The sequence below is a fragment of the Ptiloglossa arizonensis genome, chromosome 3 (genome assembly GCF_051014685.1).
Source record: "Ptiloglossa arizonensis isolate GNS036 chromosome 3, iyPtiAriz1_principal, whole genome shotgun sequence".
NCBI classification, from domain to species: domain Eukaryota; kingdom Metazoa; phylum Arthropoda; class Insecta; order Hymenoptera; family Colletidae; genus Ptiloglossa; species Ptiloglossa arizonensis.
Genome location: NC_135050.1, coordinates 1,000,929 through 1,104,994, shown reverse-complemented (window position 1 = coordinate 1,104,994; position 104,066 = coordinate 1,000,929). Strand labels below are relative to the sequence as shown.

At 42.4% G+C, this 104,066-nt stretch overlaps 1 protein-coding gene across 1 annotated transcript; it reads right to left on the bottom strand.

The window, feature by feature from the left end:
• Positions 1-17,474: 17,474 nt before the first annotated feature.
• LOC143144058 (insulin-like growth factor 2 mRNA-binding protein 2) lies at positions 17,475-103,351 on the bottom strand. Its single transcript, XM_076306063.1, has 8 exons — positions 103,263-103,351; positions 102,204-102,206; positions 24,511-24,684; positions 21,822-22,202; positions 20,560-20,815; positions 20,117-20,473; positions 18,089-18,340; positions 17,475-17,709 (listed from the first exon to the last, which is right to left on the bottom strand). The coding sequence occupies exons 1-8, from the start codon at positions 103,349-103,351 to the stop codon at positions 17,488-17,490; spliced, it is 1,734 nt and encodes a 577-aa protein (XP_076162178.1). The 3' UTR covers positions 17,475-17,487.
• Positions 103,352-104,066: the final 715 nt, after the last annotated feature.

The window sequence follows — 104,066 nt, the reverse complement described above, 5'->3', positions numbered from 1 at the left end:
TCTCACACACACACGCACGCACGCACACACGCACACACACTCTCTCTTTTTCTCTCTCTATCTCTCATCGCTTAATTATTGTTCCTTTTTTCCTGTCACTGGATAGATTTTTCTGCGTTTATTTATCGTAATATGCGTGTAATTGAGGTACGGTGTATTCTGCTTGTAGCTCTGAAATTTGCGAGGTAGTATTGTGTAGGGGCGCGTCGCGGCGGCTTCCGTGTCACGGGCGTCGAGCGGCGTCCCCCCCCTCGAGTAAAAAACGCTCCGATAAGGCCCAAGGTTTCGCATCGTTCGACACCAGGTCACGATAGTAGCAGTAGAAAACAGAACACAACGTGGACCCGACGAACAGGCGTCGAACATCGCGACGCCCGCACGCGGGACCGCGGAAGATGATGCGAGATGATCGCGTGGATCCTCGATGCCCGTAACGTTGGCCCGCCGCCGCCACGACGCCTTTAAAAGATCCCGTATGATGTCTATTGTAACAACTATTGCACTTATGATTTGTATCAATATGTCAACGCGCTTTCGTTGATGCGGCGGCACGTGTCGATTATTATGTAAAAAAAAAAAAAAAAAAAAAAAAAAATGTACTGCGTAATCGTTCAACAGCGGCGTTTTGTTTATAACAAAGGAATGGAAAAAAAAATATTAAAAAAAAAGAAAAAAAAAAATTATATATATGTAAAACACACACATATATATATATATATGTGTATATATATATGTATATATATATGGAGAAAAAGATCGGAGAAAGACTCTTGTTGGACACTTTGCGAACATTTTTTAAATCTTACTATACGTTATTTAATAATAGGTACCTTTAAATGCCATCCGGTTTCCGTATTATTACGTCTTTGTTTCTCACTACTATTCGTTATCTTCTTTCCTACGTGTTAGCTCCTCTCCTTTTTCTCTCTCAATCTCTCTCTTTCTCTCTCTCACTCACTCTCACTCTCTCGCTCTTCTATTATCCTTCTCGTGTCTCTCCGTTTCAACTATCCTCCCATTTTCTAGCTCTTATCTATTTTATCTCTTTTTTCTTCTGCGATACTATCATAGCTTAAAAACAAAGAAAAAACTGACAAAATATATATGACGTATTATGGTGTAGATATATATGTGTATATATATATATATATTTTTTATATATTATATATATTTTATATATATATATATAAAATATATACATATATAATATAGCTTTCTATGGTAAATCTGGTTCGTTCAATAAACTCTTAAACGCTTATTACAGGTGGAGAGAATCGGATCTCTTTCTTCTTTTTTTTTTGTCTTTGTCTTCTTTCCTTTTACATTTTCTTATATATTATTTCCTGTTTTTTTTTTTTGCTTTTTCCTGTATGAGCGACGGTTCTTTTCTATGTATTATGTATGCGTCTGTGTGTGTATGTCTCAGGTAAATACATATGTATACGTACACACACGCACACACATATATGTGTGCGTGTACGTGTATATACATACATGCATATGTATACATCTATATATGCGTGTGCAACATATGCAAGTGCTGTGGTGCTGACGGTTATTCCACTCGGATAAGATGCGCGTTCGTCTGTGGATCTATGGAGGATGTGCACATGAAAAATGAAATTTCAGCTTCCATTTTGCCTATTCCGTTTACACGCACGGCTCTCTCCTCTTCTTGAATTTCTTCTCCCTTTCCCGTTACATGCATTATTCCCTCCTTCTCCTCTTTCGTTCTCCTATTATTTTTCGATTTTTATTGCCTCGTCGAATTTTACGGTTCTCGGTTTCAAACGGTTTCTTCGTCGTTCGTTTTCAAACGATACAGGGCAATTCCTCACGTTCGTCTACTAATTTTAAAACCAAACGCTTAGCGGGTGCTCTCCCTCCAGGAGAGAAACGAGAAACGCAGCTTTCTTTCTTTCTTTTATTCCTTTTGCGCGCGATCTCGTGAACCGAAATTTTCTCCATTAATTTCTTCTTTACTTTTTTTTTTTTCTCGCAACGATTCTCCGTTCGTCGAACGAACCGTCCGTACGTGATTTCCGAAAATTCGAGAAAACGAATCCTTTTCCCGTGCCAGTGAGAAACTCCATGAGCCGAAATTTAGCATCTGGAGGGAAGCGGCCCGCTAATTAATATTTTTCTGGGCCTTATATGCCTATGTAATTTAACCTCTATGCTTTGTGTACTTAATGATTATCCATATAGTATGTAGTTTAAACTTTAAATATTATCCACTAAAAACACCATAAGTTTTTTTTCTCTTCTTCTTTCCCTTTCGATCGAAAAGCTTTATGCGCCATATGCATGTGTATGTATGCATAAACGTACGTACGTACGTACGTACGTGTGTGTGTGTCTGTGTAATGTGTGTGCGAGAGTAAAGTTTGAAAAAGTTAGCGATTCAACCACAATTACAAAAAAAAGGAAAAAAAAAAAATACATTTATAATAAAGAATTTATCAATTCTACCAAAGGCAATAATAGTAAAAGAAATCAAAGAAATTCCCGGGGAAAAAATGGAGTTAAAAAAAAGCCAATATTAATGATAAAACATAGAACAACACCGAAATCTTGAGGAAAAGAACTGAAACGCGACGACGTGCAACATTTTTTTTTTTTTTGCAAGTTATCGCGGAAAGAGCAAATTACTAAATCATTTTCGGTAGAAAACCGGAAAGAGGAAACGCGCGTCGTCCATGTGCATGATCGAGAAAATGCGCGCAAGCGCGCGTTTCGCGTTCCGTCGTTCGTACTTTTTATTTTCTCCCCCCCCCCCCCTCCTCTCGATCTTGCATCGACCTTATACTCGTTTTTTTCTTCTTTTTTTTTTCTCTCTCAAGTGCCTTCGCAATTGTCCAAAACGCCCAGTTCGCGATTTCTACTACCGTCTGAATTTCGTACTTGCGATTAGTAATTATTATTTACCATTAGAATTATCGTTATTATTACTATCATGATTATTATTATTATACGCCGTATCTTATCGATCCGTTCTCTTCTTTTGTTCTCGTCCACCGCCAAAAGAGACAACGATCATTTTATTGTTCCATGCGAGTACACGTATCCCTTTCCGTTTTTCGAATTCGAAGAAAAAAAAAAAAAGAAAAAAGAAACACCGGTTATCGAGTTCCAAATGAAAAAGAAAAGGAAAAAAAAAAAAAAAAGAAAAATACCAGTACGAAATCTTTACTCTGGTAGCTATATATCCCCCGGAATATGAGTTCCTCGGACCAAGAAAAAAGAACGTGTTTGTTGTATTTTTTTTTTTTTCGTTGTCGTTTATGCATCTTATACGGAATTCACGAAAGTAGCAAAAAAAAATCATCAAATCATCGAAGACACAAAAATATATAGCGGTAGTAGTAGTAATAGATAGTAGTAATAGTAGTAGTGTAGTAGTAATCGTATAGTAGTAGTAATAGTAGTAGTAAAGTATTTGATAGTGGTAAGCGATTATATAGTAGAAGTTTTTTTTTTTTATAGTAGAATAGTAGCAATTAAAATAAACTAAAGTAGACAAAAAATGAATTAATTACGGTGAAATTATCGTAATCATGGGGCTGGCCTTCGTCACGCCTCGTCCTTCGAAAATCGTGTGCAATTTCACGAAACCGACTCTCCCTTTCCTTGATTTTTGTTTTCGATTTTTCTCTCTCTCGGTCTGCCCATCGTTCGTATCTCACCCTCTCTCTCGCTCCCCTTCTTAAACCCTTAACGCCAGCCAATGATCGAAACCGTAATACAAGATGGTGACGGTCGGTGTGACGAAGGTTGGCGAGCCCCGCGGTAGCGCAAAAATTAAAACAAAAAAAAAAAATTATTATACCCAACGTAGCGAGTGCGAAGCAAATGCAAGCGCGGAGGTTGTCTCCGTCGGCAATGCGCAACCTCTATATTTATTATTTATCAAGAAAATTAGTGTTTTCCATTCAAGCACGTGTTATCATCCAAGTAACATCTTGTTCGCTTGTTTCTTGCTTTGTTATCGACATTTATGTTTTGCATTCCCTTTAATTCGTCGTCCATACTCTCGAATTCTTCTGCGAATATAATTATCGTATTTACCGTTTTTACTCTTTTTTTTTTATTTTTTTTTTGCAGCGACTGGTTCGCACAAACGGCGTCGTGTGCCGTTCTATTTTCCATTGCGTGATTATTATTAAAGTCCGTTATGCGTGCAACCATCGTACATAATATGGATGTCCGTTTTTTCCACACTTTTCACTTTTTTCACTCGTCCTTCGTTAAACGTCCCTCGTTATTCTTCAATTTTCCCTTTCTCATTCTCTGTTCTCTCTCTCTCTCTCTCTCTCTCTCTCTCTCTCTCTCTCTCTCAACGTTTCCTCGATTAATCCCATACCACCCTCGGCGTGCGTATAATAATGTACGTATATTTATATAGTTATATATAATGTATGTATATATAGCATGCGTGTGTGTGTGTTTTGCGGTATGCGTAGATATATTTCGTTTCTCATTTCTTTTGCGCTTGGATGCATTTGTATATAGGTTGATCGGGGGTTAGTAGCGTTCGCGGTCGCCCTAGCGCTGTGCTGAGGGTCGGTACCGACTTTTTCTTCTTCTTCTTCTTCTTCGCCTACTACTTCTTCTTTTTTTTCGTCTTCTCCCTTTTATTTTTTTATTTCTTAATTATCATTTAATCCCGTTCGTTACTCTCTATGCTCTAACGTATAGAATATACAATATAAAAACGAAAGCTGTCCTCTCTCTCTCGCTCTCTCTCTTGTCGAACTGATGATGATGACGGTGAACGATGCGATTCGATGTAGCTCGGTCTCGGCTCTATTTATCCCCCATTTCGTACGTCCAGCTTTGTCGTCGGCCCTTCTCGTTCGATCGTGCGCGCGTTTACCCATTGTTACAGCACGTTTTCCGTTTCGAGTGTTCCGTGGCACCGTCGTTGGTCCGCGCGAAGCGTATTCTCTGTTACGATTTCGGAGCGGCGCTTCGTCTTTTCTCTCCATCTTCTCCGTGTTTCTCCCGAACTCCTCCAAGAGAGAAAAAAAAAAAAACAAAAGCAAAGAAAAAGAAAATAACAATTCGTCACACTCTTCTTCCCGGGACGGGCGGAAAACACTACGGCTCGTTTGGTTACGCGTCCTCGACGTACGGAGGCTCTGTGTGTGTATGTGTATATGTGTATGTGTGTACGTTTGCGCATCGAAAGAGCTTCGTTCCTGTGTTGCGTTTAGAATCGATTCTCAGCACGATGGGTCTTTCGGAATTCGTCGATTTCTCTTCGTTTCGATGGAGACCCTTGTCACCGATCCGTTGCAACTAGATCCACGTTGTCCGCGTAAAACATTCTCGATCTTTCGTTTCGTACCGATTCTCTTTTCGTTCCTCGCCAATGTGACCCGGTGTTTCCGATATATCCGGTTCTTCGTCCGCGTTCGATCTTATCGTTTCTTCGGAGAGCATCGAGTCCAAACGATCGTCGAAAACACGAGACTGGAGTACGATGGCGATGATCGTAACCGATCCTCGTCGAGCTCTTCCTATACCGAGCCGCGTGGAGCGTTCGTTCACCCGAGTGATCTAAGAATGATAGTCTCTTCGTAAGTTTTGTGATTTAACGTGGTCCCGCGATCATCTCGCTGTCTCGGGCGAAACGGTGTCGGTCGAGTCGGCGAGGCGAGTTTTCTGCTCTTTCGACTCGGAAACATCTGCTTCTGAACCTGTACACAGGGTATGCATGCGTACAATGTGTCTACAACGTTGCGTATCGACTTCCTGTCGCGAATGTTGAACCGATCCAAAACGTCTAGCCCATTTTCCCCGTGATCTTTCGCGCGAAAGAACGAACGATGTTGCTGCGCGCTGCCAATCGAAAATCAATTCGTTCTGTGATCGTTTTTGATCTCCACAATTCAATGGCCTATATATGGCTTTCGCGTCTATCGGATTTTCTCCCCGGACGGAGAACTAGAGAGGGATTTTTCTCTTCTCTCGTGTCCCCGGGTTTGCGTGTTACGTGTGCGTTTGGGTGTCCTCTGGGTGTCGTGTACCGGGATGCGTATAGACTTCTGTGTGTTCCCTCTAGGACGCGCGTGCGCGTAGTCTATGTGTGTGTAATGAAAAAAAAAGTTAGAAAAAAAAAAAAATAAATAAACGTGCGCGAATAGCTTGCAAAATGTATCGGCGAACGGGGATTAAACAGAACGACATTCACGGACTGTGTGATTGTATCGTGCCAAAACGCAAACGTGTAAACTGAACAGGAAAACGAAGAACGTGCGTAGTAAACATCTCTGTATAATTGAATAGAAAAAAAAAAGAAAAAGAAACAGAAAAATATCGATAAAATGATCGCGCCAACAAAGGAACGCGAAACTAACGAATCAACGACGATAAATGATAACCAAATATGTATAAAAATAAAAATTAAAAAAAAATTAAAAAAAAAAAAAAAAATTAAAACTGAGCTTTCTACTAGGATCAGCGAACAATACTTATTCCCTAAAATGACGCATCGTGTTTCCGTGGCAACTGAAACGGTTTTATCCGACGAAACTGTTTCCCGAGGATAAAAAGTAAAACGCGAACAACTATACGTATATAAATCTCTTAGTCTCTCTTAATTTTTTTTTCGTTTTCTTTTTTTTTTTTTCGTATCTCGCAGCATCGCTTTTTCTCGGTTTTCATCTCTCTCTCTCCCCCTTGTATTTTCTTTTCCTCTGCTCGCGTCGTTCCTTGCCCGTATCGAAGAAACACGGTGTAACTTGTATGAGGTAGCGAATAAACGAAAAGAAACTCTCTCTCTCTCTTTCTCACTCTCATGCTTTCTCTCTCTCTCGTTTCTTTTCCAGCTAAACACGTGTCTCGTCGTCTCTCCGTCTAGCGTGCGTAGATTTTCCTCTCGATTTGGCCAAACTCTCGGAAACGGCTATTTTGGGTTTTAGTATTACTCGTATCTCGCGTCTCGACTCGCGACCGGGTGGTTTGTGTTATCTCTGCGATGTTTACGTCGATTGTTACAGGAGAGAGCACCGATATGACTGCACACCGAGGCTCTCGATACAACTAACTAACGACATCTCCGACTTCCTCTAGCTTTCCTTTCTTTTTTTCCTATCTCTTTTCTTCTTTTTCTTTAACGCGTCGCGCGTTAAACGATCGGCGCGCGTCGTTCCACGGTCGATTTAAATTTGTTTTTTTTTTTTCTCTTCGTTCGTTGCGTCTCGTCCCGTTGGCAGTGGTGCGGAATTCAAGCGACGTATCTGTCCGCTAATCATCGATGTTAAAATTAACGCGTAAAACTACTTATTCTCTCTCTCTCTATGTATATATATATATATATATATATATATATATATATATATACATACATATATATATATACACATACACACACACACACACACGCACGCACATACACACACACACACACATGTATGTATAAATGTTTCGTAGCAAAATACGAGACGAGAGCTGATCGACTCGTGTGGAACGACGCGTCGCCATTTACCGTTTCCGCGATTAACGTACGTCTTTAACGCCTATGCAATAATAATAATAATAATAATAATAATAATAATAATAATAATAATAATAATAATAGTAATAATAATAATAATAGTAATAAAAATAATAATAATAATAATAGTAGTAGTAATAATAGTAATAGTAATAATAATAGTAATAATAATAGTAATAATAATAATAATAATAATAATAATAATAATAATAATAAAACAGAAGAGGGGTAAAAAAAAAGAGTGAAGAAAAAATAGAAAAAAAAGAAACGAAAAGAAAAAGAAAACTGCAGCATATAACGACGCTCGCGCACCTAAACAAGAAACGCTTCATTCGCTCTTTTCACGCATACGCGACGAACGGTTATTTCCACGGGTTTGTTGCGTCATCTATAATGCGGTGCACATCGACTAAATCTGTTCCGTTAATAAGTTTAAGCTTTACATATAATATATATCTATGTACAACAAGTGTATAGTGTATATATGTGTTACTATATGTATACAAGGTCTTCTGGGGAGGGGGGCTTGGGGTTTTCGGGGAGTGTAAATGCAGTGTAGAGAATAAGTTACATACCCGCGCGGTTTTCTCATAATGCCCATTATTGGCAACAATAGGATAATAATAGATAATATATTAAGACTTCGTCGAAACGCGTCTCCATCTTTCTCTCTCTCTTTCTCTAACTCTGCTTAGATCACCTTACGATTAGATTATGTTTCATTTCCATTTCAACTTTCATCGATAACCCTTTCTCGCGTCTCGCATCCGCTCAGATCTCACGTTCGCGCTCTCTTTCTCACCCGTTTTCCTCTTTCCCTTTTTTTTTTCTTCGTCCCTCGATTCGTCGTCCACCGACGACGCACCACGCCCTAAGCTTATCCGATATATTATCTGTTTAGCGATATCACTTGAACCTGTCACATTAACAATGCCCAACTGTATACAATAAGGCCCTCGTTTACCGCCGCGTACTCGGTTCAGAACCGTTTCCCTCGATCCGGAACGACGAAACTCAGCCACCGACGGTGATCGTATCGAACGACGATCCACGGATCCGGAAAACGGTAACCACCGTGCCTCCGAATCGGTCGATCGATCGATCGTACGCGCGAGTCTCGTTCCCGAGAGATGGCGCTCGGTGGCGTCGTTCGACGCGAGAAGGGTGCGCGGTGGTTCGATGCCAGTCGAACCGACCAGACTCGACCCTGCGCGACGAGATCCGACGAAACGCGAACGATCTCGCGCGAACGAAACCCGTGGATCACCCGTTACGTATCGGTTCGCTGATCGCGATTCCAAGAATCCGGTTGCCGCTTCTGCTTTTCACCTATCTCGAAATACTAATACTAAAGCCCAAAATAATCTACCACCCTCTCGTTTGTCGGTGTGTGCTACCACGCATTCTCTCTCTGTCTCGCATTTTCTCCCTATCTTTCTTCCCTGTTCTCTAAATACGCGCGCGATCTCTTGTCTTCTCCGCGAACGACGAAAATAATAATCGTCGGCCTCGCCGTTGTGAACGGCGCGCGAACGATTAATGCTTCGGTCGTCTCCGATAATTATTATCCCTTACCACTATTTACTATTCATTTATCACTATTAAATATTAAGAAAGAAAAAGAAGTGCTGTGAACCCGCTGAGTGGTCGCGACGACGGGACGAAGGACCGAGAGACCCACGACGTCTCCCGACCGTCTCCGCAACCCCCCAGGTCGCTTAGTATAATCCATCGTTTGCTATTGTTAAGTTCCGCGCGAGACGATCCACGGAATCGTCCGCGTATATTTTTATATATATATATATATATATATATATATATATATATATATATGTATATATATATATGTATGTATGTATATATATATATGTATGTATATTTATATATATATATATATATATTCTTTATATATATAATATATTTATATAAGATATATATATATATATATTATATACATTTATATGTGCTTACAGTGTACAGGATCGTGTAGATCGATAACGAATCGAACCGATCGCGTCGGCGCGATTCCTTGTTATGTGTGATTTCCGTTTATGCGTATTACGTTGACTGGTAGGTGCGATGAGCCACCTTTGATATTTCGTCGGTGAACGGCGATGTATGTGTGCGTGTGTACGTGTATGCTTGTCGCAGCGAAGGTGATTCATTTGAACTCGTATTTCTCGAATCTCGGGTTCGTCGATCGAGTTCTCCGAAATTCTTGTGTTCCGTCAACGATTGTACGTGATTACTTGCGTTCGAAAAGCAAAATTTGACGGATACTTTTTTTTAGCTTCTGCGCGATTGTCTCCGACTTGATCGAATCACGAAACGAAACGTTTACGTCGACGACTGTATTACTTATAATATTATAATTTTCCAAATTATACGGTAATGTGTGTGTGTATGCACGTATGTATGTATGTATTGTTCGTATGTTTCACCAACGTTCGTTCGCGTCGAATGGATATGCTGATCCTAACCGTGGCTGATCGAACTGTAAGATAGATGTCTCTGATTGAATTCATCTACAATCGTGCGCGGAAATGGAAGATTTGTCTAGGACCGCTTCGTCGTGAGGCGGCCGCCGATTGGATATCTGTGTACTTCGTCTCGTCCGGAGTCGTTTTTATCGTAATTATTTTCATCTCCATTTCTGTCTCCTTGTGCCATTTTTGTTCTCGATCCGTTTTGTTCTTTTCTTTGATTTTCCATCGAAAGTTTGTCGCGAATCGCGTAGCTGTTACACGTTAGACGCGTTTATCTCTTCGTTTTCGGCGATTTCATTGTTTCCCTCCGCTTCTCTCTGACCGCAACGTCCGTAGCACCGATCTTCTTCGTCCTTTCGTCCATTCGTCGTGCCGATCTCTTCCGTGATGATTGTTCGTTACGCGGTTTGTTTCTTTCTTCAGATTTTTTTTTGATTTTTTTGTTTTGTTTTCTTTTTTTCTTTTCCATCGGTGGTCGTCCCGTGCTCGTGTCGAGTCCACGGAGAGTTCGTTTTGTTCCCGGTAAGAAGTTATCGAAAAGTGTTTGGTAAAAAACGTACAAAAGATCGCGTTATCTTATTATAAACGGTTGGTACGAAGAACGTGGTAAAAAAGTTGATAATGCTTTCGACAACGGTCGTCGGAGATACGTCGACGATATTTTTGGACGTTCGTAGAAAAAGAAAGAAGCTTTCTTTGTTAGCGTTTCCTTGCTTCGTTTCATCGAGGCTTGCACGACGGTCGAAGTTTTACGCGCGCTTTCGTACTTCGATAAGAAAGATTTGTTCCGTTCCTTCGTCGACGGTAGTTACTGTTAGTTTTGTTAAATGCTTTTTTTTTTTTGGTTCGTTTTTGACCTTTTGAAATCCGATGCTCGATACGGTCTTTTCTTTTCGTATTTTTCCCTGTTTTGCGCGCGTGTTTCACTCTCTCACTCTCTCTCTCTCTCTCTCTCTCTCCTCGTTCCACGGGATACATGCGTAATCTTAAACTTAAGCGCCGAGCTTACTTTAATTTCTTCAATTCTAATCGATAAGCACGATTTTCTCACGGTAAAATATTCTAGAATACTAACATTTAGATTTAGCGATAAATTGATTTTGTACATTTGTTTTGTTGGTATTCCTTACCCAAGTAGATTTAAGTTACTCCTCGCCTTTCTTAATTCGCGCGCATAATAATTTATAACGTTAAAAATCTTCTCTCTTCGTTTAAGTTATCATTATTATATTAATAATTTCTATTTAATCTTCATTTTTCATTTTTTGTTACCTTGTTTGATTTGTACATTCTCCCGAGCGTGCGAGCGAGTTTGTCACCTCCTCTATCTCCGAATCTTTTCTCAATCTTTTTCCATTCTCTCCGTTCTTGGCGTTTTTTTTTTCTTTTTTTCGAAGTGCTGTGCCGAGGAATCAGCCGGAAATATTAGTTCTCGCCTCGTTCTCGTTCGCGACGACCGTCTGTGGCTCTTCTTTGTTTTCTTCTTCCTCTTCCTCTTCCTCTTCCTCTTCCTCTTCCGCGTTGCGTTCCAACATGGATGTCCTTTTGCATTCGATCATTCGCGGCTGAATGTTTCTCCTCGATCCTCCTTCGCGATAGAGTGCAAGAACTAACTATGAGCGAGCAATGAAGTCTTGAGGGTTGTCTTGAGCATCTCGTTTCTTTAAACTTCGTTTTCTTTTCTATACTACCAGAGACTCCGGATTTCGTTTTTTCTTTTCTTCCTCTTTCTCTTCTTTGTCTTCTTACCGTTGAAATCTCGTTCCAAGGATTTGCGCAACGAAACAAATGAATCAAAGATCGATGAACGAGCGAAAGATGTGAAAAATTCACGTGCGGGGTAGATTACGGATCACGAACTTTCATCTTCTCTGTTCTTTTCTTTTCTCTCCTCTTTTTTTTTTACGTTTTTTTTTTTTTACGTTTTTCTTTCTCTCTCTCTTTTTTCACTTATTCTTAAAGACAAATACAAAGAGATATTCCGAAAAGGGGGTGGGGTGGGGCGGGGGCGATGGTTTTTCGTTGTCGGATCGAAGTTCGTTCCCCCACGACAACGAAATTCTGTGAAAAGAGCGATTGTATCTCGTACTCGCGTCGTGCTTCTCTGTTTTCCGTAATAATTCCTTCTTACGTTCTCTCTGGTGTTTTCTTTCTTTCTGTTTCTTCTTCTTCTTCTTCTTCTTCTTCTTCTTCTTCTTCTTATCTCGTGCGAGTGAAAAATTTTGAATATCGTTTCGGCCGAAAAGAAAAGAAAAGAAAAAAAAAAAAACAATTTTAGTTCCAACGTGTGCTGCGTGCATCGTTACAGGAAAAAGGAGCGTCAAGTGATCTTGAAGTAGCGTAAATGATTTCTTTTTTTTTTTTCTCACGGTGGTGAAGCGAATCGTTGTATGCGGCGATGGATGATTTCTCTCCTCGTGTGATCTTCCTCTCTTCCTATGTATGTGGGTTTTCCGCCGGTCTTCCTTCGTTTCGTTTGATTATTTTCCCGTTCTATGGTTTCTTTTCGTTTCCATTTTGCTTCGTTATTTCTCTACGAGACGATGACGGTTACCGGTTATACTTTGCTAGGTCTTACGTGTGCATACTGTTTTTGTTCCTTGGCACTTTCGTCGTTTTCGTTTCTACAAATGTTATTATTCATCCTTTCTTTCTTTCTTTCTTTTTTTTTTTTCATTAAATATTTACGCTTGATAAATAAACACGGTGACGAAGACCTGCGGGCGAGGAAGGCTTTCCCGGGCGGCGACAACGACGATAAATCGCGTCGCATAAAACTGCGAGCCCGATCGTCCTGTCGCACGCGCCGTCGCAGTAACGTCCTCGCCGAGCGGACCTAGGCGCCCCCGTTTCTTCCAAATATATTAAATATATTATACAATTTATCCGACTAAAATCTCCTTTATTCCCCCCCTGACGAGCGACAGACGCGCACAGCGCAAAAAGCTGCGCGCCGTCCTCTTTAAATCTTCTTCCACACATCCTCTCTCTCTCTCTCCTCTTCACACTTACGTTTCTTTTTTTTTTTCCCTTTTTCTCTTCTTTTTTCTTTTTTTACTCTTTTACTCGATACTCTTTAAATTAATTACTCTTTCACATTTTTTCTTCTTTTTGTCACGAAAAACACTCCGCTTCGCTTCTTCTCCGCTTTCTTTCCTCCACGTTCACACTTATCTCTTATCTCTATTAAAAAACTGTTTTCGCCTTCAATCCTCGCGCCTCTCCGCTTTCAATATCGTTAAAATTCATTAAGTTATTAAAAACATCTAACAAAAAAATTGAAAAAGAAAGATTCACTTAGATCTCCCCAACAATGTATCAAAAATAAACTTATACTCTTAGATTCATTTTCTTTCTTTATCTTTCCCGTATCCCATCGTTTTATACTGTCGCGTCGTGCTTCTCACTCGTCCGTTCCGTTCCATTCCATTCCATTCCATTCCATTCCATTCCATTCCATTCCGTTCCGTTTACTCTCTAATTTTCCTTTCCTTTCTTCATCTCGTTTCTTCGTAATTCTTTTATCGCTTACACATATTCGACTCCGGTTGTGTTTCGTTGTTTCTTCCACGCGTCTTTCGTACATTTCTGCACTTTCTTCTCGTTATCCGTAGATCCGTTTCTGTTTCTCTCGCTACTCTTCGCAGCGAGAAAGAAAAAGGCAAGAGTGTCTCTCGTCCCTTTGTTTTCCTCCGCGCTTATTTCCCGATATTAACCATCGGTATGATATTCCTGCGCGCGCAACTTTCGAGTCCTTTCTCTCCCTCGCTTTCGCTATTCTTTCTCTCTCTTTCTCTCTCTCTCTCTCTCTTCGTTTCTTTTCTATCTCTCTTTTACTTTCTCGATAAACAAAAAACTGTAACACGCGATATATCTTTCCCACCTGTTCTACTCCCGTATTCACTCGCAAAAACTGGATTATTATTCGTTCCCACCCGCCGCTTTCTAAACTCGTGTATTTTTGTACTAAACGCATACCGAATGCCGTGAATTGTACCGACGATCGACGATCCCTCGTAGATACCGATCGCGTGGCTGGGCGAATCGGTAGAGATCGCCGCGTCGGATGCGAACCCCCGAGACAGGGGTTCGGCGTGCCAAGTTGAGCGTCGACCACGCGCCACGATCGATCTCGACCGCGAGGCTCCAAGTCGGATATACTTGGACGAACATCAAGTATCGAGATTACGGAAATACGAGTAAACAATTACGATCGATCGATCGATCGGATAATCCGTGGCGCGTAATCGCGCGTCTCTCGTCAGTCCGTTAATTTTTCGCTTCTTTTTGGTCACATTGATAGATCACCGAACAGGTCTAGCCTGTCGGGGTCAGTTACTTCGACTCCCAAGTCCCACAATCGTGTAAAATCACCCTTCTCTATTCTAGTCCCGAACCATTAGTTTCCGTATTATTATTATTATTATTTTTTTGTTCCTCCTTCTTCTTCTTCTTCTTCGTCTTCTTCCACTTTTACTTCATCGTTCCCTTTAATATCTCTTTTACGCGATCGATCTTTCCGTTTCGATTGAAAACGCTTTCCTGCCCGTACGTTGCACGCGCGAACTATCGTATCCTTCGTACTTTGTGGGTCACCTAGATCAGAACTTAAGAGTTACGAGTCAGGCGCGCGATCGATCGCGACCGTACCCGGCTTTCGAAACGATCAAATTCCTTCTCGATGAATACTCGTACGCGGGTAACGATCCACGATCGATCGGTACGCGCTCGGTGCGCTCGGGAATTCGCGTTATCGCGAGCGAGTTTCTCTCCTGTACGGCGGGTTGTCTTCGTGGACGCGCATATTTCAACTACCCTAAAACTCTTTACGACTGTAAATCCGATACGATCGAAGAGGAAACGTAAAGAACGCAACGGGAGGGAAGAGGAAAAGAAACGAAAGAAACCGAAAGCAAAAAAAAAGAAAGAATTACAGAATTTACAATAGGATGGAAAAAAAATAATAATCGTCAAGAGAACCGGAGTTTCGTAAAAATTCGCGTTTTGAAAGTTGCCGTCGCGTCCCGAGATAACTCGCTGGCGATACACGCATGCGCGCCACCGGGCGAAAAGCGGCGCACCGTTACCTCGTCGCTCGCGAGTGTATTTCACGGTTCGCGTTCAACGTCGACGATGGGATCTCGCTCTTCGCCCACCGAAACACACTACTCTCGTCGTGTTCCTTTCCTCGATAAGCCTAAATCTCTATCATCCGTCTCTGTCTCGCGCTTCCCTAGCCGTATATACGCCTAATCAGTAATTAAACACTTATCAATTAATAGTATTATTCAACACACGCACACTCACACACTATTACATCCATGGTAAAGTAAAAATCCCTGAAAAAGTTTTGTGGTTTTGCTTCCTTTTCGTTCCATTTTTTCCATTCCTTGTATCTCTCGTCCCCCCAGTTCGCTCGCGGTTTCTCGCTTCCTCGTGCGTGCCAACGGTCGCTTTTTCATTCTCTCTCTCTTGAACATCCTTCTCGTAGCACGAAACAAACAACAGCAGCGCGGCCGTTTCGCGTGCTTATTCCGTATTCTCCGAACACGTCCGATTTCCCCCTCCTTTTCTTTTCCTCTCTCGTTCGTTCACTTTCTCCCTTTCTCTTTCCCATTCCCTCTCTATCCCCCGTCACGCGTTCCTCTATCCAATCACTTTTCGCCAAAGCGACCCGATGACGTTTCTCGTCGGTTTCCTTCCTTTCCATCCTGCCGTGTGTCCGACGTCAATAACCACTCGTCGATTCTTCCCGCAGACACGTGTGTCTCTGACCCCTCTCACTGTTGGCTCTTACAAGGAACTTGAGGCGAGTACAGCGCGCACGGCGGCGTTTACGCGTGTCGCGCATTTTTCACTTCACTAATACGAAAAAAACTCATAATCGCTTCTTTGGTATTACGGCGCGAGAGGGGCGTAGGCGGGGACCGCGGGGGGGGAGGCCGAGGGGCGTCCACTTCGGAAACTTCCTGGCTTACGTCTAAAACTGTAGAACGTGTCACGTTTTCGCTCACATTCTTTCGATTAATTAAGTCCCGTTTATTTCTTGCATTTGTTCATCTTTTACTTTGTTTAATTCTCTCTCTCTCTCGCTCTCTCTCTCTCTCTCTCTCGCTCTCTTTCTCTCTCTCTCTCTCGCTCTCTCTCTGAGTTTGTGTGGTATAAAAAACTGTACCTAGAGTAGTAGTAGTTCTTTTCTTTTTCCTTTGAAAAAACAGAGAAAAAAAAAACCGCCTTCCTCTGTAGTACTTAGCAGAAGGTAAGTAGTAGTAGTAGTTAATAGCAGTAGTAGCAGTAGTAACATGTATAACGTAATGTGTAATTGTTACTTAACCTCTCTGTATATTATTATAACTTTAATATTAGGTAGACTTCTTTCTTTTTTTTAGATTAGTTGGTTTTTATCCTTTCTCTCGTTTCACTTTTCTTTATCATATTTAAATCTTTAACCGTAATGAATGAGGTAATAAGGTTGTGTATGCTTTTTTTTTTCTTATCATCGTATTATATATCCTGTTTCATCGACGAGGTGGTTTCGTTAACGCTGCGAAATCGATTCGTTCGAGTTGTCACCCGTCGCTTCAACCCTGAATGACCGAACTCGCAACGAAACAACGCACGCGACGCGCGTAGAAGAGGTGAGAAAACTACGCGTGGTGTGTGGATCGTTTCTGTAGGTCGTATAAGGTTCGCTCGTGCTGACGCACGCGCGTGTACGTGTACATTTGGGTGCATCGGGTATACGTCGCTTCGAAGGAGAATGAAATTTCAAACGTTGCCTCTGTTCTAGACGGCCAGGTACCGAACTTTTCTTTTCTTTTTTTTTTCCTTTTCTTTTTCTTTTCTCTCACCTCGTCTCGCGTGACACGTTTTCGTTAGATGACGTGCACTTCCATCTGGTACCACACACGCGGTATTTGCGTCGCTTTTATTTGCCTTTAACTTCCGAGCCGCGGAACTCGTAACGCGACGCAACGCGACGCGACGCTAGGTCACGATCGATGGCGATGAATCAACAATGATAATTTTTCCGGCGTTCCGCTGCACAAAACCCATCTAAAAAGGTACGCTACGCGTTTTCTACGTTCTCGAAAAATCGCGACATGTCCACGCGCGCGGCACTCGCTCGGTGTACTTGCCAGCGAATTAAAAAGGGGTGTGGGTGGGGGGAAATTGCAAACAAAGAGAAAATAACAACAGAAAGAAACGCCATCGACCGTAGCCCCTCTCTTACCCGTTTTGTATCAAATGGATGATTTTGAAGAATATCGGCTTCTATTGCATGATTATCTGATATCTCGATAGAAAGCGCTCGCGTGTGCCTATCATGCTCTGCACATCGCTCGGCCGCTCTGTGAGAATCTCGAAGGATACGTGCCCCGGCGAGAAGGAGGTTGCACGTAGCCTCACGACGAGAGAATGTCAAAGCGACGAGGCCACCCCGGCGAATAAAACGGATTCTGTGAGGCGTTGGTCGGCGTCAGGTAAGTTTCAGTGACGTTACTGATTTTGTGGTTGTTGCTGGCCGGATGGCGAGGAGCTCGATTGCTGCTGAGCCGAATGCTGTTGCGTCGTTGTGCCACCTTGTTGAGACGTGGCACTGCCGTCTCTTCGGGTACGGGAACCACCTTCTTGGCTGCTACCACGACCAGCGCGCGAGCCAGCACCTGCTCCAGGTGCACCAGACTGCAGGACCATAGAGCGAATTCTTCTCTGTGCCGACTGTGAACAAGCGAAAATTGTGAATCGATGTATCCCGTTTGTCGCTGGATCTCACGCACCGGGAGAGCTTCAACGGGAGACTACTAGGTTCTTCGATAAAACCTATTACGCTACGTGCTCGATTACGCGGAGAAACGATTTCAAACAAATTATACCAAATTACAACCACTTTGCCCGCGATCCTAAAAGACGTACAGTTTTATTTCTTACGAATTGTTGACTCTCTCGCCAAGAAAGAACAAAGATATACATCGTTCGACTCGAGCAATTCAACGATTGTTCGAATTAAACCGATCGATCAAGTTGGTGTTCTTTTTAACGAAATTTACATCTTAACGAAACGGGTGAAAGAAAAAATGAACTCGAGGACAACCGGTACCTGAACAGAGAAGAAGGGGCCAAGTATATGGACGGTGGCCTCTTCGTCGGCAGAAGGAGATGTAGATTGTTGTTCCGATAGCTTTATGACACTTCCAGTTACACGTTGCAATTCTCTAACGTTTTGTCCGCCTTTGCCGATGATTCGGCCAACTTGAGCGCTCGGTACTAAAATCTCGATCGTCAGTCTGACGTCGTCGGTACTGGAAACGAATCCTTCCTCGCGCATTTTTTCGAAGATCAAATACTGCGCCTGAAAACGAAACGGTTTCGATTCTGTCAAGCGATTGTCGCGTAAAATTGTAAAATACTATTTACAAATATGAAATCAACAGAGACGAATGCGTCGCGATCATTTTTCACAAATTTAATGCTGTTCGATCGATGGAACGATTAAACGAAACGGTATCATTCGTAAATATATTAATCGAAACAACGAATTTATACGTTCTAGCCTTTTCTTTGTTAGAGAAGTTAAATTTTTTATATGAAATTTAATTCTCTTTCAAATTTATTTAAAATGTTTTTTTTTTTTCTTTAATTTTATAAGTACTAAATACACGTGTATTGAAAAATGCACAAAACTACAAGAGGTAACGTTATTCACGAATCATGTTGGCCTAAACTGTAATCGAAACTTGAAGAGTATAAAAATTAACAAAACAGTTTTTCCTAATAGTCGAAACGTATCGAGAGTTTCGTTTGTTTTCGTGAGAAAACACGTGGTTTAAATGGTTTAAAAGGTTTAAAAATTTCATTTCTTATAGTTTAATAAATGAAAAATAATAATGTTACGAAGGTTGTGGTATGGGACAACAACTATACCATAGTTCCAATGCATTTTTCATTGGTACGGGTATAAATCTCCTTCGTTATTTTTACTCTCCCTAGCTACATCGTATCGATGCTTATTGTTATTCAGCATCGATTCAAACAAAGCCGGGTTTTTATTAATTAATAATAATCGAAATAATCAAATCACAACAAGTTGTCTATAATATTATTCTATGTAATAAACACCTTTTATAAATACAAAGTACAAGACTACGAAAAGTCTTCGATTGAGAAAAACAAGTAGGAAATAATTCTTCGAAGTACCGGGATTCGAACTGGCGAACCTCGGGACTCGAAGACAAGCGTCTAAGCTACTGAGCCACAAAGGGCTCCGTCGATTTAGCGTTCGTTATAATATCATATTTAGTTTGTACCTTACGTTTCATCCGTATCCTATTACGTTGTTTGTTCAATGATTGTCTGTTGTTTGTTATTTCTCTTTTCAAATAAAATATTTGTACACTTGTACTTGAACAAATAATAATGAATTTGTCTTTCTTCGTTTTCAACTTTATCGATAATTATAGATTATATCCGATACGACAGTATTGAATTATTAATTTTTTGTAAGTAATGTTAATGTTCCTCTTACTAATTGAAAATAAATAAATTTTTCGGTTATTATTCGGTATACTTCACATTGTAAGTTCAAATTATTTTAAATATACCGAAGAGGAACCAAATTTCAAGGTTGAAAATATATAATACAAATATACTTCTAGCTACTAATAACGTCCCATATATTACTTCTCTTGCAAATAATTTTACATGTCGCATCATAATGTACGCGTTTCTTTCTCGTAAACTGTATTTCTAAAAATATCTTACGCAAACATTGTACGCGTTATCGTTGTATCTACTATATGCATTTATTTAGTCTAAAATAACTAAACAGAATAACCGATAGAATTTGCACACCACCAATGCTGCTACAGACTGCTAAACAAATTTTGTCGCGCAATTGTGTCTTTTTCTTTCTTATTTTTCAAACTACTTTTCGTCATAGTTCGTGCATTTCGTCGTGCATCCAAAACTAGCCGTGAAACGTATGCCACGTAGATATAAAATGATACGAAAATTATATACGAATACTTGCATCTCCCTGTTCACTTGTATCGACGTACGGATAAAGACGTTAAATAAAATTACAATTTCGTCTTAAACTATAGTTTTTTCACCTGCACACGAATCTTACCTTCCACTGAGATTCTGGTGATCCGATGATAGTCACTTTCCTTTCGCTTTGTTGCTCCGCTGGTTTGTCTTGTTCGAGCGGCGCGATTTTCACGCTGGCTCCGGAAAATCTGATGATGTTTCTAATGTGTGAACCTTTGGTGCCGATTATGGCGCCTACAGTACTGTTAGGAATGTAAAGGAAGGCAGTTTCTTGAGTGTCGGCAGCAGGTACACCCTGTTGAGTCGGCAAACTAGCTTGGTAAGGATATGGTGCTGGTCCAGAGCCGTACAAACCAGGACCACGTGAGCTGTATCCCATGCCAGCGGTGGACATCATGGCCATCGGGTGCAGGCCAGGGAACATCATGCTTTGTGGCTGCAAACAGAAACGTTTCGTCGTTATTCACTATTCTTAGCTCTATTTTATTTTTTTTTTACAATTCGAGAGTTCGTTACACTCACGGCCATTGCCTGCAAATCGTTCTCGTAGCTTTGACGCAGCTTGCTGGAGATCATGGATTCGGCTTTGCTCATGTTGTCGATGGTGCCCTTGACTGTGATGATGCGCTCGAGGTTAAAGCTATTGATATCGTTGATACTGCTTACAGTGATCTTCGTGTCCGTGTCTTGCATGATTCTCTTGATCGTGGTACCACCTTTTCCGATTATTCGACCGATCAAGTTGTTGTGTGCGAGGATCTTCAGAGTGATCTCGGTACTGGAAATATAGGCGATATATTGGCACCGATAATCGTCAACGAAATACTTACGAAAACATTGATGCGTATCCCTCGATCGTATGGGTAATTCACACTAAAACTACCGATAAATTTTGAAGTATCAAGGTATGCTTCGTACGCATTTAAAAAACAAAAACAAAAGAAGAGAAAAAGTCGTCTTCGTAAACATTCTATGGAGTTTAGTCTCGTTTTACCTGGTTGGTAAATCTAGAGTTAACACTAAAACTATCAAAGGGGTTGATCTGACCTGTTTCAAACTTCTTTTTAAAATTACTTAATTATCAACGGTGTTTTTTCCTCCAATATTCGTGGACAATTATCGAAACAGACGACTAATGGTATTTGTACATTAATTTGCCTTTTCCCCGTTCAACATCGAAGATACGTATGTGATCTGACACAAATAAGGACACCACCCCGAACGAGTAAAAAAAAAAATCTATATTTTTCAACCTGACACGAAATCCCGGAACTATACATCCGATTTACTTCAAATTTTACAGAAGTATTCTGCACAGAGTATTCTACAATCGTAGCATGCGATTCTTTTAATGTTAATTATTTAATTTTTTATAAACGTTTAAAGTCTTTTTTTTTTTTTTGGACAAAACAGATTGTGTTCTCTTCGAACTTCGACCATTTATACAATTACTAAAATTTTCGAAAAATCGTCCGCTACGTTTCAGACGTCTCTAGTTTACGAATCGACATTTATTTATGACGACCATCGAATAATGTTTCACCAGAAGGGGTTCTGGGAATAGGGAATAACTTCACCATTTTGTACAATTTTTACTTTCGCAAAATTTTAAAACGAAGCTGAAAGTTATATTTATAATCTCCGAAAAAGGCAACATTTTTCATTCTGTAACTACTTATTGAAAAAAAGATTTGCAAAGTCTAGCTATGTTTTGACGTCTCGGATTGATGTCAGCCGTCGAACAAAGCCAGTTGTAGATTCTCAAATATCGTGAACCAGCTTACCTCTTGTTTATGCTGTTAGCTTCTTGCTGCATGACCTCCAGAATTTTCTTGCAGGCGTTCGTGCAATTCTCCGGATTGCCATAGATGGTGATGGCTTTCTCCAAGGAACCGACGTTGTCTTTCCGGTGAACGTCTACTCGCGCCCGCGTCAGCTGTGTAATCTGGCGTATGGTGGATCCCTGACGACCGATTATGGCTCCTACCATGTCCGATTGTACGAGAATACGAAGCGGGAAGTCCGTCTGCCGCCCGGAACCCGAAACTCCGGAGTAAGCGACGCCGCTGCGCTGGCTGCGGCCTCTTCGTCGGCTCTCCGCCGTAGACATTTCCACTTTTAGCAGGTTACCCCCGTACTCGTGGTCATTAAACTCGTTCACAGCCCTGTAAATGGGAAAAAGACCGTAAAACATCGAAGCTCATAAATGAAACGAACGAGAACCTCTTTTACCGGAAAGTGGCGGCGCGCACGATCTAAAACGGTGCATCGTGATATACACTTCACCAACCGCGGTCTCGTTGTCGCGAATCACACGATAGGCTAAAACGAGGACCGGGTATTATTTTTTCATAGGTGTACAACGATACGATGACGACGATAACATTCGGAGTAAGTCGAGTGAAAATCGTAGTTCATAAAGAAACGAACGAGAACCTCTTTTACCAGAGAGTGGTACGCAGGATCTGAAACGGTGCATCGTGGTATGCACTTTATTAACCGCGGTCCCATTGCCACGAATCATACGATAGGATAAAACGAGGACCGAGTATTATTTTTTTCATCGATATACAACGATACGATATCGAGAAAATTCGGTGTAAGACGAATAAAATCGAAAATAGTTTATTCGACGCGCGTGGTGCGCTTCCACTCCGAAACGATGCAACGCGCGTATCTGGTGCATCGTCGAACCTGTTTCTTTCCTTAATCGAGTCGAGGGAAAAAATCATACTTCGCGCGTGTAGGACGTCCCGGACGGTACTAACAGCGATAGTCTTTTCGTTTGATTATGGAAATTCGTCTTTAACACAAGTTCTATGGAACACGTCGCTTCGACGCATTTCGATTAAGGAGGAAAATTATAGAAACCGATTACAATTTTCTTCTACCATTTGTACCGACTTTTAACCATTTAACTCGTTACTCTACGATTTAAATTTCGATAACGCGTTTTATAATCAACATTAAGTACGGTCGCAACTCTCACTATCCTCGCGGAGGCTAAATTTTCTTTTTCTAAGGTATTATACGAGGGTTTGGTTTCTTTCTAATATTTTTCGAGAAAATATATTTGAACGTACAAATGTGGTCGAGATTCACCCTTGGTTCTTACGTTCGATCCGATTTCCTTACTACGAGTCTCGCATGAATTGTAAGCGAAAGGGTTAACGAGATAAATATAATATCGACATTCGTTTTCTTCGAAGTTTTCCAATTTTATAATTCTCTATGCGGTAGTACATCGCTTCAATTTGACGCTAAAAATGTCCGTGAATCTAGTCTTAATTTCATAGCAGAGAATTAATCTTTTTTTAATTACTCTTCGTTGTAAGTAACTAAAAGGAGCATCTTTCTTCGAGTATCGAATTTAACTCGATTATCGATTCGAGAGCTTGAAAAAGCAAATGCTTACTTACGATATACAAGGTGTCCGGCAAGGAGTGGAACAGCTCTTTTCTTTCCAATAACCCGAAAAATGTTTAAGACGTAATTTGAACAATTTCGAAAGACGGATACGACGCGATAGAACGCTTTTTGAGATAAAAGTTTATGGAGGGTTTTTTTTTAAATCACCGTTACCTTTCGCCGCTGATATTAAAATACATTTTGTCGCGCGTGAATTACGTATCAACTTCGATCGAACGACCTTAAATTCCAAAATAGCGATCAAACCTCACAATGCGAATTTATAATCAAAAGTCTAGGTTGGATTAACATCGGCCGCAGGATGCAAGGGAAACAAATTTTATTGTACATTTTATCTCTTTCGAAAACATTCGAATCGCGTCTTTTTGCAATGTCATCGAAAGCAAAGAAGATAATTGAATCGACGCGTTGAATTGTACAAATCCAAACCCACATTTTAAGATATTCGACGAAACAGCTTTTTGCATTTTATACAGACACGGTTCTACACATTTTACATACGGTTTCGAGAATATTCGAAAAAGACTAATTTTGCACTCGCATCGTTCTTCGACCCATAGATTCGGCTGATAGAAATTCCGATCCTGGTTGTAGATTTCACGACCCATCGACGAATCGCGAACCGTAGTTTGTAAAACACCGATCCAGATCGGAAAATAAATCGAGAAAAAATAAATATTCGTGTAACGTTACTCGTATTAAATATACACATTATTATTTTTCGAACGCGTTCCTCCGATTACTTTCAGCAATTTATTTACCTCGAATCGCAACCATAATTGCGCCTAAAAATATAAAATAAAATTTCACACATTTTACAATTATCGAACAATTATTGTGCAAAACAATTGTTACGTTTACGAGCTCTTGTATTACGCTTCGATACTGTTCAAATAAGTACCGTATCTACTAAGAAGATACTTTTACATCCTCGTTGGTTGTTAAAAAACACGGTGAGAGATTCGGTTACCGTAAACGGTGAAAACCGAGGGAACGATCGTGCCTCGGAGGTTAATCTGTAAAAGAAGAAAGTGGTTTACTTACAGCTGTGCTTGTTCTTGCGTCTCATAGCTAACGAGGGCGGTTTGTGTGTTAGGATCACGCGAGGACAACTTCTCAACGGACTGCACTTGACCGCAGCTCGAAAGCAGTAACTCGAGATCGTCCAATTTGGCGTGACTTGGAAAATTGCTTACGAGAACCTTGGATCCGGCACCACTGTCGAAAAAAGAAAAGAAAAATTCAACATTAGCGATTTTACTCGTCGAAACATTCTTAAAGCGTTGCGCCAAGTATCTCGCGTTTGCGCAGCTGATGCCCCACAGACGCTCGACAAAAATATTCTAAACAATAATCTCTCGAAATCGACTAGACGATTATCGAGCGTTTAACCTCGATTTTTAAATACCCACAATCTATCTTGCAACCGTCATTGAGAAATATAATTATTACTATTTATTCGCAATATCGACACTTGTTGCAATATTTGAAACAGCTTAAAAAGTAAATGTTTGCGCAAGTGACGATATTCATGAGCAGATTAATGCACGGTGAGAGCTTATCGAGTTTTGTGCAACAAATATACGCGCGTCCCGTGTGTTATCTAAGAACAAAACGTTAAACACTCTAGCCTCTGTTCGAGTTGCTTTAAATGGAGAACCAGTGAGAACAATTAAGAAATTCGAAAGTTCCGATCGATCGAGTTTATTGCTCTCATTTTTCATTGGTTGTTAACACACGTGCGAAAGGAACTATCAAACCGCGTATACGTAGCGCGCGCATGCACGCCCGCCAAGTTCTTTGTGTTCCACGTGTTACCAATGGAAGTGAATATCGTGTACAATAGGTTGTTCGATAAATTTTATCGAACGACGAGACTTACGAACGACCCAGTATTTGCTGAATTTAAGATAATTCGATTGTTACACTGGTCTAGCTGCACAGCCTATCGGCAATAGGGAACGCGATATCCCGTCTTTTCCTATTGAGCATTGCCTTTGGATAACGAGCTATCTCATTTGTCTCATTTCCGTTGATTTAGGATAACCGAATATCTTATCTTCCGTTGTTTCGATAAATATTTTCTCCGTTTACTACAATTTTTCTCGCTGTGCTCGGGGCGATTACTCCAGAAAAATAACTCCACTTGCTGAAACTACTGGAAGTAACCGGTACTTTTTGGAAATACGAAGATCCTTCGGTATCGCGCAACGATTAACCACACCGCAAAACGATAATAAGAAATTGTACCAATTGAAACGAAATATTTGACCGGATCGATGGACCGTCTTTAAAAGCAGTTAAAACGTCGTTAATATTCAACGCGAAGGAAGCCACGCGATATCATCGACCCTCAACCGATAGAGGGAAGAGTACAGCCAGAAAACCAGTTCGTAAGTTCCATATTGCGTCCTGGAAAATGTGTGGGAACTGGGTCGAAATTACGCGTGTCGAAATGGCGGTGCCCTACAACAAACGTGCTTTTCAACGAGAAAAGGAGATGAACCGTGAAATTTAAACATATTACCGATCTTACTGTCGTTAAAATTATATTTAAAATAAAAATCTCGACGAGTCATCGTATTATGAATTGTCGAATTGCAACTATAATTGCCCTGTAATATTCCACGCATTTTATAATTATCGAACAATTATCGTAAACAAAAATGATTACGTCTGTGAGCTCTATTACGTTTTTTGTTTGCAAGGAAACGTTTTAATTTTGTTTAGCACGTTATACGAATAAATGCCACTCGAATGTGCAGAAACTTGTATCGATTTTCATAGAGATATTTTACCTTTTTTTTTTTTTTTTTCTTAACACTAGACGTTGTCTTTGCGATAAACGTAATGTAATTAAGATGCAATTTGAATAATTCTGAAATAAGAAATATAATGGAATGGAAATATAAATAATATTAGTTTACGATTATCAAGTAAACGCACGCGCGCGCGTTCGCAATTTTATTATTCGTCGAATTTAAAAAACGATCCATCTCAATGTGTAACGGAACCGGGAATGTTTCAAGAGTTTGCAAAACCGTATAAAAGAGAGAAAAGAATTAAACGATGACAATTATATTGTGCAATATTGATACGTTGTTCCGTGCAGCGTCAATTTTATACTACTTTCCATTCAGACCTCGTGGACCACCGATGATGCCCTATAATGTGTCTGCACACTCCGTTATCATTGAAAATAAAGGTTAACGCGAAAGCTGCGCTATGAAAGAAAAAAAATTGTTATCAATACCGTGAACGATACGAAATAATACGCGATAGTATTTCCCGAAGCAGTGAACGATTTAAACGACTTAAACCGGAAGTCTAAGCAAATCGAGCACATAAGCAGAGGATTTGGCTCGGGAATTATGTTAGCGTCGACCATCGTTGTTAAAAGGGACAACGTTTACTGTACAGAAAAACCAAGACGAAGAGGAAAAGTACTCGGAGTGGCTCGCATAAACGTACGTCATATGTTCCAAACATTCTTTTGTGTCCACGATTAAACACTATCGTCGACAAAACGTATGCACGCGTTCCATTATTAAACAAGTTATATTGGGTCGAAACGATACTTTTTATTTTTATATTATCAATTGCAACCTTTTGGCCAAGACACGGACTCGATTAACGTTACAGCACTCACGTGCATCGTACGTGTAATATACCATATTATGTCGTATATGTAATATCGTATATAATATGTAAAAATTATATCGTATTGTAAATGTATCGATTATACATTTTTCTTCTGTTTTCTTTTCTCATCTATAGGTTTTAAAGACACGAACGTGTCTTTGTCCGTCGAACCATTTCTCACATTGTTCGTTTCGTAACGTTCACGCTAACAATTTGCCAATTACAATAACGATGTGTTACAAAGCATCGATGAAAATCGAATAAGTTAAAAATTCAAGCTCGAACAAATCAACGAGCACACGGAACCTATGCTAAAAGAACTTAGTTTACCTCGAATAAATCATGCTTATCTTGCCTTTATCGTCGATAATTATTCACGCAACCTTTGGCAAACGAAAATCACATTTTTTTAATTACGATAAATTAGAAAATTTGAATCGTGTAGTCAGAGAAACGTTTAAATACAAACGTATCCAAGTCTGTGCGATGTATTGTTGGAACAAAATTACTATCGGTATTTTACTCTTTCGTTCGAAATAATTAAAGGACTCTTCAAATTAGGTAATCAATATCACTGTACAAACGTTCAATAGAAATCTGTCAGTTGTATCGTATACGTACTATTTTTCCCTTTTTATACGTTTAATTTATTCCACAGAATATCTTGGTTCGTTCTCCGATTATTTCGTGCAGTGTATTTAAACAATTCAGCAACGTTCTACTTTTTCACGCGAACTTTACGCCCGAAAAAAAAAGAAAGTTAAACGACATTTACAATAGAGTGGTAAAATATCTCGCGAGAGAAAATTTGAATTTCAAAATTATAAAATACCATCGCCTCGGTTCGAGTAATAACGCGAGTTACTATACATCCCGGTGATGTTTTCGCTCGGAGAACAGGGGAAGATCCACATATGCGCGGATGCTCTTGTTGACATTTTCTTTTTCTTTTTCTTTTTCTTTTTGCCATTCAACGTCTCGCAGTCGAGTGTATCGTCTCTTTCTGGAAAGGACAATCGAAAGTAATCTATCGACTCCTACACAATCACCGTTTAATTCGTATTGTTAACGCGTGATGTTTTATTCGAAGAACGACAGGTATTGTTATTTAAGTATAGAATAGAAAATATTGAATTTAATACGATACAATAATGTCGATGAAAAACAAAATGCACAATCTACCACGTTCGATTAATTGCTCTAATACGAGTACCGAGTTAAAAATCGAGTCTTACGTATTGACAGGAATAACAGCCTGAATGAAATTGAGATCGAAGAAAAATTAAACGATTTTATCTCTGCATCCAAATGTTTACTCGGTTCGATGTATTTATTCGTTGGACTTTTTTAAATATTATATTTCGACCGAATACGGAGGAATCGTTCAACAAAAAATATGTCGTAATTCTTTTATTCTGCACCGTTTGAAAAATAATACCAATAATAGATCATTCACGTATGTATTTAAGTATTTAAAAAAATAATTTAAAGAGAAACGCGGAGAAATTAAATTCAAGCACATCGCTGAAAAAGTGAAGGCACGATTGTTACAAAACGTTCCAAAACCGTCCTCAATTACCCGATCCCATAAAATAACCTATAGAGAAAATGAAAATGACGTTCAAAAAAAGAAGTAGTCGAAAAAATGCAATAACGGAAGAACGGAATAATATTGCACCAACTGTCGCTTTAAAATTAATTTTTACCATGTAAAAACGAACGAGGAAAGTTATTAAAGCGAGAGGAGGACCAACTAACTGCTGAAAATAAAAAGGCAACTATTTTAATTACTTTACGTTGTAGGGAGATTTTTTCGATGCTAATATTCTAATTTTACGGGCATATTTAATTTTCTTCGGAACGGATAATTGAATACTCGTTATATTTATTATAACACTCGATGAACACGTAGGCGGCGAAGCGTACATTATGCTATATATTACGTTAACGGTATATTTCAAGAGTTGCAAGAATTTTTCCTTCGTACGTGTTGTTTTTCTATAATATACTATGTAGAGTGGATTTATATTATAAGTGGACGCTATATTGTAAGAAAATTCTAATTTACAAATCCGATTGTAACGAAAATTTGTGTGCACGTAAAGTGTACCGGTTCGTATACGACGTAATTATTTGGTCGACAAAAAATATTCCGAAGAAAATAAAACGAAGATCTGACAAAAAGTTCCCCGCAATAATTGTATTTAAAAACAGAAGAAACGTGGGACTTTTTTCACAGAAGCATTTTTCACACTAGAGCGTTAAAAAATGAAGATTCGTTGCGAGAAAATTCTTGTTGCGTCTCGATTACGAAGTCGCAAAGAAAACGAAAGTCGTCGCAAGCTCTTCGATCGTTTGAAATCGTAACAGTGCGAAATAGTTGCATTGAAAAAATAATTAAAAAAAAAAAAAAGACCCATTGAAATCTAAGACTCGTTTCGAACCTCTTGAAGAAATATTTACTACGGAGAAGAAAATTTCTCTACGTGCGTACAAACTTTCGTTAAAATCGGTCTTACGAATAAGAATTCCCTCGCGATACAGCGTACGAACCATTTTTCGAGCAAACTTTCATCAAAATCGGTCTTGCGGGTAAAAATTCCCTCGAAGGGAAGGAAACGAAGCGCGGAAACTTTTCGGAGTCACACTGTAGGTATTCGTAGAATCGATTCCAGGAAAGCTGATTTTAACGCGGCATCGGTGCAATAGCGTCGCGACGCTGAGAGCGCGTCGAGCCGAATGGCGTCTATTTCGCGTAAAAAAAATCCATGCCCCGAATCGACGTAACGTTCGTTCGTAGTCGAAACGCGGACACGACCGATTCCACGACCCGAACGAAACAGGACGGAAACCTTGGCGAAGATATTAATGGAAACTATTTACGTCGTATCCAGAAACACCGACTCTGTTCGGGATTAATTGACTCGATGTGCTTTCACGCGCGCGAAATCGCGAAATCGCGAGATCCGACGAGAGCCACGGCCCTGCGCGACGTAACATGAATGAACCAAATGGCAAGTAAGAAGAGGACGAGGAGGAGCGTAAAGAACGAAAAGGAGGGGTGAAACGGCTGAGACTCTCACTTTCGTACGTATCGATTTTTCAGCTCACCGACCCACTCAGCGCCAGGGGCTTTCGACTAACCTTGAAGAAAACGCACCGACCGACCTAGCTTGTGCTCGGCCAATTATTACAGCTCGCTGAAGACACGGATATTCGCTATACACGAGCCACGCTCCGATAACATCGAACGGTAAATTATTAACAACAATTAAAACCTTCCCGGAACTGTAATCTTTCATTAGGGTAAATACGGTGGTGTTTTTACGAAAGATTACCGTCACATTGAAATATTAATTCATCTCTCCTCGTATCGGACGTAGACGTATCCTGTGAGTAATTTACGAAGATAATCGGCTGTATAATTACATAATTACAGGTTTCCTCGTAACGGCGCACGATATTACGGAATCGTAATATTCGACTGTTTACACGAACGTGGCTTTTCGAGGGATTCGTTAATAATGCGAGCTGCGTTTCCAGTTTGTTACAGGGACGGTCGGTCTCGGAGAATGTTCAACCCGGTTTCACTGTGGCAATATCGATACCGAAACGAAGAACGAATACTCGATACAGCGATTATTTTGTCATCGGACGATTTCTTGTAACGTACGCTTTCGAATCCATCGAGAGTTCGATTTATCACGTGTCACCGATAACGAACACGCAGAACCCAACGTTACTATTACAAGCGAGCGATTCTCTATTTTTAACAATTTTTGACAAATTTTCACGAAACGAGTACAAATTACGATCTTCCAACGTTGTTCTCTTTGCGGACGAATTGCTTCGTTCGCGGTGAATAAAAATTTCAACTACGGTCTTACAACATCGAACAAACTTTCCTTAACGCTAAAACGATCGAAAGAGTCGTTCGACCCATTTTGTATTTCTTTCCAAAGTTATTGAATTATTAACGGTGCTTTTATCTCTTCCCCCTCTACTTTCGAAGATAAGTGTATCAAATCCGATAGAAATAGGAATACGTTCGTAGAATACGTTGGTAGTTTTGACGTTAAATAGAAATGCATATCTCTAAAAGACGAAGCTTTCGAAGGTATATTTTCCCGCCAAAATGAAAGCCGTGCAATCTACTCCCACGATCGATGAAAAAAGACGTTTCGTTCACCCGCACTGTTTCACGAGCTCCCTCTTCGCTTCGAGAAACGCTTACTCTTCCATAACGAAATAAATACGCGTGACAGATTCCCGCCAATGTTTCTACGGCGCGAGTATCTCCCGAAACATTTATTTACACCCCGTTGGAACGAGTGCGATCCTTCGATTGCTACCGCACGACGGGGGGAGGAGAGAAGAAAAACGCGATCGCACAGGTGCAGCCTCGGTCACGGGTCCACCGATTAAACCGGAATCGGTGTAAAATCTTGCACGAGTGTAACGCGTTCACGAAGACCGCGCAGCGGACAAAAGGTAACGGGCGATTCACGTGACGGAACTAATTCCAGTCCCCGAAAAGCCTTAACCAAACAATTAACGTGGAACGACGCGTTCCTGCGGTGCCAGGTCTGTCGTGGTTCGAGACTCGTCGAAGCGAACTCTTCGACGTGCACGTGCTCGCGCCTACTACTGAGCGAGAGAGTGCGCGCGCGCGCGAGAGAGAGAGAGAGAGAGAGAGAGGGAGGGAGAAAGCACACTCACTACCGCACCGTTCGACCGAGAAGTCGACGGTTGTGTCTCTGTTAGTATACACAGAGAACTCGTGTGCACGCGTGTGCTACGGAGCTCCAGCGAGAACCAAGGGCGCAGGGCGGAGGGTGATAGAGGGAAGGGCAGGCCTTTGTTTCGTGTGCTTTTGGGGATTTTCGGCGGCACCCGGGTGGTGTGAGGTGTATGCGGGAGTGCGCGAGGGAAACGTTGATATCGTCGGTTTCGTCTGGCTCGCGGGTCCGTCTCTTCCACTGGCGCGACTCTCCTCCCCCCACTCCTCCGAGGAACGAACGAGCCAGACCCCCCAACACTACCGCCACCGCACCGCACCATCCTCAACCCTTCTTGCGCCTCTTTCCCTCGCTACCCTTCCTGACCACCGGCCTGCCCTGTCTCTCCTCTTCCTTCGCCCTGCACACCCGCCGACGCATCACCCTCGTCGGATCTTGCACGCACGTGTAACTCGCGATTTCGTCCGTTCACCTTTAACGAAAGGCGGTATTTTCGTGCACCGGCGGGAGCGACGGAGAAAGGGAGACGTATACACGGGAAGAGCGGAAGAACGAAACGCGACTGAGAGAGAAAGAGAGACGGTCGGGGAGAGGGACGGAGAGAGAGTGCTCGAGAGAGAGAGCTCGAGAGAGACAGAAGGGCCTTTTCTAAGCCCGAGGCACATACCCCGACAGGGATGGACGCGCGACGACCGCAGACCACGGGTCACCCCCGTGGAAGAGCTTTTGATCTCGCTTAAGACACCTTTTTTCGGACTCTCTTTTCTTCGTCTACCTTGCGCTCCACCTTTTTTCCCCGTTTTTTTTTTCTCTCCTTTCCTTTTTTTTCCGTTTAACGAGCCAATGGACTCGGACGAGCTCGATGCGACCGGCGTTTCCGTCACAGAGTGACGAGGGGGGCGGTGGTGGGGATGGTTGACGAAAAGTTCGAGGGTCGTAATGCGGTGCGGTTAATTGCCAAGGGAATTGGGACTCGTTGCGCGCCGCTTGGCCGCGTAAAAATGGAACACGTTTATGCGGGGGGGTAATTAGTGGCGGCGCGCGTGCCGATTTTTTTCGGAGATGCGCTGGGAATTACGGGCATTATCGTCCGGCTTCGAGTTTTACGCTCCTATCGCCACTGTTTACGTTTCGCCGGTGAAACCATCCGATCGACGAAATCGCCCGACGGAGATACTAAATTCTATTTTTTTTTCACGGTATTTTCATTATTCACGGATTTCAAGACGGTAGAAAAATTCATAAAAAAATTCCCCCGTCGAAGCATCGTTGCAACGCGAAATGTACGCTCGATCCGCGATTCTTAATTTGTCGAATTTGAGAAGAAAAAAAAAGAGAAAAAAAATTTGTCTCGTTCTTTTTTTTTTTGTAATCGCATCGATGGTGTTACGAGTCGCTCGAAAGTACCCTCGTACGGTTCGAATCGCGCGCACGTTTAAATGTTAAAACGTTTTCGTTTGTTTTCCTTTAATTGGGAAACGGTGGCACTCGGTCGACTGTGCACGGCCCTGGTCAGAGGAGCGTCGACATCGTTGACTGAGCCGCCGGGGCGCACGGCGCCAAAATCGATTTTGAAAAGGGAAAGTGGCATGTACGTGCCAGCAGCGTGGCTTTGCATATACAGTATGCGCACGATTCGCGACAAAAACGTGTAGGAGGTAAAATTGCAGCCGCGCCGAATAAAGGTTGCACCACGTATGCACACGGACGCGAGACCGCGCGCACGGCGCGGCACGGCACGGCACGGCACGGCACGGCACGGCACGGCACGGCACAGCACGGCACGGCACGACACACGCCTGCCGCGCCGCGCACACGCGGAGGAGGGCCCCGTACACATTCTCGCGTAGACGACCGTACGACGGGGTCTGGTTGATTCCTCTTTTTCCTGTTCACGAGTAAGCTCTTTCCCATTCATGTGTGAGCGTTAGAAGGGAACTTCGTCTCGACTCGGTGTAACGTGCGTGTACCTGCACGGTTTGCGCGGCACGTGTGCCTCTCCACCTTCGCGTTACACGCGTGCGTGTATACCGGGCTCGAATCCGTGAATGGCGCCAGATGATGACAATTCCGGTGATTTTCGCTGCGGCCAATCGGAAGCAACCGGAGGGGGGGTCTGCGGGTACCCGAAAATTTTGCGACGGTGTCGAGTATTTTTTATCGAGGTGGGTTTGCCACCACCGTAAGCTCCTTCTCGCGTAACATTGTTTAAACGCCGTCAACCGTTTAGAAACGGATTCGTGGACGTTTTATTCGGCGCGGAACATTCTTTCGAGCGTTTACGAAGAAGATTTATTTTCAATAAGGTATTTTTATAGAAAAACACTGATACAAAGTATTTTTATATAAAAGTTGTAGTACATTAATCGTATAAAGTGTTTTTGTATAAAAATACTTAATTTCTTTATACAAACGTGAAATAGAAAATCAAATGTATCGTATCGCGCGTTATTCGACCGTAAAAATTCAAGACGCACAATTTTTCCTAAATCGAACGATTAGATAACTTTACTAAATAAAAATTCTTTTAGATTAGACCTCACTTGGATGACAAGTTGTAAACATTTTTTATACACTAATAAGATTACGAATGATCGTTTTTCACTACGCCGACAAGTACGATATAAACGCATTTTTCGCGATTTTAATAATTATCGCGTATTTGGACAGCCCGTGCGATTTTTCAATTTTTCTTTCAATAATTCCACCATGACCTCTGTTTTTTTTTCTTTTTTTTTTTTTACGTATACGCGTTATCCGCGGTATCAGATAATGGAATATGACGTCGGTTCGCGGATTGAAACTATTCCGAGCAATCCCATACAACGATAAGTTTTCGCGTCGAAATATATTTTTGGTACTCGTTCACGATTCACCTTGTTTCCTAATTTTTAATATTCGGCCAGACGGAACCAATAACTCGTGTTCCAAGAGGTTCGTTTCTTTTAAATATTTACTCCATCTCGCAAAAGGAGTTTTCTATAATTGCTCAAAGTTTCTATACTTATTCGTTCGTACTCGAGGACGACTGGAAATCGAAATCGAATATCGCGAACAAACGTTAAAAGGAAATCGGTTGGTAAATATTCTGGAGTTTAACGCAAGGAGTGAAGATACTGCTATTTGTATCGGACCACGTACGTATTTTCGAAATTAAATGGGGAAATGGCAAATTAATTTAAGAGTACCGTTAGTTGTCTATTTTGATAATTGTTCTCCAATATTCTGGACAAAGACACCGTAAATGATCGAGTTATTTTAAAAATTAGTTTACTCCACTTTGATCATTCTTCTCCAATATTGTAGTCAATGACACCGTTAATAATCGAGCAATGTTAAAAAGAAGTTTGAAACAAGTGAAATTGACCGATTTGGTTGTTCCAATGTTAACGCGCAGTCGTTACAATAATGTTTTCCAAATCCTTTCGATTCGAACGAACGATTTCTCTGCAGTAATGATCTCGCCGTTTTCTATAGCCAGTTATGACGAAACAAGGAACAAGTGGCACGTTTCGTTAAAAAAGATAATAGTAAATTTATCTTGCCTAGATTCACCGACACAATTACCAAGTAGCCTTCGAATCTTCGTACGGTGTCGTGTGCACTTACGCGTGCAACTGGTCGCTAGTGAAACACATGTTTGGAGCACTACAAAACACAAGTTGTTTTAACTTTCAACCGCCGAGGTGAAATATTTCTTGCGTAACGGGGTTGCATCGATCCGCGAACATTTCGTTGCAGGTACCTCTCTGCAACGTTGAATCGATGAGTTAGAAAAACCGTGGGCCAGAAATTAATGTAAATATTTAACCACCGCAACAACGAACGTTTGTTCTTCGAAAGAAGAAACGTGGATCGGTTTCGCCCCGGTCAGCCAGGTGAGGGTTAATAATCGCAGATACGAGCTTCGATATTCCAGATAAAGCAAATTTCATAGAATAACACGTGAATGATTTACGATATACTTCGAAACCTTCGCTAGGAGTAACGCCGCATCGTATTGGAAAACGATACGAACCGATGGATCGCGTTCTACGTGGACGAAGATAAGACGCCTGCAGAAGGTTGTTAATATTGACACACTGTGGGTGTGAACGCTGCCAACGGTTTCACGTTGCGTTGCGTATATTTTGCATAAGCACGATATAAGCGATAACGATAATAAAAATAACGATCTACACGGAGAACTTCGAAATGAAGCTTACGACTCCTAGAAAACTTACGTTCTTTCGAGTCGATACACGAAATCGAACGAAAAGCGATATCGTTGCAACTTTATAGAAAGAGGGAGGGGGGGGGGGGGGGGGGATTGAGAGAGTCTCCAGGATGATAATTATTAGCGTAAAAACAACGATTCATGATCGGCAGAGTTTCTTTTCTATAAAAAGAATTTTTTTTTCTATAAATTGGTCGGTCTCTCTCGATAAGATCGCGGAGCGTTGTCTCTCGTGCCACTTTGCAGCAATACGAGTTTAATGGAAACTAGAGACACGATCGGTACAGCAAACTAGCAGTGCGTGCTATCGTTTGCAATAATGTTGGCTCGAAACGAACTCGAAGATCGGTTACGTGGAATATTCGCGCGAATGCGACACGCGACTAGAAAAATCGGTGCTCCGATCGTGGCGCGGAATACTTTTAAACGATTCCTCCATTACGCACTGCCAATCATGACACTGGGGCAACGTGACAACGTTTTTTATTTTTTATTCTCCATGTATCGTTACAGGACGTTTAACCGGCAGTAAGTATTACGTCTTCCACTTAACTTCGCCCGTATTACGACCGACTCTTTTTTTTTCTTTTTTTGTACCGATTTACAAATCGAAGAAGGAACAGTCCTAGATTCTTCCGAGACTTTGTTTCGTGTTCGTACGATCGCTTCGAGTTCGCTTCTTACGAGCGTGTACGCGAGTGTAAGAAATCGTTTTGCATCCTGAAAACGTGTGACACGTTTTCAGAATCGTCGGTGAATATATCGCGGACATTATTTTTCGAGGTACGAGAGAAGCATTCGTAAAGCTCAGTGCAGTTCATAAAATATAGCGCCGACATAATGTGAATGTATCTTGGTTTTACGCCGGTAGAACCGGTAATCCTTGAAGACAACTTCTTGATAACGATAATATCTCAATATTTCGCAAGCAACGCAAATTGGCTTGTATCTGCATTCACATTTCAAGAATTTCTTGCAACCGAAAAAAATAAGATTTTATCGAATAATCGGTAGCTAATTAATCCTTAATCGTGCATAAATGCTTCGTGTGTCTTTAAGGGGGTATACCGCTCCGAGACGTCGAGAAATGAGTAAATTTTGCGAATTTTTTGTCCGAGTATTTACTAAATGAAAAATGTAGTTTTTCAGAGAATGTAAATACAACTTTCAGCTTCGTTTTATGATTTTGCGAAAGTAGAAGTACAAAATAGCGAAGTTATTCGTTATTCTTGGAACCCCCGTCTGGTGAAACGTTATTCGTTTGTCGCCACAGTTGACAAGAATCGAGAGGTTCGAAATAAATAAATGTTGTCGATTCGTAAACTAGAGTCTATTGTGTAAAATGTATCGCACGATTTTTCGAAAATTTAAATAACTGTAGAAACGATCGAAGTTTGAAGATAAAACGATTATTTTTATCCGCGAAAAGATTTTAAACGTTTACAAAAAAATTAAATAATTAACATATTTAAAAAATCGTAGGCTACATTGTAGAATACTCTGTGCAGAATATCTCTGTAAAATTTGAAGTAGATCGGATGTGTAGTTCCGGAGATTTCGTATCAGGTTGAAAAATATAGCTTTGAGAAAAATGTAAAACAAGTTTATTTATCGCTGCAACTTCGCTAAATGTTTAAATTTCAAAATATCTCTGTACACACTTCAAACCTTAAGAAAATAGGGGGGGGGGGGGATACAAATCATGCCCAATAACTCAGTCTGTGCTTGGTTCTCCAATAACGAATGTTGTATTAACAACGTGTTCGATTGTTTCCACGGTGATGTCTCGTGTTGTTATTCGAATTTGAAAAAATCTCAGTGACCTTTAAATCTCTCAAAGAAACAATCTCGAGTAAAATTTGTTCCCTATTAACGTGTTCCACTCTCTCGATCTGTGTTATTTTTTACGTAACACTTTAACGGCCACTGTCACGTACACGTGACTTCGCTGGCCAGCGGTTATCGGCCGCTGTTACGTATGCGTGACTTTACTCTATCGGTCGCTGTGTCAGCATCCGTTCGAGCTATTAAGTTTCTTTAAGTCTTACGGTGTGTATTCGTTAAGGTATTCACGCTTAAAGAAAGTTTTACGTCGTGTGTTCATTATGATATTCACGTTTAAAGAAAGTTTTACATCGTGTCTTCGTTACGGTATCTAAGCTCAAAAAAGTCTTACGTTGCGCGTTCGTTATGGTACCTACGTTCAAAGAAAGTCTTACATCGTACATTAGACATTAAGATGTCTACATTTAAAGAAACTTAATAGCCTAAACGGATGCTGACACAGCGGCCGATAGAGTAAAGTCACGATCTTAGTGTCTTACGTCCTATATTTATTATAGTAATCTACACTCGTAGTTTCTCATAATAATATTCCCCAGATCTTCGTGAACTTTGCTTCGGTCCATAAATATCGATCCATATAGAAAGCTAATTTGTTCGTTTCAAATCGCTCGGCACTCCGTCCTCGATAACAGTTCAATTCGTTTGTACAAATTAACACAAGTTAAACAATATTTGACGAACACTTTTTAACGAGAATGTATGCATCGACGAGCTATACGAAACAGAAAACTGATATTGGTTTAATTCTATTTAACGATAAAGATAACGAAACCAGTGCTCGAATATTTTTAAAATACTAATTTTAAAAGTTTCGAATAAAAAGAAGCTTAACGGTGGAAGTCTGCACGAAACGCGCGGTTGATAAAACCTTCATATTTCCGAAAACAACAGATTCGTATCCTTCATTATGCATTTCTATTATATCATTGTGCGCGCAATGAAAATATCAACGAGAAATGTCTTTTAAAGAAATATCCAATTTACCATCGTTACCTCTAGTTTATTCTCCGCCAGAGAATCGAACTTTCCTGGAATGACTGCACACGACAACGAAATCGATAATTAAAAGTATCGAAAATTTCGCGCGCGATCTACGACATGGATTTAACGAGGAAAGTTCGTATGTACTGTTACGTGGTCCAAAGTGTCTGTATACTTTATTTTAAGATTTGTTTAGGCTTCGAATGTACCAGGGTGCGCGTGTTTTTGAGAACAACGTGAGAGTATGCATTTGAGAGGTGGTTGTTACGTAGTCTGGCCATTGTAACGAAACGCTTACGAATTCAATTTAAGTAGAGTCGATTTCATCGCCTGCACAATGTAAAAGAAAACTTCTCGTAACGTTTGATAATTACATTTGTCGATATCGCTGCGCGAATGATTTTAACTTGTTGTATCTTTTGGAATTCTTTTACGGACTATTCTACGAACTGCTCTTTCTAGTACTATGAATTTAGATTTTTCTGTTATTTTAGCTAGTAAAGGGATATCGCAAAAATTAAACTTTTCACAAATGTTCATTGATCCCTTACCACTTGTTTCATTTATGCCTATTCGATTTTTGAACTACAAGAGAGACCTTCTTAAATAAAAATTGTACAATTCTTGCACGTCTGGTGTTAAAATTCAAAACATATTTCGTTCACTGCATTGTCCAATGAAAACCGACTTGTAACAAGGAAAAGTATTTCCAACTTCTTTATTAGAAGTATTACTATTTAAGAAAACGTCGAAAGTGATGCAATTTAGGTAACTTTCCGTACAATTTCCTTTGAACGTACGATTAGAGAAGGTATAATTATTTTGCTAAAAATACTCTGCTCTTACTACTTTGTTTAGAAATCGATGAGAGTATTGTATTACTGATACTAAGATTTTTCGGAGTTTGACGCAGGTATATTTTCCATTATAATTGTAGTTCAAAAATGGGTAAAATTTTAATCGAATAAAAAAAAAGAAAAACTAACAGAGAGTCGTTCCTCGCCAATTGAGAAAAGGTCTCCTTTTCCGTTAAAATTGCATCTACTGTCGCTATTAAAGCTGCGGAATATGAACCACGTGTCCGGAACAATTTTCAAGACACCGATCAACAAAGACTCGATTCTCTATTAACACATCAGTCCCTGTAAGCTTTTCGTAATCTCGTTACGGATACCTTTCGGAAGTTGTCGATATCGGTGACGGGAAAATTTATATTCGAATGAAAAAAGGACAAATAAAAACCAACGTGGAGCGATTTACTCGAGACGTTTACTCGATCGGGTAGTTACACGTTTATTAATTCATCGCGATACTTCATTTCACGTGTCGAATTCCACTCTTTGTTCGACTTGTAGCGGATGAAAAATTATTTACCTTCTACTCGTCCGAAAAATGAGAAAAGAAAAACAATTCCAAAGAAATTCTGTTAATTCTTCAAAGTTTCGCGTTCCCTGCGATTTTTCATTCGAAAAGGTTGCCAATCTACGCGCTACCGAGTGGCGACTCGACGCGCCGGTGACGTCCGAAGTGCGCGGCGGACCGGCTGCAAATTGCAGGCTGCAACAACACTGCCGCGTGCAATTGCGGGCTAACTTGGCCGAGAAAGCTGCGCCGCACCGTCCCGGCGCCTCTGGAGCCGCGTGGGGCGGTGCACACGGCTAACCGACGTCGCGATCGCGCCCAGAGCTACCGAAGTAGGTGGAGAAAGACGACGACGGCGCGCGCACGTCCGCGATAACGCGCCGCGCTCCTTAACGATGGAAAAACTGCCCGATAAAAACCGGTCGACGTATCGGCCGGAAACGGTAATCGAGCGCCACCGTATTTCTAACATCGAGGCGTGTACAGAAACACGAGCTCTGTTGCTCGTCGGTCGGCCGTTCGGTCGTTCGGTCGTTCGGTCGTCTCCGTTCGTCTGTCCACTGTCCCGTGAACCGCAATCGCGAACGCCCAGCACGGAGAAACGAGTGTACAGTGTTGTCGCGTAGCGTCGCGCGCATCACCGTCGCGCATCGTGAGAGTCGGACGAGTTCGACGAACAGCTGTAAACCGGGCGCGCGAAACGTTCGATCAGTCGCGAAGTTCGTTCGATCGAAAAACCGGCCGCAGGAGAAAATCTCACGATGTCACCGACCGCGATTCCGACACGCGACACGATCGACGGTGGGCGTATTGGAAATTATGACTCAGCCCTCGGGTTATTAACGGCTCGCGATGCCGCTTACCTCTACGTTCATTGAGAGAACCGCGTGGAAAGGAAGGCGGCGCACCTCGGACTCCTATTCGCGTGGAAGGCACGAACGACGCGTCTCGTGCCGCGATCGACGACCCGACGATTCTTACACGACCGAGCCGAGATAAGGATATCCGATAAATTATTGCCCCGTGAATCGCGAACGCGTTCGCGTGTACACCGTAGATGTCTCGGTGCCGTGTGGCTGCGAATTTAAGTGGTTCAGTCGCGACGCAAAAGTCTCGGTGAACGCGCAACGAAGAAACCGATCGTTCCGCGTGTATTCCATTTTTCTCGGTCTTTGTAATCACCGTACCGTGCGCCGCTTAATACGGCGAGCGCCCGCCGCGCGTCGATAACTAATGCACAACTTCGTAACGAGCGTACGTATGTCCGTTATGGATTCTGTTTCCATTATCGATTATACAAAAATTAGCAACCGACCGCTCGAACGTGGTTTAGCGATAAACGAGACACTGCGTTACAATAACAGTTCTTTTCGTATTTCGGATATACAAGTTTAGGAACGTACGTAGCTATAATTCCGAGACACTTCGTATCCGATCGTAAGAGGCACCGTTTGCCGATCGTTCGAACTCGATGACTTTACGAGATAATTATTATTACCGTGATAAGTGAAATTTACGCACGGTCATTTTTTTCTTCCCTTTTTTTGTAATAAACCGTGTTGCAAGAAACTCGTATTTAAATTTCATACGGAATAAATGTATACGTAAATGTTTACGATTCTTCGAGATACATAAAATCGATCACAGTGTCGAGAGTTTTTATCGTTGGCCGATTATAGACTTTTTCACATTCCTGTGAAAGCAAGCTAACACTGCTTGTACCGTTTCGATAAGACGTTGACGATACCTATGATACAATTTTCGATCTACATTAAACATCGCGCTCAAATTACACATAATGTATCATAATTATACGATTCGTTCGGAGGCTTACTCGACGCGTAATTGCGGAACTGTAAAATTTAACTCTTCTCGGCTGGGAACTCGTCCCAATTTCGATGATTGCTCTCGTTTCTTGCGTTACATCGCGAGAAAGTATTATCGCGCTCACGGTGGTCCATTTCGAGAGTTCCAAGAAAATCGTACGAGTCGACGACGTGTACGTTCGATATCGCGAACTCTGGTTGCTTCATCGAAGCGTTAGAACTAACACGAGACACGGCCCGTTGTATCGTGAAAGATACACGATAAATGGGACGATTCAATAATCCGACGATAGAGACCCTATCGTGTTTTGTTCTCGTGTCGTATCCTCTTCGTAAGATGCGCATCTTTCGCGACGATTAACCGAAAGAACGAGCAAAGTTAACGATCGAGTAGATAACATTTACCGTACGAATATTTCACTCAAATTCGCCTCGACTCGATGAATCGAGTTAAACTGTTCGAAAGAGATTCGAATCTCGCTTCGAATCGTTTATATCGTTGGACACAGAGGTACGTTCGATGATCGCGTCACCTGATCACGGGTGAAACATTTAGCCGTAAGAAATACTGGCCGGACCGTTTGTTCTCAACAATACTATCGTTGAAAGAGACCGATCGAGTACAAGATCCAAGTTTTTATCTAAAATTTTTCTTCGTCCACTGCTACCAATGCCTGTCCAACGAGTCGCAAAGAATCTCAGGTTTTCCGTAAAGCAATTCTACACGGTTTTGTAATTCTTTGGCATCCACGTTGCAAAATATATCACGTCCTCTAGAAACAAATACACGATGTGAGATATTTCTTACAGACTGAGAAAAATTACAATTAACGATCGACGGTCCTATTTGTAGATCCAATCGCTTTGAAAAAAAACCATAGAAATATGTCGCAATCCATTACTCGTATTCTCAATGTAGGCGAACAATCGCGTAATTTGTTCTCGAATTTTAAAGTCGATTAAACTCCGATAGTCGTGTTAAGAAAACGTTTTGTACTATGCGTTAAGAATCATCGGACATGTGGCAAATCCAGCTGTATAAATCGTACGCGCGAGAACGTCGGTGCTTATTGCGATAAGCTCGACTTTTTATAGTCGGTTGTTATCCTCCTTCGAGCGTGATCTATGTGACACGATGCACATTTATTAATTTGCGGTTCGTGAGTCACGTTGCGCGATATTTTCTCTCAACTCGTCACAGTTTTCTTTCGACTCGATTTTGCACAGTTTCGGGACGAGAGCGAGGTACAGCGAGATACGAGTGGTGGGGATAACTGACAACCCGAGAGACGGTAGCGCGTGTTTGCGTTCTTTACTGGATCGATTTCCCCTTGTAACAACCGAGCACCCATCCGTCGAGAAAAATAAACGAATAAAAACTCAAAATCGAAACAAGCCCGGAACCGTACATCGAAACTTTGATCCGAACAAAATTTTATTTCGAATTACAGAACGAAATACATCGCGACGAACGGATAAAAATTCAACTATCCGATCGTACAAACGTCGCGAGTGTAAATCGCTGTACGTTTCGTTCGAAAAAAAATTTTCGGAATTGTGTTTCGTTTATAAACGTTACAATTAAGAAACACTTGGTAATTGGCGATTCAATGACAAATGCGATCAAGCGACGTTCGTAATATACGAGATATCTGTCGTTTCGTCACGATGCCGATCAACGATGAAATAATTATTTTCGAAAAATCCGATCACCGGTATTCGAATACCAGCATACTCTTCGACTAACCGGTATATCCGAAGCTGTGCGTGTAACGATTGGAACGGGACAGGAATTAAACAAAACCGAATCGACTCGTTCGAGCATTATGCGGCAGAATTTCAATTGACTTTGTCCCGGTTAATGCCGGAATCCCTATTCCGGCGCACGAAGCCACCATTATGGCGGCCGGCCTCGATATACAAACTGTTAAACGGTCATTTTATTTTTAACTCCACATTCAGTACCCCACGCGCGTGGTTGCTGGCTAAAACAAAAGGTGGCGCTTATTTCAAGTCAATAATATCGAGTAGTCGTCGTTCGGGGCCGAAGAACTCGTGTATTCGCGTTTACAGGTTGCCCGCGAGGCTTTAACATCGTTGCGTTAGAATTTTCGAACACCTGTCGAGCACCGATGTGAATCGGTGGATCGTCCGCGAGGCGTCGTCGTCTCTCCTCAAATATTTACAACTTCTCCGTAATTACGATTCGCGCTTCGAGATCCGTTGTCATTTTTCCGTTGCGCTCTTATCTAGATTAACGCTCCGCGTATCAGCGATCGTAAACATCGCTGAACTACCGAGAATGTCTCGCACGTGTCTCGCTGCGTGCACCCGTCGTAGCAATACAGGGTGCTGTATTTTCTACCGCTTAACCGGTACTCCGAATTTTTCCTCTCCAAACGAACGCTAATTTTATTTATCCCTTCGAGTGACACGCATGCACGATATGCGTCCAGCGGAACGCGTATACCGTTTCGTGTTACTTAATTCGGGATAAAAAAAAATTACCATTCTAACTTAATTGCACCTTGTCGGTTCAATCGTCGACATTTGTGCTGGTAAAAAAATATTCCATCCTCGGTAATCGTAACCGCTAACCTACGAGATACTTTCTTTTATCATTTAATTCGGAGTATAAGAATTACAATTGTAACTTTGTTGCACCTTGTAGGTTCAATCGTCAACATTTGTGCTGGCAAAAAAAATATTCCATTTCCAGTGATCGGAAGTATTCAGGGTTCGAAGAGTTTTTTGGGGAGTTACGGTTTATTAAAAGAAGGTACATCGTTCTTGCTAGAACCTTACGCAGCGCGAGACAGAACTCAAGTACAGAAAAGGATATTAGATGCAGTTTCCCCGAGTCCCCTGATTCTTTTCTACAGGACGAAGTACACTTGAAACCGTTCCCAGAACCTCTTCGACGCATAGATCGACCTCGTGTATATTTCTCCTAAGAGATGAAGTTTTCTACACAAATACGTTCAGACATATTTTATTTTCAACAGAGTTAAAATGCAGTTTTCGAGACGTCTATCGATCACGGAGACAGGTCTTTCTCATTTCTTTTCAAGATCTTTTCTCACCTAAAAATGTCTCGTGCGAAAATAACTCGAATTTTTCTCCAACCGTAACCTTTAGTTTCTTATCTCGCGAAGCAGATATTCGACGATTCGAATCCAACCTAAATCGAATACGAATAACAAGAGAAAATGGCTATCGTGTCGAACTCGCGAGTGTCCGAACCTTCAAGGTCACCGGAGGTCAGAAATCAGACACAAGGATAACCGGTACACCGAAAGAGAGTTTGGCAAGCTCCTGGGGTACTACTAGTCCTTGTTTAAATTGCGATAAAAAATTGATTACAAATTTTTGGAAGTCGATGGAAGCCATTTTTGGACATACAAACACGATACCGAGGACTTTGATCTTGTGCTTTGCACCGTTCCGCGAGTTAAACGTTTCAATAATCAGAGACGGACGAACTTTTATTGGAATTGTTCCTTGAAAAATATTTCGTTCCACGATTCCGATTCTAATGTTTGCTCGCCGAGTAACGGGATAAGAAGCCGTTTAATCTTGCGTTCCGCTGCTCGAAACTTTTCTCCGAACAGAAATTTCTTTCGCCCCTCTTCGTCGATGAAGCAATCATCCTGTATAACCGTCACGGTGGTTGGAAGCAATTACGCGGCGCAGTTTTGTAACGTAATACGCGAGTATTTTTGTTTTTGAAACCGGCGCGTCACGATAAAGGCAGAAAATCGTTAACACGATCCATCGAGCGCTCTCTCTTGAGAGCGTGTACGTTTCAGCGACGCCAGCAAGATTCGAAGCTCGGTGGGAAATTATCCACGCTCGCAAGAAGAAAAAAAAAGGTTGCATCGGACGATCTCGGAACGCGCGCGTCGAGAGATTCGTCGCTCGAAAAAATGTCGCGGTCCTTCGTGGATTATCGTGATTACGTTCGAATCGAAGAGCGAGAGCAAGAGAAGGAGCGAGTGAGAAGGGTGGTGGAGAGGGGGGGGGGGGGGAGAGAGGCGGGACGATAAATATCTCCCGACCCGAAGAAAAATAAAACTCGGCTCGCGGACCGTTATTTACCGTTGTCGACGCGAGACGGGGTACGCGTGTATCGATATAAATTGTCGCCGCGCGGGAGCATCGATTAAAATCGCATACAATTACGGTCGCTACCTTTCACCGACCGAACGTATCACACGTGGCGCTTTTAACGGCGTCGACAACCTCGCCCGGGAACGCGACAACGATTTCCGGCCGGTTCGTGGAAGAAGAAGACGATAAAAAAAAGGACAAAGAACACGCGCTGGGTAGGGAGAGTAGCCGGGAGAGGAGAGGAGAGGAGAGAGGAGAGAGGAGAGGAGAGAGTGGAGCGACGAGAAGACAGGAGAGAGAAGAGGAAGGTGCGGTGAGTCAACGCGCGGGAACGGCGACGAATCATCGTCAATTTCACCGCGGAGCTATGCAGACCGGCGACCAGTGACGTAATCGCACCACGGAGGCACCATTGGCCCTTTTATCGTAGCGTTGCCACCAGAACGATCTGCTTTTCTGCAATGCAAAAGAAGAGGGAGGAATAACGATCCTTGGGGGGGTTTCCCACATACGCAACGAGTCACCGCCACTTCCAGGTAGCCAGTGATAATTTCCTCTTTGCATATCCGCCGACGTTCTACGCGAATACGTCAATGTCTTCGTTTCTTGGAAAAGTTGCCGGTGATTCCCTTCTATTCCGCGCACAGTCTATCGTTCGCGACCTATCGATTCCGCGTTCAAGGAGGATTCTCCATCGCGAGAATCGTGTTACGTTCGATTCGATTCGCGCGCCTCGGGATAGGGAGAACAGAAGGTGAACAGAGCCGCGAACCGAGTCAACGATCCAAGATATCTTACCGCGACAATTCCCAAGCGGAGAACATTCAGTTTCGACGGCGAAACGTATAACGTACGAAAATAGCGCACAGAATATTCGAATATAGAAATCGCCACGATTACTCGAATCGTATCTGTTCAAGTTTGCGTCGATTGTTCGTGGAATTCGTCCTTTTCGTCCGTTAATGCAGCGTGTACGCGGACTCCTGGACGTTATTGATAAATCGGTAACTAGGTTCCTGGTTAACGATCAATATTGGTCTATGTCGGTTAAGAATAAAATAGAATACCAGCTACGTGACGAAATGTAACGGTCGATCGCGATCCTATGTGCTTTCGCATGGGCGTGTTCCTTTCCTCGAATCGGAGACCGCTATTAAGATTGCGATCCCATCGGATCAAATATTGAAGCAAAGTTATATATAAATATCGAGCAACGATCGTTCTACGATACACGAAACGATCAACGTTCGATAAATAATCGTCGCGTAATCGTCGATTCGATTACAGGGAAATCGAAAGTCGTTGGAGATTTCGAAGAGTATTGATTGCATTATAGCGAAAATACGACGCGTTACGAACGCGCGTCCGATCAGAAGGCGCAGGTAGTAGAATCTTGCGGAGCTCGACGTATCCATTCAGTCGCTTCAATAATTCTCAACGAAACGAAATAACCGCTGGAGGAGAGACGCTAATACGGACACTGAAAGGCCGACAGACGGGAACGAGCGGATTGTCCTCGCGCTCTCTCCCTCTTTCGTGCTCGTTCGGTCCAGTGTGTTCGAGAAGTTTATTCTAGGACGACGAAATTCACAATAACGATCCGAGAGCCGTGGCCGCAGACGAGCTCGAGATATTTCTGCGCGACGAATTAGCAAGTTGGTCTCCGGCAACTTACATGTGCCGCACTCGTCGTCGGGAAAGAGACGGAAGAGGAGAGCTCGATGCGAGCGTGAAAATACGAAACAAACGGACAAACGCGAGAGAGTCGACCAGCGAAACCGAGAAGGAGCCGGAGCGAGACGGAGATGTAAACCGCGACGGTGGAAACGAGACGGAAAAGCAGAAGGAAAGCGAACGAAGAACGCGAGGGAGGGGGAAGCGCGCGAGCGAGAACGAGAGAGATACAACGGAAAGATAGCGCCGGCACGCCGGAGTAACGGAGCGAGAAAGATTACACGGGTAACGAGGCGAAGGATACGCATCATCGATTTCACTGAATCCTTCTGACTATAAAATTCGTTCGTAAGCGCGAACCGTTTACCTAGTTCGCGGAATGACGCGCGACAAGTGCGATTGCACCGATTTCTTTCGAGTTTATGCTGAATCACTCGAAAGCGAGAGCGACAAATGTGAAGGACAAGTCTCGAGCTCCTTTACCGGCGGTGAGTCTCGGCGGTCTTTCGCCGTTCCAACTCGACGACAGGTTTTCCTTGTCTCGCTCGATCGTTCCTCGGGCGATTACGGCGCAAGAATTTTCTTAGCGAGGGAACTATCGAACAGCTCGACGGTAATTGTAACTAATAATTCAACCGACCACCGAGTCGCACAATGAATCACTCGCCACGAGCTCGAGGAACGTACCGAGTAATTTGTCGCTGATATTACAACGCGTCTCTGCCCGCTGTGAGTTTGCTTCGCGCGACTCACGGACTCGCTCCGCGACCTGTTTTCGGCAACCGAAATTTATAACCACGCCCTTCGTTCAGCAACAAGTGTCCCTTGAAATTATGCGTCGATAGTACGCGGGAAATGAGATGAATTCGATGAATGCGTTGCCGGCGTAATTCGTTGGCACAGAAGCGTTAATGCGTTTCCACCGTTTACGCGGTAAAAAAAGGAACACGGTGTATTCGACCAGCAGCGGTGAGAAGGGACGCGAATTACGACGAAAGCGTGGCGCTTCTTGCGTTCGAGTCGTTCCATGCCAAATTGGACATCAAAGTGAGCAACCTTCGAGAACAATATTGTAGTCTTTACCAAGATTTAAACGCGTCTGAAAAGATTTGTAAAATTCTTCTTTATTCTATATTTTACAACCGTTTGAAAAATAGCGTTACCAATAAGTCAACAACGAATGTACAAAAATTATAATCGCTGAACTCGTTTCGCTAGTTTCTTCTAACGAGGCACGAATCGAAAAACTGAACAAAATTGAGTATACAGTTTCGATTGTTCTCCTGAATCGGTAATTTTCGAAAACGCTGTCAGTTTATACAATCGATCAAATGGAAATTATTGAAAGATTGCGCGGATCCGACCGAGCAATATTAAAGGCCACGCGATTATATTTATCATTGCTACGTACGGAATGTTTTTTGCAGAAATGTAAAACGAGATACGTTTAAATGTCGCTAAAAAGTATAACGTGTAGAAATTTAAATAAAATTTGAAATGCTGTTCAAATTGGTGTTCGCTTTGACGTGGAATTACCTCATTTATATACCGGGTGTAAATAAACCATAGGTACACTCGGTTGAAGAAATATAACGAGGTCGTAAAAACTGAGGAGACGAGAGACGGTAGTGACCTTGTGTGTAGGATGGGGACGAATCAGGCCTGATCTTTGTTGGGTGCTAGCACTTTAAGGGCCTGGGCACCCCAAGGGGGAACACGTTATGGGCAGCAAGCATTATCGAGGTGCAGGCAACAAGTCTACATTCTTCTAGCGATGTGCGCAAATCAATCTGGTATTGTTGTTATCGATATTATGGGTCTGCGCGTCTTTTACAAATAATTTCTCTTCAATTATTAACGGAATTACACTGGTCCGATACGAAAAGCCTGTTCGATGTCAAATTTGTTCGTTCAAAGACGGTACTCTATACGATGTCCTTCTGTAAAACCGCATAATTTTTAAATAAATTTTTTTCTGAAAAATAGAGGAAAAAGAAAGAAAAGAAAATTAAAAGCGAGTCTACCTTGACCATTGAGTCAAACCTACGATTCATATATAGCCAATTTTTCAGTTTCAGGAAAACTCTCGAACGTGCCTTCCTAACTATGTTTGTTATATTTCTCAATCGATAGAAATCGTCGAAAGAAAGAAAATAATCTTAAGAGAAATACATATTCGAAAGCTAATAGTTACGAAGAAACCAAATCTACCAGTCGGTGAGTCAGTAGTTCCTCGTAGAACCGCGCACATGGAACGATTTTGTATCTGTAAAGTTCATCTTGTCAATAAGTAATAGACGGTATCAGAATGCACGTGTCATGTTATGGATTATGTATTTCAGTATTGAATAGGGAACACCTGCTTTGAAAAACGTATAGTTCGTTCTACAGTATGCGTAACGGTAATGGTCTCGCGACACGCGATCCGTCTGTTTCTTTAAATTAGTTCCAACAATCCGGACAATTTTCTATCCAAAGTTTATTCGCGGTGTATCGAATATTGAAATATTGTATCTTTGTTGTATCGTTACGAAGCGAGACCTCTACCGAAAACTGGACCCGCATAGTTCGCAGAGACCGAAGTATGTACCCGGTTATCCGGCTGCTCGACGATTACGAAACTTGCAAAAGTGACCTAAATCCCGGGTACGGGCGTTGATATCTTAGAGGCGTTAAGAATGGCTTGAAGATAGCGGCGAACGTTCAGTGGCGTCGATTCGCAATTTCATTTCGCATCGCTCGCATCGGCGCGGACAAAACTGCCGACACGGTTTCCGGCTGGTTCGCGATTAAACCGCGTCCAAAATTATGCAACGCGAAAAAAATTGCATAACACGCAGGGGAATGCGCTCGTCGAGGAAAATTTTACGCAACTCGGCGAACATTCTTCGAAAGTACGGTCTCGTGTTTGGACGTGCACACCGTGTAATAAGCGGCACGGTATACTTTACTTTTCGCTCGATAATTGCGCTAAAATTGTAACATTGTTGTACATTTCGTCAATGGTAAGGTTAACTCGACGCAACTGTTCGAACTAGAACGGTCACGAAACCGATGAAATTCCCAATTCGTTTATTCGTATTGCTGCGTGCTTAAACTCTAAATTATTTTGTATCTTATCTTTTACAACGTACGTATACTTTAAGCAATTTCATTCACATACGATATAACTGTATTTTCATTATTACATAATAATCTGTACTCCTCGGTAAATCTCGAATAGTCACCGTAGTTTTGTATTATACGTCCATTCAAACGTGCCTTCTACTAACGTTGTTCAACCATTGCGTCACTGGACGTCGAATTTTTGACAATTTCGTAGCAACGATCGTTGTTAAAATCTTTTCGAAGAGAACCTCGATCTTCGGTCGAAACATCGACGTAATTCGATCGATAAAATGTATCGTCGGTCGAATAAAACGGCTGCTCGCGCCTCCTCCCTTCGATTTAAATTCGTTTATATGTACTTCGTCGCGAGTAAACGATTTTGCGCTTTCCCTTCTGGTTCGTTTGGAAGAAAATAGTGCAAGTTCGAGAGGAACACATTTTCGAGCTGGTAACCACGCGATACCATAAATATTTTTGGAACATTTCCTTCTTACGAAATCAAGATCGACACATTCAATTCTAATGAATGCAATGAGACACGCATAATGACCGAGGTATATCTGCAATCGTGTACAAAGGCTAACGAAAACGGATGTAAACAAGTTGGTGAACACTTACACGTACAGCAGCAACGCTGTGAATTTGCAGATACGGTGAGGTTCGTCGTTGACTTATTGGTAGTCAGCCAATAGCATTGCCCCCGTTTGTTAGCGACGCAACAACGGCGCCTGTTGGCACCAGCATACCGAAAAACAACCGCACTGATTTTTCCTCTATTGTTTTCCGGAGGCTCGATTTTCCTTCTCTCTTGTTTTTCGTCGATATTTAACCTTACGTTTGTCACCTTTGATGCCCCGCGACACACAAAGTCACATAAAAACACACAACACGCGCGTACAGGCACGGTTAAGTTTTAGAAATCACGTTCAAGTAAGTAAGAAAAACGGATTATCTTCGAAGTCTCGTGTATCGAAGCACCGCTGACAACAATGTGGATACGAGAGCGGTAGAGTCCGAGAAATTGTTCTTGAGCTCGTCTCGTCTCGTCTCGTCTCGTCTCGTTTCGTCTGGTTTCGTCTCGTATCGGCGAAATTACACGCAAGGTTCGCCGGACGATGGAGAACACGCTGGTCGCGCGCGAGCAATTTTTGTCCGGTTCCAGGAATTTGGTCGAAACCGCGTGGCTTTTGGTATCGTGTTACCGTTACAAAAAATTGCGAACTGCGCAAGAGATAGAGAACGGTTAAAGTGGATACCAAGATCGATCGTCGATATTCGAAAGATCCACGGGGTTCCTTCGTTGCCCTTTTACGAAGACCGAGTACACAAGTTTAACCGTCAACGGCGTGGTAGAAGCGGATTCTATATGACGCAGAAAAAAAACACTTCGCGTTTCACTCGCGTCCTGCCAGTGACACGCATGTGGAAGTGGAACGCACGGAAATTCTTTTCTATCGCGACGTGTCGTTGAAAAGCAAATAAATTGCTAATAACAAATAAAGTTCGCTCGACTCACCCCGTAACGTTATACGTGATTTTAGCGGTACCACGTGTCTGTGATACGACGAAGGAAAATGTATTTACAAGTTCTGGAATCACTTCGCGACAAGTCCCGTGAAATTTCGACGAGTCGTCTCTAGCGAACGGGAAAAACGTCGACGCGTGACCACGTCCAGAAATCGAGAGACCGATAGAAATACGAAAATCACGAACGTTGCCCTATCCCGACAGCTATACCGAAAAAAATCATTCTTCCACCACGACACGCTGGCTCACGTCCCGCCGCGTACTGCAAATGCGAGAAGAGCCGGTCGACTCGAGCGCCACGCTCGATCAGCGCGGAAATCGAAGTTTCACGAAGATATACGGAGATTCACGAGCCGCGTTAAGGCGAGAGATTACAGTCCACCAATTCATAACGCGGAGTCCACAGAATTCGATTCCTTCTTTCACGAGCATTATCTCTACGATCGAAAAAAGAAATGTACATTTTTCGAACCTTCGTCGATGATTCGGTCTAGTTATCGAAGATAAATAAAACAACGCCGATCGAAAGAGATTTGCGCGTCGCACCGTTTGGCGTAACAAATTTATCGAGTATCTTCGATTGGTGACAATTCGTGGTATATTTTTAAACTGTAGAGAGTACTGGAAATTTATTCGAGGCGCGTTCGCTTATTTTTTTCGGTTTAATGTATTTCTCAACGGGAATCCATCGCGTGTACTTCAGGCGAGCCGAGTCGTTGAAGCGAAGTTCGCTTTGACGAATCAGCCAATCGCTCGATCCAAACATACCGGGGTTTTTTTTACAGTCAATTTAAACCCCCTCGGTGGCTCAAGAATCTCTTTTCTTTTCTCTGTTCCATGTACCATCGCTGTGTACTCGACGAGTATTTCTGCGAGAGCGGAATTTGAGAACACAACGATGCCGATTTCCAGACAAGTATTTCCAAGCTGGGAAGAAAGCGAAAGAACATCGTAAAAGGGATCGGTCGGTAGCGATAATTCGTTGTTATCGAAGTTTTAAAGAGCGTAGCGCGATCGCGAATTTTCGCAAATCGAACGGCGGACAGTCCCAGCTAGAATTTTCCGCTAATTTGAGTAGCTCGAAACGCGAGTCGGTAGAAACTCGTTTCGTCGAACCAAGCCGAGCGATACTCGCTCGTTCGAGTAATATAGCGAGCGTAGCGCGACGAATTAATTCCACATGGAGTAACGAAGCTACGTGACATTTTTCGCTCTACCCGGAATGTTTAAGTACTGTGCTCGGTTCGACTATTCGAGTCGGGTAAAGTTCTCTTTTTCCGAGTACTCGAAGAGTTCTAGCGTAAGCGTGCTACTCGGAACAGCAGGACGCACGGGCGGCTGCGAACCGAGTGCCAGGAAAAATAATCGCGGAGTGTACGCGGTACGGGGAGCGGATAATAAGAACCATAGCGTGTGTCCAATTTTAATAAACACCGTTAACAATTTAACGACAAACCCGTGGCCAACTCGAATCGCGCGATACAACGCTTCCATTTTTTTTTTTTTTTTCACGCAATGCTCGCGCAACAGGGTATATATATGTATCCGAGTAATTCGCATCGATGCACCGGCAGCATTTATTTTTACGTCGCGTTTCATACGACACTTGCGTTTTAAAAAGCCGAAAAACATCCAGGCAACGGTCACGGGGCTCGAGAAGCTCGTTTCGTTGTGTCGTTTCTACATATTCGATGAAAACCGGCAACACCCGAATACATCGTATTCACGTATTTCCTCTCGCTCTTATTTCTTCTCTTCTTTTTTTTCAATTGATTTCGCAAGTCGGCGGACCATTCAACATGAATTTTTCCTAATTGATCAATATCCCGGACTCTGTGGCTCGACCATGCGTACGGCTCCCTGACGAAGAAAGGGGAGAGAAACATGGACAGAAAAACACGCGTTGCACGAATTATTTTTCTATGTACGTAGAAACGAACGCGCCCGTGGCTTCTACGTCCGAGGGAATTTTCCTGCAATTGATTTTCCCATTGTATCGAATTCTTTACGAATCGCGCGTGCACACAGAACGCTTCGCTAACCCTGTTACAAGACGTTTACGTCGCGAATGATCAATTTTTGTTTTCTTCTTCGCGACACATCGATCTCGGAAAGAATCGCGGAGGAGGTTCGAAAGACGAACAAAGTGCAACATCTCCTTTCGGTGGTAAGTTATTGTTCGTAAACAAATTCTTTTTTCGAAGTAAAATAATAATATCGAGACGGAAAGCGAGCACGGGGTAAGAAAAATATTACCGTAAATTGGTACGATTACCTTTTTAGCGAAAAGATGTACCAATTTAAGAGAGAATTAGTTTCGTTGACAAAAATTTGAGAACACTTTGCGCTGGAGAAACGAAGTTACAAAAAAGTACACTTTATTGTATACTTAGAAAATTGCACTCGATCTGGACATAAATTTTAGTACAAAACGATGGCGATTCAACGTATACAATTTGTCGGGCAAAGAAACGCTTTTTTCCAATATGTCCTCCGAAGAAGATAATAATAATTAATGGATGAAAAATCCTCGACGCTTTGTTTCGCAAATTCGAATCGTTTTTGGCACACGTAGGTACACGTTTCACAGTTTCACGGAGAAATAATTTCTACTCCATCGCGTTGGCTACCGGGTTATTCGTACACATACGACACTTGTGTTTCGGTTACCGCGGCCTCGTTTCTCGAACCACGACATCCAAATACGAGCAAAACGGTGTGCAGAAAATGTCTACCAGAAATCCAATTTTTGCTGGAAAGCGCAATCTCTAAGGACACTGTTGTCCAAATTGAAATAACCGAAGGGACCGCGACCGAAAATTGCAAACTACGAAGAAAAAAAAAAAGAACCGAGAACACGTTTTCGAAAAAGCTCCTCTCTTCGCGTCGTTTCTGGCTCGCGTTCCGATCATCAATTAGCAACATTTCGTTACCAAATCTTCCCGACCACCTAACGCTTACCGACTCTCCGTAAATTCCAATTAACACCCTATCGGGATAGTAAGTTCGGATATTATTCCGTGCTACAATACCGAAGGTCTTTTCGAAGAAAAGAAGTACGAATCTTTTGTGGCGCTGTTCCTCGACATGCAACACCCTGTATACGTACCGTGTGCTCGGTGCATCGCGTGAAAGACGCGGAGCAACTGAGCGCGTCTTGCGCGGCGGACAACGGAGATTAATTAAATACGATGTCTCGTAGGCGAGAATTAACAATTTCACCGGGGCTGCTTGTTAGAGCGCGTCGCGCGAAGCTTTTGTAGCTGTCAATCGGCGCAAGAACTGTGAATGAAGATGAACAGGAGATAATTCCCCGTCCGAAGGGCTGGCCGCTTCTGGCAACGTTGGTACTGTTCCTTTTTGCAGTGGACGCGCGAGCATGCACGCGAGCGAACGAGCGAGCGAGCGAGCGAGCGGACGAGCACCGGTATCCCGACATTAAAAATCAGCAGTGAAAAGTGAGAGGGAAAATAAAAAGTATACAAAATGAAAACGAGAAAACAAAAAATAAAAAAAAAAAAGGACAAACAGAAGTAAAAAATAAAAATGAAAATATAAAAGAAAGAAAAAAGGAACTGGCACACCTTCTGATGCATCGGGGTGGTAACAGCTGTTGAAGCAGCTGCCACGTGGCCGGCAGACACCTATGATTGTCGAATCGTGTTCGAAATTTTTTCTCGTCCTGTTTACAATCGGTACGCTCTTTCCGCGTATTAACGGACGCGATTTTTACACGCGAAACAGAACCAGGGCCCGTCGAACGTTTCCGCGCGACTTGTTAAAGTTTCGTAGACACGAGAGCGCGGATCGTTCGATTTCGTAGGAGAATCGTCGCTTTCGGCCCGTTTTCTCGTTCGCGTTGCGATAGCGTCGCGTGGCCGCGTTTCTCGCGCCGCTGTCGATTTAATGGTAATTTCTCTTTATCGCGCGTGCGAGCTCGTCGGTGAGAAACGAGTATCTCTGCGAGCGGAACGGTATCAAGATTAGTCTACGCCGGGCATATACATACGGATGTACGATAATACGATAAAGAACAAACTGTCCGTGCGTGTACGTATATATAATACAACAAGCGATCGCGGTATACGACGTGGCAGGTGAGTCGAGGAATCGGTTGGCGAAACCACGATTATTTTTTTCCGTTTCTTTTCTTGGTTTTTTCTTTTTATTCCTTTTTCGTTCTTTTCGTTGCCTGTCGCAACGCGTCGGTTCCATCGAGTTCGCGACGCGTTCGAGTCTCCAGCGGAAGAGAAAATTCAATTTTCGTCGTCGCTTTCGCGCGCATCTGTCCCGGAAAAGTTGCGCGAAGAGGACTTCTCCGCGTTCGAGACGCGAGTTCTACCAATTTCGCGCGGAGAAGAACATTTCATCCGCATCGTCGCTTTTGCGCACGTTTTTCCGCAAACGTCGCGCAAAAAGCATCCCTCCGTGCCAGTGGAGTTCTACCAGTTTCGAGCGGAAAAGAATATCTCATCTCCAACGTCACTTTTGTGCACGGTTGTCGCAAAAAAAAGTGCCGCGAAGAGGACTCCTCCGCGCCCTTACACGCGAGTTCTACCAGTTTCGAGCGGAGAAGAATGTTCGATATTCATCGTCACTTCCGTGTACGGTTGTCGTAAAAAAGTGGCGCAAAGAGGTCTCCGCCGCGCTCTTACACGCGAGTTCTACCAACTTTGAGTGGAAAAGAATATTTGATCTCCATTGTCGTTCTCGTGTACGCTTGTCGCGAAAAACTGGCGCGATAAAGGAGTCCTCAGCGTTCGCAGACGCGGGGTTTACCAATTTCGAGCGGAAAATACTATTCGATCTTCGTTCTCGCTTTCGCGAACAATTATTCCGCAAAAATCGTGCGAAAGGTATTCCTCCGCGCTCGTGGACGCGAGTTCTGCCAACTTTGAGCGGAAAAGACCACTCGATCTTCATCGTCGCTTTTGCGAACGAGTATCCCGGAAAAGTCGGGAAAAGTATTCCTCCGCGGTAGTTCGAGCAACCTTGAGTAGAAAAAACTATTCGATCCCCCATGGTCGTTTTCGTGTACGGTTGTCGCAAAGAAAAAAGACGCAAAGAGGTCTCGAGACGCGAGTTCCGTGAATTTCGAACGGAAAAGAATATTCGATCTTCGTCACCGCTTTCGCGGATGGTTATCTCGAAAATGTCGCGCAAAGGACTCCGTCGCGAGTGGTTGCATCGTGTCTTCCGCAATCCTTTTCCCTTTGCTCCTCGGGACATCGAGAAAGAAAGAGAGATAAAGAGCGAAGGGGGCGGAGGGGGGGCGAGAGAGAGAGAGAGAGAGAGAGAGAGAGAGAGAGAGAGAGAGAGAGAGAGAGAGAGAAGGGAAGGGGCGTCGATGGAGGAGAGGAGTCCCGCGACCAGATTTGAAAAGGCATCGTGCGTCGATCCTGTTAAACTTTTAGAGATGAGAAAACAATGGGGGTAAATGCTGTTTCGACAGGGGAGAAAAGAATCAGGGTGCGTTAATCTCTCTTTCTCTCTCTCTCTCTCTCTCTCTCTCTGGTAACTGGCGCCCCTGTTCCTTTTCGTCCGCGACGTTTCTTCTTAGCCCGTGGTCTCTCTTGCGCACCGAGAGAGGGTGGGGGCGAAGGGTCTGACATCCGACAATAGGCATCGAGGAAGTCGAAGTCGGGGATCTACGCGGAGAGCAAAGAAGGACGGCGGGACCGAATGCTGGAAGGAGAAAAGGTAGGGCAGGATTCGTGGTAACGGAGAGAGAGAGAAAGAGAGAGAAATAGAGCGAGAGAACCGCGTTGTGGAAAGGCAGCGTCGGTCCTAAGCCCAATTAGCAATTTAAGGCAATAAGCGGGCGCGCACTCCCTTGGTTACGTTCCTGCGTTCGGTATACTCGACATTATTTCGGAAGGGAGACGATTCTTTCCCTCCCCCGCGCATCCCCTGGCGCTCCTCTTCCTTCTTCTCCTCCTCCTCCTCCTCCTCCACCTTTGCATCGGTGAATCACATAAACATCGCGGACGCACCAAGCGTGGGTAGACAAATGCGAAGTGCATATATTCCGGGGGTGGAACGGGACCGTTCGTTCTTTTTCGGAAGTGCTCATACTACATTCACCCAGCCGCTCTTAAATATTGAACTAACCCTCTACGCTCGAAATTTCTTGCTGCTTCTAGACAAATTGATGCCCCGACGTCGCGATAGGGACGAAAGCACGAATTATGGTAATTCGACGCTTCGAATAATTAACCGCGTAACCACCGACTACAGCGGGTGGAAAAAGACGCGATCGGATCCTCCGTACTTTGGGCTCGATCTCTTTCGTTCTCGGAGTTCGTTGATCGCGTCGATCGCGATCGCTACAAAATCGTGCGCGTATTTTTCTACACCGTTCGATGTTTCTTGGAACTTTATCGCTCTCGTATGCTCGGTGATCGTTCGTTGCGCGAAAATCGTACCGTGTGCGTTTCCTTATCGGAGCTCGAGTGAGTCTCGTTCGTCCGAACTTTGTGCTAGATTTTCACTCTTCCGTGTGTTCGTTTCCCGTAGTTTTCGACGCTTCTGTCGCGCGTTGAAAAACGTTCCTTACGAATTTCGCAGCGGTAATTCCGGACTACGAACAAGGACCGAATCTTCCCATTTAACCCACGCGGGACCAACGATTTAGGTGACCACGGAAGAGATCGCCCCTGGGTTCGAACGGACCCGTCGTTTTACCCAACTCGCGCAAATAATTCCAACGAAAATTCTATCATTTTACGCTTTTAATCTTTTCCAACTTCTAAGCGAAGACTTACCAACGATACGATCGAACGATGGGAAGGTCCCTCCGGGTCAAATAAGACCCGTACGCGACAAACAGGCTCGGTCGAGAACCAGTCGCAACGAACCGCGTAAGCGAAACTCGTACCGTGAAACAAACCCATGGAGGACGCGATAAAAAATTCCTCGTATTATCCACCGAGCATAAAAATGCTACAAAGTGGTCGCGTCTCGCAATGACTTCATCCGAGCGCCCGGAGGTTAACTTCGACACGCACGTCGGGACGAATTTCAATGCGCCGAGAAAAGATGGTCTTGCTCTTTTAACGAGTCTCTATTGGCTTTGCGTTTAATCGTTGTATGTACGGGGAGAAACAACGGCCAGATGAACGCGAAATGCATTCTTAACCCCCCCCCACTCCCCACCCACCCACCCAGCCACCCCGCACCTTTCCACTCCATCCACCCCGTTCCCTCTTTCCTTCCTCTGTACAATGGTAGGTTTGTCGAGCGGATGAGCGAAGGAATGGTACACGCGGAGGGTGATAAATAAGAGAGAACGAGAGTTTATGGCGTTGCTACCCTAACGCTGAGGAGAGAGACCTTCTTCCTTCCCCGGCGTTCGCGAATTATGCGTCATGGCGAAGTGAATGCATTGAAATTGACACGATACCGGAAGGAAGACAGAATCGCGACGACGAATCCCTAACGTCACGGGACGAGACAAATTTACCAAAAGCGACTCGACGCGACCAGCGTTCTTTTCACGAGCAGCGGGATTATTCTCGACCCAACGATCGCTAAACGTTCGAGCGAATGCAACGATCTTCCAAAGAGCGCCAGATGTCGTTACCGACTGCTCGATGTTAGTTTTCAGGACTATCTTCGCGTTGGCGATAAAATAAGAAAGAAGAAAAGGTCAGAACGGAAGAGTTCAAAAAAAGGATCCACTTCCTCGTTGTTCAGAGACGGAAACGTCAAACTGACGGTTAAGAGACCCGTGGAACGAAAACGAAATAAATGGATAGGAAAGAAAATTGAAACGAAAGAGATGCAATTACGAATTACAATATTTGGATCGAATCCGATCGAAGAAACGAAAGCTAACGAATAATTTCAACGAAGCGATAAGAGGCAGCGACGAGCGAGAGCTCGAAAACTGCACCGTGAAGATCTCTTCGCGTTGGTGAAGATGGGTCGTTCGTTACAACGGTTCGACAATTTTCTTTTTGGCCTTTTCCATTCAATTCCGAGCTACTGGTCACAACGAACACGCGACACTCGTTGTTCGCATCGAGTTCAAATTACTGTACATTTCTTTGATCCGACTTATACATTCTTGTACGTACAATCGCTATGCTGCTGGATACGCGAGGTCCCTGCACATTACAATAAATTGTACATTCTAATCTGAACTTTACAGCATTGTATATTATAATCGGAACTTAAAAATACTGTACAATACGATCTAAACTCTATTTATATAAGCGTTGTGTATTATAATTGGAACTTTACGGCAGTATATACGATAATCTGAACTTTACAAGAGCAAACGATGACGCAAGATGCGTTACTCGAGCGCAAAACACGATGGGATTTCGACGCGACCGCTACCTCCGCTTAGTATTTCGCACCGTTGTACGTGTTTACAATTTTATCGAGAACCCCCCTCCCCTCCCGTGTCCGTTTCCTACACGCGACGCCGCGCCGTGCACACAAAATCGCGAGCGAGGCACGCTGCTTCCTCGAAAGATGTTCGCCCGACGGACCTTAAAACGGGTACATCGTTGCCACCGCCGATTCCGGGAACAGCTCCGAGCGAGCAACCCTTCGCCTACGTGCGCTCGGAGCTCGATGCTCGAAAACGATAAGGCGTTCCTCGGCCACGATGAGTCATCCGCCAACGACCGTTCGTATTTTTATATTTCTCGTCGAATCCGCGCCCGAGTATCGCCGATGGATCGGTGAGATCCGCCCGATGAAAACGAGTCCAAACACAAACCCGTTCGGACTATTTTTAGTTGCTCGCGATTCTGTCGCTCGAAATACGTCGGTTGGGCCGAATCGGGTCGTGTTTGGACTCGTTCTCGCCGGGAACGCTTCACCGATACCGCGGTAATATTCCTTCGAAGGTACGAGAAAAAATTGGAAAATTGGCAATTTTTCTACATCGTTTCGTCTCCGTTGCTCTCTTAGACGTAACGGTATTCGCGAGGCTCGGTTCGAGAGGAAAACGATCTCTGGAGTACGAACGGTGCCGATTCGGTAGTAATATTCTCGCGAAGATCGACGAAGAATTGGAAAATTGGACAATTTTCGTCCACGTTTCGTCTCGATCACTTTTCCAAACGTAACGATACCCACGAGACCAGATTCGACGTAAAACCGATCTCTGGATCACGAACGGCGCCGAACCTCGAAGAATGTTCGCGATCGGCCCGAAGCCTCGAGCATCTTTCGAGGAGCCACCGTAACGCCGAGCGAGAGAACAAGGGAAAAGTCGATCTTTTTACGAGCGCGCGCACCGTTGCCAGAAGCACGCCCCCTTTTATTACTCGGGAACGAAACAGAGGTGCCGTCGATGCGATTTTTAGGGTAACGGCGTTTTATGGTTTCCGTCAAGAAATTTCATCCCCGCTGCAGCCTTATCGGGCATTACTCCGCTGCTTCTGGGAGGTCTGCCAACCTGACACGGAATTTACGTCTCGCGTACAAATGTTACGACGATGTCTCGAATAGGCACCGCGTAATCGTGCGACGCGAGCGCGACGCTTGAACGCGGTTGCGTATTTGAAAAAATCGACTCGATTCTCGTCGATACCTTTCGCGACGATCGGTCGTCGATCGATCGATCATAATTTCCATCTATTCGCGAAACCCGAATTTTCTTCCACCGATTCCGAAACAATTTCCGTAAAATTCTACCCACGCACCGAGGAACGAATCATCCGAGTTTCCAAAACCACGAAAAGATTCGATCGCGCGTGTACTCGCTCGAGGTGGTTTCTCGCGCAAGAAATTCCATCGGCAAGAACGGGAAACGACGCGAGCTTTACCAGACCCCACGCAAAGTCCGTTGGAAACGTATAAAAAAAAATACTACACCGCGTTCTATGCGCAGTTCCGATAATGGTCGCGTTGAACAACTCGGGGACCCACCGCATCGAACGTCACCTGAATTACTCATGATTTAGTCCGTGGAACGTCTCGCACGGACGTCGCACACCACCGTCCGGAGCTGGTTCGCGTAGCCGCGTTCGATGATCAATAACAAGACCGGTTCGTTCTCCGTCGACGAAACGGAACTACGTAAGAATTAATCGCGCAGAAGAAGCAAAAAAAAGTAAAAAAAAAAAAAAAAGAAACAGGAGACGGGGCACGATAAATGGCCGCGACTTCGACTTTGTTCGTCCCTCGCGAGGAACGCAACGAAGATCGTCGACGATCGATTTTTCCCGGCGAAAAAATTCCGCGTCTTAACGAGCGTCGTCGTGTCGGTGATTTTTTTATTCGAACGAGAGAGGCGTAGCCCCGATTGGCCGATGAAAGGCGCGGAAGTATCGGTCTGTGCACAAGGATCGATAAAAAGAGTTGCAGCCGAGGCGAGCCCGGGGTAAACGCCCAGGGCCAGTGGGAGTACATTCAGGATCACGAGTGGTCTTCCATCAGATTAATGAATCGCAAAGTGCATTCATGCACGTCATATGCATTTGTCGATAAAAGTCAGCCGGACGCGACGCCTGGCGCACGCGAATTTAATAAGCCCAGCCGCCTAACCGGACGACCGGTCGTCGACGAAGAGTTCGAAGCCAGGAACGAGAGCTGGTCCGCAGCGGAGCGAACAATTTCTCCGTAGCGGAGAATCGAGCGTGTTCGACCACCATCGTACGAATCGTAAACGAATCGCAAACGAATCGCAAACGAATCGCAAACGAATCGTAAACGAATCGGCCGGGTGCACTCGAGGCGAAACATTTCGTCCGAGAGAGCCGAAAGAACCGACAACGACCGAACAGGGTCGACGAGAACTGACCGTTCGGACCCACGAGGACAACCTTGACCCAGGTAAAAAGATTACCGCGCGGAAAGTCGAGTTTCGACGGAGCAAGAAACCCGAGGAACAATCGCGGAAGAGTTTCCCGAAGGTGCCGGGGAGAAAAAGCAAAGTAAGGATCGATGGCTGCAACCGCGATGCTGAGGGTAAATGGCACGGTGCTGGCAATAGCGAGGGTGAGGTCTGCGAGGAGGGTAACCTTGACCCGGGGATGAACGACCCTCTCCCGTAGCACGTGGCGCCCCTTTCGTCGCTCCTCCATCCCTGTTCTGGACTTTCACGAGACTTTCGTGCCAACCCTCTTACTCGTCCAACGCCGCTACCACCACCCCCTCCCTACCTCTGCAACCTCCCGGTACGACGACTACGTCGGAGCCGGCGTCGCGGCGATTCTCCTCCTACCCTTCCCCTCGTTCACCCCTTCCACCGTTATATCCATCGAATACTCCGGTTCTCCATTCCGCCTCTTCTTCACCTTTCGACCGTACCCGTACCCCTCCCCCTCCCCCTCCCCATCCCCCTACCGGCGAGCGCTTCTCTCTCGCTCTCGTTCGCGGCGAAACCGTTTCTGTTTTCTCTTTCTACGCACTCTCGCTCTCTGTGCAAACTTATCGCGAGCAGGGTCGCGCTCGCTGGGCATCGCCATCCAGGCCTCTCTCTACCCCCACCACCGGTCTCCGTATCCCCTCCACTCTCCCTCGCTCGCTACCCTCGTCTATCACCTCTTCTTCTCCCTCTTCTTCTTCTTCTTCTTCTTCCACCTACTCCTCGTCCTCCTCCTCCACCGCTTCCACCGCCTCGTCCTCTCCACCCTCTACTCGTTCTCTCCTTTTTTATCTCCACCTCCAGTCTCGCGTATTTTCCACGAGCGAGGGGTTCGGTCCACCGAGAGGGAAATTTCAAGGCCAGGGTACGAGGCTCGGGAAGGAAAGCAACACTCTCGTCGGGTCGGGTCGTGTCGGCGTCGGTGAAGGTTACGGTGGTGACGGTGACGGTGACGGTGACGGTGACGGTGACGGTGACGGTGACGGTGAAGGTTACGGTGGTAACGGTGACGATTACGACGACGGTTACAGTGACGGTGACGGTGACGATTGTGCCGGACGCCCGTGACTCGATCTTGTCCCGTTTCGTCGGTGAAATCTTACAGGTTTGAACAACGTTAACACAGGGTGGGGGGTGGGGATTGATAGGAAAGGGTTGCGAGCGTCGATCGATCGAGGACCGTCGGTGAACGAGCGATTACACGGGACGGCGCGAATGTTTTTTTCTTTCTCGGAGCGCGCATCGGGAAACGGTCGCTTCGCGGGGAGTTCACTCACGTGCTTCCGTAACCGCGTAGTCGTTCGCAAAGAGAACGCATTTACGGCGGTGAGATTTCCGAGCTCGGTTTCTGGGAAAAGAAACGAACCCGTTCGTCGAATCGCGGTCGTTTCGCGGAGATTACATCGTCGGAACTTCCGTGGTTTCTGTGTTTCGACGTCACGATCCCATCTCCCGCGCGATCTCTCGCCAACCTATTATTCGCCGGTTTCGTTGCGCACGCGAACCTTCGCGACTCTCTCGCGCGCGCGCGCGCGCGCGCGATTCACGCTCCTGCGTCCTTTTTTTTACCGACCGGGAAACAACTACGAGAAAATTCGAATTCATTCGGCGATCGGAATTCCAAGGAAACGGTTCCGCGAGCGAAATTCATCGCGAAAACGAATTTTAGACCAAAGAATACTCCGAAAAAACTCGAATTCGGCGATTAAAATTCCAGGGGGAGAGTTTCGCGAAGGAAATTTATTCTCGAAAAGGAATTTCACCTTGCGAACGATGGATGTCTCTTTCGTCCGGCGTTGATAGTATTTTTCCCCCCCCGACGTGATACATCGTTTACGAAAATATAGAAAAACGGATATCGCGCGTCGAACTTCTCTCCCGGACTGTACTTAAATACTCGAAAAAATTGAATCGAACGAGAAGGGCTCACCCGGATGGCTACATTTAGTCTCAAAGGGAGACGCTAGCGAAGAGGCCACGATTGAAAGAATTTGTTTGCTCTGCCATAATAAAAGAGGACTTCATTTTGAAAGACACGCCCGATGCTTCTTCCATACCTCCCCCCACTCTATCCCTATGGCTTTTTATCCTGTCACAGTTGCGCAAATACCGGTTGTATCTCCGCGGCTCTTAACTCGATCAACGACGATCGCGCGTGTGTGCGGCAACAACATGTCGAAATAACAAGACAATCCGCTCTGTAATCGAGCAACGTGATTGGAATCGACGCACGAGCTGCTCGTTATTTTCAGCCGGCGTCTACGGTTCTTTTTCGCGCGCCGAGGGAGAAAATTAATAAATATTTCTCGTTAATCTTCGCAACTGGGCCATCTACTTAATGGTTTCGGCCATTAAGCGGACTGGTGTCTGAAATTTCTTCAAAATTCATTTCTTTTCCATCTCATTTTCTCAAAGTACCTATAACGACCAATGCCCTCGAAAATTCTCTCCTCGGATTCGCAAAAATTAACCAAGCTACGAAACGTTTTAATTCATCTTTTCTTTGATTACATTTTCTCGAAATACATACCCTGGACAAAATTTCCCTCGGAGAATATCGACGAATTCGCAAAATCGATCGAATTACGAACGTGTTTATTCGTTATAATTTTTTCTTTTCTCAAAATACGTGCACTCGAAAATATTTCTGCCGAAGAATATCGCCAGATTTGCAAAATTGATCAACGTACGAGCACTCAGAAGGAAGGAATCTTTGTACATTTTCCCTAAAATGATTCTCGGTTTTTGTTATCGGAGGGTTCCGATTTTGAAAAGGAATTTTAGTTCCCCTTTCGATTCCGTTAGGTCGATCTACGTATACATCGAAGCTTTCGTTCGGTTTAGCTTCGATCGCCGAGCAAAGCAAAGCTCCGGGTGTGCGATTTATCTGCCAGTTTCATATTAGTTTTGTACCAGTTTTCCATAAAAAAAAGGAGGCAAAGAAAGAAATATCCGTCTCGTAACTGGGAAAAGGACATTTTATGGAAATCGATACACCGCTGTATCGATGTGTCGACCACCTGGGCTAAACGTACACGTTCGATACGAAAAACCAGAATTACCTCGAAACTACATTTTTCCGAACGATTGTCACCGATATCTTGAATTCTGGTCGATCGATTGTCACTAAATTTGAAAAAAAAAAAAAAAAAATGCGCAACACGCGTGTCATTAACCCGTATCGGAATTTTCAAAATTTCCTTTTTTTACAATTTTTTTTCAGCACATTAAAGATGAAGAGAAAAATATCGATGGTCCAATTTCGAAATATCGTCAAACTTTTCGCGGTCAATATTTTCTCACAATTCCAATATTGTTTATAACCACATTCGTACCGAATAAAATGGTTCTTGAGTTTCTTTATTTCGAATAAGCAGAACGGTTGGAATCGTGGCAACCACGAAGACATTTTTAACGAAAGGTATCTACGTAACCTGTAACTCTCGTAATTTTCATTATTTTTACGCGAAAGAAATTGCACAATCTCGAGATATCTGTACAAACCCGATACGAAAATGTATTCGTTCGATCGAATAGCGAAAAATATTTAGAAAATTGCAATAGACAAGATTATCTCTAAAGTAGATTTTTCGAAACTCAATTTTCAAAATTTAAATTTGCGGTAGATCCAGAAGTGTCTTCCTTCGAGATTGTAACCTCTTGGAATTGCATTCTGGAGAAATTCGCGTTATCGTTTCCAACGTTCCTGATTGTTTACGTTCCGCTATTTTATTCCAATAGCGGCAAATTACGTTTACACGGTTCATGGTTCGAATCGTTGGAATCTGTCCACCAATGTACCACTTTCGAGGTCGGTAACTTTGCGCGCAACTTTTGAAGTAGGTGTGTAACTCGATGCACACCTTTCGAAGTCTGTAACTCGATGCGTAACTTTCGAGTTTGTAACTCGACGCACAAGTTTCGAAGTCCGCACCTTGGAGAGCAATCGTTCGCGAATTTGTGTTTACACTGCCTCGCGATTTTCATACTTATTACGAAGACATTTAGCGACGAATGGTAAGTTCGTTCATCGGCTACGTAAATAAAGATACGCGTTTGTGCACCGAGTGAAGCATAATTGTAGCATCAATGATCCAATGCGCGAAACAAAAGCTTTTGCAAGAAATGAATGTTTCTTTGTAAGAGAGTTAAGGGTAGACACCGCTTCGAGACGTCAAAAAATGAGTAAATTTTGCGAATGTTTTTCTAATGAAAAATGTAGTCTTTTTCGGAGAGTATGAATATAACTTTCAGTTTCGTTTTACAATTTTGTAAAGGTAAAAATCGTACAAAATGGCGAAATTATTCGCTATTCTCAGAACCTCTTCCGATGAAACATTGTTCGTTGGCCGCTACAGTTCGCAAGAACTGGGAGGTTTGAAATAAAAAAGTGTTATCGATTCGTAAACCAGAGACTATTATCTAAAATGTAGCGGACGATTTTTCGAGAATTTAAATAATTGTAGAAACGGTCGAGGTTCGAAGATAAAACAGTCGTTTTTATCGGGGAAAAAAAACACGACTCTAAACGTTTATAAAAAATTAAATAATTATCGTATTAAAAAAATCGTAGGCTACATCGTAGAATACTCTGTGCAGAATATCTCTGTAAAATTTGAACCAAATCGGATGCGTGGTTGCGGAGATTTCGTGTCCGGTTGAAAAGTATAGTTTTGAGAAAAACGTAAAACAAGTTTATTTATCGCTGCAACTTCGCTAAATACTTGAATTTTGAAATATCTTTCGACGTAACGTTCTACGCACTTTAAACTTTAAGAAAATAAGAGAAAAGAATTCGATTTTTTTAACTCGCTAGGGTGGTGTCCCCCCTTAAAAAGTTGCGTGTTGGGATACACTTGGTAAAAGGTACGCAGAATTGATATTTACAGGTAAGTGCACTCGATCGATTATATTTTCAAATATTTACTCGAAGAAAGTATGTTTTCCGATGTTTCGGATATTGTAACGGAGCTTCCCGTAACATCGATGCCATGGGATATAGAACATAATCAATACGCATATTTTGCGGTGAAACGCGGATTAAATGCCTCGTTTGCGAATTATAGGTACATAAGGGAATACACATCGTGCGAAAATGAGGGACATGCAATTATCGTTCGCAAACAACAGAACTTAATTCGTCGAGTCGCTCTCTTCATCTCGAACGTTACCGAAGAATTATTTTTCATAATTTTTGTTACGGAGCCGTGTTGTCCTCCTTGTAAAAGTTCCTAAAATAAATTATTCTCATACTATAGATTGAATTCAATTCGATCGTGTTCCCGTATATTACCTACGTTTTGTGCGTACCACGTCTGGGTCTGTTTAGACCCAAAGTAATCCTCACTGGCGAATTATACCGCGAGGATAACTTTCCTTAGAAGTGAAAAAATGTGCGATAAAATACGAGGCGAAGTTATGGGTCCATTTTGACCCATGCAAACACCGATATCGCGAGAGTTAAGAAGAAACATGGAAAGGTCGTATTATCGACCATTTCTTTCGGTCATTGGTTACAGATTGCGGACAGTTTCGTTAAAAAACGTCTGTAACTAATTTATAGAATTGTATACGATTTTTCTTTCATAACACGTTCAATGCCACGAGGGTCACCGGTGCCCGTTTACGCCAACATTAGTAGAAACACATAATTAGAAGAAATATCGATACTTGAAAATTGTTCAATACCACCGTTGTTACGACAAAGGTGTGCAGAAATTAATGCACTATAGAACGTGTAAAAATAGTTTTATTTGTGCGCAAAATATACACCTATATAATTATATAGGTAATTGTATCGAAACATTCGAAATAAAGAAAAGGTAAACCAGGACACTCTTCGCAATATCTCACGGCCGTTTTAGTATAATTTTTTGCGGTTGTCCTACCTAGTTTCTTTGAACGTTTTGCGCAACACGTTTTGAAAAATCGTCGCACAGTTCTAGCTTCTTCCAGCGTTCATTTTTTTTTTTCCCACTCACGACGTGATTTTCTCGGCAAACTTTCACGTGGAGAAACCTCGAGGTCGATTTCATTCAAAAATAAGGAAATCACGCGAATTCGAAGAAACGCGTTTCAGCGCCACAGGGGTCACCGGTAAGATAAATTCGTTAAACACGATTACACGCATCAACGTATCTATCGTAGATAAATACGACAGATTATTTCGAGTAATTATTTCAACGTAATACGATTCACGCTACAAGCAATCCACGTACTAGGGTGTTCGATAAGTTTTGTCGTTCGATAAAACTTATTAAAATAACTTATTAAAACTAACAATCTATTAAAATCAGCGTTGCATTCAACGCGTTAAAATGGTACCGCAATTTAATCGTGATTTTTAGTGAAAAGATCGCGGGAAAACGTGTCTTCGAGGCGATATTCGATCAACGACGACATTCGTTGGTGCAGAGGCGCGCAAAGGGGGACGAAGAACCAAAGTAGTAGACGAAAATTCGGAACCGCGAATACTTTGGAAAGAAACTATCGAAAGGAGCGCGAGCGACAGCTGGGAAGCGGTGGCGGGCAGCACCAGCACCAGCACCAGCACCAGCACCAGCACCAGCAGCAGCTTCGAAAAATGCTTCTCGGTCTACGATGCCGTGTCTCGCGATCGATTAATAAAAATCGCGAGGCCGTTTCTTTTCCTATTCCCGGAATAATCCCGTTACAGCTGGCAATCTTACCTCGATCGACCGTATAATGTCGGCCGGCGCTGGTTAAAACGAACCGAGGGCATAAAAGGATAGAGTAGACGCGAGAGGTTATCGCTCACCGTTGTATCCCTCGAAATTGTTGCTCGGAACCCGAAGCCTGTGCCTGTATCGGTTCTCGGCGCGTTTCTTCGCCGTGTCCGTTTAACCCATCGACGTGTACAATTCCCGATATCGGTGCTCAGTTTCTCGGGGCGCGTGTGCGCAACCATTTCACGCGCGAAAATCATCGTCGATAATCGAGGAGTCTTTGCAGCTAGTGTCGACGATTTCATTTTTTAGCAGGAAGAAAGAACTTATCCGGAATTGGATTATTTACGAACGACGCGCTCAATACATACGCGATTAAAATTGTAATAATTCAAATACGTAGAAAGATCTGTACGCGTCAGATCTTGGCGGTAGAAAGAACCGAATGTGCTACTCGTTTCAATCCGCGAGCACCGCAAACGACTACCCTGTTCACGAATTATTTGAAATACCAAAATATAGAAAATCGAAAATATATTTTTCCATGTACTTTCTATTTCTCGGTAGAGATTGCATCGGTATCGGTATTTCAATTGGTCTCCACGAAAACGATGGACGTACCGGTGATGCGGTCTTTCGGCATAGTAACTATTTACAAAGTAAAATCGCACTTGTATACCGTGTCTTCACTGGGCACGTAGAACGTTCGACAAGAAAAGTCCAATTTTTCGATCTTTCGCTTACATTGTCCTTTAGAATCCTCCGACCGGAGAACGCAATTGGGGTTATCGCAATCTTTCTTACACGCGGCGATAGAAATTCGATTTCGTACGTAATCTAAACTCGGATTAGTTTCTTCTTCCTTCCCAAGAAATGAATTAACGACACTTACGTTGCTCTCTAGAAAGGCTCCTCGATTCCGGAAGCTTCTCTAAAATTCGCGAAACGTAGAAAAAAAAAAAACTAGGCTACAACGATACTCTGTTTCTCCGTGCGAAAATCGAAGATCCGAACGATTACTCGCGTAAGCGCGAACGCGTCGAACGAACCCCGCGCTGTCGCGCGACTGTCACGGCGGCTTGTGGTCACGACTCATCCGTGGAATAAATCGTTACGTGGCTCCCGTTACGCGACGTATAAAATTACGAGCGCGAAACGCGCTCGACCTCCACCTTCGCGAAACATAACGCGCAATTTCGCGGGTCACGTTCGGGGAAGGAAATTTTTTAAATCGCTCGACGGAATCTGTCAATGGGTTAATCGAACCGAGTCACGCGACCCGTTCGCCCGCGACGATTCAAGGGCGAAGAACTCTCGGTTGTTCCTTACCTGAAACAAAGAAAGAACGAGGAATCGTTAGTCGACGTCGTTCGCCGGGTGGTCTCTCTCCCCCCCTCCTCCTCCTCCACCACCGCCACGTTCCCCTCCCCCTCGCTCTCCCACTCGCTCCCACTTCGACGCGCGCGCTTTAAGATACACGGAACGGCCGAAGGAACGCGAGAGAGAGAGAGCGCGGCGCACGGATTACCGGCCGGTTCGTCGGAACCAACCGAACGCGGATCGATTCGGCGAGACTACGAAAGTTAGCGCTACCTAAAGTGATTACACGGCTGCCCGATTCGCGCCTACGAAAATTGACGGCGTGTACACTGATAACGAAGATGGGTCCGTCATTTCGTGCCAGCCCGCGCGCGCGGTTGTCTGGCTCTCGCTTCTTCCTTTCTCCCGGTGAAAATATTTTCGCGCCGTTCGACCGCTACCGATCGATAATAAAAGGCCGCCGAACAACGTCGCTCGCGATTTTTTCCCGATCCAGAGAACACACACGCGCCTATTCTCGCGTTCGTTCCCGGTGTTTCGAAGCAGCGCTCGTTCGTGGCAACGCTTTCAGCACGGGAAATTCCAGCGCTGATTTTCGAACGGGTTTCTTTTCCGCTCGGACCGCGAGTCAACTCTTTCGATGAATTAAGAGGGTATTTTGGGAAATTGGCTTCGAAATGGTGATTTCTTTTCTTTCTTTTTTCTTATATTCTCTGAAAGTACACGGCCTCGAAAATATCCATGCGAAAGGATTTTCTCGAGTTCGTACGAAATTGAAAAGTATCTTCGATATATTGTAATCGATAGTAGGTAATCTTCTATGTACCGTCAAATTTTTCATTTTCAATGTTTTCTCACGATTCCAGAACTGATTGCGACCACGTCCGTATCTAATGAAATGGTTTTTAAGGTTCTCCATTCCAGACAAGCGAAACAGCCGTAATCACGATTCTGTGCCGTAAGTGCAACGAAGGTAATTGTAACACCTGTAATTTTGATCAGTTTTACGTGAAAAACAATTGCGTACACTCCTGATACGTAGACGAAAGATACGTGTATAAACCGCAACGCTAAAATGTCTTACAATTTTTGCGTAATTTAGCTTGAAAAAATCCACCGTTTCTTTTATACTTTCTTAACGAAGTTGTAGACATTTAAAGAGAACGGTATACGACTCGCGGCGAACCTAACGATAATTTTAAACCGTTTCCATCCGTATTCTATAATCTGGATATTTATTTTCAAAGTTGGAGAGAATCTCCAGTAAAATTTGCTATTTTGCATATTTTTATATTTTTCTAGCACCCTAACGGTTAAAAGGACACAAAAAATCGATATTCGAACTCCTCGCCCTTTCGATCTCTGAAAGTTTGTTTTCCATGATTCGCGATGTATCCATTTTCGTACCAATCGAGATGCTGTTTGCTTTTTTCATTTCGCATAAGCACGACAGATATTCGTATTCACATTTGCAATTCGAGTCAGTTCTTCAAAACGCGCTTAATCCAATATTGTACAATATTTGCAATTTGTACTATTTTCATTTCTAAAAAAAAAACCCGTATCCAATCCGAACGCAATTAAATAAACGCGCGAAAACTTCGTCCCGAAAAATGTGATTTCTTTGGGAATAGAATTAGAAAGTCGAAATTTTTCGGCCAGTGAAATCAACGGCGGGGGGAAACTCTCCGTTGAATGAATTTTACGATTTATTTTTTAATAATCGTATCTTTCAAACATGCAGAGATCGAAAAGGATACTTTGGATAACGAGCCGCGTTAAAAGTTTTCGTATACGGTGTGTTTTATTGCGCGTGCGCCAAGGATACTCGAGAGCAGCAGCGATCGAAATGTTATTACACCGACACTCTTCGGTCAACGATTTTTCATTTTTTCTAGAGGAAAAATGCAATTTTTGTTACACGCACGCGCGTCGAATCGTTTTGAATTTTTTCAACGCCGGCTTCGTGTTTTCGCGTCGGAACGTTTGGCAGACACGAGGTGTGCTAAATTTAGCACATTGTGGGCAAACGTTCGGAAGGCCACTGTACAGAAACTTTTCAAATACATTAAATTTTTCAGGGAAACAACCAACACCGATTAATGGGAATTTATCGAAAACAATTGCCGCGACTTATGTGGCACGGGAGAAAACATTCTTTTGCGAATGAACGTGCGCTTTAAATTTCGTAGGATAAAACATTTTTGCCTTTACAATCTGCACAATTGCATCGGTGGGTGTGGATTAAAAATTTTACCAATTTGTACGGAAAAAATGATTAATTTTTTCTGAATGTTTCTCGGGCCCGTGTATCAGGGAGAGAAAACGATATCGTTGACAAAGTGTGATTATATTCACCGTATTTAAGATAGCCACAATTTATTAAATTTGGACACTCGTTTCTAGGTACGACTCGAACGATACTCGAAAAACCGTATGTCCATTTGTCGCTCCAAAGGTAGACGTTACGTCGTGGAAAAATTGTAAATATGCATACGATGACGATATTTTGAATCGTGTCGCTCTCTCGAATTAACCGACCGATTTTACCAACGTGGTGTAAAATTACAGTTCGATTTTTCTGCGAGAAAGTGGACGAAGCGAAACGTAAGAATTCTTCAATTACAATTTTTTCACATTTACGTAACTCCGATTCTATTATATTTTTACAACCGTGCAATTTATTCGACGTTTCATTCGCGTTGATGTTATCCTTCTCGATCATTGTTTCGAAGGTCGATTCACACCCGAAGGGACCGTGCACCCTCACGGTCGAAATGCAACCTTGATAAATAATTAACTCGACTCCTTTATCGAGGTTATCCTGGATACTTATGAGAGCAAAAACAAAAAAAAACAATAAATTTTGACGTTAATCCTTGTCTCGGTTGGCTTTGAACAAATTGCTAATTTTCGCGGCGTTAAATACACCTAAAGGGATCCGTGTATAATTTCGTAAATGTATACAATACAAATACGTATTGCATCTTTGACGTTAATTCTTTCGTTGGGTGGTTTTGGAGAAAAAGTAATTTTACGCGGTATTAAAAACATCTAGAAGGATCCGTGTACAATTACGTAAATGTATATAATACAAATACACGTTGCAGCTCATCGAATTATCGATTTTAAAGTATCAGATACGCGTCTGTTGTTGTCAGGTTCGAAACGGTCGATAAAAATTAAAAACAAATTGAAAAATTGTCTCTCGACAAATGTAATACGCATGGATTCCTAGCTGAAGCCATGTGAATTGTTTACGAATTGACAATGCAACTTTTCACGACGAATGTTGCTCGAACTATCGCTGATAATTATGTTTCGGTATCGTAATAAACCGTTTGTTAATTGCGTGGAATATTCGTGATATCGTAATAACGAAACCAATGTTAAATTCTCTCTTACGGAGTATCGACGAACGATTCTTCTTCTTGCGAGATTCGCTAAAATTCTACAGCTTTGCGCAAGCGCGAAACGGTTTTGCTACTCGGGATAAAAATAATTTACGAATCATTCTTTTGTACACGGATTTACGCGTGTACACGATTGCAGGTAATTCTTTTTCGGTGAAATTTCGATTTGCGAATTGAAAATAAATCTCAACGATTAGCCAATGTACGAATTCGCAAATTTCGATCCGTTGAATTATTACACCACGTTCGTCGATGCATGAATTCTTTGCAGTCACCGTGTGCGAAAATGATATGAAAATAAAATAATCATTCCGACGATTGGCTCGATTGTACGGCGGTGTTTGTTCGTTTAAACATTTATCGATTTTGTCTCTCGTGGTCTTTTTCTAACAGGTTTTATCGTAACGATAGAAATTAAATCTAAGCGAATAAATATTCTTCGAACCGATAATACGAAACAACGGTGAATCGAAGGGACGTATGAAAAAAAAATCTGATCGTTTTAGTTACAAAGCTATCTACGATTTGGGATATTTCAATTTTTGAACGTGCACGAGGATACTATTATCCCCGTACGTTTTCGATTTTAAATATCGTAACATGGAAGTAATTACTAGATTTATAAATAAATAACCCGATGGTGGAAGATACGATGAAAAGATCGATGTCACGGAGCGATCGAACAGTTCGCGAGTCTCGAACAAAATAATTCGTCCGTTATAGAAACGAAAACGGTGAATCGTTGGCTCAAGGTACAGGTGGATGCTGGGAGACATTTAAAAACAATAACTATCGTATTCGTAAATAATTCGAACGTTTCCAGGAAATCGAAATATCGAAACCGGTATCGAAAAGAGATTCACGTGTTACCGAGAATAGCCCGGTTTCAAACCGGCGAAAAGTTAATATGCATACCTGGACGTTAGAATAAATTATCCGAAATGCAATTAATTATCGCGAAAGAAATGTCAGCCGTTTATTGGCGCCCGAAACGTACGGTCGAATGTCTAATATGAATATTAACGAAGGAATGTCTAATCTGATCGGCCAATAAGTCGTCCGTTTAAATCTAGGTCAAAAGTGAACGTCAAATCGGCGTGTTCCATTAGACAGACATCGGATAAAAAAAAAAGAAAGAAAGAAAGAAAGAAAGAAAAGGGGGTAGGCGATCGCTAAAGATATCCTGATGAATCTGGGTCTTTTCGTTCCCGAAGTCACGTCCCAAATTTGGAGCGCGTGCATATTGCACCGAATGCAACGACACGGATTTGGACTTGCCCGCGATCGGATTTCCCGTGACCGATCACGATATTGTTAAATATATTTCGCGACTTTTAGCCGAGAAATATATATATATATATATATATATATATATATATATATATATGCACACTGCGTCCTGATTCTGTAATTTTGCGCAGAGTCCTGTTTAACACGTTGAATGCCATAATAACCAGTGGTGACCGGCACACAGTGTGATATTTTAGCAATCTAGCCGGACTAAATTGAACTTTGAAAGTGATCTGGATCTATACAACTACATTAGGTATCGATGATAAAATGTTTATTTTATGTGAAAGGTTTTACTTCGAAAAATTGCCTGCAATTATACGTAACAGGATCCAGAAGTATATAGGTAAGTATTAGTTATCCGAGTTATTTTTGCGAGTGCATTGGAGTAGTGCTTTTATAGACATTTTTACGTGTATCTCGTTATCTTCTGTTATTCGAAGTATATATTTACAAATTTTTATTTGTTCGAAAAGTATTTTTTTCGAGCTTGTAAGTATATAATTTACTCACACTTTTCAAAGTTTTGTTATACGTTTAGTACATTGTACCATCGTATACCGTGTTGAAATTTGGTGTATTTGAAGTTGAAATCATAGCGATTCGACACACGGAAAATAATTGCGGACAAATTATGACATTTATCCATTTTTTGTCCGTAATGAACGTCTCTAAAAAATGTTAAATAATATTTGAAATGTACATTATTATCGATATTAAACCGAATGCCAACATTGAACTGAATATATCTTTGGTTTGATAATTTCGTTTAAACTTTCAACGTTTCTTTAACACGTTGAATACCACGATGGTCACCGGTCACCGGTCACCGGCACTTCAAATTCACGATGTTTTGTTAACGCTAAACCTACCAAAGTGATCGTTTGACCCATTTTCAATTTCTTTTCAAAGTTATTCAGCTATTAACGAAACTTTTCCCTATAATATTCGGTGACAATTATTGAAATAGAAAAGTAATATTCGTAAATTAATTCGTCTTTTCTCTTTCTATTTTATAAATATATTCACCGTCGGTAGTTTTAACGTTAAAGCACTTACAAGAAACGAACCTTAATATTTCTAAAGTTTTAGATAACGTTACTGTTATCAGCAATACTATAAAGTAACAAGTACAACGTCGAAGATATTTGTAAATATGGAAACTGACGTGACAGTGAACGTGTTAATTTTACAAAATATTTTACATTTTACTCTCTGTGTAAATATCTATGCGAATATGTTTAAACTTTTTTTCTTGGAAATATAACTCACAGTAGAGATCGATACGGTATCGATCGAAAGTTGGGTAGACGATATCGTTAAATTTCGTACAAGTCCTACGTTAAATTTTTCGATCGTTTGTTAATTTTAATTAAACAAAGGTAGAATTACTCTGATGAATTACACGAAGAGTAAGAAAATCCTCCTACCTATGGTTGTCGTCCATCGATAAAATATTGATAGGCGCTCGTAACTTTTCAGTTACGAAGTAGTCAGAAATATTGTTGAAAATTAGAACAATGTTCCTACGAGTCACGAGTGAGACGAAACGATATAGAATTAAACAATCTGGCAAAATATGACAAATATCATTTCTTAAGTCTTATTTTCGTCTATATATTAGCCGTCACGTATGATTTAGTACAGTAATCCCTGAATTAATTTATCGTTTCGAAAACATCAATCGTATTGTTTCCCAAAAACTCGTACACTGTCAATTTCAAAGTGTCTAAATGTATTTGGTTTTGAAAAAGTTGTCTCAGCCTTGAAAAGCTACTATAAATTTTAACCGATCCTCGGGACAGAATTTTTTAAAGAGTTTATCGAATTCGAAGAACAGAGTATCTCGATATAAATTTTCCTTACGTTCGTTTTTAAGTGGAAAATATCGCTGAAACTTGTTTCAACGACTGGTAGAATACAAAGAAACGATGGAGGGTCTCGTGGTTCCGAGCGGACTATGTTTACGTATGCTTACATTTGTGAAACGACTCGATACGTTGCATCGAAACGAGAATCTGGAATCTATGGAAATCTGTAATCAGAGATCAAGGTAACCGTCGAAATAAACATTCGACGAACTTTTGCATCGATCTTGCCGGACGACGACAAAACTTATGCGAATATCTCGCGCATTAATACGAGCACCTAAACTTTTGAACGGTAGTGTATCCGAAAAACCAGTTTACTAGCTTCGGTATTATACCAAACAAGAGGATTTAGTTTACCGAAATTACATTCGAATTTCGAGGGAACGTATAAAACTTGGCCTCGAAACAAACAATCGTTGTTTCTTTTGCACACGTTCTTTAAACGACGCGATCGGTTAATTTTTATCGAATTCCTTCGATGCTATCTGCGCGTCATTAATATTCGATTCGTTGAAAAGTACGCAAAATTTGAAACGAACTGTGCGATCTATTTTCTAGCAAAAAGATTTAAAAATTCGAGTCGGTTGTCGCGTGAAAGTGTCACAGTGTCTTTTTACAATGGAAAAAACGACAAAAGTTATCGAACAACCTATACTCCTTAGAAAACACGGTCGATCCGTTGTCGTACTGTTTATGTTTCGGTAACGTAGCGATTCAAACCGAATCTCGCGTTTTATATCCAAAATGGAAGAAAACTTACATAGCATTCGGCGAACATTGTACGTTGGTACACCGAATGTTACATCGAATGCTCGAGACTTCTGTAAAATATTACAAACAGTCTTGGACCAATTATTTCGGAGACATTATTTCTTCCAAAACGAACAAAAGGTCAAAGCGATAGCGATCGATATCTATGTTTACCGTATCGCGTCGATGTAAATGTTCAACGTTTTTACCCCAGATAATAAATTCGGAAATTTTCATAATTTCACCAGTTACTTCCATGCTTCCTTCGAAGCGGGTAACTATCTTGTACGTACTTCTTTCCGGTCCGAGGAATCTGGTATACAAGAGATAGGAGAGCGATGCAATTTCAAAGAATCGATTACAAATATTTTTTCCTTTCGTTCGTGACTTCTTAGAGATTTTTCAATTTTTTCTACGCGTCGTTTCACTCGCGTATGCCGGAACACCAATTTCTCATTTTAGAAATCTTGTAACCAGCGTCGAGGATTATAAATAACGAAACGATCACGGTACATCAATGGGGTGCGCGAAAACCATTTATTCAATTTTAACCCTAACGATTTAATTCCGAACAACTGTAAATATACGAACGAGTCGATAGATCTATACGAAACTTTGCGCACGTTCGTCGAGTTCGGTATAATCGTTTTCAGAAGGATAAAAAGATGAACGTAATAGCTCCGTTTCTCGATCGAACGACGAAACTTATCGAGCAACCTATTACCTATTACGAATCACGAGGCTGACGAGAAGCGAGCCGAAGTAATTCGCGAAAAACCGTAGGGCCGGGCCGAAGAAAAGCACGTACCGGCGTGGCAACACGTATGATGCATGTCAAGTTATACGGTCGAGACGGAACGTCAGCGTCTGGGAAGAGCAAGGCCTGCTTCCAGGAAAGCCACGGGTCTGCGGTCAAATTATTTATGGCGATGCGAAATTAAAGAGTTTCGCCCCGTTTGAAAAGGAGCGCCGATCCCGGGCCCCGACGACGCCGATTTACGTCCTTGGCCCGTCGGCCCGTCCAACGGCCGGTTGTTGCTCGGCGAGCGGCTCCGATCGACTCGACTCGACTCGACTCGACTCGACTCGACTCGACTCGACTCTTCTTACATCCTGCTCGAGCTGCTCGAATTGGGAACATAGGATGATCTCGCGAGCTATGATAGATGAACCGAACCGAGAACCGAGAAATATCGTCCACAACTCCGAAGAAATATCCTCTTCCACGAAACGATCTTCGCGTCGAAAGTAAATGGCTCCTCGGGTCTTTCCTGACCCAACGCCGCAAACACCCTTCCTCTGCGATTAACCTAGCTTCGCACGCGAGAGTTTTTCTTACACGTGTGTAAATTTTGTAAGAGTACGATGTTCAAGTCCAAATTTCAAACCCTTGACAGAAACGAGTTTTCCCCAATTGGAAAATGTAGTATGACGAGAAATCGTGGAAAAGAGCTTCAAAAGTTAGATCTCGAATTTTTTCGCTTGTAACGTTCGAGTGTATCGTTCTGTAATTATTAATATCTTACGACGGTTTTCAATTCCTATATTACGAAAAACTCTTCATTGGACGAATGCTCGCAGCGAATAATCGCGAAGATAGGTTACACGTTTGTAAAGATAAATTACGCGATTGTAAAAAGTGCCAAAAGCATAAAAAATTGGAGAACGAGGCATTTCGGGATACATAAGTGATCCTCTTGCCTCTCTGTATATTTCTAGGTGACTTTTTGCGAGCCGTGCACAGTGGGTGTGTTTAAATTTTGCAAGAGTATAATGTTTAAATCCCAACTTGAGTCCTTTATCGTAGAGTTTTCCCAAATTGGAAAAAATACACCAAATTAAATGGCGACTGAGAATCTCCTCTCGAATCCATAGGGTTCCTATTCCGTTACGATAGTTCAATCGTATCTAATCGTTGAATAATTTTCAGGCGTTGGTCGCTACACACAGCGTACAAAATACTTTAACCCATTAGGACTTCTCCCGGTGACTTTTTACATTTGTAACGCGAGAATAACTAATATTTTTCATTCGATGTACGCAAATCCAAACGATGGTCCAAAATTGTAAGTTCGACTCGTTGTTCAAAAAGTTCTATTTTTCAGCAAAGCGCGCTTTACGATGGGTCTCGGTTCCCTCGATGTAGCTGCTAACTCGTACGTATTATAAGAATAACGCGCTTTTAAAATTACGTTAAAAAAAGAAAAAACAATTGGATATCTTTATTAGAAATTGTATTCGTATTCGTTTATTCTTTTTCCTTAAAATGTAGAAGCAACGAGGCCGGGGTTTGCCCGCTACCAAGAGCAGTACTGGCCCGTTACGATAGATGCGATCTCCTCTATTTCCCCGGTCTTCTCGTCGTATCGTAAAGTTAAAAACATGTACGTACGGGAGGTTTTGCACCCAGAGACCTTGAACGCGCGGTGAAACGGAGGAACGCGTTAAGGTTGAAACGATGATTCCGCTCGGAGCGTGCACGCCGGGTGAGAATCCGTGGAAAGTTCGAAATATCCGATCGAATCGTTGACGCGGTAATTTTCCGAGAGGGAGGGTACGATCGCGCCGGCACGTTCAACGTTATTAATTATTCGAGCTGTCTCGATTAATTGGCGCGAAAATCGCGTAGCGGGGCACTTTGGCGTTTCTGCGCGGCACGAGCGAAGACGTCGTCGGGTGTCGGGCCGTCGATGCCCGAACTTTGCCTTCCGACGCGACCGAGCGAGCCCTCATCGATCGAGGGACACTTTTGGCCGTGGAAAACAATCGATTTCGCGCCCGATCGTCGGAATCCGCCCGGGTCTTCCCTAACGAGTTCGGATATACACGTAGGGCCACGTTTCTGTCCGAGTGGAGATGGTCGTCGTGTCGGTGGGTAGTAGCTTCTGGCGAAATGAAAGGACGGACGAAGGCGCGAGCGAGAGGACCCATGAACCGTGATCGAGAACGGGACGGGGCGAGCCGACGAGCGAGAGGGACTACCCGGAGAGCGTAGGGTGGGAAGCGGGCCGCGAGCCGCGGGCCGCGGGGCGCGGGCCACGGGCCACGGGACGGAACGGGGAGAGGAGCGTTAGCGCGGCCGCGAGAGAACGAAAGAGAATCTAGATACACGTGCGAGCGAGCGAATCACCGCGGGAGGGAGAGGGAGAGACGGTGGGATCAACCCCTTCTACTCTCGTTCTACTCCCTCCGACCTTCTCCATCTCCTCCGCCGCTTCCTCTTTCTTCTCCTCTCTGTCACCCCCTCGCACCGGTCCCTTCCTTCTCACAGGCGGAAAGTAATCAATACTTTGGGAAGGTGCGGGGGCGAAGCACACGCCTGTAAGTCGCGGCGTCATAGGAGTTTCACGCGAATTTTACGCGAAACTACCGCCAAGGACCAAAGACCAGCGACCAAGGACAAACGACGAACGGTTGCCGTTCGTCGCTCGCCGCTCACCGCTCACCGCTCGCCGCCCAGCCACGGGCGGACATCTTTCGAGGAAAGTCGCTGGACGTAATGGTCCGACAAAGAGTGTTGCGCTTCACCCCCTCTCACTACTCCTCCTCCTCCACCACCTCCTCCTCCTCCTCCTCCTCCTCCTCCTCCTCCTCCTCCTCCTCCTACTACTCGTTCTCCTTCTCCCTGAACGAAACTACCGGCGTGCGAGAGCAGTTTTATCATTCTCGAGCGAGCGAAGAAAGTACGCGTTCGAAATCGAATCTCTCGAGACGTTCGTCGCGCAACGATCGTAGCTTCCTCTCTGCGAGTTGGTTCGGTACAGGTATACAGGTATAATCTGTAGTATCACAGGTCCGTTAGATCCGTGCACGCTTTTCGGAGCACACCCAACCGAATAAAACGAAACTCTGTGCGAACCACGCGCGCAAGAACGCCGCCGGGGTTTAACGTTTTTTCACGCGAGGTACTTCTTCGGGTGTCTTTTCGGTCGGCGTTTGTGTTATTCTTTCTGCTCGCGAGGAACAAATTACCGGAGATCCCGACGGCATTCTCGTGGGCGTGGTATATTTTTAATAATCGGTGTATTCTCCGTTATTATCCACGTACCGACGGGATCGAGCCGACATACTCGTTAATATCGTTATAGATACGAAACGAAGTCGACTCGGTGATTATACGGTGGACGAAATTTTGTCGAACAAGAACCGTAAAGCCGAAGATGGAACGTAACACGAATCGTTAGGTTTGTCTCTTTCCTTTAGAAACGAAAGATTCGTTAGATTTTAACCTTGACGCGTTACTGATTATTACGTTTGACGTTCAAACTGATCGACCGTTACCATCGCTAGCTATTTATTTCCAATGAATCGTGAATATCGTTAAACGGGTATTAAACAATTCAAATACGTTTCTTAGAATAGTTCGACACAAAAGTACCAATTTCCAACGTTGTACTATTTTTCGAAGGCAATTTTTTTTACTCGATCCTCGTAAAATCGTACCGACTTTGAAGAAGAATATCGAGAAACTGCACTTTGGACTTTTATTCTTGTTTTGAAATTATTGCGCTCTTACAACTCTCTACAGGCCCCGGAAAAGATGATCGCTCGAGGCAACAATAGGGAAGCAAGAAAGACGAAACACGGCCTGGCCTCTACCGATGATTTATAAAATATTATTCCGAATACTTGCATACTTTGTAGCATTGCTTCTATAAAATTCTCGGTTACGTTCCAATCGTTCAACATCCACGAGGCATACTTTTCATCTTGCCGCACCGTTTCGTCATTTGTCAAAATTTCGTGTGGCTCGTTCGTGTACGCTTGTTGGTCCTACTTTCTTACGCTTTCTCTTCTTCCGTGTTGATGGTAAAAAATCTTTATAAATTTCGGTGTAACTCGTCGATCGTTTATTTTTATATTTCATTATTTTATTCACGATACGAGACAAGTTGCCTACAGTATCAACGCTAGAACTATCGACGGATCGCGCGATATCAAGGTATACCTCGTATATATTTAAAACAAAAACCAATCGTCGAGGAGAAAGAGGAATTAAATAAAATTGATCGCAGGCGTAGAATAGAAAAAATCGTAACGTCTTCGGAAAACGTGCCATGGAAATTAAATTTCATTAGCAGTGAATACAGCGTTGGTATACCGTGAAATAACTATCCGCATTTTTCTTTTCTCTTTTACCATACACTGTATTCGTCTTATCGATTCAACGGTCCTTCCTTTAATAATAATAAATTAATCGACCGTTCGTATACGGTGCCAGAGTTACTTTTGTCCCCGCTGTCCCGAGATACGCACCCATTGATTTCACATTGAAATCTCACTGCCACCGTATATCGCTCCTGCGACGACGACGCAATCGTACGCGTTCCTATACGTGTTACTTCACACGACGAAACGTTTCTTTGATGGAAACCGCTGCACAGATTACTCAACACGGTGTTCTCGATGGGACGGCAATTGTTCTTGAATTTTTCGACTGTTTCTTACGTCCCCCTCCCGAAGAAAAACGGTGCGCAAACTATATTGCGTAAAAGCCTATTTTTATTACTTTTGTAATATTGCCTATTGTTATCTTTGTTTATTCGTTGTTTATGTTGTTTTTTTGTCGCGTTGTACACCGTGTCATGGAACGAGCAATCTATATACTCGATTTGTCGAAGTCGAAGACGATCGTAGCTGCGATCGATCATCGAATGGCGATACAGCATTCGATAACAATACCGAACCAGAGGTGGAAGATTCTAAAATCAAAATTGATACTATCCATTGCAACCGTCACTGCTCGGTACAGCATCGGTGAGGAACTCGAACACGAAGAATACGAACGAAGACTGTGGATCAGTACGAGTGAAATATCGGTGTGGATAAAAAATGACTCCGGCACAGACCTCCGTGCTTCGGTAGTGCGAGAGTTAATTACTAAACCGGACGATTTGTAAATACGACGAGTTAACTCTAAAAATACATTGTTTGTATCTCGCTACGATTCGTCTTAATTGCTCGAATAAAAGAAACTCGGTTAGATCGATCACCAACTGCATTACGATCATTATGGAGTAGGTTTAAACCTCCTAGAAGATATTGACGCGTAATACGTGCACGTTTGCAAGTTATTTTCAATATCGCGACACGACGGTGACTGTTCGATGGATGTTTGGGGTCGATATTGGTTCGAATTTTGATTCACGTTCAAACAAATACCCAAATTTTCCCTTTTGTTTTTATTATAGAGAGTGTCGTGTTTATAATACCTTGTACCATCGATGTTGATATTTCTTTTCCTGTCGTGACAATTGATCTTTCGTATGAAAAAATTGACCGCTTATTATATATATACATATCAACCCTCCGTTTTTTTTTCTATCTTATGTTCGATTGAATTCTCTCGGTTCTTTTTCTCTGAGAGTGTCATTTTTATATAACTCGAGAAATTTTATATGAAAAAAAAAATATATATATATATATATAAAATGAACAGTCAAGTCGGTAATTTTTGAATTTTGAAGACTAATTTTTACAACAAAAAAAAAAAAAAAAAAAAAAAAAAATCGACATGGGTGGTAATAATTTGTGTATATGTATATATATTAATTTTTACGATGCATTGTATACGATGTATATTCGATGCAAAATATACGTGGAAAAAGTGTGAGATAAACGGGAACCGTTTTCAATTGAAACGCGATCTCTTCGCTCATCTCCTCCCCCAACCCACCGTTCGATCTCTTTTCATCCCGCGGCACGACGCTGATTATAGTTTTAATCGAATTTAGGGAATGCGCGGCTATTTACCGCGGCTGAAAAAAAAAAAAAAAACGGCGACTCGGCGCCGTCGGGAGACCAGCCAGGAATTAATTAAATGTACCGCGCCGGTATAGTCATTTCGCGACGCTATGGGAACGGGGAGAGGGCGAGTGCAACATCAACATATTCTACGAGAACGACGAACGACGAGTCGCCGTCGCTCGTCCGACAAAAGCTTAAGTCCCGGTCGTGACACAATGCGCGGGACAGCGTCGTCTCCAGATTATGAAATTTAATTAAAATTTCGTACGGGCCCGACTCGCGTCTCGCGCCCTTTCTCGCGGCTTCCTCCGACTCTCCTTCACCCCCCCCCCAATCCCTCATCCCTCATCCCTCATCCCTGTTCCCATCGATTCTTCCTTCCACGAGGATTGTGGATTCATCGACCGTTGCCTGGATCCGCGATTGAACTCCATCGAGCGAAAATATTTATTTTCGTTAAATCGAGAATCGATGCAAGTTTAAGGGAGTAGAGACACTTGACCCATTTGTATCGGGAAATGGAATATTCCGTACGCGATTTCCGAACCGTATCAACGGGCGCGAAATAATTCGCAGGTGTTGAGAGGTTCACCACCTCCAGAGGTATTACACCTATCGAAAATGACTCTAAAGTCGTTACTAACTTACAGTAGGACTACAAGTAATCCTTCTAGACGACGAGTTACACCCCCCTCTAGGAATATTACTCCCATCGAAAATGAATCTAAAATCGTTACAAACTTGACAACGCAACGAGTGATTTCGTAAACTCAAAATCATGTTCGCAATACCGAACACGAACAGCTGGCCAACTTCGAGCAGCCCGTTGAACAAAATCACCGAATATTGGATATTTATACAGGAAATTATTTTCCACGATCGAATATATACACTTGGACGTAATGCCTCGTTAACGATCACGATGTTCGCTTTCAATGTCCTTTCCTTCTAATTGGTAAGATTTTTATCAATATCGATAAATCGATGGTCGTTCTACCGAGAGATAAATATTTACATCGCAACAACGATATAAACCGTTCGATCTCGTTCCACCGAGTGGCTAAATACTTAAAGGAAGAATAACGTGGACCAGAATTTTACGGACATCTCGTATTATAAAATGGGATCAAACCTGCTTCTTTGGCAACTCGGTATTAATCTTGGATCAGAAAGAAGAGTACCGAGCGTGAACGAACCTGTCCCGTTAAGCCTCTTAAGTCTTTTTCTTGTCCCTAACGCTTCCTACCCCCGTGATCCTTCTTCTTGCAAACGTGCGCGTAAAAGCTAACGGAGAGCTCCAAGTGGCCCGGGAACGAGCAAGAAAGACTCGGATACCGTGCACTTTGCGCAACATTGCGTGAACTTCGTTCATGACCAGGAAAACGAGAAAAGAGGAAACCGATGAAAGTATAAGGTCCGTGGTGGTCTATCGCCATTGAGTTGCGTGCTGCAGCGACTCGAGGAAAGTTGTTGCGACGTACACGTATAATTGATAAAACGATCGAGAAATACTGCGAGTTTGCCATTCGAAGAAACTCGAGGACTGTGCGGCTCGTACAATTAAGAAATTCTACGCTACGGTGTGTCGGAATATCGTGAAACGATTTCAAACGTGCAATTTCGCGCGAAAAAAAAAGGCCGAGAGGTGAAATGCAACTTTTGCGCGAAATTCTCAGCATTCGAGAAAATCAATTTCGAGCTATCTTTGCGCAATTACGTTAACCTGTCTTCTTCGACACTTGGACGTACAAACGACACACGTGAACGATACTGTGAACTTTGTGGACGTTTTGAAAATTTGTTACCTCGAGAACGAAGTAAACACGATTGATAACTAAATCCTGGCAATATTGATTCGAGTACCTCTAACTTGGACACAGTTCTTGGAAATATCGTGTCGCTGGTTCGGAAAAACAAAAGAAATACAATACTATGATGTAAGAAATTCATTTGTGCAATTTATAAATAGAATACGTGTAGTCGGCTGTAAGTGACTTGGACACAGTTCTTGGAAATATCGTGTCGCTGGTTCGGAAAAACAAAAGAAATACAATACTATGATGTAAGAAATTCATTTGTGCAATTTATAAATAGAATACGTGTAGTCGGCTGTAAGTGGCAAAAATAATTGATATTTTTCCCAGAGGATCGCTAGATATATGCGATATATAAATAAATTCTTAATTTAACGAATTTAACGAACTTAACGAACCGTATTTATAACTGTCGACTAATTGGCGATTTGTCAGAGGTATATCCGTGGTATACGATTCAGTTACGAATCTTAAGGGAGGACACCGCACACTTCGAGACGTCAAAAAATGGGTTAATTTTGCGAATTTTTTCCCCAAGTAATCACCGAATGAAAAATGTAGTCTTTTTCAGAGAACACGAATATAACTTTCGACTTCGTTTTGCAATTTTGCGGAAGTAAAAATCGTACAAAATGGCGAAGTTATTCGCTATTCTCGGAAACCTTTCTGGTGAAACATTCTTTATTGGCCGTCACATTCGACAAGAACTGGGAGGTTTGAAATAAAAAAAAGTGTTATCGATCCGTAAACCAAAGACTATTATCCAAAATGTAGTGCACGATTTTTCGAAAATTTAAATAATTGTAGAAATGATCGAAGTTTGAAGACAAAACGATCATTTTTATCCACAGAAACGACTTTAAACGTTTATAAAAAATTAAATAATCAACATATTTAGAAAATCGAACGCTACGATAGTAGAATATCTCTGTGCGGAATATCTCTGTAGAATTTGAAGTAAATCGGATGTGTAGTTCCGGAGATTCTTTTTCATTCGTCAAGGTGGTGTCCCCCCGTAAGGGAAAGGATATGTAGGTTAGCACAAGACGACTGCAGGATTGAATTGCAGTGTTCGATGCGAGAAATATTGTTCGTATACGATTAGTTTAGCAGTAACTTTTTCCTTTATCTTCCACAGCACGAACAAACATGGCTCTAGCGGCCCTCTTCCGCGTAGGGTATTAAAAACAGGAAAGATTGAGTCGATATCTCCGTTATTATTAACGCTAAGGAGAATTTCTACACCACGAAGAGATTTTGGAGTTTCATTTTCAACGTGGCGTCTTTTTATTTTTCAACAACCATGTGAAAAATTACAGTGAATCGAACATCGCGCGTTTTATTTACGGCTGACGCGTTTCACAACCTGCCCCACGAGTAAAAATTTTGCAATGGCATCTACCTCTGATTTTTAAGCGAATTGCACCGTAGATGCGTTTTAAATTTCATTCCAACCGCATCGAACGTTTTCTTTCCACATAGAGTTTTGAAGAACGTTTATACGATACAATCGATAAAAAATTCTTTTTCGTAAGTAGTACACGATTCGATAAAGCGTGTTTAAATTGTTACATGTATTGACATAACTTTCACAGTATTGCAAAGCTCTTATCTTTATTACACCGTTTAAAAATCTTCCGAAGAAAGAATTACCACGTACTCGCAGGTTGCTCGTGCAGATAGGTGATCGTCGTGAACAATATATCATAAACATACACACTGTACGTTACTTTTTATCGGGATTTTTAAAGTTAATTACAATTGCAGTTAACCGACTTAATTGACCGGTCTCGAGCCTTTGTATTCTGTGATCGATTAACTTGTACGTGTATACGTAACTATTTCTGTGTTTTATCGGTACGATTAAATCGTATTATTAATATAATTATACAACCGATATCGTACTATAAAGGAAATGCGTCCAAAATTTTACGAAACTTTTCTACACCTTTCGTGCTTGCGTTCTGTGTTGCAATATTTGAAAGGTATTGCTAAAGGAGCGTATATAAACCGAAAAAAATTATTGTTTATAGAAAAGAATCTCTCTTACGAAATCTGTATTACATTAATACTTTCAGTGGTAAAGTTCGTCAATTGCCACAGCTGTATTTATTCGTTGTATTCGTCGACTTTGCGAGCACCAAAGGGTCGATGAAGAAAGTGCATATCGCGCGTTATTCGAACTCTACGATACGAACTATACCGGAGAAAATGGAAAAAGAACATTTGGTTCCCCATTTATTCGCAGAGGACAACTTCGTTCGTTGGAATAAAAAAAAATAGGACTGCTATCGTTAAAGAAAGCGATCGATCAGAGTTACAAGGTACAAAGTATTTTCACGGTGGATAATCCCATTCCCAAATGCAACCGTTAAAGTGCTATCGTTAAGGTAAGCGATCGATTAGTCTTGTTACAAGGGTTAACGGTACAAATTATTTTCACGGGGCTGTGTATCAAAATTGAAAGCATTATTATACATCGAATTTAGAACTGTAGTCGATGCACCATGGTACAACGACGAAATATAATAGGTTGTTCGATAAGTTTCATCGAACGATAAAGTTTATCGAACAACCTAGTACTATACTGTTCAATAAGTTTGATCGAACAACCTAGTACTACTCAATATGTTTTATCGAACAACAAAACTTATCGAACAATCTAATATAAAAACGTAGTGGATTAAAGACGCGGAACAAGATTAAAAGATTAGCCGAGAGACCTAACCAACGAACTATACGCAACAAATCTACCTAGAACACTAGGCGGTAAACATACAAACGATCTTCTTTGATAACATGATCGAAAATTTAACAATTTTCTCACAATCTAGAAACCGTATGTAAAATGCAGAGAATAGTGCAAAAGAAGTAACCTGTATCGGTAGTTTCTCGAGTTCAATAAATGCGAAAAGCTGTTTTTGTTTTCTTATATCTCGAAATATGGTTTTTCCATTTAAGAGTGTTCGTAGAAAACGATACAGGTGCCAGAGTTGACAAATGTTGTTGTTTTTCTTTTTTTTTTTGCAATATTCTATGCACCAATTGGAATACGATAGAGTACAACAGTTTAAATACCATATTTCTTTGTAAATAGTTGTATAAATAATGGTAATAGATCGCATCACCGGTACGTCGAGCATTGTTTCGTCGCTTTTTTAAAAATGGATATCAAATATTTTACGGAAACTTATTCAAAATATAATACGATAAATTCTTGCAAAAGGTCATTTTCTATTAAGAAGATGAAAAGATCGTATTGAAAATAAAAATATATTTTTAAGGTATTTTTACAGGTTCGACGCTTAGCGTTTGCAGACTGAAACGAACGGTACGTGCAAACTTTCTTCGCAAACCCACACGCATTATTAACGCAAGAAATAAAAAACCACTTTAACGCGTTTAGGTTATTTCGGCTCAGAGACGTGCAGAATAAATCAAATTTCGTTAATGATCTAAAGTCAGTCATGTTTTTCCTTCCATTTGAAAAATTAGATTTCCAACGCTTGCAAAAAGGAAAGAAAAATGGACGCATAGATAATACAACGCGTAGAAACTACACGTTAGAATCGAAAACAGTGGAAAAGAAACGTTTCGGGTTTAACGAACGCAAAAAGTGGTTTTGTCAAGTATCTCGAAATGTGGTTCCTCCGACTCGTCGATTCGATCGCAATATCGACGAGGAAGAATTCACGCGACACGCGGTAATAGAAATAAAGAATTGATAGAGAATCTCGCTGCCGAAAGCACGTGGCGAAAATTAAGCGAAACTTTGGTCATTTATTCTCGCGGTGTCGCGATAAGAGGGCCGTCAACACCGGAAGAAACCGCTGACTAGGACTCGCGAGCTTCTTCGCGGATTCGTTCGCTGTTCCGAGAACGAGCGCGATGACGAAAGACTAACCGAAGAACGACAAGGGGTATATCGATTCTCGGTTCTTTTCTTTTCTTTCTTCGTCCCGTGAGGTGTACTCGTGCTACCGACGAGGACGAAGAGAAAGTGCAAAGAACTCCGAACAAGCTGACCCGGGAGAATTCCGTAATTATCGCGGGACTAATGCCCAGTGCTCCGATTTAACGTCAGCAGATGCACCATCGCGAACGAGGACACCGGTTATAAAACAATACGACGCACGTTTCACGATAACACGGAGATGCAACATACTCCGGTTTATAACAAGTACTCCGTATTCGTTGTAAGAGAATACAAGTGCAACGAGAACAAGGTGTCCACTTTTCCTGGTGAAAATAAGTGAAATTTTTCATTCGTCAGAAATACGTACGTACGTAAGTGGAATTTGTGCAGTTTGTATTAATCTTTTGTGGTCAGATGAGAGTTAGTTGCTCTTCGGTGGGTAAAAGTTGATAGGTTAACGGCTCGTTTAGGTCCTTTTTCGTTTGGATCCTTTTTGGGAAAAGCTGTTCATTTACGTGAAATTTAAATAATACTTTAGCGTACAAAGGAGATAATTTACGAAGACGGTGCGGATTATCCGACATTGTAGAGACTTAACATTGTCATTGTGAATCGAGTTAGTTTTATCATCATCGAGTACCGAAAATCATATATTTGGGTAATTTTAATCGTATCGTCGAGTCTATTTACGGTTTCTCGCAATTTATTCTTCTTCGTTGGAGATTTGAACAACGTCGGTCTAAAAGCAATCAGGTACAATAGATAATTCTTGCAAAATGATCCCACTTTCGGTTTCAAGTTCGATCAATCTACGCGTTCGAATTTGTACAATACGTATGACATTATTGTTTACGTACAATATTTGCGCTCGTTCTGGTTTTCGAACGGTCAATATCGAGTATCTACAATTGTAATTTTAATCTCGCATGAAAGTTTATAATTAACGAATATTCCGTAATTACTACAAGCATACGGGTCGAGACGTTGAATAAAAACGTCACTTATTTATTACATCGATTAGTGTAATCTTGCTATAGAAACAAAAATATTCCAACAAATTACTCGATCCTTGCATACGCGATTGTACACACTGCCGTTGTATCGACCGTTGGAAATAAATAATTCCAGTGTAAAAAAAAAAATAATGAGAAAATCCACTAAAATTGTATTTCGAATTTTCCTCGAAAGTAAGCTGGCACGAAAACACTGCAAATCGACCGATGTTAACTAAGAAATAATCCGCGCGCGCGCGCGCACAAGCATTATCTTAAAGGGTTGATAAATAAATGAAAGAAACTTACGGCCATTACGGAAATTATTTATCGTAAAAAATGATACTGTTCGAAAACGCTATCTCATCGAAAGGAATTGCGTTCGAAAGCGACGCGAATCTCGTCGATTCGCGTATGGTTACGCTACTTGGGCAAAGTGGTCATAATTACGTTACGAGACGACTCAATGAAAAGAAAAAAGGAAACTTTACCAACTAATTAAACGAAAGAAATTATACTTTGTCTTCGTAACGGACTTGTGCTAGATTTCATCTTCGTGAAATAAATAAATAGAAGAAACTCTACTTCATTTTTATAACTAGATTTCATCTTGGTGAAATAAATAAATGAACGAATAGAAGAAACTATACTTTAACTTTGAAACTAAATTTCGTCATCGTGAAATAAACAAATGGACGAAAGTGTGTGTATATATATATATATACACAATAACCGAAATTTATTCGAAAAAGTGGTAACTGTTAAAATACGTTACCTCGTCCAGAGGAATGGCGTTCGAAAGCGACGCGAATCTCGTCGATTCGCGCACGGTTACGCTACATGGGCAAAGTGGTCATAAGTGCGCTTTTCAAGACGTCTTAATGAAAAAAAAAAGGGGGGAGGGGGGAATCTAGACGTCTGAAACGAAAGCACGAGAACCTTTTAGTCAGAGTCCCGAGCGAAGGTTTCGATTGTACGCGCCCGAACGCTCTCGTGATCCAGAGCAGTTCGAATTTCGCTGAACTCGACCCAACGACACCAACGAGGACCCTGAAAACTCCACCGAAGAACACCGCGCGCAGATGAGATTCCACGCGTACGCGATGTTGTTTCAAAATCCATCGATAGGAAAAAAATAAACGTGTCCGTGGGTCGCGATACGTGTCGTAATATCATGGTGGTTCGACTGGTATCACCTTGTATGCTAATGAACGTGCGTGGCTGCGAAAGCTGGTTTGCAAATGGCGGCACCGTCCACCCTATCGAAGGCGCCAGCCATTTCTACGCTGCGCTGTCTCGGCCCCGAACGCCTCTCTTTCTCGAGAAGAAAATACTCCAGTTGCGATCGTGGATACGTTCGATTTTCCAAAGAATTTCCATACTCTTCTTTACGAGTTCCTCGGGTCACCGTATTTGAGAATCTCACGGTCGACGATAACGCGACAGAGATCGATACGAACTCACGAATCGACAGATACGTCCGCGCAACGAAACTTAATTCGCCGATCGATAATTCGTTACAGGTTACGCTACTTGGACAACGTGGTCATAATTACGTTTCGAGACGACTCAATGAAAAGAAAAAAGGAAACTTTACGAAGCGATCGAACGAAAGAGATTATACTTCGTCTTCGTAACGGACTTGTGCTAGATTTCGTCTTCGTGAAATAAATAAACGGAAGAAACTCTGCTTCGTTTTTATAACTAGATTTCATCTTCGTGAAATAAATAAATGAACGAATAGAAGAAACTGTACTTTAACTTTGAAACTAAATTTCATCGTCGTGAAATAAACAAATGGAAACAAAGTATATATAGAATACTTTACTCGTCTCGGACACGTGGCTCTTTCCGTTCCATTTTCTCCGTTTAGGTATCAAACCTGACTGTCGCGAACGTTCTCGATACCATCGTTGATATTTTCGTTACCTCGAGTTGTTGGATACAGACTCGGTTATTTTTTGCGAAGCGATTAAGGTAATCCGAAACGAATCGGATCGAAATAAGAATTCGATCCGAGTTGGTTGACGATAGAAACTTGCATTTCGATTGTTCGTAACATCTCCTTCTTCTGAGCTTGCCACTTACCGTGTAGCGACTCGATATTGTATCGAGCTGTTCAGTGTTTACACGCGTTGCCGGTGAAACGGACAAGGTTGGAGACTCGTTTTCTTCGTTCGAGTATTCCGAGACGAAGGTCGAGGGTAAAACTCTTCGAGAGAGCGTATTTATCGTTGCGAAAATATGATCCATCTTCGAAAGATTGGATACAGTGGAATGTCTACGAAGAACGATGACGCGAGAATTGTGTCGATAGGGGATGTAAAAAAAGGATCATTTTTGCGATCTATGCGCCGAGTAGCGTCGGTCGACATCGTTCTTATCGAATTGTATTTTCTTGGATCGATGGCAAAGATTTCGTTGGAAACCTTTCCTCTTTTTCTCTCAAGGATCCATCCTCGAGATCTTTTCTCATTTTGTTCGCGAAAGAAAGATTTTTCGGTTCGTTTTATATCTTTTATCAAGAACGCGCAGACCAAACGGTAACGTTGGTTACGTAGATGTAATTAAAAACTAACTTTTTATTTACGTTCGACGATTATTTTGTTATCGTTGAACAGACTGCGATTCGATTCGTCTCCCAGTGTACCCTAGTTACGCACAATTGTAGCACTTTCGAAATAATTAAACTACCAACCAGACCTTTCAACGCCAGTAGCAGCGTGTAATTGTTCGCGAAACTTTGTCGTTACTCCAGACACGGGGAACTCTATGGAAAATGGACTAAATCACTTTCTCGAAAAACAACCAGTTTGGGAGTATACGCTCTCTTCGAGATCATTTGGTCACCGATGTTCCGTTGTATTCGAATCGATGTCTCGAAGAAAGATACGAGTTCAAAACGAACCATTTTTGAACGATTTCGAAATTATACGTAAAAAAGCCGTTTGTTTTTTTTCTCGAATACCTCGAAATACGATTTCCGTGCTCGTAATCTTCGTTTCGAAGGCTCGTTTCTTCTCGTTCGGTTTAAATCTATTTTTAACGCGTAAGAAATATTATAATACTTTCGGAGATACAGTTCCGACATTTTGGGACCAGCTTCGTCGACGCACTGATTTTGTATCGCCGTACTCATCGAACGGATCGATGAACAAAGTGCCAACTACGAACTCGTATTTCCTTTTATCGCGGGAACCAGTTCACACGATCGATTTTGTAATAATTAATCGACTTCGATACCGGAGAAAACCTTAAACGGTACGGACCGATATTTATAAACGTTTCTTTTCGAAATGTCGATTCGCTCGAATCCGGTTTACGAAAATGTCGAAGCATTTATAAATCAATTGGGAACCGATTCGTTTAAAAGCCTATCGATACGTACCGGGGGAGAAAATCTGCAGCCAGAGGCACTGAATTTTCACGAATGTATTTTAAGGCGTTTCTGCTTGGAAATGGAGAAAAACGAGGGCACGTACGTTATAATTACACGCCGATGTAATAACGGAACGAGTAAGTTTCGTTCCATTGGAACGGAACACTTTGAAATTTTCATGGAAGAGGGCCATCGAGATTCTATTTTCGTCTATAATTATTTTAACAATTAATATTTGGTACGATCGATTAACAATTACCGTACTTTGTACGATGGCGAATAATCGGACCCACGAATTTCGACATTAGTCCGATTATAAAACTTGTAGAAACTTATTTCGAGACTCGAACGACACGATCCACAACGAACAGGAAAATCCCAAATTTCAATATCACGGAAAATACGTATCTATGTTGAAAAATTAAAAATACTATGCATCGAATTGTATTGAAACGATTGCTCGAAAAACTGGCGAAAGTATTTAATTGCAACAAATGTAAGCTACATCGGTTATTAAGAATAACATCGTTCGTTGAATTATAATTCGTTTTCGAACTTTCTACGCTGAATGTTTTGTAATTTTGTTCGGCATCTGTAAAATTGTTTTCTTTTTGCGTCGTTTATAAATTTCGATGCAGTACCAGTTCATAATTCGTATACTCCGCGGAAGATTTCGATCACGGGTGATCTCGAATTTATCTTTCAATTTTTGTTTCCTAGTGTGTATACTTGGAGAGCTTTGTAATACGATGGCGGGGGAAAAAAAAGTCGAAGAAAAAGTGATTTAACGCGAACGCTAGGAAAACGGTTTCGCAACGTGTGGTGTTGCAACATTTCGATCAAAAGGTGAAATACACGCGACGTTTTCGGATGTATTCGAGGACGTGAAACGTCTCAGGTAGAGGAAAGTATTAAGGAATTAATTTCAGAGCCTTCCTAGAAATCGGTCCAGGTATTTCGAAACACAATAGAACCGACGCAGATGTAACCCTGACAGTGCAGGACAAGGTATACCTGAACCTTTTGTCCAAGATTTCCCAAAGTGGAATTTCTCAAGCGAACGAACGAAGACCTTTAAAATTGACCAAGGAGAAACCTAAAGACATTTTCTTTCTGCCTTTATCTACGGAGTTTGGATACCCGAAATGGTCAACACCGAATAAGGTATTTTTGCGCCTATTCGACGCGATTTTAACGCGAAATACAAATGAAATTTTACGAACGACACTTTACCACATCTTTACAAATTCGAATCGAAATTTTCGCGCTTGTTAAAAATTAACGTTTCGTGCATCGTGTACTTTTCCTCGCATCGTGATACATTATTCGATCCAAAGATTAACATTTCTACCTATCGTCGCTAGGCTCGTTTTTGAGCAAAAAAAAATCGACCTCGTCGAAAGTTTGAACGACGATAAGTGTAGTTTGTTCTCGGTGCTGCGCGGTCTACGATCAGTTCGAATTTTCCGTCAGAACCTCGCGCGTACAGACACCTACATTACCGATATGGAAAAGGCTTGATACGCTTTTTCACCAAAAGATAGAGCCACGCGCAACGCTCGCGCGTGTACACGATATATCGCTCGTTGCAGTCTCAATCTTTCTTTTTATAACGTTTCTTTTACGTAGAACGCAGTTTCGTCGATTGCTAGAGTTCAAAGAATAGCCCCGCGTATCGATCGCGGTGTATTTCCACTAAAAAAAAAAAAAAAAACACAGTCGTGACGGTGATCACGGAAAAGCCCCAAACGCACGTTGCTCCGACACATCGATACAGTGGTACTCTAACGTCTCGTTTATCGAACGAAATTCCGAATATCCATGTATTTTACTGCAACGTTGTTCTCGTTACCTGGCGACATCGATCGACGTTATCGATCTCCGTCGATTAACACGACCGATATCGATCGATAACGTGCCGATTTTTACGGGCTTCGAATCGTCGACGCCAACAATGGCGCACGATAGTTCCTAGAATCTATTTCGTAGTCCCCATTTTCGATTTAAATACCACCGATTATACTCCACGCGACTTACTGCGCGCCAGTTGACACGTTTCGTATTGTTTCGTCATTACGCTATCAGTCATCGTTTAAAGAAAGACAACGAAATGCTTTCTAAGAAATCTACGATAATTAATCATTTTCTCGTATTTGTTTGAACGAGAAGCTACGAACAATTTTTGAACAACTTTAGGCGAATGCGGATAACCGATCGGATTGTGGACAGATTTAAGGTTACGTTTCGAGGCTTTTTCTTTTTAATTCGCGTCGGAAGAATTTATCATAGAATCGGAGTAGACGGAACCGAGTAATCGCAAGGAACAAATATACACGCGCGCAAACGCGAGAATGATGAAACTACGAATAATTTATAGACACAGTATCGTTACGATGAAATACGGGTAAATTAAACGTACGTTGGGTATCCGTGGCCGCCATTCCTACGGAAGACCAAAGTTTACTCGAAAGATTGAAATTTTGAAAACTAAGTTGAATTAAAACGAGACCGATATCGAGTCGATTGCATCGATACCGGAAAATAAAGTTTCCAGCGAATCGTTCCGTTTAGAAAGCGAAATGTACATTGTCCGTATACTATCGCGATACTATTTCTCGGCCACTCGTGCCACTGTTCCTGCATTTACATTCGCTCGATAAATTACAGATTTTTACGTATTAGGGGATCATGGAATCATCGGTCTTTTATCTTCCACAGATTAGATTGTGCCTACTATGTTTGATACATTCTTAACAAGTATCGGTGCTTACTCGATTTGTACGGTATTACGATCGATCGGTGTGTGCACCAGTTAGACTCGGTGTCAAAAATTTCGTCCGAAATTATTTTACTATCGAATTTAATATCGCGCATCATCGACACGTGTCGTGTATCGATCACCGATAGACGCACGAAGAGAATCGATCATTCATCCGCAGATAGTTCATTCGCACCGATTACTTGCACTTTCCCGTGAAGCGATTAACTTTATCGCAAAGCAGCTTTTCAATTACGATTTTATATATTAATTTTTTCCCTTTATAACGCGTTCGGATTCGATCTTGAAGAATATGTACAATAAAGTACAAACAAAGTTTTCGTTTATATTGTTCTATACGTTTGGTGCGACAACAAACATTTCAACTTTCCACATTTCTCTCCGATGCTTACAACCTTCGTTACCCTAATTTCATATTCATAAGTTACGTAATTACAATTTTCGTGAAGTAAAAAAAAAACAAAAAAAAAAAAAAAAACAAAAAGAAAATACATAAAAACCGACAAAGTCGTAGTTTATTTATTACACAGGCGAGCATACTTTTTGATACCGTACCGTTCAAGTTTGCGCGGATGAAAAATCATCACGAGTACGCCGAATGGCGCAGTGCCTCTAGAAAAATGGCGTGAAACAGATTTTAGGGAATCGCTTGTTCGAAAATTGAACGAATATTTGGACACGTCGATACGCAGTCATCCTGAAAGGTAAGCGGGAGGTTCGATTTTGCCGGCGGGCTCGATCGCGGATAGAACGATTTTACCGACGATTATGCTCGCGAGCGCACACACTGATCGCGACGACGATCGTTACGAGACCGAAAAGTGTCGGAAGCGCGAAAGAGGCAGAGAGAACCGTTCCCTCTCTCTTTCTCTTTCTCTCTCTCTCTCTCTCTCTCTCTCTCTGTCGCGCGCGCGCTTCCTGCGTGTGTGTGGAAAGTTTTAAGCGAGCTTACAATCGGATACCCGAATTCCACGTGTCTTCGAGTGTACACCAGCCCGGGGAAAAAAAAGAACCCACGCAACGCCGAGACTCAATATCCGTGTTTACGTGTTCCGCATCGCCGATACGAAGTTCGAGTTCCGTGTGTCTCTACCGTCGAATTCCGTTGCTGGCGATAAATTGCCTCTAACTTGGACGTGAATTATCGCCCTCGACGAGCAACGGAGAAACCAAACATTGCTTCGCCGTTCCGCGTTATTTTGCCATTAACGTTGCGTTGCCGTTACAACGACGTTATACGTTAATATAAATGTGTATATTAATATACGTTTCCGTATATGCGTATCGATACGGGCTTCCGTATGTGTGTATACTAATACACGTTTCCGTATGCGTGTATCAATGTACGGTGAATTTCGTTCAAAAGCAGGATGATTCCGGTCAACGTTCGAGGCAAGGTCCGAAATTGGGAAAATATCGAAACATCCAAGTAGACTCGTGGGTTATTATTATTACCTTGTCAAACGCAATCCGCCGCGTATACGTGGAAGTGTACGCGCGAATTTATACGTAGAGATAAAATATAACGCGTAGCGGTACGTACACGTCAGAGGTGCAGCTAAAAATTCGGTTGTAAAATCTAATCTCGATTGGAAATATTATCGAATTAATTTTCTCCTTTCGAAATAACATTTGGTTTGGTTTTTCTTTTTCTTTTTCTTTTTCCTTTGGACATAATTTTTCAACGATCTCTGTGGTACTTGGCTCGAAATTTAATATCGCGTAATTATCACCGATTTCTTCTGGTTTCTAAAAGTCAAAAAATTCACGAGGTTCGTTTAAAAATCTTTTTCTCGACCGTATTACGTTCGTCTTTTTCTGCGAATTTTTATCGTAAACAGTGCGACGAGTTCAATGACTCGATATTGTAGAACCTTGAAACGACCTTGGGCATGAATACGTAGTGTCGCAAAAGACGTTCGAAAACGTGTTCGTCGATTTTAAGCGATTTACGAAAATTGCGAATAAATGAACACTGTGCCAATGGTCCGCTAGATATACGTATCTAGACGCGCTGCTTTTCCCTTACAAAGCGAGATATCTTGTTACTCAAAGCCAACGTTAAATAGGAAAAGAGATATCTCGTTCGTCGAAGCGAATTTGGTAAGATGTTGATTACCACGACTGTCGCGCGGTAGAATTTTTAATCGAACCGCTTCTCCGATGAATGGCAAGACAATGTTTAGTATCCGATTTAACTCTAAACCGAGATGGCGTGGACACACATTTTTGTGTTTTTAAATTTACAACCTTTGTCATTCGGAGAGCACGTACAGAAATTATTCCGTTATATTTATATTTACTCGATAATTTTTATCTTCATTTTACCACCATCGTTTCCTACTCTTATAATTTTGTAAGCATTTCAATAGCAGTTTATCGATCCAAAGTGTAACATCGAAGACGTTCTAAAGTTAATTGCTCGTTACGATTATTACGATTTAACCCTAATTAACAATAACGTATATTTAATTCTTTTTCCCGTAATTTCATTCTATAAAAAAAAAAAAAGTATGAAATGAGGAGTTTGGTCGTTCGCGTGGAAATATATTTCGTAAACTTGACTACGGTGTAACAAATGGGATTAGATACAACATGGTAAATGAATATTCACGCGCACAATGGCACGTACATGCGCGTAACCACTTCTTCGAACGCCCGCGTGGACATTTTCGTTGGCCGACCTTTATCGCATCTCTTTCGAGTGAATCATTTTTACAAGATTGCTTTTCGAGCTGCTGTGGCTTTCGAGTCCGCGTACACGTTTCATTTGTTCGAGATCTTTTCGTCCGAACTGGGCTCATTCGACAGGATACACGACTCGAAGAAAAAGAAATTCGTCGACGGTCTGAGCAGCTTAATTGGTTAAAGCAGTCGCTCTGGCGAGCTAAAAATCCGGGTTCGAACGAATCCTTGGAATTTTTCGCGACGAAAGTACGCCCCTGTGCTTCGTCTATTTCGATTATTAAGTTTCGTACTTGGCGCGAAGAACGTCGCGTTTATTTTATTTATTTATCCCTCGGTTACGCGCGAAAAGTGAACGTTCGTTTACCGTGAACAACGTGAAAAAATAAAACCGGAGCGCTGTTGTGCCACGACCTAACCTCAATTTACGCGATCGGACCGTTTCTTCGATTCCGACGCAAGAAAAACGATTCGAGAATATTATCGAAACGAAATGCGATAAACGAGTACCTTTTTGCGTTAAACGCGAGTTATATTCCCCGGGCAGAAAGTATGGCGTGTTTCGTCACTGTGAAAAAGGTTCGTTACGACCACCGAAAAACACTAATAAATCGTAATTATTATTACGGTACAATTGTTCCGAGGTATTGCGCCGCGCGTACTGCACAGATGATCGAATTAGTCACGACGCTGGCTAGTAACACCGCTTTCCGGGCCAGATTCGAACAAATTTTAACGTTGAATTTTCGTTTCTAACCTTGTTGACGCCGATCGTTGCGAGTTTCGGATCGCGAAGCTGTGCCACGTGCGACATCAAGGCCACGTCTAGCTTTGCCCGAAGAAAAACAAACCGCGATAGTTATACAACGTGACCGGGAGGACGAATAACAACAAAGAATTATATTCGCTGTGCTTCTTTGCGCGCGAGTGCGTCACCAATTTGTACGATTCGATTCGAAGCGAACGTGGCTTGGAAAACTTTCTCGATTTCAATTTTATATATTCGCGTAATATTCTCGTAGATGTGTTCGTGTTTGTTACACGTTCCATGAGACACGGAAGTATTTTCGCACGTACAGCGTGTGTATTCGTACGCAATATCGAGACGCGAGTGTATTTATCGTCGATCAAACGTTCTAGAAAAACAAGTCGTTTAACGGAACGGTCATCTTCTAACGGCGTGGACTACTACAATATTGGGAGATATCGCCAAGTAAATCAGTTATTACGAAAGCACGAACTTTGATAACGACCACGGCATGACACAGTTGAATAAATTCTTTCGTTTAAAAATCCGGTTTCTAGAAAACACCGCCCGAAACGACAAAATTGTATCGGGCGACCAACAGGTTACGGAAGAGAAGAAAATCGTTTTATACCTGTCACGCGCGACAATGAAGCACACCGGAAGTCTACGTTCCGTGTTTAGTTGGTCGGTTGGATTACAACGTACGGAAAGCAAGACACGAACCACGAAACGTATGGAGGGGGAGCGGGCGGGGGGTGGGGACGAGGAGGTGGAGGGGGAGGGGGAGGGGGAGGGGAGGAGAATATTTGTAACGAATAAACGGTATTGCAAATATTGAAAATACCGTTCGTTCGGTCACGATACCGATCGCGCGATCGAAAGCCTACCGAAAGGTTCGAGGGCATTACGTAATTTAATTGTCGAGGCATTAAGGCCAATTTTAAAATCTTATGTAACAACGGAAAGAGAATCGAATAGTCGAAATGTTGCCCCAGACGCAACGTGTAATCCGTTCGGGGACACACACGAGAAACGGTTAATACATCGCCGCCTTTCAAAACTCGCCTTTCCTCTGTACGTGTGCGCATGTCAAGTGTTTGTGGATGATCTGTTGACACGGAGAACCGTTACGCGTATTCTAATATTCGTTCGTGTTTGTTATTGCCAACCTGACCCAAAAAACGCGGTTACGCGAGGCACCGTAAAGATCCTCGAACGATTCTGTAATTCGAGCAACGTTCTCGACGATAAATTCCGGGCCATGTTATTCAAACGTTTTCGAACCGGAAACAATTTTCATCGTACCGTGTCGCGGTGTTCTCGGTACGCAAACGTGTTTTCGCGAAACCTCCGAACCCACGGGGAAATACGTGGCTCCCGACGAACGTAAAAATTTATATTTTAGAAAAAACACGCGTATAAATTTTCAACCGATAAAAAAAGGCGCGAAGTTTCATCGACGCGCGCGTGATCGACGATGAATTTCTAACCTCACCGGAAACACGATACGAAGACCGGAGATTCGTAAATAGAGGATGACTAATTTACCTCGTGGTATCGCCGTTTTTCTCCTCGATTTCCAAACGCTCGATTTCCTTCTGCAACATGCCAGCTTCCGCGAACTTATCCAGGGACATGATTCTTTTTCGTTCGTTGTAAATCGCACACAAAAACCGATGGATTATTATTTACAATAATCGTTGGCGCGGTTTAGCACTGTTCGATATAATATATATGTATATATATTATACTATATATTATATATATATATTATATATATATATATATATATATATATATTTTTTTTTTTTGTTTTCTCTTCTAATATCTTTTAATGCAGCTTTTCGCCTTTAGCTGCCGCTAATCGACTGAGGTAGACAAACACTGGCACTAAACACTGGCTGATTTCTCGTTCACGCGACCGAACGAACACGAATGAAAGAGAGAAGAGCAAGAAAAAGGATGAAAATAGGACACACGACGGCGTATATGCGACGACGACACGACGCGGCCGACGTACAAGCACTCTCGGTTGGTCCGTACAGTAGCGTCCTCTCTCGTTTCCTTAATTTCGTACTCCTTCGCGCGTGTTCCTCCCTCTTTCGCCCTCCGCACGGCTCGTCCCTTTCGTTGAGCACGCTCTCCTCTACAGCGTTTTCACCTTTCCGCGGATGACACACGATATCACGCGTGGCACGATCGAATATATCCGCGAAGACGACGTGGAAAGAAATAACGAGCAAAGAACGATCCACGACACTGGTTCGCTAGTCCCACCAAGATAGAGTCTCGCTCGTCTCGTTCTCTCAACGACCGCCAAAGGGAAACTCGCGCGGGTGGAGCAGTTTCGTA

Coding starts and splice junctions, on each gene's coding strand:
- LOC143144058 (XM_076306063.1), bottom strand. CDS start 103,351: ATGTCCCTGGATAAGTTCGCGGAAGCTGGCATGTTGCAGAAGGAAATC. Junction 20,474..20,559: donor ACGATTTGCAGGCAATGGCC/GTGAGTGTAACG, acceptor TTCTGTTTGCAG/CCACAAAGCATGATGTTCCC. Junction 17,710..18,088: donor GCCCCTTCTTCTCTGTTCAG/GTACCGGTTGTC, acceptor GCTTGTTCACAG/TCGGCACAGAGAAGAATTCG.